Raw genomic sequence first — 121,896 nt, 5'->3', positions numbered from 1 at the left:
AATGGTCACATAGCCAACCCATGGCGTAGCCACAAGGAGTGCCAATCGAGCAGGCGACCTTGTCCTGGATGTTGTTGAATGCTGTTAGAGCTGCATCCATCCAGACAAGTCGGGAGTATTCCATCACACTCCTGACTTGTGCCGTGTAGATGGTAGACAGCTTTGGGGGTGCTAACTTTAACAAATGAAGGGCGCACATCAGAACATTTTGCTTAAAATCAATTCATTTGAATGAGCAATTTCAAGAGAAGGGATTTACATCACACAACGCAATGTGAATTATAAAGCAGCATCAGTCATAGGGAGACCCTGACTGAAAGCCAGCATCTTATAGGCAGAATGTTGAAACAGAGACAGTCAATAATTTAAAATTCCATTAGAGCTTTATCTGTGTCGAAACCCGTGCTGAATCTGCCCTGTGCACCTGGAAGGTATAGATGAGAAGGAATTTTAAATGCTATTTGACTTTGTTCTGTACCTGTCCTGGGAGGGTTTGATGTGCTCAATGTGGAGAGAGCTTCACTCTATCTCACCCCGCATTGCCCCTGTCCTGGGAATGTTTGATGGGGACACTGTAGATGGGGCCTTACTTGATTTCTAACCCCGTGCTGTCTATGTCCTGGAAGTGGTCAATGGGGACAATGTCGAGGGAAGCTTTACTTTCAGTTTAAAAGAGTAAAGAGAGCTTTACTCTGTATCTCGTGCCATGGTGTCCCTTACCTGGGAGTGTTTGAATGGGGCTAGTCATGAGGAGCCTAGGGGAAGGCGGGTGTTGAAGACAGAGGCCATACCACCCCACCCCCTCAACACCTCTGCATCACACACAGAGCCATACTCGCTGGCTTCATCTGGTAGTCACAACCCGCTGAGAGAACACCACGCCTGTCCAGGCATTGTATCCACCGAACCCGCCATCCTACCCCACATGTGACTGAGCAGCTCTGCCATGGCCCAGGGTGCCAGCTGGTGGAGGAGGCTTTGGTCTGGGGCAGTGGTGGGTTAAGCCGAACGCGGGTGGGCTGTGGTGGTCTGTAAAGCGAGAGGGTACGCCGTTTGGGAGTGGGCAGTTTAGCATTGTGCAGGCCACTTGAGGGCTCCCTCTTACCCGGCTGGCCATACTGCAATGTGACTTTGGTAATCGAGCGAGGGGTTAGAGTTGGAGTGAACTTGCGACTGGGCATTGTGGTTCTGTGATTGGGCACTGTGGATGTGGTTCTGCGACTGGGCACTGTGAGTCTGGTTCTATGACTGGGCAGTGTGGATGTTGTTCCACGACTGGGGACTGTAGGTGTGGATCTACGACTGGGCACTGTGGATGTTGGCAGGTGACTGGGCACTGTAGGTGTGGGTTTGCGATTGGACATTGTGGATGTTGGCGGGTAACCAGGCACTGAGAGTGTGGGTCTACGACTGGGTACTGTGGATGTTGGCAGGCGACTGGGCACTGTGGATGTGGGTCTACGACTGGCTACTGTGGGTGTGGGTCTATGACTGGGCACTGTGTCCTTGGTTGTTGTGTGGAGGATTGGTGTCAGAGGGTGGCTGAGAGTAGCCAGCGTGTCTTCACCAATGTGGGTAGTTAGCATCTCAGCTGGCGTGTGAGTGGGCAACGTGACATGGTGCACCATTGTGGGACTTGTGGCATTGGGGATGTTGCACTCAGTCAGTGTGGGATTGGGCACTGCACCGTGGCTGGTTAGTGTCACAGCGGTCTTGTGAATGGGCTTTCTGTCACCTGCCTGCTCCCTGGGAATGTAGTAAGAGTAAAGGACCCTGACGACCCGCTGCCTGCTCGGGGTGTACACCTGCAAAACCAGCGGCTCGGTCAGCCCGCCACGTGTCACCGCACCGAGCACGTCTCGCTGTGGGCTCCAGCCCAAGTACCGCAGATCCACCCCTCCCACGCTCAGGAGGCTGTCAAAACCCGAGATCTGGGTGTCCCCGTTCAGGATGTAGCTGCCGTTCAACCTCTTCAGGGCAAGGTAGGCCGTGAGCCGAGTCTGCCCTCGCCTGTGCTCCTGGCGTGCTTTGAAGTTGGCCGCCCCAATGGGGATCACAGCCACGTCGCTGTAGTTGACCCTGGAAGAGATCCATGGGAGGCTTCAGTTCAAAAATGGCCCAGGTTTATTATCAGCCGTTCAATTGCAGCCTGTGTGACTAATCCGTCTGAGGGTGGGGGCTGGTAGGTGAGTTGAAGGGGAGGGGGGAAGCGGTGGAGAGGCAAGGCTGTCAGGGTCAAGAGAACAGGTTGTGGAAGGATCCAAGGAGTCGAGAGGGCCAGGTAATAATCCCTGGAATTGTTTGTATATCGGAGTTGGGTGGAAAGTGGCAGGGAGAGCAACGAATCTTTCAAGGGGCAAGTGCTGAATGTTGGGGGCAGTGGTGCTCACTGGGTGGCAGCTGCCTCGCAGAGCCAGGGACCCAGATTCGATTCCACCCTTGGGCAACTGTCTGTGCAGAGTTTGTTATAAACCACACCACACCAAGCTATAGTCCAACAGGTTTATTTGGAAGCACTAGCTTTTGAACATTTGTTTCTTCATCAGGTGGTTGTAAAGCAGGACCGTAAGACACAGAATTTATAGCAAAGGTCTACAGTGATACAATAATACATTGAATAAACCTGGATTGTCAAGTCTTTCTTCTTTTAGAATGGAGTTGCTGGTTTCGGTTTTTTAATATGTAAATCCCAGAACTTCTTTTAAACCACATTCTCAGGATAATTTCAGGTTTTATAACAAAAGGTGACATCTCAGCTCAGACAATGCCTTAAAGGTGTGAGTCAGACCAATCTTAAATCATACACTGCATGCATTGACTGCTTGCAGGATCTGCATTTTTTGAGCAAAATAGAATGTATCTGCAAATATAATTCTGCAGTACAAATTCATTCCATAGGCGTATATGTGTGTGCACACAGGCGAGGGAGAGAGAGAGACAGACAGTGAGCGTGTGCATGTGAGTGCTGGTGACAGAGTGAGTGTTTGCGTGTGTGCAAGCTTGGTAGTGTGAGTGAGTGAGAAGGGCGTGTGTGTGTGTGGGAGGTGTACGTGTGTGCATTTGAGAGAGGGTCTGCAGGAATTCTTTCAAGATGTCAGCAGTGATCCCAATGAGTCAACCGAGAAACCAGAACAATCGCTGAGATCTGGAGAGGAGCGACCAAAGTCATCAGCCGTACCCACAAGGTAGAGCAAAACGTCACCCGATCATATCGTGCGGGTGGCACGGTGGCACAGTGGTTAGCACTGTTGCCTCACAGCGCCAGAGACCCGGGTTCAATTCCCGCCTCAGGCGACTGACTGTGTGGAGTTTGCACATTCTCCCCGTGTCTGCGTGGGTTTCCTCCGGGTGCTCCGGTTTCCTCCCACAGTCCAAAGATGTGCAGGTCAGGTGAATTGGCCATGCTAAATTGCCCGTAGTGTTAGGTAAGGGGTAAATGTAGGGGTATGGGTGGGTTGCGCTTCGGCGGGTCGGTGTGGACTTGTTGGGCCGAAGGGCCTGCTTCCACACTGTAATGTAATCTAATCTAATGTAATCTTAGTAATCTAATCTAATGCAATGCCACCCATGCTCTCAAAACCAATTGTAGCATTGTCATCAGACCAGTAGAAAAAGGCGAACCCATCGTCATTCAGAATAGAACAGACTACAGTAAAGAAGTGTACCACCAACTGAACAACCAGGAACATTATAGACAACCACTGGCCAATCCGACCAAAGAGCACACCCGTGAACTAAACACATTGATCACGACTTTTGATCCAGTATTTCAGAGTTCCCTATACCATCTCATCCCACTTGCTTTTCATGTAGGGGACTTCTACTGCCTTCCGAAGACACACAAAGCCAACACACCAGGACGACCCATCGTATCAGGCAATGGGACCCGATGTCAGAACCTCTCTGGCTATGCTGAAGGCAGCGTGGAACCCATTGTACACTGGACCCCCAGCTTCTATTCAAAGAATCCCTATAGTGTGGAAACAGGGCCTTTGTCCTACACGTATATAAACCACCCCGAAGCCCTCGATTAGATTTTAGTCTGTAACTCATCCCTGGGTATCTGTTATTCTGTATATAGCCCACACTGAACCCCTCAATTAGATTCCGGTCTGTAACTCACTCCTGGGTATCTGTAATTCTGTACAAAACCCACCCTGAACCCCTTGATTAGATTCCGGTCTGTAACTCACTCCCCGGGATATCTGTTATTCTGTATATAACCCACCCCGAACCCCTCGATTAGATTCCAGTCTGTAACTCACTCCCAGGGTGTCTGTTATTCTGTATATAACCCACCCTGCACCCCTCGATTAGATTCCAGTCTGTAACTCACTCCCGGGGTGTCTGTTATTCTGTATATAACCCGCACTGAACCCCTCGATTAGATTCCAGTCTGTAACTCATGCCTGGGGTGTCTGTTATTCTGTATATAACACACCCTGCACCCCTCGATTAGATTCAAGTCTGTTACTCACGCCCGGGGTGTCTGTTATTCTGTACATACCCCACCCTGAGCCCCTCGATGAGATTCCTGTCTGTAATGCAGACAGAAAGGGGTAGGTTTACATGAATTTCTCTGCCCCCAGGGATTGCCCACATACATACACACAGAGAGAGAGAGAGAGAGAGAGAGGGATGAGAGAGCTCTGTGCCTTGGCTGCTGAGCTTTTATTGACAGAGTTCATGGATCAGCTTTGTTTTGAACACATTGCATTGCATCGATTTGAGATCAAAATAAACGAGGGGGGAGGAAACAAAACAAGAAGGCCCACCTTTCTCAGTGGGAGTCCTGAAACGGCTGGTCCACGTTGCAGCTTTAGAGTCTCTGCCTCAGGAGTGGGAGATGGAGCGGGAGACGCTACAGATTTGTCTCAAAAACACAGCACCCACGGACCAGTCGAACCGGGAATATTCTTTGTCACTATAGACATTTCAGCACTCTACACCAGCATCCCCACGATTACGGCAACAGCCACAGTACTCAACACCAACAACTGCCAATCTCCGAGCACTGTCCTACAACTCATCCGCTTTATCTTCAATCACAACATTTAACAACCGGTTCTTCATCTGTCAAGTTCGGGGCCCAAGAGGATGGCTTCAACTGCGACCTTGGGTTCATGTCACACTACAGGTGGCCCCATGACACTGTACACTCACACGCACACACACACTTACACACACTCTCACACACCCTCTCTATTACTCAAGCTCTCTCTCATATGCAGACACATACACCTCCCACACAGACACCCCCTCACAGGCTTGTGCCCTGTCACACTTGCACGCACACACACACACTCTACCAAACTTGCACACATGCAAACACACACTCTCTCACGTGCATTCACACGCATGCAATCACATACACACATTCAATGTCTCTCTCCTGCATGTCCATGCACATATGAGTTTGTAGGGTGAATTTGCATTTGCAGAATTATATTTACAGACATGATTTGGAGATACCAGTGTTGGACTGGGCTGCACAAAGTTAAAAATCACACAACACCAGGCTATAGTCCAACAGGCTCATTTGGAAGCACTAGCTTTCAGAGTGCTGTCCCTTCATCCAACTGATAAAGGAGCAGCGCTCCGAAAGCTAGTGCTTCCAAATAAACCTGTTGGACTATAACCTGGTGTTGTGTGATTTTTATATTTACAGATACATTCTATTTTGCTCAAAAAATGCCGAACCTGCAAGCAGTCAATGCAGGCAGTGAATCTATATAATATTTGTGAATATCACTTTGGAAATAGAACCTGTCTGACTCACACCTTTAAGGCATTGTCTGAGCTGAGATGTCACCTTTTGTTATAAAACCTGAAATTATCTCGAGAATGTGATTGAAACCAGCAAATCCATTCTAAAAGAAGGAAGACTTAACAATCTCGGTTTGTTCAATGTATCATGGTAATGTTTTGCTATAAATTATGTCTTATGGTCCTGCTTCACAACCACCTGATGAAGGAGCGGCGCTCCGAAAGCTAGTGCTTCCAATTAAACCTGTTGGACTATAACCTGGTGTTGTGTGATTTTTAACTTTGTACACCCCAGTCCAACACCGGCATCTCCGAATCATATATGGAGCTTGCACATTCTCCTTGTGTCTGCATGGACTTCCTCCGGGTGCTCCGGTTTCATCCCACAGTCCAAAGATGTGCAGGTTAGGTGAACTGGCCATGCTAAATTGCCCCGTAATGTCCAGGGATAGCCATGGGAAATGCAGTGTAGGAGTTAGGTCTGGCTGGGATGCTCTTCGGGGAGGTTGGTGATTACTCAATGGGCCGAATGGCCTGCTTCCACATTGTAGGGATTCTATGATTTCTGTAGTGCAGTTGCATGGCAGAAGTGAAAAGGCTGGAACTTGGGGGCGACGTTGAGGGATGTGGCAAAATTGAGAGGCGTAGTGGACTCTGACTCACGTCCTCTTGTGGAAACGGCGGATGATTCGCCTGCAAGCCGAGTCCTCCCCGCCACACATCCCACATTTGTTGTACCGCTTCCTCGATCCGATGACCCCGTCGCAGCCTGTCTTGACGCACCGGCTCCGGACACAAACGGCATCACTGTGCGGAGTGCACCGAGTCCCGTCCTTCACCTATAAAAGAGGGGAGGGTGTGGCACAATGGAAGAGCTGGGGTGGGGGGGGGGGGGGGAATGTGGGATGGGGAGGGGAGTCTGTCACCACAGTCAGACACCGCTGAGGGGTGTCTGCAGGAGGCCTTCAGGGTCGTGTCTTCACCCAAACCATCCCAAATCCAACATTACCACTCCATCAGTCGATAATCATGAGCAGAGGTATGGAAAGGGTCGAAAACAGCTATAAGCTGTTCAGTGATGCCCAGTTTGGGTTCCGCCTGGACCACTCAGCTCCTGACCTTGATTCAAACATGGACAAAAGAGCTGAATTCCAGACGTGAGTTGAGAGTGACGGCACTTGACACTGGTGTCAAGGAGCCCCTGCAAAACTGTAAACAATGGGATTCGGGGGCAGAATTTGGAACCATACCTGGCACATAGGAAGGTGGTTGTGCTTGTTGTAGGTCAGTCATCTCAGCTCCAGGACATCTCTGCAGGAGTTCCTCAGGGTAGTGTCCTAGACTCAACCATCTTCAGCTACTTCATCACTGACCTTCCTTTCACCATAAGGTCAGAAGTGGGGATGTTCACTGATGACTGCACAATGTTCAGCACCATTTACGACTCCTCAGGTACTGAAGCAGTCCATGTTCAAATGCAACAAGATCTGGATATTATCCAGGCATGACCTGACAAGTAGCAAGGAACATTTTTGCGACGCAAATGCCAGGCAATGACCATCTCCAATAAGAGACAATCTCACCACCAGATCTTGGCATTGAATGGTGTAACCATCACTGAACCCCTCCCTATCGACATCTTGGCAGTTACTAATGACTAGAAACTGAATGAACTAGCCTTATAAATACAGTGCTACCTGAACAGATCAGAAGCTAGGAATCCTGCAGTGGATAACTCACCTCTTAGAGTCATAGAGATGTACAGCACAGAAGCAGACCCTTTGTTCCAACTCGTTCATGCCAACTAGATATTGTAATCAATCTAGTCCCACCTGCCAGCACCCGGCCCATATCCCTCCAAACCCTTCCTATTCATATACCCATCCTGATGCCTTTTCAATGCTGTATTTGTACCAGCCTCCACCACTTTCTCTGGCAGCTCATTCCATACACGTACCACCCTCTGTGTGAAAAAGTTGCCCCTTATGTCACTTTTGACGCCCCAGTCAGGAGTTTGATGGATTACTCCCCAACTGGCGAGATGGGTGCAGCTCCAACAACAAATAAGCCTGATGCCACCCAGGACAAAGCAACCCGTTTGATTGGCATCAATCCATCACTTTCAACCTCTCCTCCCTCTCTCTCTTCCCTCCCCCCCCCCGCCCCACCGATGCTCAGTAGCAGCGGTGGACCATCTACAAGATGCCCTGCAGAAATTCACCAAAGATCCTCAGACAGCACCTTCCAAACCCATGACCATTTCCATCCAGAAGGACAAGGGGCAGCAGGTACATGGGAACACCAGCCCCCTGCAAGTTCTCCATCCTGATTTGGAAACATATCATCATTCCTTCAGTGCCACTGGGTCCAAATCCTGGAATTCCCTCCCTAAGCACATTGTGGGCCAACCCACAGCACATGGACTGTCACAGTTCAAGAAGGCAGCTCACCATCACCTAGTTGAGGGGCAACTAGGCTTTGGCAGCAAATGCCGGCCGAGCCAATAGCCTTCACGTTGATTAAAATGTATTGAAAGAAACAACTGACCTTGATGTTGAAAACTGTGACTTGCAAGGTGCCCTTGAGGAGGCAGTTCAGTTTACAGAGGTCAGCCTCGCGAATTCCATGATAGTAAGGCTCCCACTCCTGGTAGTAACCCTGCCCGTTGGGAGCAGGTATGTTTCTGGCCTCACACTGTTCAGCCCGATACGTCTGACCTGTCACATCCGAGAATGGTTAGATAATTGGGAGGCGGTTTGCTGACATTTCCCCAGCGGGTGCTTGCTTATGTCTACCTTGTGGATATTAATGTGAGGTTGAGTGTAAGAGTGACTGTGTGTGAGGAAGGGTGACTTAGAGCAGGCATATGTCATGAGGGGCATGGATAGGATAAATAGACAAAGTCTTTTCCCATGGGGTGGGGGAGTCCAGAACTAGAGGGGCATAGGTTTAGGGTGAGAGGGAAAAGATATAAAAGGGACTAAGGTGCAACTTTTTCACACAAAGGGTGGTACGTGTGTGGAATGAGCTCTCAGAGGAAGTGGTGGAGGCTGGTACAATTACAGCATTTAAGAGGCATCTGGATGGGTATATGAAAAGGAAGGGTTTGGAGGGATATGGGCCGGGTGCTGGCAGGTGGGACTAGATTGGGTTGGGATATCTGGTCGGCATGGACGGGTTGGGCTGAAGGGTCTGTTTCCGTGCTGTACATCGCTATGATTCTATGAGAGTGGTGCGTGCGTGCGTGTGTGAGTGCAGTGTGCAAGAAACAGTGTGTCTGTGCAACAGGGTGAGTGTGCAAAAGGCTGACAATGTGCAAAAGGAGGGCAAGCGTGTGTGTGAGAGAGAGAGAGGGAGTAGGAGACTGTAAGGGAAGATGAGTCTGAAGTTGTGTGGCTAAGCTTGGGCGAATGAGAGATGGTGTGAGGGTGTGTAGGAATATTACCAGGACAAATATCATGTGGTTGGGCAGATTTGATCAAAGGGTCAGTACGATGCATTGTATAAGAAAAACCAGGGAGTTATACTTGGAGACTCACCATTGTCAGGACAAGGAGCAAGGTTACAAGACTGGAAGATATCTCTCCGTCCCTGACAATATCTCCCGAAGGCAGCAGGAAGTGGGTTGTCACAGCGACGTCGAGAGAACTGAACACCACCACCACATGTCCGGGAACATTGGCCCCAAGGCCCCCAGGATCCCCAGTTACCGTCAATGGGCTTCTGTAATAAAAGAGAAAAGAGCATTCAGGAAAACTTCCCAAACACTGTCCCCCATTCCCGAAACAAGCACAGCACTGGGTTAGATACAGGGTACACCTCTGTCAACACTGTTCTCATCAAACACTCCCAGGACATGGAGAGCACGGGGTTAGATACAGAGTAAAGCTCTCTCTACACTGTCCCCCATCAAACACTCCCAGGACAGGGACAGCACGGGGTTAGATACAGAGTAAAGCTCCCTCTACCCTGTTCCCCCATCAAACACTCCCAGGACAGGGACAGCACGGGGTTAGATACAGAGTAAAGCTAACTCTACACTGTCCCCCATCAAACGCTTCCAGGACAGGGACAGCACGGGGTTAGATACAGAGTAAAGCTCCCTCTACACTGTCCCCCTCTCACCCTAAACTTATGCCCTCTAGTCTGGACTCCCCGACCCCAGGGAAAAGACTTTGCCTATTTACCCTATCCATGCCCCTCATTATTTTATAAACCTCTATAATGTCACCCCTCAGCCTCTGACGCTCCAGGGAAAACAGCCCCAGCCTGTTCAGCCTCAAACCCTCCAACCCTGGCAACATCCTTGTAAATCTTTTCTGAATCCATTCAAGTTTCCCAACATCTTTCCGATAGGAAGGAGACCAGAATTGCACGCAATATTCCAACAGAGGCCTAACCAATGTCCTGTACAGCTGCAACATGACCTCCCAACTCCTGTACTCAATACTCTGAGCGATAAAGGAAAGCATACCAAACAATTCATGGTTGAAAACTATCAGGTTCTGTGGATGTGTCACTCCTCAGTTCTAGTCACAGAGTCATACAGCACAGAAACAGACCCTTCAGTTCAACCAGTCTACGCTGACCATAATGCCAAACTAATATAGTCCCACCTGCTTGTGCTTGATTCATATCCCCCCAAACCTTCCCTATTCACGTACTTAGCTAAATGTCTTTTAAATGTTGTAACTGTACCTGCATCCATCCCTTCCTCTGGACACACAAACCACTCTGTGTAAAAAAAAATTGCCCCTCTTCAAATCTTCCTCCTCTCACCTTAAAAATATGTCCCCTAGTCTTAAAATCGTCCACCCTAGGGAAACGACTCTCATCATGCACCTTGTCCTACCCCTCATGATTTTATAAATGTCTAAAAGGCCACCTCAACCTTCTATGCTCCAGTGAAAAAAGTCCCAGCCTATCCTTAGAACATAGAACGATACAGCACAGAACAGGCCCTTCGGCCCACGATGTTGTGCCGAACATTTATCCTAGCTTAAGCACCCATCCATGTACCTATCCAATTGCCGCTTAAAGGTCGCCATTTATTCTGACTCTGCCACTCCCACAGGCAGCGCATTCCGTGCCCCCACCACTCTCTGGGTAAAGAACCTACCCCTGACATCCCCCCATATCCTTATTGCTCAAACCCTCCATTAACAGCAATGTCCTGGTAAATCTGTTCCGAACCCTCTCCAGCTTAATAAGGGTGACCAGAATTGGGTATCATACTCCAGAAGAATCCTCACCAACATCCTGTACAACCTCAACGTGATGTCCCAACTCCTACACTTAAAGGCCTGAGCAATGAAGGCAAGCATCTTCTTAGCCACCGTATCTATAGCTATTTCCCTATTGATAATTTACTTCAGCTAATTCGATTTAGACCCTCTCCCTAGTCCTCTATTAGTTTCTTTGGGAATTCTGGCAAGCTTTTCTGCTGTGAATACTGAAGCACAATAAGCCTTCTGCAGTTTCCGTTGGTGTTTGACAATACCTCCAACCTCAGCTGTCAGTGAGCCAATACTACTCTTAACCAGTATTGTCCCTTGCAAATTTTATTTCGTAATCCTTCTTAGCTGCAATGTGGTCCATTTTTGGTCTTTGTATTGGCCCCATTCTGTGGGATCTGTACTGTTCTTTGCAGTGTTATAAGCCCTTTCTTTTAGTTTTATACGGTCCCTCACCTGCTGAGATATTCATGGCTCTTATTTTGTCTGTGAGAAGGAACGTTTCCTTCTCATGGGCACAGACTGCTTCTGAATGGCATTAAAGGTATCTTTGAACTGTTCCTCAGTTGGTTTACCCAATAGCAGAGTTTCCCAGTTCACTGTGGACCGTATCTGTCTCATTCCCATTAAAGTCTCTATTACTTAAATATGATGATGTGGAGGTGGTGATATTGGACCGGGGTGGACAAGTTAAAAATCGCACAACACCAGGGTATAGTCCAACAGATTTAGCAACGCTCCGAAAGCTACTACTTCCAAATAAACCTGTCGGACTATAATCTGGTGTTGTGTGATGTTTAACCTACTTAAATACAAAATTCTAGTATCTTTCTCATTTATAAAGGCCACATGATACGATCATGTTCTGATCACTATTTGACAAATGCTCAGGAACAAGTAGGTCATTCATAAATAAGGCTCATTGCTCACAGAATGCAATATTGCCGGTCTCCTTGTCAGTTCCTAAACACATTGCTGCAGGAAACTACCTTGGACGCACACTCTAGAAGGTTAGATACAGGGGGAATGTTCCTCTGTTAAATGGAGAGTAAAGGTTTCTCCACTCTTTGAAAGTAAAGCTCTCTCTACACTGTTCCCCCATCAAACACTCCCAGGTTAGGGACAGCGCGGGGTTAGATACAGAGTAAAGCTCCCTTTACAATGTCCCCCATCAAACACTCCCAGGACAGGGACAGCATGAGGTTAGGTACAGAGTAAAGTTTCCTCTACACTATTCCCCCATCAAACACTCCCAGGACAGGGACAGCATGGGGTTAGATACAGAGTAAAGCTCCCTTGATACTGTTTTCCATCAAACAGACTCGGGACAGGGACAGGACGGGGTTAGATACAGAGTAAAGCCCCCTCTACACTGTCCCCCCAACAAACACTCCCAGGACAGGGACAGCACGGGGTTAGATACAGAGTAAAGCTGCCTCTACACTGTCCCCCATCAAAAACACACCCAGGACAGGGACAGCACTGGGTTAGATAGAGAGTAAAGCTCCCTCTACACTGTCCCCCATTAAAAACACACCCAGGACAGGGACAGCACGGGGTTAGATACAGAGTAAAGCTCCCTCTACACTGTCCCCCATCAAACACACCCAGGGCAGGGACAGCACGGGGTTAGATACAGAGTAAAGTTCCCTCTACACTGTCCCCCCATCAAACACTCCCAGGACAGGGACAAAACAGGGTGAGATACAGAGTAAAGCTCCCTTTACACTGTCCCTCCATCAAACACTCCCAGGACAGGGACAACACGGGGTTAGATACAGAGTAAAGCTCTCTCTACACTGTTCCCCATCAAACACTCCCGGGACAGGGACAGCATGAGGTTAGATACAGAGTAAAGTTTCCTCTACACTATTCCCCCATCAAACACTCCCAGGACAGGGACAGCACGGGGTTAGATACAGAGTAAAGCTGCCTCTACACTGTCCCCCATCAAAAACACACCCAGGACAGGGACAGCACTGGGTTAGATACAGAGTAAAGCTCCCTCTCTACACTGTCCCCCATCAAAAACACACCCAGGACAGGGACAGCACGGGGTTAGATACAGAGTAAAGCTCCCTCTACACTGTCCGCCATCAAACACTCCCAGGACAAGGACAGCACGGGGTTGGATACAGAGTCAAGCTCCAAGGGTGAACACGAGAGTACTCACTGCCTGTTGCCAATTGGAGACACATTCTCCTCTCATACAGACCCTCCCTTGGCCGCAGTCAGTGCCATCTGCCGCTGGTAGGTGTTTGCTGGCATGAATCCACTCCCCCTGCCGCCAGGCTACACACCAAAGAATGCGACAGGGGTCACTTCCTGGTCTCCACCGATGCCCTGGTCCAAAGGTTAGGCGGCATTGCTGGTCTGCATCGTAATTTCTCCCAGCCAGAGGTGCTGATTCTGCCAGAGATACCTCCGGTTTGTTCAGCAGGCAGTCCGCTGTGTGTGGAAGAGATGGTCAATGGCATTATGGGGGATGGGCAACATGGAAGTTGGTGACTGAGAGACCAAGGGGCACAGAGTGAGAAACAGGGGAATACAAGGGAGAGATGGAGCGGAACAAAAATGAAATTGACATGAGAGACAGGGACACACTGGGAGGGAGAGAGGCTGGGGCCAGAGTGAGGCAAGGATGGAGGTACAGATAGAGGGATTTGGCAAGAATGTGAAACAAAGACAGAGAGAGTGAGAGACAGGCTACAGAGAGCAAGGAGGCAGTGAAAGAAGGAGACTGTGAGATTGTGGGATAAAGAGAGAGAGATCTAGAGACACAAAGAGTCCGGAGATTGGCTGCAAGAGAAATTTGGGGAACAAACAGAAAGGAAGAAGCACTGGGATAGAAGGAGATACGTGGAGACAGGCACAGGAACACAGAGAAGACAGCAATTGAGAAAGACAGGCAGAGGGACAATAAAAGACAATGCAAGGACCAGCACTCCCTCAGTGCTGACCCTCCGACAGTGCGGCTCTCCCTCAGTGCTGACCCTCCGACAGTGCAGCACTCCCTCAGCACTGACCCTCCGGCAGTTCGGCACTCCCTCAGTATTGACACTCCGACAGTGCAGCACTCCCACAGTACCGACACTCTGACAGTGCGGTGCTACCTCAAGTACTGACACTCTGACAGTGCTGCACTCCCTCAGTACTGACCCTCCGACAGTGCTGCACTCCCTCAGTACTGACCCTCCGACAGTGCGGCACTCCCTCAGTGCTGACCCTCCGACAGTGCGGCACTCCCTCAGTGCTGACCCTCCGACAGCGCGGCGTTCCCTCAGTACTGACCCTACGACAGTGCGGCGCTCCCTCAGTACTGACCCTCCGACATGCGGCGCTCCCTCAGTACTGACCCTCCGACAGTGCGGCACTCCCTCAGTGCTGACCCTCCGACAGTGCGGCACTCCCTCAGTGCTGACCCTCCGACAGCGCGGCGTTCCCTCAGTACTGACCCTACCACAGTGCGGCCCTCCCTCAGCACTGACCCTCCGACAGTACGGCACTCCCTAAGTACTGACCCTCCGACAGTGCGGCGTTCCCTCAGTACTGACCCTCCGACAGTGCGGCACTCCCTCAGTACTGACCCTCCGACAGTGCAGCACTCCCTCAGTACTGACCCTCCGACTGTGCTGCGCTCCCTCAGTACTGACCCTCTGACAGTGCGGCACTCCCTCAGTACTGACCTCCCGACAGTGCGGCACTCCCTCAGTACTGACCCTCCGACAGTACGGCACTCCCTAAGTACTGACCCTCCGACAGTGCGGCGTTCCCTCAGTACTGACCCTCCGACAGTGCGGCACTCCCTCAGTACTGACCCTCCGACAGTGCAGCACTCCCTCAGTACTGACCCTCCGACCGTGCTGCGCTCCCTCAGTACTGACCCTCTGACAGTGCGGCACTCCCTCAGTACTGACCTCCCGACAGTGCGGCACTCCCTCAGTACTGACCCTCCGACAGTGCGGCACTCCCTCAGTACTGACCCTCCGACAGTGCGGCATTCCCTCAGTACTGACACCCCGACAGTGCGGCACTCCCTCAGTACTGACCCTCCGACAGTGCGGCGCTCCCTCAGTACTGACCCTCCGACAGTGCGACACTCCCTCAGTACTGACCCTCCGACAGTGCGGCACTCCCTCAGTACTGACCCTCCGACAGTGTGGCACTCCCTCAGTACTGACCCTCCGACAGTGCGGCACTCCCTCAGTACTGACCCTCCGACACTGCGCACTCCCTCAGTACTGACCCTCTGACAGTGCGGCACTCCCTCAGTACTGACCTCCCGACAGTGCGGCACTCCCTCAGTACTGACCCTCCGACAGTGTGGCACTCCCTCAGTACTGACCCTCCGACAGTGCGGCACTCCCTCAGCACTGACCCTCCGACAGTGCGGCGCTCCCTCAGTACTGACCCCCCGACAGTGCGGCATTCCCTCAGTACTGACCCGATAACAGTGCAGCACTCCCTCAGTACTGACCCTCCGACAGTGCGGCACTCCCTTAGTACTGACCCCCCGACAGTGCGGCACTCCCTCAGTACTGACCCTCCGACAGTGCGGCACTCCCTCAGTACTGACCCTCCGACAGTGCGCCACTCCCTCAGTACTGACCCTCGGACAGTGCGGCACTCCCTCAGTACTGACCCTCCGACAGTGCGGCACTCCCTCAGTACTGACCCTCCGACAGTGCGGCATTCCCTCAGTACTGACCCGATGACAGTGCAGCACTCCCTCAGTACTGACCCTCCGACAGTGCGGCACTCCCTCAGTACTGACCCCCCGACAGTGCGGCACTCCCTCAGTACTGACCCTCCGACAGTGCGGCACTCTCTAAGTACTGACCCTCCGACAGTGCGGCACTCACTCAGTACTGACCCTCCGACAGTGCGGCACTCCCTCAGTACTGACCCTCCGACAGTGCAGCACTCACTCAGTACTGACCCTCCGACAGTGCGGCACTCCCTCAGTACTGACCCTCCGACAGTGCGGCATTCCCTCAGTACTGACCCTCCGACAGTGCGGCACTCCCTCAGTACTGACCCAACGACAGTGCAGCACTCCCTCAGTACTGACCCTCCAACAGTGCGGCACTCCCTCAGTACTGACCCTCCGACAGTGCGGCACTCCCTCAGTATTGACACTCCGACAGTGCAGCACTCCCACAGTACCGACACTCTGACAGTGCTGCACTCCCTCAGTACTGACCCTCTGACAGTGAGGCACTCCCTCAGTACTGACCCACTGACAGTGCGGCACTTCCTCTGTCCTGAACCTCCGACAGTGTGGCAGTCCCTCAGTACTGACCCTCCGACAATACGGCACTCCCTCAGTACTGACCCTCCCGCTGTGTGGCACTCCCTCAGTACCGACCCTACGACAGTGCGGCACTCCCTCAGTAGTGACCCGATGACAGTGCAGCACTCCCTCAGTACTGACTCTCCAGCAGTGTGCACACCCTCAGTACTGACCCTCCGACAGTGCGGCACTCCCTCAGTACTGACCCTCCGACAGTGCGGCACTCCCTCAGAACTGACCCTCCGACAGTGCGGCACTTCCTCAGTACTGACCGTCCGACAGTGCGGTGCTCCTTCCATACTGACCCGCCGACATTGCAGCCCTCCCTCAGCATAGACCCTCCGACTGTGCTGCACTCCCTCAGTACTGACCCTCCGACACTGCGGCGCTCCCTCAGTACTGACCCTACCACAGTGCGGGCCTCCCTCAGCACTGACCCTCCGACAGTGCAACACTCCCTAAGTACTGACCCTCCGACAGTGCGCCGTTCCCTCAGTACTGACCCTCCGACAGTGCGGCACTCCCTCAGTACTGACCCTCCGACAGTGCAGCACTCCCTCAGTATTGACCCTCCGACCGTGCTGCGCTCCCTCAGTACTGACCCTCTGACAGTGCGGCACTCCCTCTGTACTGACCCTCCGACAGTGCAGCACTCCCTCAGTACTGACCCTCCGACAGTGCGGCACTCCCTCTGTACTGACCCTCCGACAGTGCGGCACTCCTTCAGTACTGACCCTCCGACAGTGCGGCACTCCCTCAGTACTGACCCGATGACAGTGCGGCGCTACCTCAGTACTGACCCTCCGACAGTGCGGCAGTCCCTCAGTACTGACCCGATGACAGTGCGGCACTCCCTCAGTACTGACCCTACCACAGTGCGGTCCTCCCTCAGCACTGACCCTCTGACAGTGCGGCGCTCCCTCAAGTACTGACACTCTGACAGTGCTGCACTCCCTCACTACTGACCCTCTGACTGTGAGGCACTCCCTCAGTACTGACCCTCTGGCAGTGCGGCACTTCCTCTGTCCTGAACCTCCGACAGTGTGGCACTCCCTCTGGACTGACCCTCCGACAGTGCTGCACTCCCTCAGTACTGACCCTCTGACATGCGGTGCTGCCTCAGTACTGACCCTCCGACAGTGGTGCTCCCTCAGTACTGACCCTCCAACAGTGCGGTGCTCCCTCAGTATTGACTCACTGACAGTGCTGCACTCCCTCATTACTGACCCTCCGACAGTGCTGCATTCCCTTAGTAACTGACCCTCCGACAGTGCGGCCCTCCCTCAGTACTGACCCTGGGACAGACTGGCCCTCCCTCAGCACCGAACCTCCGACAGTGTGGCACTCCCTCAGTATTGACACTCCGACAGTGCAGCACTCCCACAGTACCGACACTCTGACAGTGCGGTCCACCCTCAAGTACTGACACTCTGACAGTGCTGCACTCCCTCAGTACTGACCCTACCACAGTGCGGTCCTCCCTCAGCACTGACCCTCTGACAGTGCGGCGCTCCCTCAAGTACTGACACTCTGACAGTGCTGCACTCCCTCACTACTGACCCTCTGACTGTGAGGCACTCCCTCAGTACTGACCCTCTGGCAGTGCGGCACTTCCTCTGTCCTGAACCTCCGACAGTGTGGCACTCCCTCTGGACTGACCCTCCGACAGTGCTGCACTCCCTCAGTACTGACCCTCTGACATGCGGTGCTGCCTCAGTACTGACCCTCCGACAGTGGTGCTCCCTCAGTACTGACCCTCCAACAGTGCGGTGCTCCCTCAGTATTGACTCACTGACAGTGCTGCACTCCCTCATTACTGACCCTCCGACAGTGCTGCATTCCCTTAGTAACTGACCCTCCGACAGTGCGGCCCTCCCTCAGTACTGACCCTGGGACAGACTGGCCCTCCCTCAGCACCGAACCTCCGACAGTGTGGCACTCCCTCAGTATTGACACTCCGACAGTGCAGCACTCCCACAGTACCGACACTCTGACAGTGCGGTCCACCCTCAAGTACTGACACTCTGACAGTGCTGCACTCCCTCAGTACTGACCCTCTGACAGTGAGGCACTCCCTCAGTACTGACCCTCTGACAGTGCGGCACTTCCTCTGTCCTGAACCTCCGACAGTGTGGCACTCCATAAGTACTGACCCTCCGACAGTGCGGCACTCCCTCAGTACTGACTCTCTGACAATGTGGCACTCCCTCAGTACTGACCCTCCCGCAGTGCGGCACTCCCTCAGTACTGACCCAATGACAGTGCAGCACTCCCTCAGTACTGACCCTCCGACCGTGCTGCGCTCCCTCAGTACTGACCCTCTGGCAGTGCGGCACTCCCTCTGTACTGACCCTCCGACAGTGCAGCACTCCCTCAGTACTGACCCTCCGACAGTGCGGCACTCCCTCAGTACTGACCCGATGACAGTGCGGCACTCCCTCAGTACTGACCCTACCACAGTGCGGCCCTCCCTCAGCACTGACCCTCTGACAGTGCGGCGCTCCCTCAGTACTGACCCTCTGACAGTGCGGCGCTCCCTCAGTACTGACCCTCTGACAGTGCGGCATTCCCTCAGTACTGGCCCGATGTCAGTGCGGCAATCCCTCAGTACTGACCTTCCAACAGTGCTGCATTCCCTTAGTAACTGACCATCCGACAGTACCGTTCTCCCTCAGTACTGACCCTCAGACAGTGCTGCACTCCCTCAGTACTGACCCTCCGACAGTGTGGAGCTCCCTCAGTACTGACCCTCCAACAGTGCGGTGCTCCCTCAGTATTGACTCACTGACAGTGCTACACTCCCTCATTACTGACCCTCCGACAGTGCTGCATTCCCTTAGTAACTGACCTTCCGACAGTGCGGCCCTCCCTCAGTACTGACCCTGGGACAGTGTGGCCCTCCCTCAGCACTGACCCTCCGACAGTGCGGCACTCCCTCAGCACTGACCCTCCGACAGTGCGGCACTCCCTCAGTACTGACCCCCTGACAGTGCGGCACTCCCTCAGTACTGACCCTCCGACAGTGCGGCACTCCCTCAGTACTGACCCTCCGACAGTGCGCCACTCCCTCAGTACTGACCCTCGGACAGTGCGGCACTCCCTCAGTACTGACCCTCCGACAGTGCGGCACTCCCTCAGTACTGACCCTCCGACAGTGCGGCATTCCCTCAGTACTGACCCGATGACAGTGCAGCACTCCCTCAGTACAGACCCTCCGACAGTGCGGCACTCCCTCAGTACTGACCCCCCGACAGTGCGGCACTCCCTCAGTACTGACCCTCCGACAGTGCGGCACTCTCTAAGTACTGACCCTCCGACAGTGCGGCACTCACTCAGTACTGACCCTCCGACAGTGCGGCACTCCCTCAGTACTGACCCTCCGACAGTGCAGCACTCACTCAGTACTGACCCTCCGACAGTGCGGCACTCCCTCAGTACTGACCCTCCGACAGTGCGGCATTCCCTCAGTACTGACCCTCCGACAGTGCGGCACTCCCTCAGTACTGACCCAACGACAGTGCAGCACTCCCTCAGTACTGACCCTCCAACAGTGCGGCACTCCCTCAGTACTGACCCTCCGACAGTGCGGCACTCCCTCAGTACTGACCCTCCGACAGTGCGGCACTCCCTCAGTACTGACCCTCTGGCAGTGCGGCACTCCCTCAGTATTGACACTCCGACAGTGCAGCACTCCCACAGTACCGACACTCTGACAGTGCTGCACTCCCTCAGTACTGACCCTCTAACAGTGAGGCACTCCCTCAGTACTGACCCACTGACAGTGCGGCACTTCCTCTGTCCTGAACCTCCGACAGTGTGGCAGTCCCTCAGTACTGACCCTCCGACAATACGGCACTCCCTCAGTACTGACCCTCCCGCTGTGTGGCACTCCCTCAGTACTGACCCTACGACAGTGCGGCACTCCCTCAGTAGTGACCCGATGACAGTGCAGCACTCCCTCAGTACTGACTCTCCAACAGTGTGCACACCCTCAGTACTGACCCTCCGACAGTGCGGCATTCCCTCAGAACTGACCCTCCGACAGTGCGGCACTTCCTCAGTACTGACCGTCCGACAGTGCGGTGCTCCTTCCATACTGACCCGCCGACATTGCAGCCCTCCCTCAGCATAGACCCTCCGACTGTGCTGCACTCCCTCAGTACTGACCCTCCGACACTGCGGCGCTCCCTCAGTACTGACCCTACCACAGTGCGGGCCTCCCTCAGCACTGACCCTCCGACAGTGCAACACTCCCTAAGTACTGACCCTCCCACAGTGCGCCGTTCCCTCAGTACTGACCCTCCGACAGTGCGGCACTCCCTCAGTACTGACCCTCCGACAGTGCAGCACTCCCTCAGTATTGACCCTCCGACCGTGCTGCGCTCCCTCAGTACTGACCCTCTGACAGTGCGGCACTCCCTCTGTACTGACCCTCCGACAGTGCAGCACTCCCTCAGTACTGACCCTCCGACAGTGCGGCACTCCCTCAGTACTGACCCTCCGACAGTGCGGCACTCCCTCAGTACTGACCCTCCGACAGTGCGGCACTCCCTCAGTACTGACCCTCCGACCGTGCTGCGCTCCCTCAGTACTGACCCTCTGACAGTGCGGCACTCCCTCTGTACTGACCCTCCGACAGTGCAGCACTCCCTCAGTACTGACCCTCCGACAGTGCGGCACTCCCTCAGTACTGACCCTCCGACAGTGCGGCACTCCCTCTGTACTGACCCTCCGACAGTGCGGCACTCCTTCAGTACTGACCCTCCGACAGTGCGGCACTCCCTCAGTACTGACCCGATGACAGTGCGGCGCTACCTCAGTACTGACCCTCCGACAGTGCGGCAGTCCCTCAGTACTGACCCGATGACAGTGCGGCACTCCCTCAGTACTGACCCTACCACAGTGCGGTCCTCCCTCAGTACTGACCCTCCGACAGTGGTGCTCCCTCAGTACTGACCCTCCAACAGTGCGGTGCTCCCTCAGTATTGACTCACTGACAGTGCTGCACTCCCTCATTACTGACCCTCCGACAGTGCTGCATTCCCTTAGTAACTGACCCTCCGACAGTGCGGCCCTCCCTCAGTACTGACCCTGGGACAGACTGGCCCTCCCTCAGCACCGAACCTCCGACAGTGTGGCACTCCCTCAGTATTGACACTCCGACAGTGCAGCACTCCCACAGTACCGACACTCTGACAGTGCGGTCCACCCTCAAGTACTGACACTCTGACAGTGCTGCACTCCCTCAGTACTGACCCTCTGACAGTGAGGCACTCCCTCAGTACTGACCCTCTGACAGTGCGGCACTTCCTCTGTCCTGAACCTCCGACAGTGTGGCACTCCCTAAGTACTGACCCTCCGACAGTGCGGCACTCCCTCAGTACTGACTCTCTGACAATGTGGCACTCCCTCAGTACTGACCGTCCCGCAGTGCGGCACTCCCTCAGTACTGACCCAATGACAGTGCAGCACTCCCTCAGTACTGACCCTCCGACCGTGCTGCGCTCCCTCAGTACTGACCCTCTGGCAGTGCGGCACTCCCTCTGTACTGACCCTCCGACAGTGCAGCACTCCCTCAGTACTGACCCTCCGACAGTGCGGCACTCCCTCAGTACTGACCCGATGACAGTGCGGCACTCCCTCAGTACTGACCCTACCACAGTGCGGCCCTCCCTCAGCACTGACCCTCTGACAGTGCGGCGCTCCCTCAGTACTGACCCTCTGACAGTGCGGCGCTCCCTCAGTACTGACCCTCTGACAGTGCGGCATTCCCTCAGTACTGGCCCGATGTCAGTGCGGCAATCCCTCAGTACTGACCTTCCAACAGTGCTGCATTCCCTTAGTAACTGACCATCCGACAGTGCCGTTCTCCCTCAGTACTGACCCTCAGACAGTGCTGCACTCCCTCAGTACTGACCCTCCGACAGTGTGGAGCTCCCTCAGTACTGACCCTCCAACAGTGCGGTGCTCCCTCAGTATTGACTCACTGACAGTGCTGCACTCCCTCATTACTGACCCTCCGACAGTGCTGCATTCCCTTAGTAACTGACCTTCCGACAGTGCGGCCCTCCCTCAGTACTGACCCTGGGAGAGTGTGGCCCTCCCTCAGCACTGACCCTCCGACAGTGCGGCACTCCCTCAGCACTGACCCTCCGACAGTGCGGCACTCCCTCAGCACTGACCCTCCGACAGTGCGGCACTCCCTCAGTATTGACACTCCGACATTGCAGCACTCCCACAGTACCGACACTCTAACAGTGCGGTGCTCCCTCAAGTACTGACACTCTGACAGTGCTGCACTCCCTCAGTACTGACCCTCTGACAGTGAGGCACTCCCTCAGTACTGACCCTCTGACAGTGCGGCACTTCCTCTGTCCTGAACCTCCGACAGTGCGGCACTCCCTCTGGACTGACCCTCTGACAGTGCTGCACTCCCTCAGTACTGACCCTCTGACAGTTCGGTGCTGCCTCAGTACTGACCCTCCCGCAGTGTGGCACTCCCTCAGTACTGACCCTCCCGCAGTGTGGCACTCCCTCAGTACTGACCCTCCGACAGTGCGGTACTCCCTCAGTACTGACCCTCCGACAGTGCGGCACTCCCTCAGTACTGACCCAATGACAGTGCAGCACTCCCTCAGTACTGACCCTCCGACAGTGCTGCCCTCCCTCAGTACTGACCCTCCGACAGTGCGGCGCTCCCTCAGTACTGACCCTCCGACAGTGCGGGACTCCCTCAGCACTGACCCTCCGACAGTGCGGCGCTCCCTCAGCACTGACCCTCCGACAGTGCGGCATTCCCTCAGTACTGACTCTCCAACAGTGTGCACACCCTCAGTACTGACCCTCCGACAGTGCGGCATTCCCTCAGAACTGACCCTCCGACAGTGTGGCACTCCCTCAGTACTGACCCTCCGACAGTGCGGCATTCCCATAGAACTGACCCTCCGACAGTGCGGCGCTCCCTCAGTACTGACCCTCCCGCAGTGTGGCACTCCCTCAGTACTGACCCTCCGACAGTGCGGCACTCCCTCAGTACTGACCCTCTGACAGTGTGCACCCCCTCAGTACTGGCCCTCCGACAGTGCGGCACTCCCTCAGTACTGACCCTCCGACAGTGCGGCACTCCCTCAGTACTGACCCTCCCACCGTGCGGCATTGCCTCAGAACTGACCCTCCGACAGTGCGGCACTCCCTCAGTACTGACCCTCTGACAGTGTGCACCCCCTCAGTACTGGCCCTCCGACAGTGCGGCACTCCCTCAGCACTGACCATCCGACAGTGCGGCACTCCCTCAGTACTGACCCTCCCACCGTGCGGCATTGCCTCAGAACTGACCCTCCAACGGTGCGGCACTCCCTCAGTACTGACCCGATGACAGTGCGGCACTCCCTCAGTACTGACCTGATGACAGTGCAGCACTCCCTCAGTACTGACTCTCCAACAGTGTGCACACCCTCAGTACTGACCCTCCGACAGTGCGGCTTTCCCTCAGAACTGACCCTCCGACAGTGCGGCACTCCCTCAGTACTGACCCTCCGACATTGCGGCATTCCCTCAGAACTGACCCTCCGACAGTGCGGCACTCCTTCCGTACTGACCCTCCGACATTGCAGACCTCCCTCAGCACAGACACTCCGACTGTGCTGCACTCCCTCAGTACTGACCCTCCGACACTGCGGCGCTCCCTCAGTACTGACCCTACCACAGTGCGGCCCTCCCTCAGCACTGACCCTCCGACAGTGCAGCACTCCCTCAGCACTGACCCTCCGACAGTGCAGCACTCCCTTCGTACTGACCCACCGACAGTGCGGCACTCCCTCAGTACTGACCCTCCGACAGTGTGGCACACCCTCAGTATTGACCCGATGACAGTGCGGCGCGACCTCAGTACTGACCCGATGACAGTGCGGCGCTACCTCAGTACTGACCCTCCGACAGTGCAGCACTCCCTCAGCACTGACCCTCCGACAGTGCAGCACTCCCTTCGTACTGACCCTCCGACAGTGCGGCACTCCCTCAGTACTGACCCTCCGACAGTGTGGCACACCCTCAGTATTGACCCGATGACAGTGCGGCACTCCCTCAGTACTGACCCGATGACAGTGCGGCACTCCCTCAGTACTGACCCGATGACAGTGCGGCACTCCCTCAGTACTGACCCGATGACAGTGCGGCCCTCCCTCAGCACTGACCCTCCGACAGTGCAGCACTCCCTCAGCACTGACCCTCCGACAGTGCAGCACTCCCTTCGTACTGACCCTCCGACAGTGCGGCACTCCCTCAGTACTGACCCTCCGACAGTGTGGCACACCCTCAGTATTGACCCGATGACAGTGCGGCACTCCCTCAGTACTGACCCGATGACAGTGCGGCACTCCCTCAGTACTGACCCTCCGACAGTGCGGCACCCCCTCAGTACTGGCCCTCCGACAGTGCGGCACTCCCTCAGTACTGACCCTCCGACATTGCAGGCCTCCCTCAGCACTGACCCTCCGACAGTGCGGCACTCCCTCAGTACTGACCCTCCGACATTGCAGGTCTCCCTCAGCACTGACCCTCCGACAGTGCGGCACTCCCTCAGTACTGACCCTCCCACCGTGCGGCATTGCCTCAGAACTGACCCTCCAACGGTGCGGCACTCCCTCAGTACTGACCCGATGACAGTGCGGCACTCCCTCAGTACTGACCTGATGACAGTGCAGCACTCCCTCAGTACTGACTCTCCAACAGTGTGCACACCCTCAGTACTGACCCTCCGACAGTGCGGCTTTCCCTCAGAACTGACCCTCCGACAGTGCGGCACTCCCTCAGTACTGACCCGATGACAGTGCGGCACTCCCTCAGTACTGACCCTCTGACAGTGTGCACCCCCTCAGTACTGGCCCTCCGACAGTGCGGCACTCCCTCAGTACTGACCCTCCGACAGTGCGGCACTCCTTCCGTACTGACCCTCCGACATTGCAGACCTCCCTCAGCACAGACACTCCGACTGTGCTGCACTCCCTCAGTACTGACCCTCCGACACTGCGGCGCTCCCTCAGTACTGACCCTACCACAGTGCGGCCCTCCCTCAGCACTGACCCTCCGACAGTGCAGCACTCCCTCAGCACTGACCCTCCGACAGTGCAGCACTCCCTTCGTACTGACCCTCCGACAGTGCGGCACTCCTTCAGTACTGACCCTCCGACAGTGTGGCACACCCTCAGTATTGACCCGATGACAGTGCGGCGCTACCTCAGTACTGACCCGATGACAGTGCGGCGTTACCTCAGTACTGACCCTCCGACAGTGCGGCACTCCCTCAGTACTGACCCGATGACAGTGCGGCACTCCCTCAGTACTGACCCAACCACAGTGCGATGCTCCCTCAGTATTGACTCACTGACAGTGCTGCACTTCCTCATTACTGACCCTCCGACAGTGCGGCATTCCCTTAGTAACTGACCCTCCGACTGTGCAGCCCTCCCTCAGTACTGACCCTCCGACAGTGTGGCACTCCCTCAGTATTGACACTCTGACAGTGCAGCACTCCCAAAGTACCGACACTCTGACAGTGCGGTGCTCCCTCAAGTACTGACACTCTGACAGTGCGGCACTCCCTCAGTACTGACCCTCCGACAGTGCAGCACTCCCTCAGTACTGACCCTCCGACCGTGCTGCGCTCCCTCAGTACTGACCCTCTGACAGTGCGGCACTCCCTCTGTACTGACCCTCCGACAGTGCGGCACTCCCTCAATACTGACCCTCCGACAGTGCGGCACTCCCTCAGTACTGACCCTCCGACAGTGCAGCACTCCCTCAGTACTGACCCTCCGACAGTGCGGCATTCCCTCAATACTAACCCTCCGACAGTGCGGCACTCCCTCAGTACTGACCCTCCGACAGTGTGGCACTCCCTCAGTACTGACTCTCCGACCGTGCTGCGCTCCCTCAGTCCTGACCCTCTGACAGTGCGGCACTCCCTCTGTACTGACCCTCCGACAGTGCGGCACTCCCTCAGTACTGACCCTCCGACAGTGCGGCACTCCCTCAGTACTGACCCTCCGACAGTGCGACACTCCCTCAGTACTGACCCTCCGACAGTGCGGCACTCCCTCAGTACTGACCCTCCGACAGTGCGGCACTCCCTCAGTACTGACCCTCCGACAGTGCGGCACTCCCTCAGTACTGACCATCCGACAGTGCGGCACTCCCTCTGTACTGACCCTCCGACAGTGCGGCACTCCCTCTGTACTGACCCTCCGACAGTGCGACACTCCCTCAGTACTGACCCTCCGACAGTGCGGCACTCCCTCTGTACTGACCCTCCGACAGTGCGGCACTCCCTCAGTACTGACCCTCCGACAGTGCGACACTCCCTCAGTACTGACCCTCCGACAGTGCGGCACTCCCTCAGTACTGACCCTCCGACAGTGCGGCACTCCCTCAGTACTGACCCTCCGACAGTGCGACACTCCCTCAGTACTGACCCTCCGACAGTGCGGCACTCCCTCAGTACTGACCCTCCGACAGTGCGGCACTCCCTCAGTACTGACCCTCCGACAGTGCGACACTCCCTCAGTACTGACCCTCCGACAGTGCGGCACTCCCTCTGTACTGACCCTCCGACAGTACGACACTCCCTCAGCACTGACCCTCCGACAGTGCGGCACTCACTCAGTACTGACCCTCCGACAGTGCGGCATTCCCTCAGCACTGACCCTCCGACAGTGCGGCACTCCCTCAGTACTGACCCTCCGACAGTGCGGCACTCCCTCTGTACTGACCCTCCGACAGTGCGGCACTCCCTCAGTACTGACCCTCCGACAGTGCGACACTCCCTCAGTACTGACCCTCCGACAGTGCGGCACTCCCTCTGTACTGACCCTCCGACAGTGCGACACTCCCTCAGTACTGACCCTCCGACAGTGCGGCACTCCCTCAGTACTGACCCTCCGACAGTGTGGCACTCCCTCTGTACTGACCCTCCGACAGTGCGGCATTCCCTCAGTACTGACCCTCCGACAGTGCGACACTCCCTCAGTACTGACCCGATGACAGTGCAGCACCCCCTCAGTACTGACCCTCCGACAGTGCGGCATTCCCTCAGTACTGACCCTCCGACAGTGCGGCACTCCCTCAGTACTGACCCTCCGACAGTGCGGCATTCCCTCAGAACTGATCCTCCGACAGTGCGGCACTCCCTCAGTACTGACCCTCCGACAGTGCAGCACTCCCTCAGTACTGACCCAACGACAGTGCAGCACTCCCTCAGCACTGACCCTCTGGCAGTGCGGCACTCCCTCAGTACTGACCCTCCGACAGTGCGGCACTCCCGCAGTATTGACACTCCGACAGTGCGGCACTCCCTCAGTACTGACCCTCCGACAGTGCGGCACTCCCTCAGTACTGACCCTCTGACAGTGCGGCCCTCCCTCAGTACTGACCCACTGACAGTGCGGCACTCCCTCAGTACTGACCCACTGACAGTGCGGCACTTCCTCTGTCCTGAACCTCCGACAGTGCGGCACTCCCTCAGTACTGACCCAACGACAGTGCAGCACTCCCTCAGCACTGACCCTCTGGCAGTGCGGCACTCCCTCAGTATTGACACTCTGACAGTGCTGCACTCCCTCAGTACCGACACTCTGACAGTGCGGCACTCCCTCAGTATTGACACTCTGACAGTGCTGCACTCCCTCAGTACTGACCCACTGACAGTACGGCACTTCCTCTGTCCTGAACCTCCGACAGTGTGGCAGTCCCTCAGTACTGACCCTCCGACAATGCGGCACTCCCTCAGTACTGACCCTCCCGCTGTGTGGCACTCCCTCAGTACTGACCTCCGACAGTGCGGCACTCCCTCAGTAGTGACCCGATGACAGTGCAGCACTCCCTCAGTACTGACTCTCCAACAGTGTGCACACCCTCAGTACTGACCCTCCGACAGTGCGGCGCTCCCTCAGAACTGACCCTCCGACAGTGCGGCACTTCCTCAGTACTGACCGTCCGACAGTGCGGTGCTCCTTCCATACTGACCCGCCGACATTGCAGCCCTCCCTCAGCATAGACCCTCCGACTGTGCTGCACTCCCTCAGCACTGACCCTCCGACAGTGCAGCCCTCCCTCAGCATAGACCCTCCGACTGTGCTGCACTCCCTCAGCACTGACCCTCCGACAGTGCAGCACTCCCTCAGTATTGACACTCCGACACTGCGGCGCTCCCTCAGTACTGACCCTACCACAGTGCGGCCCTCCCTCAGCACTGACCCTCCGACAGTGCAACACTCCCTAAGTACTGAACCTCCGACAGTGCGCCGTTCCCTCAGTACTGACCCTCCGACAGTGCGGCACTCCCTCAGTACTGACCCTCTGACAGTGCAGCACTCCCTCAGTACTGACCCTCCGACCGTGCTGCGCTCCCTCAGTACTGACCCTCTGACAGTGCGGCACTCCCTCTGTACTGAACCTCCGACAGTGCAGCACTCCCTCAGTACTGACCCTCCGACAGTGCGGCACTCCCTCAGTACTGACCCGATGACAGTGCGGCCCTCCCTCAGTACTGACCCTGGGACAGACTGGCCCTCCCTCAGCACCGAACCTCCGACAGTGTGGCACTCCCTCAGTATTGACACTCCGACAGTGCAGCACTCCCACAGTACCGACACTCTGACAGTGCGGTGCACCCTCAAGTACTGACACTCTGACAGTGCTGCACTCCCTCAGTACTGACCCTCTGACAGTGAGGCACTCCCTCAGTACTGACCCTCTGACAGTGCGGCACTTCCTCTGTCCTGAACCTCCGACAGTGTGGCACTCCCTAAGTACTGACCCTCCGACAGTGCGGCACTCCCTCAGTACTGACTCTCTGACAATGTGGCACTCCCTCAGTACTGACCCTCCCGCAGTGTGGCACTCTCTCAGTACTGACCCTCCGACAGTGCGGCACTCCCTCAGTACTGACCCAATGACAGTGCAGCACTCCCTCAGTACTGACCCTCCGACCGTGCTGCGCTCCCTCAGTACTGACCCTCTGGCAGTGCGGCATTCCCTCTGTACTGACCCTCCGACAGTGCAGCACTCCCTCAGTACTGACCCTCCGACAGTGCGGCACTCCCTCAGTACTGACCCGATGACAGTGCGGCGCTACCTCAGTACTGACCCTCCGACAGTGCGGCACTCCCTCAGTACTGACCCTCCGACAGTGCGGCACTCCCTCAGTACTGACCCGATGACAGTGCGGCGCTACCTCAGTACTGACCCTCTGACAGTGCGGCATTCCCTCAGTACTGGCCCGATGTCAGTGCGGCAATCCCTCAGTACTGACCTTCCAACAGTGCTGCATTCCCTTAGTAACTGACCATCCGACAGTGCCGTTCTCCCTCAGTACTGACCCTCAGACAGTGCTGCACTCCCTCAGTACTGACCCTCCGACAGTGTGGAGCTCCCTTAGTACTGACCCTCCAACAGTGTGGTGCTCCCTCAGTATTGACTCACTGACAGTGCTGCACTCCCTCATTACTGACCCTCCGACAGTGCTGCATTCCCTTAGTAACTGACCTTCCGACAGTGCGGCCCTCCCTCAGTACTGACCCTGGGACAGTGTGGCCCTCCCTCAGCACTGACCCTCCGACAGTGCGGCACTCCCTCAGTACTGACCCGATGACAGTGCGGCGCTACCTCAGTACTGACCCTCCGACAGTGCGGCACTCCCTCAGTACTGACCCTCCGACAGTGCTGCGCTCCCTCAGTACTGATCCTCTGACAGTGCGGCACTCCCTCTGTACTGACCCTCTGACAGTGCAGCACTCCCTCAGTACTGACCCTCCGACAGTGCGGCACTCCCTCAGTACTGACCCTCCGACAGTGCGGCACTCCCTCCGTACTGACCCGATGACAGTGCGGCGCTACCTCAGTACTGACCCTCCGACAGTGCGGCCCTCCCTCAGTACTGACCCAATGACAGTGCGGCACTCCCTCAGTACTGACCCTACCACAGTGCGGTCCTCCCTCAGCACTGACCCTCTGACAGTGCGGCGCTCCCTCAAGTACTGACACTCTGACAGTGCTGCACTCCCTCACTACTGACCCTCTGACTGTGAGGCACTCCCTCAGTACTGACCCTCTGGCAGTGCGGCACTTCCTCTGTCCTGAACCTCCGACAGTGTGGCACTCCCTCTGGACTGACCCTCCGACAGTGCTGCACTCCCTCAGTACTGACCCTCTGACATGCGGTGCTGCCTCAGTACTGACCCTCCGAGAGTGGTGCTCCCTCAGTACTGACCCTCCAACAGTGCGGTGCTCCCTCAGTATTGACTCACTGACAGTGCTGCACTCCCTCATTACTGACCCTCCGACAGTGCTGCATTCCCTTCGTAACTGACCCTCCGACAGTGCGGCCCTCCCTCATTACTGACCCTGGGACAGTGTGGCCCTCCCTCAGCACCGAACCTCCGACAGTGTGGCACTCCCTCAGCATTGACACTCCGACAGTGCAGCACTCCCACAGTACCGACACTCTGACAGTGCGGTGCACCCTCAAGTACTGACACTCTGACAGTGCTGCACTCCCTCAGTACTGACCCTCCGATAGTGCGGCACTCCCTCAGTACTGACCCTCTGACAGTGAGGCACTCCCTCAGTACTGACCCTCTGACAGTACGGCACTTCCTCTGTCCTGAACCTCCGACAGTGTGGCACTCCCTAAGTACTGACCCTCCGACAGTGCGGCACTCCCTCAGTACTGACTCTCTGACAATGTGGCACTCCCTCAGTACTGACCCTCCCGCAGTGTGGCACTCTCTCAGTACTGACCCTCCGACAGTGCGGCACTCCCTCAGTACTGACCCAATGACAGTGCAGCACTCCCTCAGTACTGACCCTCCGACCGTGCTGCGCTCCCTCAGTACTGACCCTCTGGCAGTGCGGCACTCCCTCTGTACTGACCCTCCGACAGTGCAGCACTCCCTCAGTACTGACCCTCCGACAGTGCGGCACTCCCTCAGTACTGACCCGATGACAGTGCGGCACTCCCTCAGTACTGACCCTACCACAGTGCGGCCCTCCCTCAGCACTGACCCTCTGACAGTGCGGCGCTCCCTCAGTACTGACCCTCTGACAGTGCGGCGCTCCCTCAGTACTGACCCTCTGACAGTGCGGCATTCCCTCAGTACTGGCCCGATGTCAGTGCGGCAATCCCTCAGTACTGACCTTCCAACAGTGCTGCATTCCCTTAGTAACTGACCATCCGACAGTGCCGTTCTCCCTCAGTACTGACCCTCAGACAGTGCTGCACTCCCTCAGTACTGACCCTCTGACAGTGTGGAGCTCCCTCAGTACTGACCCTCCAACAGTGCGGTGCTCCCTCAGTATTGACTCACTGACAGTGCTGCACTCCCTCATTACTGACCCTCCGACAGTGCTGCATTCCCTTAGTAACTCACCTTCCGACAGTGCGGCCCTCCCTCAGTACTGACCCTGGGACAGTGTGGCCCTCCCTCAGCACTGACCCTCCGACAGTGCAGCACTCCCTCAGTATTGACCCTCCGACAGTGCGGCACTCCCACAGTACCGACACTCTAACAGTGCGGTGCTCCCTCAAGTACTGACACTCTGACAGTGCTGCACTCCCTCAGTACTGACCCTCTGACAGTGAGGCACTCCCTCAGTACTGACCCTCCGAAAATGCGGCACTCCCTCAGTACTGACCCTCCCGCAGTGTGGCACTCCCTCAGTACTGACCCTCCGACAGTGCGGCACTCCCTCAGTACTGACCCTCCGACAGTGCGGCACTCCCTCAGTACTGACCCAATGACAGTGCAGCACTCCCTCAGTACTGACCCTCCGACAGTGCTGCCCTCCCTCAGTACTGACCCTCCGACAGTGCTCCCTCCGTACTGACCCTCCGACAGTGCGGCGCTCCCTCAGCACTGACCCTCCGACAGTGCGGCACTCCCTCAGTATTGACTCTCCGACAGTGTAGCACTCCCACAGTACCGACACTCTAACAGTGCGGTGCTCCCTCAAGTACTGACACTCTGACAGTGCTGCACTCCCTCAGTACTGACCCTCTGACAGTGAGGCACTCCCTCAGTACTGACCCTCCGAAAATGCGGCACTCCCTCAGTACTGACCCTCCCGCAGTGTGGCACTCCCTCAGTACTGACCCTCCGACAGTGCGGCACTCCCTCAGTACTGACCCTCCGACAGTGCGGCACTCCCTCAGTACTGACCCAATGACAGTGCAGCACTCCCTCAGTACTGACCCTCCGACAGTGCTGCCCTCCCTCAGTACTGACCCTCCGACAGTGCTCCCTCAGTACTGACCCTCCGACAGTGCGGCGCTCCCTCAGCACTGACCCTCCGACAGTGCGGCATTCCCTCAGTACTGACTCTCCAACAGTGTGCACACCCTCAGTACTGACCCTCCGACAGTGCGGCTTTCCCTCAGTATTGACCCTCTGACAGTGCGGCACTCCCTCAGTATTGACCCTCTGACAGTGCGGCACTCCCTCAGTACTGACCCCCCGACAGTGCGGCACTCCCTCAGTACTGACCCCCCGACAGTGCGGCACTCCCTCAGTACTGACCCTCCGACAGTGCGGCACTCCCTCAGAACTGACCCTCCGACAGTGTGGCACTCCCTCAGTACTGACCCTCCGACAGTGCGGCTTTCCCTCAGTATTGACCCTCTGACAGTGCGGCATTCCCTCAGAACTGACCCTCCGACAGTGTGGCTCACACTCAGTACTGACCCTCCGACAGTGCGGCTTTCCCTCAGTATTGACCCTCTGACAGTGCGGCACTCCCTCAGTATTGACCCTCTGACAGTGCGGCATTCCCTCAGAACTGACCCTCCGACAGTGTGGCACACCCTCAGTACTGACCCTCCGACAGTGCGGCTTTCCCTCAGTATTGACCCTCTGACAGTGCGGCACTCCCTCAGTATTGCCCCTCTGACAGTGCGGCTTTCCCTCAGTATTGACCCTCTGACAGTGCGGCACTCCCTCAGTATTGACCCTCTGACAGTGCGGCACTCCCTCAGTACTGACCCTCTGACAGTGCGGCACTCCCTCAGTATTGACCCTCTGACAGTGCGGCATTCCCTCAGAACTGACCCTCTGACAGTGCGGCGCTCCCTCAGTACTGACCCTCCGACAGTGCGGCATTCCCTCTGAACTGACCCTCCGACAGTGCGGCATTCCCTCAGAACTGACCCTCTGACAGTGCGGCACTCCCTCAGTACTGACCCTCCGACAGTGCGGCGCTCCCTCAGTACTGACTCTCCGACAGTGCGGCGCTCCCTCAGTACTGACCCTCCGACAGTGCGGCACTCCCTCAGTACTGACCCTCCGACAGTGCGGCACTCCCTCAGTACTGACCCTCCGACAGTGCGGCACTCCCTCAGTACTGACCCTCCGACAGTGCGGCATTCCCTCAGAACTGACCCTCCGACAGTGCGGCATTCCCTCAGAACTGACCCTCCGACAGTGCGGCACTCCCTCAGTACTGACCCTCCGACAGTGCGGCGCTCCCTCAGTACTGACTCTCCGACAGTGCGGCGCTCCCTCAGTACTGACCCTCCGACAGTGCGGCACTCCCTCAGTACTGACCCTCTGACAGTGTGGCACTCCCTCAGTACTGACCCTCCGACAGTGCGGCACTCCCTCAGCACTGACCCTCCGACAGTGCGGCGCTCCCTCAGTACTGACCCTCCGACAGTGCGGCACTCCCTCAGTACTGACCCTCCGACAGTGCGGCGCTCCCTCAGTACTGACCCTCCGACAGTGCGGCATTCCCTCAGAACTGACCCTCCGACAGTGCGGCACTCCCTCAGTACTGACCCTCCGACAGTGCGGCGCTCCCTCAGTACTGACTCTCTGACAGTGCGGCGCTCCCTCAGTACTGACCCTCCGACAGTGCGGCACTCCCTCAGTACTGACCCTCCGACAGTGCAGCGCTCCCTCAGTACTGACCCTCCGACAGTGCGGCACTCCCTCAGTACTGACCCTCCGACAGTGCGGCACTCCCTCAGCACTGACCCTCCGACAGTGCGGCACTCCCTCAGTACTGACCCCCCGACAGTGCGGCGCTCCCTCAGTACTGACCCTCCGACAGTGCGGCACTCCCTCAGTACTGACCCTCTGACAGTGCGGCACTCCCTCAGTACTGACCCCCCGACAGTGCGGCGCTCCCTCAGTACTGACCCTCCGACAGTGCGGCGCTCCCTCAGTACTGACCCTCCGACAGTGCGGCGCTCCCTCAGTACTGACTCTCCGACAGTGCGGCATTCCCTCAGTACTGACCCTCCGACAGTGCGGCACTCCCTCAGTACTGACCCTCCGACAGTGTGGCACTCCCTCAGTACTGACCCTCCGAAATTGCGGCATTCCCTCAGAACTGACCCTCTGACAGTGTGGCACTCCCTCAGTACTGACCCTCCGACAGTGCGGCATTCCCTCAGAACCGACCCTCCGACAGTTCGGCACTCCCTCAGTACTGACCCTCCGACAATGCGGCACTCCCTCAGTACTGACCCTCCGACAGTGCGGCACTCCCTCAGTACTGACCCTCCTACAATGCGGCACTCCCTAGTACTGACCCTCCGACAGTGCGGCACTCCCTCAGTACCGACCCAATGACAGTGCAGCACTCCCTCAGTACTGACTCTCCAACAGTGTGCACACCCTCAGTACTGACCCTCGAACAGTGCGGCATTCCCTCAGAACTGACCCTCCGACAGTGTGGCACTCCCTCAGTACTGACCCTCCGACAGTGCGGCACTCCCTCAGTCCTGACCCTCCGGTAGTGCAGTGCTTTTATAGAGCAGACACACGGCAGATAGGCAAATGGCCTCTTTCTCTGATTGTGTAAGAAAGTTGCTCGGTTTAAATCAGATGTTACTTTAGGGTTAAATCTTCTTTTCAGGGCATTTTGCCTGACACGACTGATTGCAAAGGATTTTTCTTGGATTTAGTGTGGGAGCTGGAGATGTTTCAGTGTCGTGTGTTTTCAATTTGAACATTTATTGCTTAACTTGGAGTCAGTCCGAGAGGCTGGAAATAAAAACACACACAAACAGTTCCCAAACAACTTTGTGAGACTGATGAGAAACATTCCTCCCATCACTCACACACTCTCTTGTCTCTTGCTCCGCTGTCTGTCTTGTTCTTCATTCTCGCTCCCTCCTTCTCTCCTTTTGCCTGCTCTCCCACCTTCACCTCTTCCCACCTGCTCTCCCTTTTTCTCCCTCTCCGTTTCCTTCCTCTGCTCTCACTACCCCCCCCATTCTTTCTACACTGTTTTTCTCTTTCCCATGGTTTCACTCTTTTTCTGCTCCCTGTCTTCCTTATCCAAGCTTAAACTCTTCCTGTTTTCCACCTTTTCCCTGCTCTCTCTCCCTCTCTGTCCTTCACACGCACTCTCTCTGTTTCTCATGTTCCTTTCCTGTTTCTGCATTTCTCCCTCTCTATGTTTCATTCTCATCCTCTCCTTTTTGTTTCCTCCCTTGCTCTCACACTCACTTCCTCCCTCTCTCCAATCCTCGCTCTGAGTTCCACTGCTTCTCTCCCTTGTCCTCTCTCTCCCCATCCCCTTTACATCCTCTCTCCCATCTTTCTCCTCCCCTCTTCCTTCTCCTTATGCTCTCTCTTTCTGTCCTTCCCTCACACTTGCCCCTCCTTTCTCCTCCCCACGGTCTCTTCCCCCTTGGTCCCTTCACACTCCCTTTGGCGAATGTATTTTGGAAACTAAGATGCTGGTAACCTGGAACAAACATTGCAAAGATTGCGGAACACAGCAGGTCTGGCAGCATTTGCGAAGAGAGGGAAAGTTGACCAGGCTGCTTTTTGTTTAATCTCCTGGTTATATATTTTAATATCCCCTCCCCACAAACAGCAGTAATGCTCATCTCTCCCCAGCGCCCACATCGCGTGCAGGACACAGTGAAGAAACACTGAGTGCAAAAAAACTTTATTCGTATTTGACCACCAGGAAGAAAAATCGCCCGAGTGGCCAGTGACAAGCAGTGCTCTCCTCTTCAAGGGCAATGCCTCTGTGAGCGAAAAAGTGAAGGGGAGGGGAGGGATTTCAATCAAAATAGAATTGGAGGGGGAAATGAAATACTCCACACCCCTGAGTGCTTTCATCAATTGTCCTTTCTACACAGGGTCTAATTGCCTGTATAGTTAAGTGTCGACAGGATTGAACGAATGGCTGATCGGTGACAGCAGTAGGTACACGTCACAATGGCTAGTTAGTCATGACAACTAAGACTGTCAGGAACAAAGGTGACAAATCTGGCACCTTGTTGAGGTCATCCAGACCATCTTTTCACCATCTAAGACACCAATCAGATTGACTGAAGCTCAATGATGCCTCCGAAATTAACCCTTTCAGAACCATCTCCCCCAAAAGCCTTCTCCCTGTTGTTAGCATTTATACGTCCAGGTACTTAATCACTTTCATGTCTACTGCTAAACCTCCCCACCCTCCACCCTCCTCTTCTTTCAGACTTCACAAATTCAGACGGTCCGGAAGTTTCACGATTCTGACATGATCTCCTCAAACTTGAAAGATTGGCACAGCTTCAGAAAGACGACTGTTCATTTGTTAGCCGTTTCTCTGCTGGACAACCTTTTAGCTTTCGGAGAATCTCCACGGAGGATATCATTCCTCCTAAACCAGGCAGTCGATTTGTTACCATAGGGGACCCTGAATTCTCGACACAGTTGAATTCTTCCTTGCTAACTCAGATAATTGCCCGGAACATCATCTGGAGGACCTTCAATCTCATGAATGTCCACCATGGAAGATGGCTGCGGTGTTGATGAAAGGATTTTCTCCTGCTGTGTCCTGGGAACGTACACCAGGCATTTCCCAATTTTTGACCCATCTTGAGGAGTCTGTAGGCATTAGTCTGGTTTCTGCACAGTGGCATCCTCACCCTCATCAATCATCTGTTTAAATTAGGTGAACTCTTCACCTTCATGTATTGGTTAGGATGGACGTCTTAATTTGTCTTCCATCTTCCTGGGAAATGAGTTTTTTTCACCTCCTGAATCGAGGTGCTGAGGGGTGTGCGGCTTACTTAGCCTTATCTCTCTTGGTGATGCCGGTAATCCTCCATTGAAGGACAAATGATGGAATGTTGTCACTGAACTTCTGTTAGCCCATCATCTGACAGCAGACGTCAGTTACAGTAGCACTTTGTTCATGGGATTGTTTTGCTTTCTGAACAATTTCACTTGAGGTTGGCTCAAGCGGCTGATCGCTGGCATCTCCACTTCAGGCTGCTGGTCGCTGCTGTCCCCTCTGTTCAATGGCATATCCACTGTGGTCGCTCTTCGCTGGCATCTGTGGCAGGCATCTGATGACCCTGCTCTGGGCTGGTGTTCACTGGTGACCCTGCTCTGGGCTGGTGTTCACTGGTGACCCTGCTCTGGGCTGGTGTTCACTGGTGACCCTGCTCTGGGCTGCTGTTCACTGATGACCCTGCTCTGGGCTGGTGTTCACTGGTGACCCTGCTCTGGGCTGGTGTTCACTGGTGACCCTGCTCTGGGCTGCTGTTCACTGGTGACCCTGCTCTGGGCTGGTGTTCACTGGTGACCCTGCTCTGGGCTGGTGTTCACTGGTGACCCTGCTCTGGGCTGGTGTTCACTGATGACCCTGCTCTGGGCTGGTGTTCACTGGTGACCCTGCTCTGGGCTGGTGTTCACTGGTGACCCTGCTCTGGGCTGCTGTTCATTGGTGACCCTGCTCTGGGCTGCTGTTCACTGGTGACCCTGCTCTAGGCTGCTGTTCACTGGTGACCCTGCTCTGGGCTGGTGTTCACTGGTGACCCTGCTCTGGGCTGGTGTTCACTGGTGACCCTGCTCTGGGCTGGTGTTCACTGGTGACCCTGCTCTGGGCTGCTGTTCACTGGTGACCCTGCTCTGGGCTGGTGTTCACTGGTGACCCTGCTCTAGGCTGCTGTTCACTGGTGACCCTGCTCTGGGCTGCTGCTCACTGGTGACCCTGCTCTGGGCTGGTGTTCACTGGTGACCCTGCTCTGGGCTGCTGTTCACTGGTGAGCATGCTCTGGGCTGCTGTTGACTGGTGACCCTGCTCTGGCTGCTGTTCACTGGTGACCCTGCTCTGGGCTGCTGTTCACTGGTGACCCTGCTCTGGGCTGCTGTTCACTGGTGACCCTGCTCTGGCTGGTGTTCACTGATGACCCTGCTCTGGGCTGGTGTTCACTGGTGACCCTGCTCTAGGCTGCTGTTCACTGGTGACCCTGCTCTGGCTGGTGTTCACTGGTGACCCTGCTCTGGGCTGGTGTTCACTGGTGACCCTGCTCTGGGCTGCTGTTCACTGGTGACCCTGCTCTAGGCTGCTGTTCACTGGTGACCCTGCTCTGGGCTGCTGTTCACTGGTGACCCTGCTCTAGGCTGGTGTTCACTGGTGACCCTGCTCTGGGCTGGTGTTCACTGGTGACCCTGCTCTGGGCTGGTGTTCACTGGTGACCCTGCTCTGGGCTGCTGTTGACTGGTGACCCTGCTCTGGCTGCTGTTCACTGGTGACCCTGGTCTGGGCTGCTGTTCACTGGTGACCCTGCTCTGGGCTGCTGTTCACTGGTGACCCTGCTCTGGGCTGGTGTTCAATGGTGACCCTGCTCTGGGCTGGTGTTCACTGATGACCCTGCTCTGGGCTGGTGTTCACTGGTGACCCTGCTCTAGGCTGCTGTTCACTGGTGACCCTGCTCTGGGCTGGTGTTCAATGGTGACCCTGCTCTGGGCTGGTGTTCACTGGTGACCCTGATCTGGGCTGGTGTTCACTGGTGACCCTGCTCTGGGCTGCTGTTGACTGGTGACCTTGCTCTGGGCTGGTGTTCACTGGTGACCCTGCTCTGGGCTGGTGTTCACTGGTGACCCTGCTCTGGGCTGCTGTTGACTGGTGACCCTGCTCTGGGCTGCTGTTCACTGGTGACACTGCTCTGGCTGCTGTTCACTGGTGACCCTGCTCTGGGCTGCTGTTGACTGGTGACCCTGCTCTGGGCTGGTGTTCACTGGTGAGCCTGCTCTGGGCTGGTGTTCACTGGTGACCCTGCTCTGGGCTGCTGTTGACTGGTGACCCTGCTCTGGGCTGGTGTTCACTGGTGACCCTGCTCTGGGCTGGTGTTCACTGCTGACCCTGCTCTGGGCTGCTGTTCACTGGTGACCCTGCTCTGGGCTGGTGTTCACTGGTGACCCTGCTCTGGGCTGGTGTTCACTGGTGACCCTGCTCTGGGCTGCTGTTCACTGGTGACCCTGCTCTGGGCTGCTGTTCACTGGTGACCCTGCTCTGGGCTGGTGTTCACTGGTGACCCTGCTCTGGGCTGGTGTTCACTGGTGACCCTGCTCTGGGCTGCTGTTCACTGGTGACCCTGCTCTGGGCTGGTGTTCACTGGTGACCCTGCTCTGGGCTGCTGTTGACTGGTGACCCTGCTCTGGGCTGCTGTTCACTGGTGACACTGCTCTGGCTGCTGTTCACTGGTGACCCTGCTCTGGGCTGCTGTTGACTGGTGACCCTGCTCTGGGCTGCTGTTCACTGGTGACACTGCTCTGGCTGCTGTTCACTGGTGACCCTGCTCTGGGCTGCTGTTGACTGGTGACCCTGCTCTGAGCTGCTGTTCACTGGTGACCATGCTCTGGCTGCTGTTCACTGGTGACCCTGCTCTGGGCTGCTGTTCACTGGTGACCCTGCTCTGGGCTGCTGTTCACTGGTGACCCTGCTCTGGGCTGCTGTTCACTGGTGACCTTGCTCTGGGCTGGTGTTCACTGGTGACCCTGCTCTGGGCTGGTGTTCACTGGTGACCCTGCTCTGGGCTGGTGTTCACTGGTGACCCTGCTCTGGGCTGGTGTTCACTGGTGACCCTGCTCTGGGCTGGTGTTCACTGGTGACCCTGCTCTGGGCTGCTGTTCACTGGTGACCTTGCTCTGGGCTGGTGTTCACTGGTGACCCTGCTCTGGGCTGGTGTTCACTGGTGACCCTGCTCTGGGCTGGTGTTCACTGGTGACCCTGCTCTGGGCTGCTGTTCACTGGTGACCCTGCTCTGGGCTGGTGTTCACTGATCACCCTGCACTGGGCTGCTGTTCACTGATGACCCTGCTCTGGGCTGGTGTTCACTGGTGACCCTGCTCTGGGCTGGTGTTCACTGGTGACCCTGCTCTGGGCTGCTGTTCACTGGTGACCCTGCTCTGGGCTGGTGTTCACTGGTGACCCTGCTCTGGGCTGGTGTTCACTGGTGACCCTGCTCTGGGCTGCTGTTCACTGGTGAGCCTGCTCTGGGCTGGTGTTCACTGGTGACCCTGCTCTGGGCTGCTGTTGACTGTTGACCCTGCTCTGGGCTGGTGTTCACTGGTGACCCTGCTCTGAGCTGCTGTTCACTGGTGACCCTGCTCTAGGCTGCTGTTCACTGGTGACCCTGCTCTGGGCTGGTGTTCACTGCTGACCCTGCTCTGGGCTGGTGTTCACTGGTGACCCTGCTCTGGGCTGCTGTTCACTGGTGACCCTGCTCTGGGCTGCTGTTCACTGGTGACCCTGCTCTGGCTGGTGTTCACTGGTGACCCTGCTCTGGGCTGCTGTTCACTGATGACCCTGCTCTGGGCTGGTGCACATGGTGACCCTGCTCTGGGCTGCTGTTCACTGGTGACCCTGCTCTGGGCTGGTGTTCACTGCTGACCCTCCTCTGGGCTGCTGTTCACTGATGACCCTGCTCTGGGCTGGTGTTCACTGGTGACCCTGGTCTGGGCTGCTGTTCACTGGTGACCCTGCTCTGGCTGGTGTTCACTGGTGACCCTGCTCTGGGCTGGTGTTCACTGGTGACCCTGCTCTGGGCTGCTGTTCACTGGTGAGCCTGCTCTGGGCTGGTGTTCACTGGTGACCCTGCTCTGGGCTGCTGTTGACTGTTGACCCTGCTCTGGGCTGGTGTTCACTGGTGACCCTGCTCTGAGCTGCTGTTCACTGGTGACCCTGCTCTGGCTGCTGTTCACTGGTGACCCTGCTCTGGCTGGTGTTCACTGGTGACCCTGCTCTGGGCTGCTGTTCACTGATGACCCTGCTCTGGGCTGGTGCACATGGTGACCCTGCTCTAGGCTGCTGTTCACTGGTGACCCTGCTCTGGGCTGGTGTTCACTGCTGACCCTGCTCTGGGCTGGTGTTCACTGGTGACCCTGCTCTAGGCTGCTGTTCACTGGTGACCCTGCTCTGGCTGGTGTTCACTGGTGACCCTGCTCTGGGCTGCTGTTCACTGATGACCCTGCTCTGGGCTGGTGCACATGGTGACCCTGCTCTGGGCTGCTGTTCACTGGTGACCCTGCTCTGGGCTGGTGTTCACTGCTGACCCTCCTCTGGGCTGCTGTTCACTGATGACCCTGCTCTGGGCTGGTGTTCACTGGTGACCCTGGTCTGGGCTGCTGTTCACTGGTGACCCTGCTCTGGCTGGTGTTCACTGGTGACCCTGCTCTGGGCTGGTGATCACTGCTGACCCTCCTCTGGGCTGGTGTTCACTGGTGACCCTGCTCTGGGCTGGTGTTCACTGGTGACCCTGCTCTGGGCTGGTGTTCACTGGTGACCCTGCTTTGGGCTGGTGTTCACTGCTGACCCTCCTCTGGGCTGGTGTTCACTGATGACCCTGCTCTGGGCTGGTGTTCATTGGTGACCCTGCTCTGGCTGGTGTTCACTGCTGACCCTCCTCTGGGCTGCTGTTCACTGGTGACCCTGCTCTGGGCTGCTGTTCATTGGTGACCCTGCTCTGGGCTGGTGTTCACTGATGACCCTGCTCTGGGCTGGTGTTCACTGATGACCCTGCTCTGGGCTGGTGTTCACTGATGACCCTGCTCTGGGCTGGTGTTCACTGGTGACCCTGCTCTGGCTGGTGTTCACTGGCGACCCTGCTCTGGTCTGGTGTTCACTGGTGACACTGCTCTGGCTGCTGTTCACTGGTGACCCTGCTCTGGCTGGTGTTCACTGGCGACCCTGCTCTGGGCTGCTGTTCACTGGTGACACTGCTCTGGCTGGTGTTCACTGGCGACCCTGCTCTGGTCTGGTGTTCACTGGTGACGCTGCTCTGGGTTGGTGTTCACTGATGACCCTGCTCTGGCTGGTGTTCACTGGTGACCCTGCTCTGGGCTGGTGTTCACTGGTGACCCTGCTCTGGGCTGCTGTTCACTGATGACCCTGCTCTGGCTGGTGTTCACTGGCGACCCTGCTCTGGTCTGGTGTTCACTGGTGACCCTCCTCTGGGCTGGTGTTCACTGATGACCCTGCTCTGGGCTGCTGTTGACTGGTGACCCTGCTCTGGGCTGCTGTTCACTGGTGACCCTGCTCTGGGCTGCTGTTCACTGGTGACACTGCTCTGGCTGCTGTTCACTGGTGACCCTGCTCTGGGCTGCTGTTCACTGGTGACCATGCTCTGGCTGCTGTTCACTGGTGACCCTGCTCTGGGCTGCTGTTCACTGGTGACCCTGCTCTGGGCTGCTGTTCACTGGTGACCCTGCTCTGGGCTGCTGTTGACTGGTGACCCTGCTCTGGCTGCTGTTCACTGGTGACCCTGCTCTGGGCTGGTGTTCACTGGTGACCCTGCTCTGGGCTGCTGTTCACTGATGACCCTGCTCTGGGCTGCTGTTCACTGGTGACCCTGCTCTGGGCTGCTGTTGACTGGTGACCCTGCTCTGGCTGCTGTTCACTGGTGACCCTGCTCTGGGCTGGTGTTCACTGGTGACCTTGCTCTGGGCTGGTGTTCACTGGTGACCCTGCTCTGGGCTGGTGTTCACTGGTGACCCTGCTCTGGGCTGGTGTTCACTGGTGACCCTGCTCTGGGCTGCTGTTCACTGGTGACCCTGCTCTGGGCTGCTGTTCACTGGTGACCCTGCTCTGGGCTGGTGTTCACTGGTGACCCTGCTCTGGGCTGGTGTTCACTGGTGACCCTGCTCTGGTCTGGTGTTCACTGGTGACCCTGTTCTGGGCTGCTGTTCACTGGTGACCCTGCTCTGGGCTGGTGTTCACTGGTGACCCTGCTCTGGGCTGGTGTTCACTGGTGACCCTGCTCTGGGCTGGTGTTCACTGGTGACCCTGTTCTGGTCTGGTGTTCACTGGTGACCCTGCTCTGGGCTGCTGTTCACTGATGACCCTGCTCTGGGCTGGTGTTCACTGGTGACCCTGCTCTGGGCTGCTGTTCACTGGTGACCCTGCTCTGGGCTGGTGTTCAAGATATCCACACAGTCCATGGCCTATTCATTCCTACCTGTTAATTCGTTCATGTGGGCCAAGCATTGGCCGGGGGTGGGTGTTGTGGGGAGGGCTTGGCAGCACATTGCAGGTCTGGGAGAGGGGAGCCAGCCTCCTCCAAATTCCACGAATAGACAACTTGGGGTGGTGTCGGTTTCGGACAGACTCGCCTCTAGTGAAGCTGTGGTGGTTCACTGGGAGCGAGCCCATTCGCCTTCAGAGCTAAGGCTGGACGGACTGGGCATGTTAGCACCGGAGTTTGGAGGTTGGGACTTGTTTTGAAGCATTTCAGATCTTGAGTGGGCGAGCGGATAGCCCCTCAGGTGGCCCAGATTGGAAAGGCACCATTTTCAAATCTCAGGGCAGGGAGGAGGAGCATTGTCCAACTTTGCAACTCTCTGTCTCATCAACAATATTTTTCAGGTGGGGGCGGATCGACTCTTGTGAGGGAAAAAGAACGAAAGGTTATCGGGGATTGGGAGGGGTGGAATCGATTGCAATGTGGAGTTTGGATTGTAACCAGGCCGGCCGTGATCTTATTGAGTGGCGGAGAAGGGGCTGAATGGCCTACAACCGCTCTGGTTTCATGGACGGACGGGGGGGGGCAGATCCAGCATTCCCTTCCAAACCCAGCCAAGGGAACTGCGAAGCAGCCACCCCGACTGGGAAAGCATGCGAAACCCGAGCACACCAGACGCAGTCACTTTGACTCGCTGGATATACAGTGCGAACGTTGTGACCTGTGCACCCACCTCGTCCGCTCTCGAAGAAGCCCAGAGAGAGTTTACTGCTGCAGCGCGACCAGGGTTCGGAGTAATCAATCCGTGTCAACAGGTTCGACATCATCTGATTAGAACTGGGCAGCTCGCCGACTTGGATACAGATATCCGAACTATCGTGCGGCATACCTAAGAGATGCCCTGACGATTCAAAATAAACAGGAGGGCAATTAGTTTGAGGCTTCAGCCGTCTCCAACAAACCCTTCCAGCGCAGTCACAAGCACAGAAATTGCTGGAAAAGCTCAGCAGGTCTGGCAGCACCTGTGCAGAGAAATCAGGTTTATCGTTTTGGGTCCAGTGACCCTTCCTCAGACCCTTCCTCGTCACGGGTGCTGCCATACCTGCTGAGCTTTTCCAGCAATTTCTGTGTTTATTTCTGATTTCCAGCATTCTGATTTCCAGTTTTTACCCCCAGGACAGGGACAGCACGGGGTTGGATACAGAGTAAAGCTCTCTCTACACTGTTCCCCACCAAACACTCCCAGGACAGGGACAGCACGGGATTAGATACAGAGTGAAGCTGTCTCTACACTGTCCCTCACCAAACACTCCCAGGACAGGGACAGCACGGGGTTAGATACAGAGTATAGCTCCCTCTACACCGTCCCCCATCAAATACTCCCAGGACAGGGACAGCACGGAGTTAGATACTGAGTAAAGCTCCCTTTACACTGTCCCCACAACAAACACTCCCAGGACAGGGGCAGCACAGGGTTAGATACAGAGTAAAGCTCCCTCTACACTGTCCCCCCATCAAACACTCCCAGGACAGGAGCACAGCACAGGGTTAGATACAGAGTAAAGCTCCCTCTACACTGTCCCCCCATCAAACACTCCCAGGACAGGAGCACAGCACAGGGTTAGATACTGAGTAAAGCTCACTCTACACTGTCCCCCACCAAACACTCCCAGGACAGCGACAGCACAGGGTTAGATACAGAGTAAAGCTTCCTCTACACTATCCCCCCATCAAACACTCCCAGGACAGGGACAGCACGGGGTTAGATACAGAGTGAAGCTCCCTCTACACTGTCCCCCCATCAAACACTCCCAGGACAGGGACAGTAAGGAGTTAGATACAGAGTAAAGCTCTCTCTACACTGTTCCCATCAAACACTCCCAGGACAGGGACAGCACGGGATTAGATACAGAGTGAAGCTGTCTCTACACTGTCCCTCACCAAACACTCCCAGGACAGGGACAGCACGGGGTTAGATACAGAGTAAAGCTCCCTCTACACCGTCCCCCATCAAATACTCCCAGGACAGGGACAGCACGGAGTTGGATACTGAGTAAAGCTCTCTTTACAGTGTCCCCCATCAAACACTCCCAGGACAGGGACAGCATGGGTTAGATACTGAGTAAAGCTCTCTCTACACTGTCCCCCATCAAACACTCCCAGGACAGGGACAGCACGGGGTTAGATACAGAGTAAAGCTCCCTCTACACTGTCCCCCATCAAACACTCCCATGACAGGGACAGCACGGGGTTAGATACAGAGTAAAGCTCTCTCTACTCTGTCCCCCATCAAACACTCCCATGACAGGGACAGCACGGGGTTAGATACAGAGTAAAGCTCTCTCTACTCTGTCCCCCATCAAACACTCCCATGACAGGGACAGCACGGGGTTAGATACAGAGTAAAGCTCCCTCTACTCTGTCCCCCATCAAACACTCCCATGACAGGGACAGCACGGGGATAGATACAGAGTAAAGCTCCCTCTACACTGTCCCCCATCAAACACTCCCAGGACAGGGACAGCACGGGGTTAGATACAGAGTAAAGCTCTCTCTACTCTGTCCCCCATCAAACACTCCCAGGACAGGGACAGCACGGGGTTAGATACAGAGTAAAGCTCCCTCTACACTGTCCCCCATCAAACACTCCCAGGACAGGGACAGCACGGGGTTAGATACAGAGTAAAGCTCCCTCTATACTGTCCACCATCAAACCCTCCCAGGACAGGGACAGCACGGGGTTAGATACAGAGTAAAGCTCCCTCTACACTGTCCCCCATCAAACCCTCCCAGGACAGGGACAGCACGGGGTTAGATACAGAGTAAAGCTCCCTCTACACTGTCCCCCATCAAACACTCCCAGGACAGGGACAGCACGGGGTTAGATACAGAGTCAAGCTCCCTCTATATTGTGCACCCCCTTGTCAAACTTTCCCTGGACAGGGACAACGACTGCAGGGAGTTCCCTGTGACCGTGCGGAGAAACTGGAGTTACTAGGTTTGTTTCCCGCGGAGCAAAGGATGCTGGGGTTTATCGGGGATGGCAGTGTCTGATTGACATTCATAAAATTATAAGAGGCATTGACAGAGTAGACTGTGGTAACCCCTTTCCCCTTGGCAGACATGTATAAATCAGGAATCTAAAGTGAGGAGCAAGTGGCTCAGAGGAAACCTGAGAAGCTAAGACTCTATGAACAAAAACTTGAAAGGGTTCAGAAAAGATTTACAAGGATGTTGCCAGGGTTGGAGGGTTTGAGCTACAGGGAGAGGCTGAACAGGCTGGGGCTGTTAGAGAGGGAGTAAAGCTACTTGCCCTCTTTTAAAACTGAAAATAAAGTAACGCTGTCCCAATCAAACACTCCCAGGACGGGTACAGCATGGGATTCGATCCAGAGTAAAGCTCAGTCTTCAGTGTCTGCATCAAACACTCCCAGGACAGGCACAGCAAAGGGTTGCAAGCAGACTGAAGCTCCCTCTATTGTTTTAAACTGAAAGCAAAGCTCCAGGTACAGCACATGGTCATTGGAACAGGAAGGGGCCATTCAGCCCCTCGAGCTGCTGTTCCACCATTCAATGAGATCACGACTGATATGTGGCCGAACTCCACATACCTGCCTTTTGCCTGGATCCCTGAATGCCTTAACAAAACTTTATCTATCTCAGACTTAAAGTGAGCAACTGATCCAGCATCCACTGCTGGTTGTGGAAGAGAGTTCCAAACCTCTCCCACCCTTTATGTGTCAAAGTGCTTCCTTCTTATCTCTCCTGAATGCTCTAATTCTTATACAATGCTACCTAGAATCTCCAATGATGGATGTCGTTTATCTACGCTGTTGTTTTCCTGTTAATATCTTGAAGACTTTGATTAGATTAGCTGTGAAACTTTTAAATTCTGGAGAAAGCAACCCTAATTTGTATAATCACATAAAATAACCTGATATTTTCTTCCTACGGTGTGGTGCTCACATGACTACGAGTAGGATCTAACCAGGGTGTTATACAACTGCAGCATAACCTCTGCATCATTCAATTCCAGTCCTCGAGAAATAACGCCAGCATTCCAATAGCTTTCTTGGTTAATTTCTGTATCTGTGCGAGATATTTTAAAGATCTATGCATCTAAACCCCCATTCTCTTTCAACATCTATTGTATTTAGCTTTATACCGTCGAGAAAGTATCATGATCCTTTGTTGGTTCAAATGGAAAATCTCACAGTTCACTAAGTCTGTTAATATCACAATGTCGGTTTATGCTATCATCTACACTGTATTCACAAGTCAGCATACAGATATCTCTCTGAGAGAGAGGGGGGACTGAGAGACACCAGTCAGTGTACAGATATCTCCCTGAGAGAGAGAGAGGGGACTGAGAGACACCAGTCAGTGTACAGATATCTCCCTGAGACAGAGAGGGGACGGAGAGACACCAGTCAGTGTACAGATATCTTCCTGAGAGAGAGAGGGGACGGAGAGACATCTGTCAGTGTACAGATATCTCCCTGAGACAGAGAGGGGACGGAGAGACACCAGTCAGTGTACAGATATCTCCCTGAGAGAGACAGGGACTGAGAGACATCAGTCAGTGTACAGATATCTCCCTGAGGGAGAGGATCTGAGAGACACCAGTGGGCAATATCTCCCTGAGAGAGCGAGAGGGACTGTGAGACCCCAGTCACGATACAGATATCTCCCTGAGAGAGAGAGGGGACTGAGAGACACCAGTCACTATACAGATATCTCCCTGAGAGAGAGAGGGGACTGAGAGATACCAGTCAGTGTAGAGATATCTTCCTGAGAGAGAGAGGGACTGAGCGACACCAGTCACTATACAGATATCTCCCTGAGAGAGAGAGGGACTGAGAGATACCAGTCAGTGTACAGATATTTCCCTGAGAGAGAGAGAGAGGGACTGTGAGACACCAGTCACTATACAGATATCTTCCTGAGAGAGAGAGGACTGAGAGACACCAGTCAGTGTACAGATATCTCCCTGAGAGAGAGACTGAGAGACACCAGTCAGTGTACAGATATCTCCCTGAGAGAGAGGACTGACAGACACCAGTCAGTGTACAGATATCTCCCTGAGAGCGAGTGGACTGAGAGACACCAGTCAGTGTACAGATATCTCCCTGAGAGAGGGGACTGAGAGACACCTGTCTGTGTACAGATATCTCCCTGAGAGAGAGAGAGGGACTGAGAGACACCTGTCAGTGAACAGATATCTCCCTGAGAGAGAGGGGACTGAGAGACACCAGTCAGTGTACAGATATCTCCCTGAGAGAGAGGGGACTGAGAGACACCTGTCTGTGTACAGATATCTCCCTGAGAGAGAGAGAGGGACTGTGAGATACCAGTCAGTGTACAGATATCTCCCTGAGAGAGAGGGGACTGAGAGACACCAGTCAGTGTACAGATATCTCCCTGAGAGAGAGGGACTGAGAGACAACAGCCAGTGTACAGATATCTCCCTGAGAGAGAGTGGACTGAGAGACACCAGTCAGTGTACAGATATCTCCCTGAGAGAGAGGGGACTGAGAGACACCAGTGTACAGATATCTCTTTGAATGAGAGGGACTGAGAGAATCATTCAGTCGTACAGCACAGAAACAGACCCTTTGGTCCAATTTGTCCTGCCGACCAGGTTTCCAAGCTTAAATTAGACCCAGTTGCCAGCATTTGGCCCATAACCGTCTAAACGTTTCCTATTCATGTCCCTATCCAAATCTCTTCCTACCACTTCCTCTGGCAGTGCATTCTACATTCAAACCAACTTTGTGTGAAAACGTTGCCCCTCCTGTCTCTCTTAAATATTGCTCCTCTCATCTTAAAAATATGTTCCCTCATTTTGAACTCCCCCACCCCAGGGGAAAAGACTTTGTCTATTTACCCTATCCATGTCCCTCATGATTTTATAAACCTCTATAAGGTCACCCCTCAATCTCCGATGTTCCGGTGAAAAAGTCTCAGCCTATCCAGCCTATCCTTATAACTCACACCCTCCTGTTCCGTCAACACCCTTGTAAATCTTTTCTGAACCCTCTCGAATTTAATCATATCCTTCCGATAACAGGGTGAGCAGTAGCATACTGCAAAAATGGCCTCACCAATGTCCAGTACCAGCTCAGGACGACTCATACTCAAAGGTCTGAGCAATGAAGGCAAGCGTGCTAAACACCTTCTTTACCACCCTGTCTACCTGTGATGCAACTTTCATAGAACTATGTTCTTGAGCCCTAGGTCTCTCTGTTTCACAATGCTACCCAGGGCCCTACTATTAAATGTATAAGTCCTGCCCTTGTTCATTTTACCACAATGTAATACCTCACATTGATCCAAATTAAATTCCATCTACCCTTCCTCAGCCCATTGGCCTAATTGATCAAGATGCCTTTGTAATCTTATATAACTTCTTCATCGTCGACTATCCCATCAATTTGGGTGTAATCCGTAAACCGACCAATCTTGCCTCCTAAAGCCTCATCCAAATTATTTAACAACAGAGAAATACCCCTGGTCACAAGCCTCCAGTCTGAAAAGCAACCCTCCACCACCACTCTCTGCCTCCTGCCATCAAGCCAATTTTGTAACCAATGGGACAGGGTCTTCTGCGGAACTTTGTCAAAGGCTTCACTAAAGTCCATGCAGGCGATGTCTAATACTCTGCCCTGATCTGCCTTTTTGGTTTCACCCTCCAAGGACTCAATGAAGTTTGTGAGTCACGATTTCTCACACACAAAGCCAAGCTTACTATCCCTCATCGGTCCTTGCCTTTCCAAATGCATGTAAATCCTATCTCTCAGAATCCCCTCCAACAGCTTACCCATCACTGATGTCAGACTCATCGATTTATAGTTCCCAGTCTGCTCCTGACAGCTTTTCTTAAATAAAGGCACAACATTAGCCACCCTCCAGTCCACCGGCACCTCCCCTGTGGTGTAGATGATACAAATATTTCTACAAGGTGGTCCCGCAACTTCTTCCCTGGCTTTCCACAATATCCTGAGAGACACTTAATCAGGTCCTGGAGATTTATCCACCTTTATGTTTTATTAAGATGTACAGCACCACCTTTTCTGTAGTGTGGACTGTTCTCAAGGCATAAGTATCGATTTCCCCATGTTCCCTAGCTTCCATGTCTTTCTCCACAGTAAATATGACATGAAATATCTCTCCCACCTCCTATGGTTCCATCCATAGACAACCTCATTGATGTTTAAGGGGCCCTACTGTCTCCTGAACTGCTCTTTTAATATACTTGTAGAATCTCTTTGGACTGTCATTAAGCTTATCTGCCAAAGGAAAATCATGTCTTCTTTTTGCCCTCTTGATTTCCCTCTTAAGAATACCCCTCCACCCATTATGCTCTTTGAGAGATTCACTTGATCCCAGCAATCTGTATGCCTCTTTCTTATTCTTGGCCAGAGCTTCAATATCTTTATTCACCAACTGTTTCCTACTCCTACCAGCCTTATCGTTAACTCTTAACAGGAACATACTGCCACTGAACTCTCTTTATCTCACTTTTGTAATACTCCCACTTTACCTGCAAAAAGTCTACACTCATTAACTTTTGAAAGTTCATGTCTCATACCGACAAAATTTGCCTTCTCCAAATAAGAATTACAAACTGCCTATCCTTTTCTATATCTATTTTAAAATGAATAGAATTATGATCACTGATCCCAAAGTGTTCTACTAGTCACATTTCAGTCACTTGCACGCCCTTATTTCACAAGAGAATGTCGACTTCAGCTCCTTCTCTGGTAGGTACAGCTACATATAAGTAAAGAAAATTTTCTGGATCACATTTTACAAATTCCTTACCATTCAAGACAGAGAGACACCAGTCTGTGTTCAGATATCTCCCTGAGAGAGAGAGAGGGGACTGAGAGACACCAGTCAGTGTACAGATATCTCCCTGAGAGAGAGAGAGGGGACTGAGAAACACCAGTCTGTGTTCAGATATCTCCCTGAGAGAGAGAGAGAGGGGACTGAGAGACACCAGTCAGTGTACAGATATCTCCCTGAGAGATAGAGGGACTGAGAGACACCAGTCAGTTTTCAGATATCTCCCTGAGAGAGAGAGAGGTACTGAGAGACACCAGTCAGTGTACAGATAGCTCCCTGAGAGAGAGAGGGGACTGAGAGACACCAGCCAGTGTCCAGACATCTCCCTGAGAGAGAGGGGACTGAGAGACACCAGTCAGTGTACAGATATCTCCCTGAGAGAGAGAGAGAGAGAGAGAGAGAGGGAACTGAGAGACACCAGTCAGTGTACACATATCTCCCTGAGATAGAGAGAGGTACTGAGAGACACCAGTCAGTGTACAGATATCTCCCTGAGAGAGAGAGGTACTGAGAGACACCAGTCAGTGTACAGATATCTCCCTGAGAGAGAGAGGGGACTGAGAGGCACCAGTCAGTGTACAGATATCTCCCTGAGAGAGTGAAGGGACTGAGAGACACCAGTCAGTGTACAGATATCTCCCTGAGAGAGCGAGGTACTGAGACACACCAGTGAGTGTACAGATATCTCCCTGAGAGATAGAGGGACTGAGAGACACCTGTCAGTGTACAAATATCTCCCTAAGAGAGAGGTACTGAGAGACACCAGTCAGTGTACAGATATCTCCCTGAGAGAGAGGTACTGAGAGACACCAGTCAGTGTACAGATATCTCCCTGAGAGAGAGAGATGTACTGAGAGACACCAGTCAGTGTACAGATATCTCTCTGAGATAGAGAGGGGGACTGAGAGACACCAGTCAGTGTACAAATATCTCCCTGAGAGAGAGGTGCCTGAGAGATACAAGTCAGTGTACAGATATCTCCCTGAGAGAGAGGGGCCTGAGAAATACCAGTCAGTGTAGATATCTCCCTGAGAGAGGGGCCTGAGAGACATGAGACAGTGTACAGATATCTCCTTGAGGAAGAGAGGGGACTGAGAGACAGCAGTCAGTGTACAGATATCTCCCTGAGAGAGAGGGGACTGAGAGACACCCGTCAATTTCCAGATAACTCCCTGAGAGAGGGGACTGAGAGACCCCAGTCAATGTACAGATAACTCCCTGAGAGAGAGAGGGGACTGAGAGACACCAGTCAGTGTACCGATATTCCTCAGAGGGAGAGAGGGACTGAGAGACACCAGTCAGTGTACAGACATCTCCCTGAGAGAGAGAGGGGACTGAGAGACACCAGTCAGTGTACAGACATCTCCCTGAGAGAGAGGGGACTGAGAGACACCAGTCAGTGTACCAATATCTCCCTGAGAGAGAGAGGGGTCTGAGAGACACCAGTCAGTGTACAGATATCTCCCTGAGAGGGAGAGGGGACTGAGAGACACCAGTCAGGGTACAGACATCTCCCTGAGAGAGAGGGGGAACTGAGAGACAACAGTCAGTGTACAGATATCTCCCTGAGGGACACCAGTCAGTATCCAGATATCTCCCTGAGAGTGAGGGAACTGAGAGACACCAGTCAGTGTACAGATATCTCCCTGAGAGAGAGAGGGGACTGAGAGAAACCAGTCAGTGTACCGATATCTCCTTGAGAGAGACAGGGGACTGCAATACCCCAGTCAATGTACAGATATCTCCCTGAGAGAGAGAGGGAACTGAGAGACACCAGTCAGTGTACCGATATCCCCCAGAGGGACTGTGAGACACCAGTCAGTGTACAAATATCTCCCTGAGAGAGAGGGGACTGAGAGACACCAGTCAGTGTACCCGTATCTCCCTGAGAGAGAGAGGGACTGAGAGACACCAGTCAGTGTACAGATATCTCCCTGAGAGGGAGAGGGGACTGAGAGACACCAGTCTGTGTACAGATATCTCCCTGAGGGACACCAGTCAGTGTACAGATATCTCCCTGAGAGGGAGGGAACTGAGAGATACCAGTCAGTGTACAGATATCTCCCTGAGAGAGAGAGGGGACTGAGAGAAACCAGTCAGTGTACAGATATCTGCCTGAGAGAGAGAGGGGACTGAGAGACACCAGTCAGTGTACCGATATCTCCTTGAGAGAGACAGGGGACTGCAAGACCCCAGTCAATGTACAGATATCTCCCTGAGAGAGAGAGGGAACTGAGAGACACCAGTCAGTGTACCGATATCCCCCAGAGGGACTGTGAGATACCAGTCAGTGTACAGATATCTCCCTGAGAGAGAGAGGGGACTGAGAGACACCAGTCAGTGTACAGATATCTCCCTGAGAGAGAGAGGGGACTGAGAGACACCAGTCAGTGTACAGATATCACCCTGAGAGAGAGAGAGGACTGAGAGACACCAGTCAGTGTACAGATATCTCCCTGAGAGGGAGAGGGGACTGAGAGACACCAGTCTGTGGGTGGCACGGTGGCACAGTGGTGAGCACTGCTGCCTCACAGCGCCAGAGACCCAGGTTCAATTCCTGCCTCAGGCGACTGACTGTGTGGAGTTTGCACATTCTCTCCGTGTCTCCGTGGGTTTGCTCCGGTTTCCTCCCACAGTCCAAAAATGTGCAGTTTAGGTGAATTGGCCATGCTAAATTGCCTGTAGTGTTAGGTGCCGGGGTAAACGTAGGGGAATGGGTCTGGGTGGGTGCGCTTCGGCAGGTCGGTGTGGACGTGTTGGGCCGAAAGGCCTATTTCCACACTGTAAGTAATCTAATTTAATCAGTCAGTGTACAGATATCTCCCTGAGAGAGAGAGGGACTGAGAGACACCAGTCAGTGTACAGATATCTCCCTGAGAGAGAGGGGGACTGAGAGACACCAGTCAGTGTACAGATATCTCCCTGAGAGGGAGAGGGGACTGAGAGACACCAGTCAGGGTACAGACATCTCCCTGAGAGAGACAATGACTGAGAGACACCAGTCACTGTACAGATATCTCCCTGAGAGACACCTGTTAGTGTACGGATATCTCCTTGAGAGAGAGAGGGGACTTAGAGACACCAGTCAGTACACAGATATCTCCCTGAGAGAGAGAGGGGACTGAGAGACACCAGTCAGTATGCAGATATCTCTCTGAGAGAGAGAGGGGACTGAGAGACACCAGTCAGTGTACCGATATCTCCTTGAGAGAGACAGGGGACTGAGAGACCCCAGTCAATGTACAGATATCTCCCTGAGAGAGAGAGGGGACTGAGAGACACCAGTCAGTGTACCGATATCCCCCAGAGGGACTGTGAGACCCCAGTCAGTGTACAGATACCTGCCTGAGAGAGAGGGGACTGAGAGACACCAGTCAGTGTACAAATATCTCCCTGAGAGAGAGAGGGGTCTGAGAGACACCAGTCAGTGTACAGATATCTCCCTGAGAGGGAGAGGGGACTGAGAGACACCAGTCAGGGTACAGACATCTCCCTGAGAGAGAGAGGGAACTGAGAGACAGCAGTCAGTGTACAGATATCTCCCTGAGGGACACCAGTCAGTGTACAGATATCTCCCTGAGAGGGAGGGAACTGAGAGACACCAGTCAGTGTACAGATATACGCCTGAGAGAGAGAGGGGACTGAGAGAAACCAGTCAGTGTACCGATATCTCCCCGAGAGAGAGAGGGGACTGAGAGACACCAGTCAGTATGTAGATATCTCTCTGAGAGAGAGAGGGAACTGAGAGACACCAGTCAGTTTACCGATATCTCCCTGAGAGAGACAGGGGACTGAGAGACCCCAGTCAATGTACAGATATCTCCCTGAGAGAGAGAGGGAACTGAGAGACACCAGTCAGTGTACAGATATCTCCCTGAGAGAGACAGGGGGCTGCGAGACCCCAGTCAATGTACAGATATCTCCCTGAGAGAGAGAGGGAACTGAGAGACACCAGTCAGTGTACAGATATCTCCCTGAGGGACACCAGTCAGTGTACAGATATCTCCCCGAGAGAGAGAGGGGTCTGAGAGACACCAGTCAGTATGCAGATATCTCTCTGAGAGAGAGAGGGGTTTGAGAGACACTAGTCAGTGTACAGATATCTCCCTGAGAGAGGTGTCTGAGAGACACCAGTCAGTGTACAGATATCTCCTTGAGAGAGACAACCACCTGATGAAGGAGCAGTGCTCCGAAAGCTAGCGCTTCCAATGAAACCTGTTGGATTATAACCTGGTTTTTAACATTGTACACCCCATCTGTAAATCATCACATTGTTAACTTTTTGTCCTTTATACATTGACAGAACCGTGGTTGATCTGGGAATGTGTGAGTTTAGTCAGGAAAACATAGGAAGGTTTCGGAAACTGAAGACAGACAGAGCCCTCAAGGTATATGAAGAAAGCAGGAAAACCTAAACAAGGAATTAGGAAGGCTAAAGAGGGCCAAGAAGTGGCTTTGACCGTCTGGTTTAAGGAAAATCCCAAGGCTTTTGATCGGTACGCAAGGATCGAGAGGAGAGCTAGGGAAAGGGTAGGTCCACTCAAAGACAAAGGAAGAAATTCATGCGTGAAGCCAGTGGATTTGGGCAAGGTCCTTAATGAATCTTTGCATCGGTATTCACAGAGAAGAAGGATGGTGAGAGGGGGACGTTGTTATTCTGAGTCATGTCCTTATGAAAAAGGTGATGGCTTTGGGTGGTTTGAAATTGGACAAGTCCCCAGGGCCTGATGGTATCTATCCCAGAATGCCGAGAAAAGGCAGGGGAGGAAATTGCTCGGGCCTTGTGTGAAATCTTTGTATCCTCTTCAGCCACAGGTGAGGTCCCAGAAGACTGGAGAGTAGCTGACAGTGTCCCTTTGCTTAAGCAGAGCTACTGGGATATAATTGGGAAAACTGCAGGCCGGTAAGCCATTTGTCAATGTTAAGGAAAGTATTGGAGAAGGTCCTTAGGAGAGGATTTATTCACATTTAGAAAAATTCTGGACTTTATTAGCGACGGGCTTTGTGCCAGGGAAGTTGTGTCCCACAAACCTGACTGAGTTTTCTGAGGAAGCGACAAAGATACTTGAGGAGGACAGTGTGGTGAATGTTGTCAAAGTGCCCCATGGCAGGCTGATGCAGAAGGTTATATGGGGTCTGCGGTGAGCTGGTCAGATGGGCAGAGAACTGGCTTGGTCATGAAAAACAGAAGGCTGGGGAACTGTGACCAGTGGTGTTCCACAGGGATCAATGCTGGGACCCCTGCTGTTGTAATACATATGACTTGGAGCAGAACATATTTGTATCATCGATAGTCACAGGTGAGGTGCCGGAAGACTGGAGGTTGGCAAACATCGTGCCACTGTTTCGGAAGGGTGTAAGGACAAACTAGACCGGTGAGCCTGACCTTGGTGGTGGGCAAGTTTTTGGAAGGAATCCTGAGGGACAGGATGTACATGTATTTGGAAAGGCAAGGACTGATTCGGGATAGTCAACATGACTTTGTGCGTGGGAAATCATGTCTCACAAACTTGATTGAGTTTTTTGAAAAAGTAACAAAGAAGATTGATGAGGGCAGAGCAGTAAATATGATCTATATGGACAGTAAGGCGTTCGACAAGGTTCCCTATGGGAGACTGATTAGCAAGGTTAGATCTCATGGAATACAGGGAGAACTAGCCATTTGGATACAGAACTGGCTCATAGGTAGAAGACAGAGGGTGGTGGTGGAGGGTTGTTTTTCAGACTGGAGGCCTGTGACCAGTGGAGTGCCACAAGGATCGGTGCTGGGTCCACTACTTTTCATCATTTACATAAATGATTTGGATGCGAGCATAAGAGGTACAGTTAGTAAGTTTGCAGATGACACCAAAATTGGAGGTGTAGTGGACAGTGAAGAGGGTTACCTCAGATTACAACAGGGTCTGGACCAGATGGGCCAATGGGCTGAGAAGTGGCAGATGGAGTTTAATTCAGATAAATGCGAGGTGCTGCAGTTTGGGAAAGCAAATCTTAGCAGGACTTATACACTTAATGGTAAGGTCCTAGGGTGTGTTGCTGAACAAAGAGACCTTGGAGTGCAGGTTCATAGCTCCTTGAAAGTGGAGTCCCAGGTAGATAGGATAGTGAAGAAGGCATTTGGTATGCTTTCCTTTATTGGTCAGAGTTGAAAAATGTGTTGCTGGAAAAGCGCAGCAGGTCAGGCAGCATCAAAGGAGCAGGAGAATCGACGTTTTGGGTATAAGCCCTTCTTCAACGTCGATTCTCCTGTTCCTTTGATGCTGCCTGACCTGCTGCACTTTTCCAGCAACACAATTTTCAGCTCTGATCTCCAGCATCTGCAGTCCTTTATTGGTCAGAGTATTGAGTACAGGAGTTGGGAGGTCATGTTGTGGCTGTACAGGACATTGGTTAGGCCACTGTTGGAATATTGCGTGCAATTCAGGTCTCTTTCCTATCGGAAGGATGTTGGGAAACTTGAAAGGGTTCAGAAAAGATTTACAAGGATGTTGCCAGGGTTGGAGGGTCTGAGCTACAGGGAGAGGCTGAACAGGCTGGGGCTGTTTTCCCTGGAGCGTCGGAGGCTGAGGGGTGACCTTATAGAGGTTTACAAAATTATGAGGGGCATGGATAGGGTAAATAGGCAAAGTCTTTTCCCTGGGGTGGGGGAGTCCAGAACTAGAGGGGCATAGGATTAGGGTGAGAGGGGAAAGATATAAAAGGGACCTAAGGGGCAACGCTTTCACCCAGAGGGTGGTACGTGTATGGAATGAGCTGCCAGAGGATGTGGTGGAGGCTGGTACAATTACAACATTTAAGAGGCATCTGGATGGGTATATGGATAGGAAGGGTTTGGAGGGATATGGGCCGGGTGCTGGCAGGTGGGACTAGATTGGGTTGGGATATCTGGGTCCGCATGGACGGGTTGGACCGAAGGGTCTGTTTCCGTGCTGTACATTCTCTATGACTCTATGACTCTGATTTATAAATCTGTGGATGACCTGATAGTTACATAATTACAAGACACATGGATAGAATGGATAGTCAGAGTCCTTTTTCCCAGGATGTTGATTCCTGGAGGACATAGGTTAAAGGCAAAAGGGAGAATGTTTAAAGGAGCTGTGAGAGGCAAGTGTTAGTTTTTAACACAAAGGGTGAAATGCGCTGCAAGAGGTGGTGGTGGAGGCAGATACAACAACAACGTTGAAGAGGCATTTCGACAGATACAAGAATAGGCAGGCAATAGAGGGATAGGCACAGATGAGGGCAAAATGTTTTTAGTTTAGATTGGCATCATGGGTCAGCGCAGGCTGGATGGACCGATGGGCATCTTTCTGTGCAATACTGCTCCGTTTAAGAAGTCCTTTATACCTGCCTTTGTATTTCTGACAAGCTTACTGCTCCTCGGATGCTGCCTGAACTGCTGTGCTTTTCCAGCACCACTCTAATCTAGACTCTGGTTTCCAGCATCTACAGTCATTGTTTTTACCTTGCTAATGTACATGTATCTCTCCCTCCGTATTAATGTTTCAGTCATTCTGAGCATTTTAGTTTTAATATTCTACCCAACCAACCTATCTGCAAAATAGTATTATTTTTTGATAGTACAGTTGATACTGGAAATTTCTTTCACGCTGGAATGAATATGTTCTCTTGTTCCAAAAATATCCCCTGAAATCTCTGCCACTGCATCTATGCTGACGTATCCCTTTGCCTAGTTTGCCAGCTCCACTTTTCATGTCCTGAGATTGTTTTAACATTTAAAAAACAGGCTCGAGCCCACGCCTTGCTCCCTCCCTGAATACGAAATTCAACTGTTGTATTGTATTGCTATTACCTGGAGGTGCCTTCACTGTGAGATCATTCATTAACCCGGCCTATTGCACAGTTGCAGAACAGACATAGCCAGCTCTCTGGTTGGCAGCAGACTTACTAACCCGTAAACGTTCTTTGAAAAACTCAGCGAGGTTACCTTTGCCCATTGGATTTTTCCAGTCAATAGGTAAATTAAAATCTCTTTATGATTATCGCCGGCATTTTTGATAAGCTAATTATTCCTTCCTTTATATCCCATGTGACTGTGTGGTTATTGTCTTGACTACACCGCTCCCACAAGTGACTTCAAGCCTTTATAAGTATCAAATCTCTCATCCTAGTTTCCTGAAATATGCAATGGAAGTGACTGAGGAAGTATTTGCTGGATCAGGGTAGAGGGCCCTGAGTTCTGGATCTAACCCCGGCATTTGCACTGACTGGTGTCTCACAGTCCCCTCTCTCTCTCTTAGGGAGATATCTGTACACTGACTGGTGTCTCTCAGGGAGATAACTGGGGTTATACCTGGGGTATAAGACCGTAGGACACAGAATTTATAGCATGAAGTTTACAGTGTGATGTAACTGAAATTATATATTGAAATAGACCTGCTTTAAATTCTGTATCTTATGATCTTCTACTCCACAACCACCTGATGAAGGAGCAGTACTCTGAAAGCTAGTGCTTCCAAATAGACCAGTTAGACTATAACCTGGTGTTGTGTGATTTTTAGCTTAACAAAGCGAGTATGGATCCTACAGAAAGGGAATTAGGAAACTTAATGATGGAATATAAGGAAATGGCAGATAAATTGAACAGCGTTTTGAATCAGTCTTAACGATAAAGGATATATCGTCTTAACGATAAAGCAGTTACTGCGGTGTTCCGCAAGGATCTGTTTTGGGACCATTGTTGTTTGTCATTTTTATAAATGACCTGGAGGAGGGGCTAGAAGGTTGGATGAGCAAGTTTGCGGATGATACGAAAGTCGGTGGAGTTGTTGACAGTGAGGAAGGATGTGTCAGGTTACAGCGGGATATAGATAAGTTGCAGAGCTGGGCAGAAAGGTGGCAAATGGAGTTCAATGTAGGCAAGTGTGAGGTGATTCACTTTGGTAAGAGTAACAAAAAGATGGGGTACTGGGCCAATGGTCGGATACTTGGTAGTGTGGATGAGCAGAGGGATCTTGGTGTCCACGTACAAAGATCTCTGAAAGTTGCCACCCAGGTAAATAGTGCGGTGAAGAAGGCATATGGCGTACTGGCTTTTATTGGTAGAGGAATTGAGTTCCGGAGTCCTGAGAGTCTTACAGTTGTATAAGACTCTGGTGCAGCCGCATCTGGAGTATTGTGTGCAGTTTTGGTCGCCATACCACAGGAAGGATGTGGAGGCACTGGAACGGGTGCAGAGGAGGTTTACCAGGATGTTGTCTGGTATGGTAGGAAGATCGTATGAGGAAAGGCTGAGGCACTTGGGGTTCTTTTCATTGGAGAAAAGAAGGTTTAGGGGTGACCTGATAGAGGTGTACAAGATGATTAGGGGTTTAGATAGGGTTGACCGTGAGAACCTTTTTCCACCTATGGAGTCAGCTATTACGAAAGGGCATAGCTTTAAATTAAGGGAGGGTAGGTATAGGACAGATGTTAGGGGTAGGTTCTTTACTCAGCGAGTCGTGAGTTCATGGAATGCCCTGCCAGTAGCAGTGGTGGACTCTCCCTCTTTATGGGCATTTAAGCGGGCATTGGATAGGCATATGGAGGATAGTGGGCTAGTGTAGGTTAGGTGGGCTTGGATCGGCGCAACATCGAGGGCCGAAGGACCTGTACTGCGCTGTATTTTGCTATGTTCTATGTTCTATAAGTACGATCCCAGAAGCAGCGATCAATAAGAAATAGAAGGGAGGCAGGTATATTTAAGGAGAGGAGCAAGTAGTTTAAAGGAGATCAGATAAGAAAAGACACTGTAATAACTCCCAGGACAGGGACAGCACGGGGTTAGACACAGAGTAAAGATACCTCTACACTCCCCCATTAAACACTCTCAGGACAGGGACAGCACGGGGTTAATACAGAGTAAAGCTCTCTCTACACTGTACCCCCATCAAACACTCCCGGGACAGGGACAGCACGGGGTTAGATACAGAGTAAAGCTCCCTCTACACTGACCCCCATCAAACACTCCCAGGACAGGGACAGCACGGGGTGAGAGACAGAGGAAAGCTCCCTCTACACTGTCCTCCATCAAACACTCCCAGGACAGGGACAGCACGGGGTTAGATACAGAGTAAAGCTCCCTCTGCACTGACCCCCCATTAAACACTCCCAGGACAGGTACAGTATGGGGTTAGATGAAGAGTAAAGCTCCCTCGACACTGCCCCCCCATCAAACACTTCCATAACAGGGACAGCACGGGGTTAGGTACAGAGTAAAACTATCTCTACACTGTCCCACATAACACCCTCCCAGGACAGGGACAGCACAGGGTTAGATACAGAGTAAAGCTCCCTCGACACTGTCCCCCATCAAACACTTCCATAACAGGGACAGCACGGGGTTAGGTACAGAGTAAAGCTCCCTCTACACTGTCCCCCATCAAACACTCCCAGGACAGCGACAGCACTGGGTTAGATACAGAGTAAAGCTCCTTCTACATTGTCCCCCATCAAACACTGACAGGACAGGGACAGCACGGGGTTAGGTACAGAGTAAAACTCCCTCTACACTGTCCCCCATCAAACACTCCCAGGACAGCGACAGCACAGGGTTAGATACAGAGTAAAGCGCCCTCTACGCTGTCCACCCATCAAACACTCCTCTGACAGAGACAGCACAGGGCTAGATACAGTGTAAAGCTCCCTCTACACTGTCCCCCATCAAACACTCCCAGGACAGGGACTGCGCGGGGTTAGATACAGAGTAAAGCTCCCTCTACACTGTCCCCCATTAAACACTCCCAGGACTGGGACAGCACAGGGTTAGATACAGAGTAAAGCTCCCTCTGCACTGTCCCCCATCAAACACTTACAGGACAGGGACAGCACGGGGTTAGATACAGAGTAAAGCTAACTCTACACTGTCCCCCATCAAACACTCCCAGGGCAGGGACAGCACTGGGTTAGATACAGAGTAAAGCTCCTTCTACATTGTCCCCCATCAAACACTCCCAGGACAGGGACAGCACGGGGTTAGATGAAGAGTAAAGCTACCTCTACACTGTCCCACATCAAACCCTCCCAGGACAGGGACAGCACAGGGTTAGATACAGAGTAAAGCTCCCTCTACAGTGTCCTGCATCAAACACTCCCAGGACAGGGACAGCACGGGGTTAGATACAGAGTAAAGCTCCCTCTACACTGTCCCCCCATCAAACACTCCCCTGACAGGGACAGCACGGGGTTAGATACAGAGTAAAGCTCCCTCTACACTGTCCCCCATCAAACACTCCCCTGACAGGGACAGCACGGGGTTAGATACAAAGTAAAGCTCCCTCTACACTGTCCCCCATCAAACACTCCCCTGACAGGGACAGCACGGGGTTAGATACAAAGTAAAGCTGCCTCTACACTGTCCCCCCATCAAACACTCCCAGGGACAGGGACAGTACAGTGTTAGTTGAAAAGTAATGTCAGGAACAGTACATGGTTAGTTCATCAGGAATGAATCCTTTGCGGCAGTGGATTACCAATTTCGTGAGCTATGGTGAAGGCACTCTGTAGTCCAATGTCTTGGATGACTGCGCAGTTGAGGTTAGTCTCACAAACAGTTCCAATGTGAGCCAGGCCCAGGGACTCACAGAAATGTTCCTGGCACAGGTTCTGTTGGGTGATAGAAAATGTTTATTTCACTCCTGAAAGAAAAGATTGTTGCAAAGGAATATGCACCTGAGAGGCAGAGAGACAGAGACAGAGGACTGAGAGGCACCAGCCAGTGTACAGATATCTCCCTGAGAGAGAGAGAGGGGACTGAGAGACACCAGTCAGTGTACAGATATCTCCCTGAGAGAGAGAGAGAGGGGACTGAGAGACACCAGTCAGTGTACAGATATCTCCCTGAGAGAGAGAGAGAGGGGACTGAGAGACACCAGTCAGTGTACAGATATCTCCCTGAGAGAGAGAGGGGACTGAGAGACACCAGTCAGTGTACAGATATCTCCCTGAGAGAGAGAGAGAGGGGACTGAGAGACACCAGTCAGTGTACAGATATCTCCCTGAGAGAGAGAGGGGGCTGAGAGACACCAGTCAGTGTACAGATATCTCCCTGAGAGAGAGAGAGAGAGGGGACTGAGAGACACCAGTCAGTGTATAGATATCTCCCTGAGAGAGAGAGAGGGGACTGAGAGACACCAGTCAGTGCACAGATATCTCCCTGAGAGAGAGAGAGGGGACTGAGAGACACCAGTCAGTGTACAGATATCTCCCTGAGAGAGAGAGAGAGGAGACTGAGAGACACCAGTCAGTGTACAGATATCTCCCTGAGAGAGAGAGAGGGGGCTGAGAGACACCAGTCAGTGTACAGATATCTCCCTGAGAGAGAGAGAGGGGGCTGAGAGACACCAGTCAGTGTACAGATATCTCCCTGAGAGAGAGAGAGAGGGGACTGAGAGACACCAGTCAGTGTATAGATATCTCCCTGAGAGAGAGAGAGAGGGGACTGAGAGACACCAGTCAGTGTATAGATATCTCCCTGAGAGAGAGAGAGAGGGGACTGAGAGACACCAGTCAGTGTACAGATATCTCCCTGAGAGAGAGAGGGGACTGAGAGGCACCAGCCAGTGTACAGATATCTTACTGAGAGAGAGATGACTGTGAGACACCAGTCAGTGTACAGATATCTCCCTGGGAGAGAGAGAGGGACTGTGAGACACCAGTCAGTGTACAGATATCTCCCTGAGAGAGAGAGGGGACTGAGAGACACCAGTCAGTGTACAGATATCTCCCTGAGAGAGAGGGACTGAGAGACACCAGTCAGTGTACAAATATCTCCCTGAGAGAGAGGGGACTGAGAGACACCAGTCAGTGTACAGATATCTCCCTGAGAGAGAGGGGACTGAGAGACACCAGTCAGTGTACAGATATCTCCCTCAGAGCGAGAGGGGACTGAGAGACACCAGTCAGTGTACCGATATCTCCCTGAGAGAGAGAGGGACTGAGAGACACCAGTCAGTGTACAGATATCTCCCTGAGAGAGAGAGGGGACTGAGAGACACCAGTCAGTGTACCGATATCTCCCTGAGAGAAGAGGGGACTGAGAGACACCAGTCAGTGTACCGATATCTCCGTGAGAGAGAGAGGGGACTGAGAGACACCAGTCAGTGTGCAGATATCTCCCTGAGAGAGAGTGGACTGAGAGGCACCAGTCAGTGTACAGATATCTCCCTGAGAGAGTGAGGGACTGAGAGACACCAGTCAGTGTACAGATATCTCCCTGAGAGAGAGAGAGGACTGAGAGACACCAGTCAGTGTACAGATATCTCCCTGAGAGAGAGAGGGGACTGAGAGGCACCAGTCAGTGTACAGATATCTCCCTGAGAGAGAGCGGACTGAGAGACACTAGTCAGTGTACAGATATCTCCCTGGGAGAGAGAGAGGGGACTGAGAGACACCAGCCAGTGTACAGATATCTTACTGAGAGAGAGATGACTGTGAGACACCAGTCAGTGTACAGATATCTCCCTGGGAGAGAGAGAGGGACTGTGAGACACCAGTCAGTGTACAGATATCTCCCTGAGAGAGAGGGGACTGAGAGACACCAGTCAGTGTACAGATATCTCCCTGAGAGAAGAGGGGACTGAGAGACACCAGTCAGTGTACAGATATCTCCCTGAGAGAGAGAGGGGACTGAGAGACACCAGTCAGTGTACAGATATCTCCCTGAGAGAGAGGGGACTGAGAGACACCAGTCAGTGTACAGATATCTCCCTGAGAGAGTGAGGGACTGAGAGACACCAGTCAGTGTACCGATATCTCCCTGAGAGAGAGAGAGAGGGGACTGAGAGACACCAGTCAGTGTACAGATATCTCCCTGAGAGAGAGAGAGGACTGAGCAACACCAGTCAGTGTGCAGATATCTCCCCGAGAGAGTGGGGGGACTGAGAGACACCAGTCAGTGCACAGATATCTCCCTGAGAGAGAGGGGACTGAGAGACACCAGTCAGTGTACAGATATCTCCCTGAGAGAGAGCGGACTGAGAGACACCAGTCAGTGTACAGATATCTCCCTGAGAGAGAGCGGACTGAAAGACACCAGTCAGTGTACAGATATCTCCCTGAGAGAGAGGGGACTGAGAGACTCCAGTCAGTGTACAGATATCTCCCTGAGAGAGAGCGGACTGAAAGACACCAGTCAGTGTACAGATATCTCCCTGAGAGAGAGGGGACTGAGAGACTCCAGTCAGTGTACAGATATCTCCCTGAGAGAGAGAGGGACTGAGAGACACCAGTCAGTGTACAGACATCTCCCTGAGAGAGAGAGGGACTGAGAGACACCAGTCAGTGTACAGACATCTCCCTGAGAGAGAGGGGACTGAGAGACTCCAGTCAGTGTACAGATATCTCCCTGAGAGAGAGAGGGACTGAGAGACACCAGTCAGTGTACAGACATCTCCCTGAGAGAGAGGGGACTGAGAGACACCAGTCTGTGTACTGATATCTCCCTGAGAGAGAGATAGGCAAAGAGACACCAGTCAGTGTAGAGATATCTCCCTGAGAGAGAGGGGACTGAGAGACACCAGTCAGTGTACAGATATCTCCCTGAGAGAGAGATAGGCAAAGAGACACCAGTCAGTGTACAGATATCTCCCTGAGAGAGAGGGGACTGAGAGACACCAGTCAGTGTCCAGATATTTCCCTGAGAGAGAGAGAGGGACTGAGAGTCAGTGTACAGATATCTGAGACTGTTTCGGGCCCATTCCGAACCCTTACCACCAGGTTTTCTGCCTTTTGTTTTTCTTATCTCCTGCCAGTCCGACTCCACGTCACCCTCTGCTGAGCCAACGTTCTCTCTCACTGTTGCATTGTTCTATCCTTTACCCACAATACTACCTCTCCCCTCCTCCTCCTTTCCCATTGGGCCATCTTTGTGAAATCATTCATATCCTGACATGTTGGTGACCACGCAGCCATGTCTCTGTATTCACAACAAAATTACAATCATTATATCCAATTTTAACCTTTGTGCGTCACCCTTAGCTTTATTTTGCGCTGTCGACTAGCAGGAGGCTGGAAGACCACAGCAGACCAGGCAGCATCAGGAAGTGGAGATGTCAACGTTTTGGCTGTAACCCGACAAGTTGACTTCTCCACCTCCTGATGCTGCCTGGTCTGCTGTGGTCATCCAGCCTCCTGCTAGTCTACCTCGGATTCCGGCATCTGCAGTTTCTTTGTCTCTCGTTTAGTTTGCACTGTGACATTGAGTTGTTTCTTGCCTGTCTTTGTGCCACTTACGCCTCTTTCCTTGCTCCCCTTTGTTTTTACCCTTGGATTATTCCTGCTCCGTCCGCCTACTTGCGTTCCCAGCTCCCTGCCGTTCTAGTTTAACCCTTCACCGCCAAAGCACGTCCCTCGGACACAGTGGGGCTGGTCTGGTTCAGCCTGCAGTCAACCCACCTACCCCAGACCCAATCTCTTTGAAACTTTATTCGCGGGATGAGGGTGTCACTGTCCCGGTCAGCATTTATTGTCCATCCCTAATTGCCCAGAGGGCAGTTCAGAGTCAACCACGTTGCTGTGGGTCTGTCGTCACGTGTAGGCCAGACCCAGGTAAGACATCAATTTCCTTCCCTAACAGATATCGATGAACCTGACCAATAATTGGCAATAGATTCATATAGTCAGTTGTCTCTTAAGCCCAGACTTTTACCGAGTACACAATCCACTGCATGCCGTGGTGGGATTTGAACCCAGGTCCCCGTATCTGGATTAACAGTCCAGAGGTAATACCACTGCCCTATAATCTGACACATGAATACAGCCAAGGAATCTGAAACACTTCCTCTCACTCTCTCCCTCCAGCCACATATTGGTCTGGTATAATGTTATTTTTACACTTGCTGGTACGTGGCACTGACACTAATCCTGAGATTGCTACGTTGGAGATCCTGCTTGCTAATTTACCTTCTCACTCCCTGTTTTCTGGTGGTCGGACCACATCTATTCGTTTTAACCCATGCCGCCAGTACCTCTGGTTTCGGTATGTTCCTGCAGACACTGAGAGATACCTTATACCCTGGCACAAGGCAGCAGTATACACACCTAAAGTCCTTTTTGCAGTCTGTTCCCTTACTACTAAATCACCCATGGCTGTAACCTGGCTATTCTTATTCCATTTATTCTTCCTGCCTCTGCTACTTAACCCTTGATGATCCCCTCCCTCCCCCACAAAGTTGTCCAAAAAGGTAAGTCTGTCAAAAAGGGACAGAGCCCAGGAGACTCCTGTACATCTGGTCCTCCTCGAAACCATCAGCCTGTTTGATCGCTACGTAGGGAATAATGAGTGCCGAAGAGTGTGGCGCTGGAAAAGCGCACCCGGCCGGGCAGCATCCGAGGAACAGGAAAGTCAACTCTTCGGGCATAAGCCCTTCATCAGGAATGAGGCTTGGGGGCCAAGGGGCTGAGAGATAAATGTAAGGGAGTGGGTGGGAATGGTGGGGGGGAAGGTAACTGGGCAGGCGATAGGTAGATGAAGGCGAGGGGGGGCAAAGGTGATAGGTCGGAGAGGATGGTGGAGCGGATAGGTGGGAAGGAAGATGGACAGTTCAAGAGGGCAGTGCTGAGTTGGAAGGTTGGGTCGGGGATAATGTAGGTGGGGGAGGAGAGATGAGGAAACTGGTGAGATCCACATTGATACCGAGTGGTTCCCGAGACGGAAGATGAAGCGTTGTTCCTCCAGGCGTTGGGTGGCTGGGGTGTAACGATGGAGGAGACCCAGGACCTGCATGTCCTTGGCGGAGTGGGAGGGGGAGAGGGAGTTGAAGTAGTCAGCCACAGGGCGGTGGAGTTGTTTAGTGCGTGTGTCCCAGAGATGTTCCCTGAAATGTTCCGCAAGTTGCTGTCCTGTCTCCCTAATGTAGTGGAGACCCACATCGGAAGTAACGGATACAGGAGATGACGGGTGTGGAAATTCAGGTAAATCTCTGTCGGATGTGGAAGGGAGTAACCGCCTCACTCAAAGTGATGTCCTTGGAGAGAGGGAACTAAGAGACATCGGTCAGTGTGCAGCTGTTTCCCTGAGAGAGACAGGGGACTGAGACACCCCAGTCAGTGTACACACATCTCCCTGAGAGAGAGGGGACTGAGAGACACCAGTCAGTGTACAGATATCTCCCTGATAGAGAGAGAGGGGACTGAAAGACACCAGTCAGTGTTCAGATATCTCCCTGAGAGAGAGGGGACTGAGAGACACCAGTCAGTGTACATATATCTCCCTGAGAGAGAGGGGACTGAGAGACACCAGTCAGTGTACAGATGTCTCTCTTAGAGAGAGAGAGGGACTGAGAGACGCCAGTCAGTGTACAGATATCTCCCTGATAGAGAGAGAGGGGACTGAGAGACACCAGTCAGTGTTCAGATATCTCCCCGAGAGAGAGAGGGGACTGAGAGACAACAGTCAGTGTATAGATATCTCCCTGAGAGAGAGGGGGGACTGAGAGACACCAGTCAGTGTACAGATATCTTTCTGAGAGAGAGAGGGGGGACTGAGAGACACCAGTCAGTGTACAGATATCTTCCTGATAGAGAGAGAGGGACTGAGAGACACCAGTCAGTGTTCAGATATCTCCCTGTTAAAGAGAGAGGGGACTGAGAGACACCAGTCAGTGTACAGATATTTCCCTGAGAGAGAGGGGACTGAGAGACACCAGTCAGTGTGCAGATATCTCCCTGACAGAGAGGGGACTGAGAGACACCAGTCAGTGTACAGATAACTCCCTGATAGAGAGAGAGGGGACTGAGAGACACCAGTCAGTGTACAGATATCTCCCGGAGAGAGAGAGGGACTGAGAGACACCAGTCAGTGTACAGATATCTCCCGGAGAGAGAGAGGGACTGAGAGACACCAATCAGTGTACAGATATCTCCCTGAGAGAGAGGGACTGAGAGACACCAGTCAGTGTGCAGATATCTCCCTGAGAGAGAGAGAGGGGACTGAGAGACACCAGTCAATGTACAGATATCTCCCTGAGAGAGTGAGGGACTGAGAGACACCAGTCAGTGTACAGATAACTCCCTGATAGAGAGAGAGGGGACTGAGAGACACCAGTCAGTGTACAGATATCTCCCTGATATAGAGAGAGGGGACTGAGAGACACCAGTCAGTGTACAGATATCTCCCGGAGAGAGAGAGGAACTGAGAGACACCAGTCAGTGTACAGATATCTCCCTGAGAGAGAGAGGGACTGAGAGACACCAGTCAGTGTACAGATATCTCCCCAAGGGAGAGAGGGGACTTAGAGACAACAGTCAGTGTGCAGATATCTCCCTGAGAGAGAGAGGGGACTGAGAGACACCAGTCAATGTACTGATATCTCCCGGAGAGAGAGAGGGACTGAGCGACACCAATCAGTGTACAGATATCTCCCGGAGAGAGTGAGGGACTGAGAGACACCAGTCAGTGTACAGATAACTCCCTGATAGAGAGAGAATGGACTGAGAGACACCAGTCAGTGTACAGATATCTCCCGGAGAGAGAGAGGGACTGAGAGACACCAGTCAGTGTACAGATATCTCCCGGAGAGAGAGAGGGACTAAGAGACACCAGTCAGTGTACAGATATCTCCCCAAGGGAGAGAGGGGACTGAGAGACACCAGTCAGTGTGCAGATATCTCCCCGAAAGAGAGAGGGGACTGAGAGACGCCAGTCAATGTACAGATATCTCCCTGAGAGAGTGAGGGACTGAGAGACACCAGTCAGTGTACAGATAACTCCCTGATAGAGAGAGAGAGGGGACTGAGAGACACCAGTCAGTGCACAGATATCTCCCTGAGAGAGAGAGAGGGACTGGGAGACACCAGTCACTGTACAGATATCTCCCTGAGAGAGAGAGGGAGAGAGAGAGAGGGACTGAGAGACTCCAGTCAGTGTACAGATATCTCCCTGAGAGAGAGAGGGGACTGAGAGACACCAGTCAGTGTACAGATAACTCCCTGAGAGAGAGAGGGGACTGAGAGACACCAGTCAGTGCACAGATATCTCCCTGAGAGAGAGAGAGGGACTGGGAGACACCAGTCATTGTACAGATATCTCCCTGAGAGAGAGAGGGACTGAGAGACAGCAGTCAGTGTACAGATATCTCCCTGATAGAGAGAGAGAGGGTCTGAGAGTCACCAGTCAGTGTACATATACCTCCGTGAGGGAGAGAGGGACTGGGAGACACCAGTCAGTGTACAGATATCTCCCTGAGAGAGAGAGGGAGAGAGAGAGGGACTGAGAGACACCAGGCAGTGTACAGATATCACCCTGACAGAGAGAGGGGACTGAGAGACACCAGTCAGTGTACAGTTATCTCCCTGAGAGAGAGAGTGGGACTGAGAGACACCAGTCAGTGTACAGATATCACCCTGACAGAGAGAGGGGACTGAGAGACACCAGTCAGTGTACAGTTATCTCCCTGTGTGAGAGAGCGAGTGTAAGAATCCAGGTCAGCTGCAGCTGATCTCTCAGGTTGTTTTAGATTATATTAGATTCCCACAGTGTGGAAACAGGCCCTTCGACCCAACAAGTGCACACCGACCCTCTGAAGAGTAACCCACCCAGATCCATTTCCCTCTGAATGATGTACCTCACATTATGGGTAATTTAGCACGGCGAATCCACCCTGACCCACACACGTTTCAACTGTGGGAGGAAACCGGAGCACCCGGAGGAAACCCACGCAGACACGGGGAGAATGTGCAAACGCCACACAGACAGCCGCCCCCCGAGACTGAAATCGAACCTGGGACTCTCGCGCTGTGAGGCACCAACTAATCAGGCCACCATAGCCTGATTAGTTGTTTCCCTGGGATCGTAGTGTGCCCCAAGCGTTAGTTCACTGTCAGGGGCATGATGGCTGGTTCACAATTTAACGAGAACTGGGGCCAATCATGACTCTTTTCTCAAGTTTCACAACTCCCTGGGGTGACTTTGATGTCTAGTGTGTGCTTCGACGAGTTTAATTTGGCCAGATCTTGTTCACAGTTCAGTAACAGTCAGACTGCAAGAGAAAAATTGAGCGATGGGTCGATAAGGACCAGCCAGGAGAACATCAAGGAGAGAGAGATACCAACAGATTTTAATAGGAGATGGGGGACAGTGGCATTAGGAACAGAGGATAGAGCGACACATGGAGAAAGCAATGGATGGATGGAAATAGAGAGATTATAAAACAGAGAGATCAAGTGAGGTAGATGGAGTGATATAGAAGGTTACACTGAGTCTACAGAGCTCTGTGATTATGTATGATCCAGTGAGGCTATATTCAGGGTGATGATGTGCCATCATGAGAGCCTTTGTGAGTGTCTGGTATGTTTGTTGGTACAACAGTGCGAGTGAATATATTAAACTGAGGATACCTTGTAGTGTGCACGGTGTTTGTGTGTCAGTGCGAGTGTGGATGTGTCTATAAGTGCATGTGTAAACATATGGAATGAGTCCATGCATCTGTGTGTCAGTCTGAGTGAATGAAGCTGTCAGGGCATCTGTGGGACTGTGTATGAATGTGATTGTGAGAATGTGCTAATTTGTGTGTGTGAGCAAGTGTCAATGTGTATTTATTTCAGTCTGTGAGTGCTTTCAGTGTTTTAGTGTGTGTGTGTAAGTATAGGTGTGAGAGTGCCTAACTGTCTGTGTGCGTAGGTGGGTCAGTGAGTGGTTTTGTGTGTGAGTGTGCAAGTATATGAGTGTGGGTTTCTTGGAGTGTAAGTGTGTCAGTGTGACTGTGGATGTGCCATTGTTTTAGTGTGGATGCCTGCAAGTATCAGGCTGTGAGTGTGGGTGTGTCAGTGAGTGTGATGGTGTCTAGGTGTGCAAGTGTCAAGCTGTGTGTGATACTGTCAGTATGAGTGTGTCAGTGAGTGTGTTAGTGTTTGAGTGTGCAAGTGTCAAGCTGTGTGTATGTGTCAGTGAGTGTTTTAATTGTGACTCTGAGAGGGTGTAAGCTTCAGTGGGTGTGTGTGTTGTCTCAGATTGAGTGTGCAGTGTGTGTCAGTATCAATGTGGGTGTTTCAGTGTGTTGATATGAGTATTTAGTGAGTGTTATAGAGCATGTGTGCAAATGCCAGGCTGAGAGTGTGTCAGTAGCTACGTGGCTGTGTTAGTTTGTCAGGGTCAATGTGTATATCAGAGTGTGAGTGTGTCAGTATCAGAGTGGGTGCTTTAGGGTGTGTGTATGTGTATGTCAGGGTGTGTGTGGGCATCTGAATTTGTCAAGGGTGTGTGTGTGTGAATTTGTCTGTGCGACTGTGGGTATGTATGTCTGTCAGTGTGAGCTTGTGTGTGTGTGTGTGTCAGGATGTGTGCGTTAGCATGCGGGTGAGTGTGTGAGAGAGGATGTGTCTGTGTGTGACTGTGGGTGTATCTGTGTGTGTGTCAGGATATGAGTGTGTATGTATCTGAGTGTGTATGTGTGTCAGTGTGTGAGTTTGTGTGTGTGTGTCAGGGTGTGTGTGCGTTAGCATGTGGGTGAGCGTATGTGAGAGAGAATGTATCTGTACGTGTGTGTGTGTATGTGTGTCAGTGTGTGAGTTTGTGTGTGCGTGTGTCAGGATGTGTATGCGTTAGCATGTGGGTGAGTGTGTGTGAGAGAGAATGTGTCTGTGTGTGACTGGGTGTGTCTGTGTGTGTGTGTCAGGATGTGAGTGTGTGTGTATCTGGGTGTGGGTGTGTATGTGTGTCAGTGTGTGAGTGTATCAGGATGTGTGCGTTAACATGTGGGTGAGCGTGTGTGAGAGAGAATGTGTCTGTACGTGTGTGTCTGTGTGTCAGTGTGTGAGCATGTCAGGATGAGTGTGCGTTAGTATGTGGGTGAGTGCGTGTGAGAGAGAATGTGTCTGTACGAGTGTGTGTGTATCTGGGTGTAAGTGTATATGTGTGTCAATGTGTGAATTTGTGCGTGCTTGTGTTGGAGTGTGTGTGAGTCAGTGTGTCTGTATGTGTGTGCGTGTGTCAGGGTGTGTGTGTTAGTGCGTCTGTATGTGTGTGCGTGTGTCAGGGTGAGTGCGACGGGTACCTACCTCTCGTGTCAGGAGCACGGCTGCATCATATTTCTCGCCTGCCCACTCTGGCCTGGCGCGCATCTGCCTCTGCCACTCACAGAAGTTGTGCAGGCTCTGCTGGGCTTCCTGCAGGACCTCAGGCCCCTCGCTGCTGTGACGCATCACCAGGATCCTGGTCACTGCCAGCCGTACATCACTGGCCAGGGACGGGTGACGATACAGGCGGTCAGCTGCAGCAAACAGCACCAGCAGGTACTCCCTGATATCGGAGCCCAACGCCTGGTACAGGCTGAAATCCGCCACCACCAGCAGCTCCACGTGGCGCGTCCTGGAGATCGAACGCCCCCTCCGAGACTTGGTGCCACCGGGAGGGACAGAGGCAACCCAGCCCGGCACGGCCACCGCCTCCCAAGAGAGCGCCGGGCCAGCCGCGCACCGCGACAGACCTTCCGGCTCGCGCCAGTCCGGAGAACCCTTGCAGTCCCCCATCGCGGCCAGCGCCAAGGGAAGCAGGAGCAGGTGCCCACACGGCATCAGAGACCCAGCCAAGGAGTATCCCGCTCGAAATCAGAAAGACATCGGGTGCCAGTCTGCACTGCCCTGTGCAAAGCGAGAGATACGTAGGGTGGAGAGAGAAGAGAGATATCAGAGGTTAATGTCTGAAGAAAAACAAGAGGGAGGACCACAGTTTCGGAAGGGGAGACATTGGCAAGAGTCTCATGGCGCTGAATCCAGATGAAAAGGTGCTGTCCAAAGTCTGCGGGGCCCCGGGGCTCTGAGAGCTGGGAAGAGAGCGCGCCCGCTCTGACAACCCTCCGGTGCACCTCTGGTCTCGGGACGGGGAGATCACGAAAGCTCAGTGGGACATCGACCGCAATCTGCACACAATGTGCATTCCTGACAAAATTGTCCAACTCATCAAAGCTTTGGCAAAATGAGAGCAGCGTGTTTCCCAGTGCAGATTGTTAACCCTGTCAGCCTCTACACCCCACACACACACACACACACAGCACAATATTCCCCTATCGGAGAGGGACTAACCCCCTCACCCACCCTCTCCCCATTTACACACACCGGGCAATCTGTGCCCCCTATCGGAGTGGGATTAACCCCCTCACCCACCCTCTCCACATTTACACACACACACCGGGCAATCTGTGCCCCCTATCGGAGTGGGATTAACCCCCTCACCCACCCTCTCCCCATTTACACACATACCGGGCAGTCTGTTCCCCCTATCGGAGGGGGATTAACCCCCTCAGTTGAAACTTTATTGCTGGAACAGCACAGCAGGTCAGGCAGCATCCAGGGAACAGGAGATTCGACGTTTCGGGCACAGGCCCTTCTTCCGTCGAATCTCCTGTTCCCTGGATGCTGCCTGACCTGCTGTGCTGTTCCAGCAATAAAGTTTCAACTTTGATCTCCAGCATCTGCAGACCTCACTTTCTCCTCGAAGATTAACCCCCTCACCCACCCTCTCCCCATTTACACACACCGGACAGTCTGTGCCCCCTATCGGAGGGGGATTAACCCCCCTCACCCACCCTCTCCCCATTTACACACACCGGGCAGTCTGTGCCCCCTATCGGAGGGGGATTAACCCCCTCACCCACCCTCTCCCCATTTACACACACACACCGGGCAGTCTGTGCCCCTTATCGGAGGGGGATTAACCCCCTCACCCACCCTCTCCCCATTTACACACACACCGGGCAGTCTGTGCCCCCTATCGGAGGGGGATTAACCCCCTCACCCACCCTCTCCCCATTTACACACATACTGGGCAGTCTGTTCCCCCTATCGGAGGGGAATTAACCCCCTCACCCACCCTCTCCCCATTTACTCACACCGGGCAGTCTGTACCCCCTATCGGAGGGGAGATTAACCCCCACACCCACCCGCTCCCCATTTACACACATACTGGGCAGTCTGTTCCCCCTATCGGAGGGGGATTAACCCCCTCACCCACCCTCTCCCCATTTACACACACCGTGCAGTCTGTGCCCCCTATCGGAGGGGGACTAACCCCCTCACCCACCCTCTCCCCATTTACACGCACCGGGCAATCTGTGCCCCCTATCGGAGGGGGATTAACCCCCTCACCCACCCTCTCCCCATTTACACACACACCGGGCAATCTGTGCCCCCTATCGGAGGGGGATTAACCCCCTCACCCACCCTCTCCCCATTTACACACACACCGGGCAGTCTGTGCCCCCTATCGGAGGGGGACTAACCCTCTCACCCACCTTCTCTCCATTTACACGCACCGGGCAGTCTGTGCCCCATATCGGAGGGGAGATTAACCCCTCACCCACCCTCTCCCCATTTACACACACCGGGCAGTCTGTTCCCCCTATCGGAGAGGGATTAACCCCCTCACCCACCCTCTCCCCATTTACACACACACCGGGCAGTCTGTGCCCCCTATCGGAGGGGGATTAACCCCCTCACCCACCCTCTCCCCATTAACGCACACACCGGGCAGTCTGTGCCCCCAATCGGAGAGGGATTAACCCCCTCACCCGTCCTCTCCCCATTTACACACACACCGGGCAGTCTGTGCCCCCAATCGGAGAGGGATTAACCCCCTCACCCGTCCTCTCCCCATTTACACACACACCGGGCAGTCTGTGCCCCCAATCGGAGAGGGATTAACCCCCTCACCCACCCACTCCCCATTTACACACACCGGGCAGTCTGTGCCCTCTATCGGAGGGGGATTAACCCCCTCACCCACCCTCTCCCCATTTACACACACACCGGGCAGTCTGTGCCCCCTATCAGAGGGGGATTAACCCCCTCACCCACCCTCTCCCAATTTACACACACCGGGCAGTCTGTGTCCCCTATCGGAGAGGGATTAACCCCCTCACCCACCCTCTCCCCATTTACACACACACCGGGCAGTCTGTGCCCCCTATCGGAGGGGGATTAACCCCCTCACCCACCCTCTCCCCATTTACACACATACTGGGCAGTCTGTTCCCCCTATCGGAGGGGGATTAACACCCTCACCCACCCTCTCCCCATTTACTCACACCGGGCAGTCTGTACCCCCTATCGGAGGGGAGATTAACCCCCACACCCACCCTCTCCCCATTTACACACATACTGGGCAGTCTGTTCCCCCTATCGGAGGGGGATTAACCCCCTCACCCACCCTCTCCCCATTTACACACACCGTGCAGTCTGTGCCCCCTATCGGAGGGGGACTAACCCCCTCACCCACCCTCTCCCCATTTACACGCACCGGGCAATCTGTGCCCCCTATCGGAGGGGGATTAACCCCCTCACCCACCCTCTCCCCATTTACACACACACCGGGCAATCTGTGCCCCCTATCGGAGGGGGATTAACCCCCTCACCCACCATCTCCCCATTTACACACACACCGGGCAGTCTGTGCCCCCTATCGGAGGGGGACTAACCCTCTCACCCACCTTCTCTCCATTTACACGCACCGGGCAGTCTGTGCCCCATATCGGAGGGGAGATTAACCCCTCACCCACCCTCTCCCCATTTACACACACCGGGCAGTCTGTGCCCCCTATCGGAGGGGGACTAACCCCCTCACCCACCCTCTCCCCATTTACACACACACCGGGCAGTCTGTTCCCCCTATCGGAGAGGGATTAACCCCCTCACCCGTCCTCTCCCCATTTACACACACACCGGGCAGTCTGTGCCCCCTATCGGAGAGGGATTAACCCCCTCACCCACCCACTCCCCATTTACACACACCGGGCAGTCTGTGCCCTCTATCGGAGGGGGATTAACCCCCTCACCCACCCTCTCCCCATTTACACACACACCGGGCAGTCTGTGCCCCCTATCAGAGGGGGATTAACCCCCTCACCCACCCTCTCCCCATTTACACACACCGGGCAGTCTGTGCCCCCTATCGGAGAGGGATTAACCCCCTCACCCACCCTCTCCCCATTTACACACACACCGGGCAGTCTGTTCCCCCTATCGGAGGGGGATTAACCCCCTCACCCGTCCTCTCCCCATTTACACACACCGGGCAGTCTGTAGCCCCTATCGGAGGGAGATTAACCCCCTCACCTACCCTCTCCCCATTTACACACACACCGGGCAGTCTGTTCCCCCTATCGGAGAGGGATTAACCCCCTCACCCACCCTCTCCCCATTTACACACACACCGGGCAGTCTGTGCCCCCTATCGGAGGGGGACTAACCCCCTCACCCACCCTCTCCCCATTTACACACACCGGGCAGTCTGTGCCCCCTATCGGAGGGGGAATTAACCCCCTCACCCACCCTCTCCCCATTTACCCACATTGGGCAGTCTGTGCCCCCTATCAGAGGGGAGATTAACCCCCTCACCCGCCCTCTACCCATTTACACACACCGGGCAGTCTGTGCCCCCTATCGGAGGGGAGATTAACCCCCTCACCCGCCCTCTACCCATTTACACACACTGGGCAGTCTGTTCCCCCTATCGGAGGGGGATTAACCCCCTCACCCACCCTCTCCCCATTTACACACACCGGGCAGTCTGTGCCCCCTATCGGAGGGGGATTAACCCCCTCACCCGCCCTCTCTCCATTTACACACACACTGGGCAGTCTGTTCCCCCTATCGGAGGGGGCTTAATCCCCTCACCCACCCTCTCCCCATTTACACACACACTGGGCAGTCTGTTCCCCCTATCGGAGGGGGATTAACCCCCTCACCCACCCTCTCCCCATTTACCCACATCGGGCAGTCTGTGCCCCCTATCGGAGTGGAGATTAACCCCCTCACCCACCCTCTCCCCATTTGCACACACCGGGTAGTCTGTTCCCCCTATCGGAGTGGAGATTAACCCCCTCACCCACCCTCTCCCCATTTACACACACACCGGACAGTCTGTGCCCGCTATCGGAGGTATATTCACTTGTGCAGGATGACTCTCTTGAATGACCTGTCCTTATAGATCAAGTGGGCATAGTTAACAAAACAGAACTCTCAAAGAATGTTGAAGTATGTCTGTGTTGGGTGGTCTTTAGATTTCGTGTCTTAAGGTAAAGTGCAGGAACACTGGTGAATTTAAAATAGCACAGCTATTTTGAAAGCTGACTGTGTACAGAAGCTCGGCAGATAACCAGTGTCATAAAACAGAGAAAACTTACAGCTAATAGCATAACACTGACCATAGCAATGTGGATACATCCTCACTATGAAGGCGTGCTGGCCTTCATCGTGAGAGGATTTGAATATGGGAGTGACGATGTCTCGCTGCAGTTATACAGGGCCTTGGGAAGACCACACCTTGAGGATTGTGTGCTCTCCTAGTCTGAGGACATTCTTGGTATTGATGGAGTCCAACATCGGGGTGGTCTGGTGGCTCAGTGGTTAGCCCTGCCGCCTCACAGCGCTGGGGACCCGGGTTTCATCCCAGCCTCGCGTGACTGGGTGGAGTTTGCACATTCTCCACGTATCTGCGTGGGCTTGCTCCCACAGTCCAAGGATGTGCAGGTTAGGGTGAATTAGCCCTGAAGGACTCCGGCCTGAAATGTCGATTTTTTCTTTTAGCTGCTGTGCTTTTTCAGCCCCACACTCTCGACTCTGCTCTCCAGCATCTGCAGACCGCACTGTCTCCAAATTGCCCATTGTGTCCAGGGCTGTGTAGGTTAGCTGCATTAGTCAGGGGAAATGCAGAGTAATAGGTTTGGGTGTTGAGTCTGGGTTGACTTGTTGGGCCAAAGGGCCTGTTTCTTCACAGCCAGGATTCTAGGCTGATCCCTGGGATAGCAGGACGGACGTATGAAGCAATACTGGATTGACTGGGCACGTACTCACTGAGATTTCGAAGACCGAGGAGGGGATCTCAGAGAAACGTACAGAATCCTCCTGGGACTGGACAGGCCGGATGCAGGAAGAATGCTCCCAATGTTGGGGAAGAATTAAAAATGGGGAGAAAGACAGTATGGACTTCCAAGGGGACTTTGACAAGTTGGTGGCAGATGAGGTTCAATGCAGAGACGTGTGAGGTGATATACATTGGTCAGAAGAACATTGAAAAGTAATATTAAATAGGGGCTACAAGTTCTAAAGGAGTTGCAGGACCTGGGAGACCTGAGTATATAGATCATTGGACGTGACAGGACAGGTGAAAAGAGCAGTAAGTATCCTCTGGTTTGTTAACAGGGGCACAGAGTTCAAGAGCAAGGAGATAATGGGTGGCACAATGACACAGTGGTTAGCACTGCTGCCTCACAGCACCAGAGACCTGGGTTCAATTCCCACCTCAGGCAACAGTCTGTGTGGAGTATGCACATTCTCCCCGTGTCTGTGTGGGTTTGCTCCGGTTTCCTCCCACAGTCCAAAGATGTACAGGTTAGGGTGGGTGATTGACCATGCTAAATTACCCACAGTGTTCAGGGATGTGTAGGTTAGGGTGGATTGGCCATGCTAAATTACCCATAGTGTTCAGGGATGTGTAGGTTAGGGTGGATTGGCCGTGCTAAATTACCCATAGTGTTCAGGGATGTGTAGGTTAGGGTGGATTGGCCATGCTAAATTACCCCATAGTGTTCAGGGATGTGTAGGTTAGGGTGGATTGGCCATGCTAAATTACCCATAGTGTTCAGGGATGTGCAGGTTAGGGTGGATTGGCCATGCTAAATTACCCATAGTGGTCAGGGATGTGCAGGTTAGGGTGGATTGGCCATGCTAAATTACCCCATAGTGTTCAGGGATGTGTAGGTTAGGGTGGATTGGCCATGCTAAATTACCCCATAGTGTTCAGGGATGTGCAGGTTGGGGTGGATTGGCCATGCTAAATTACCCATAGTGTTCAGGGATGTGCAGGTTAGGGTGGATTGGCCATGCTAAATTACCCATAGTGGTCAGGGATGTGTAGGTTAGGGTGGATTGGCCATGCTAAATTACCCATAGTGGTCAGGGATGTGCAGGTTGGGGTGGATTGGCCATGCTAAATTACCCCATAGTGTTCAGGGATGTGTAGGTTAGGGTGGATTGGCCATGCTAAATTACCCCATAGTGGTCAGGGATGTGCAGGTTGGGGTGGATTGGCCATGCTAAATTACCCATAGTGGTCAGGGATGTGCAGGTTGGGGTGGATTGGCCATGCTAAATTACCCATAGTGTTCAGGGATGTGTAGGTTAGGGTGGATTGGCCATGCTAAATTACCCCATAGTGTTCAGGGATGTGTAGGTTAGGGTGGATTGGCCATGCTAACTTACCCCATAGTGGTCAGGGATGTGCAGGTTGGGGTGGATTGGCCATGCTAACTTACCCCATAGTGGTCAGGGATGTGTAGGTTAGGGTGGATTGGCCATGCTAAATTACCCATAGTGTTCAGGGATGTGCAGGTTAGGGTGGATTGGCCATGCTAAATTACCTCATAGTGTTAGGTGCATGGGTTAGGGGGAATGGGTCTGGGTGGGTTACTGTTCGGAGGGTCGGTGTGGAATAGTTGGGCCGAAGAGATTCCACACTGTAGGGAATCACATCTAATGTTTGTTGCCAATAGCAGATTCCAGGCCATTTGGGCGGGAAAGTCCCTGGAATCCACTGAGAGCTCCGTGCATTTATAAGTGGGGTAAAGGATGCCCTGAAGCCCTATTTGCTTGGTGCAAGCTTAGAAATATTGGAGATTAAAGAAAGCCCAAGTGTTGAGTCAGCTTAGTTAAAGAAAATGTAAATTCTGTGGATGCTGGAAATCTGATGCAACAACATAAAATGCTGGAGAAACTCTGAACAAAGAAGAGTCACATTGGACTCAAATCACATGTTAGATCTCAGGGAATTATTAGATTAGATTCTCTACAGTGTGGAAACAGGCCCTTCGGCCCAACCAGTCCACACTGACCCTCCGAAGAGTAACCCACCCAAACTCATTTCTCTCTGACTAATGCACCTGACACCATGGGGAATTTTAGCATGGCCAATCCACCCCAACCTGCACATCCCTGAACACTATGGGGTAATTTAGCATGGCCAATCCACCCTAACCTACACATCCCTGTACACTATGGGGTAATTTAGCATGGCCAATCCACCCTAACCTACACATCCCTGTACACTATGGGGTAATTTAGCATGGCCAATCCACCCTAACCTACACATCCCTGAACACTATGGGTAATTTAGCATGGCCAATCCACCCCAACCTGCACATCCCTGAACACTATGGGTAATTTAGCATGGTCAATCCACCCTAACCTGCACATCCCTGAACACTAAGGGGTAATTTAGCATGGCCAATCCACCCCAACCTGCACATCCCTGAACACTATGGGTAATTTAGCATGGTCAATCCACCCTAACCTACACATCCCTGAACACTATGGGTAATTTAGCATGGCCAATCCACCCCAACCTGCACATCCCTGAACACTATGGGTAATTTAGCATGGCCAATCCACCCTAACCTACACATCCCTGAACACTATGGGTAATTTAGCATGGTCAATCCACCCCAACCTGCACAACCCTAAACACTATGGGTAATTTAGCATGGCCAATCCACCCTAACCTACACATCCCTGAACACTATGGGTAATTTAGCATGGCCAATCCACCCCAACCTGCACATCCCTGAACACTATGGGGTAATTTAGCATGGCCAATCCACCCTAACCTGCACATCCCTGAACACTATGGGGTAATTTAGCATGGCCAATCCACCCTAACCTACACATCCCTGAACACTATGGGATAATTTAGCATGGCCAATCCACCCTAACCTACACATCCCTGAACACTGTGGGGTAATTTATCATGGCCAATCCACCCTAACCTACACATCCCTGAACACTATGGGTAATTTAGCATGGTCAATCCACCCTAACCTACACATCCCTGAACACTATGGGATAATTTAGCATGGCCAATCCACCCTAACCTGCACATCCCTGAGCACTATGGGGTAATTTAGCATGGCCAATCCACCCTAACCTACACATCCCTGAGCACTATGGGGTAAATTTAGCATGGCCAATCCACCCTAACCTGCACATCCCTGAACACTATGGGTAATTTAGCATGGCCAATCCACTCTAACCTACACATCCCTGAGCACTATGGGGTAATTTAGCATGGCCAATCCACCCTAACCTGCACATCCCAGAACACTATGGGGTAATTTAGCATGGCCAATCCACCCTAACCTACACATCCCTGAACGCTATGGGGTAATTTAGCATGGCCAATCCACCCTAACCTACACATCCCTGAACACTATGGGGTAATTTAGCATGGCCAATCCACCCTAACCTACACATCCCTGAGCACTATGGGTAATTTAGCATGGCCAATCCACCCTAACCTGCACATCCCTGAACGCTATGGGGTAATTTAGCATGGCCAACCCACCCTAACCTGCACATCTTTGGACTGTGGGAGGAAACCGGAGCACCCGGAGGAAACCCACGCAGACACTGGGCAGAATGTGCAAACTCCCAAACAGACAGTCGCCCGAGGCTGGGATCGAACCCGGGTCCCTGGCGCTGTGAGGCAGCGGTGCTAACCGCTGAGCCACCGTGCCACCCACCTTCCCCACTTAAACTGCAATTCCAACTAATTTCAATGCCACTGAACTCCGTCATTACGTTGCCTTCCCTGATCAAATGCATTTTGCAACCTTTTCAAAGGCCGCTGAATGCTTTTATTGTAGATTCATAGAATCAGAGGGTCATACAGCACGGAAACAGACCCTTCGGTCCAACCAGTCCATGCTGCCCATAACCCCAAAGTAAACTCATCCCACCCGCCTGCACTTGTTTCATATCTTTCTAAACATTTCTTATTCATGTACTTCCCTAAATGTCTTTTAAACGCTGTAACTGTACCTTCATCCACCATTTCGTTTGGAAATTCATTCCGTGTAACAAACCACACTCTCTAAAATAGTTGTCTTCTTTAAATCTTTCTTGTCTCACCTTAAAAATATGGCCCCCAAATCTTGAAATCTCCAACCCTGGGAAAAGCCACCTTATCTCTGCCCCATATGATTTTACAAACTTCTCTAAGTTCACCCCCTCAATCTCCTACGCTCCACTGAGAAAAGGTCCCAGCCTAATCAGCTATTCCTTATAACTCAACCCCTCCGTTCCCAGCAACCTCCTGGTAAATCCCTTCTGAACCCTCTCCGGGTTAATAATCTCCTTCCTGTAACAGGGCGACCAGAACTGAACACAGTGCTCCAGACGGGACCTCACCAATGTCCTGTATAACCCCAACATGACATTTCAACTCCTACACTCAAAGGGCTGAGCAATAACTGGACACAGTGCTCCAGACGGGACCTCACCAATGTCCTGTATAACCCCAACATGACATTTCAACTCCTACACTCAAAGGGCTGAGCAATAACTGGACACAGTGCTCCAGACGGGACCTCACCAATGTCCTGTATAACCCCAACATGACATTTCAACTCCTACACTCAAAGGGCTGAGCAATAACTGGACACAGTGCTCCAGACGGGACCTCACCAATGTCCTGTATAACCCCAACATGACATTTCAACTCCTACACTCAAAGGGCTGAGCAAAGAAGGCAAGCGTGCTGAACACCTTCTTAACTGCCTGTCTATATGTGAGGCAAACCTCAAAGAATTATGTACCTGAACCCCAAGGTCTCTCTGTTCTACAACACTATGCAGGGCCTTACTTTTAATTATTTGTTTTGCCAAAATGCCATGCCTCACATTCATCCAGGTTAAGCTCCACCCACCTCTCCTCAGCCCATTGACCTAATCGATCAAGACCCCTCTGTAACGCTACACAATCTTCTTCACTGTCCTCTACACCACCAATCCTGGTGTCTTCCACAAACTTACATTTCTGCATTAGTCAGGGCAAATAGAACATAGAAAAGTTACAGCACAGAACAGGCCCTTTGACCCACAATGCTGTGCCAAGACGTAATTGGTTAGGATAAGGGGTCTGGGTGGGTTGCTCTTCGGAGGGCTAGTGCGGATTCGTTGGGCCAAAGGGCCTGTTTCCACACTGTAGGGAATTCTAATTCTAATCCTCGGCTAATTAAACAAACTCCCAAAACAAACTCTTCGGGTCGGATTCTATTTTAGTCGCTGTTGAACATTTTTGTCCTTTGTTCCCTCTATTTGCCCAAGTGACCAAATGACCATTTCTTCCCATCCCTACAATCGTGCTCTCAGACTGGCCTTACTTGACATCCATGTTTTGTTTGGGAACGAAGGTGTAACATTGGCAATTTTGTCTGGACGCCGAACTGGACTCGCCACATAAACCCAGCGGCTACAGGAGCAGGGTCAGAGGCTGGGAATCCTGCAGCGAGTAACTCCCCCTCCTGACTCTCCCCCCCCCCAAAGCCTGTCCCACCATCTACAAGGCACAGGTCAGGAGGGTGTGAGGGAATACTCCCCACTTGCCCCTGGATGGGGGCATCTCCGGGACACCTGCACCAATCAACCACACCGCCCCGTGGCCCAACATTTCAACTCCTCCGCCCACTCTGCCGAGGACATGGAGGTCCTGAGCCTCCTTCACCGCCACTCCCTCACCACCAGATGCCTGGAGGAAGAACGCCTCATCTTCCCCCTCAGAACACTTCAACCCCAGGGCATCAATGTGGACTTCAACAGTTTCCTCATTTCCCCTTCCCCCACCTCACCCTAGTTCCAAACTTCCAGCTCAGCACTGTCCCCATGACTTGTCCTACCTGCCGATCTCCTTTTCCACCTATCCACTCCACCCTCTCCTCCCTGACCTATCGCCTTCATCCCCTCCCCCACTCACCTATTGTACTCCATGCTACTTTCTCCCCATCCCCACCCTCCTCTAGCTTATCTCTCCACCCTTCAGGCTCTCTGCCTTTATTCCTGAAACATCGATTTCGCTGCTCCTTGGATGCTGCCTGAACTGCTGTGCTCTTCCAGCACCACTAATCCAGAATCTGGTTTCCAGCATCTGCAGGCATTGTTTTTACCTGGATGGGGGCAGCTCAAGAAGCTCGACCCCATCCAGGGACAAAGCAGATTCCCCCCCCCCCCGACTGCGGGATTGGCCCCCCACCCCACCCACAAACATCCCCTCCCTCCGTCCCCCAGCCATCGAAGTCAGCTCTTTTCCTTTAAATTGTTCCATGTCTCATTGCACCACCACCACCCTAATACAATGATCCCTACTGCCTAAACTTTCCCGCCTCAATGATTTATTTGGCCCACCACATTCCTAAGAACCAGGTCTAGCAGTGCCTCATTTCTCCTTGGAGCGGGGCTATGTCGATGTAAGAAATTCTCTAACCTCACTTGCCCCTTTCTGCTCTTTGCACCATTCCAGTCTATAATCAGGTAATTAAGATCCTCCATTATAACCTCTCCATAATGTTTATCCCGCTCTATAATTTACTCATTGCAAACATGTTCCTCTACATCTTTCCCGGGAGTAAGTGCCATCGCGTAATGAAATTGCGTCCATCTTATTCCTGGGATCTGATTTGACTCGGGTTATCGAAGCCTCTGAGATGTCCTCTTTCTCCAGCTTGGCAATGCGCACTTCAATCAACTTGTTTTTTATTCGTCTCTGGGGTGTGGCACAACATTCCTTGTCCTTGAGAATGTACTTGAAAGCCGTGTTCTTGAACCACTGCACTCTACCTGACCCACAATGCCCCCTGAGGGAGGGGGATTCCAGGGTTCTGACCCAGCCACACTGAAGGGACGGCGATATATTCCCCGAGTCGGGACGGTGAGGGGCTCGGAGGGGAACTCGCAGGGGGCTGGTGTTCCCTTGTACCTGCTGCCCCTTGTCCTTCTGGATGGAAGTGGCCGTGGGGTTTGGAAGGTGCTGCCTGAGGGTCTTTGGGGAATTTCTGCAGGACATCTTGTAGCTGGTCCACACCGCTGCTACTGAGCGTCGGTGGGTGGGGGGAGGGAGGGAGGGGGTGTTTGTGGGTGGGGGGGCCAATCCCCCGGGGGGGGGGGCTGCTTTGTCCCTGGATGGGGTCGAGCTCCTTGAGTGTTGTTGGAGCTGCCCCCATCCAGGGGCAAGTGGGGAGTATTCCCTCACCCTCCTGACCTGGGCCTTGTAGATGGTGGGAGAGGCTTTGGGGGGGAGAGTCAGGAGGGGAGTTACTTGCTGCAGGATTCCCAGCCTCTGACCTGCCCTTGTAGCCGCTGGGTTTATGTGGGGAGTCCAGCTGTGATTCTGGTCAACGGTACCCCCCCCAGTATGTTAATAGTGCCCACCACCTCCTCCTTTAGGATCTTTCCACATCCTGGATGCAGAAATGTTGAACACCCAGCTTTCAGTTATTGTCTTACACAGGCATCCACATTAATTCACGAGGAGCCCTCGTGAGAAAGCACAACGAGTCTGTATTATGGACAGGTTTGGTTTCCCCATCGAGGGAAAGTTGTGCTTGCCACAGATGTGGTGGGACAGCAGTGAGGCATCAGATGAATCCCTGGGATGCTGAGATTGTCTTGGGAGGATCGATTCACAAGAACGCGTTTCTATCCTCTCCAGTTTCAAAGAAGAGGCGGCTGCATTTAAACTTACTAAATATTCTTGGAAGAAAACAGGTTGCTGGTTAAGAGAATGTCTCCTCTGGCTGGTCCAGGGTCATTATCTCAGGATAAACACAGAGAGGAGGAGGAGATTTTTCACTCAGTATCAATCATTCCCTTAATCCTGTACCCACACTGAGACACATACGGACTGGACAGTACCAGACAGGAGTGAATCCCTCCCTTTTACACACTGTCTGTTACTGGACCTGTACAGGAGCTGACACTGAGAGAGAGACAGACTGTACAGTACCAGACAGGAGTGAATCCCTCCCTTTTACACACTGTCTGTTACTGTACCTGTACAGGAGCTGACACTGAGAGAGAGAGACAGACTGTACAGTACCAGACAGGAGTGAATCCCTCCCTTTTACACACTGTCTGTTACTGTACCTGTACAGGAGCTGACACTGAGAGAGAGACAGACTGTACAGATACCAGACAGGAGTGAGTCACTCCCTTTTACACACTGTCTGTTACTGTACCTGTACAGGAGCTGACACTGAGAGAGAGAGACAGACTGTACAGTACCAGACAGGAGTGAATCACTCCCTTTTACACACTGTCTGTTACTGCACCTGTACAGGAGCTGACGCATCGAGAGAGACTGTACAGTACCAGACAGGAGTGAGACACTCCCTTTTACACACTGTCTGTTACTGTACCTGTACAGGAGCTGACACTGAGAGAGAGAGAGACTGTACAGTACCAGACAGGAGTGAATCACTCCCTTTTACACACTGTCTATTACTGTACCTGTACAGGAGCTGACACTGAGAGAGAGACAGACAGACTGTACAGTACCAGACAGGAGTGAGTCACTCCCTTTTACACACTGTCTGTTACTGTACCTGTACAGGAGCTGACACTGAGAGAGAGACAGACAGACTGTACAGTACCAGACAGGAGTGAATCACTCCCTTTTACACACAGTCTGTGACTGTACCTGTACAGGAGCTGACACTGAGAGAGAGAGACAGACTGTTCAGTACCAGACAGGAGTGAATCACTCCCTTTTACACACTGTCTGTTACTGTACCTGTACAGGAGCTGACACTGAGAGAGAGACAGACTGTACAGTACCAGACAGGAGTGAATCACTCCCTTTTACACACTGTCTGTTACTGGACCTGTACAGGAGCTGACACTGAGAGAGAGAAAGAGACAGACTGTACAGTTCCAGACAGAAGTGAATCACTCCCTTTTACACAATGTCTGTTACTGTACCTGTACAGGAGCTGACACTGAGAGAGAGAGACAGACTGTACAGTTCCAGACAGGAGTGAGTCACTCCCTTTTGCACACTGTCTGTTACTGTACCTGTACAGGAGCTGACACTGAGAGAGAGACAGACTGTACAGTACCAGACAGGAGTGAGGCACTCCCTTTTACACACTGTCTGTTACTGTACCTGTACAGGAGCTGACACTGAGAGAGAGACAGACTGTACAGTACCAGACAGGAGTGAGTCACTCCCTTTTGCACACTGTCTGTTACTGTACCTGTACAGGAGCTGACACTGAGAGAGAGACAGACTGTACAGTACCAGACAGGAGTGAGGCACTCCCTTTTACACACTGTCTGTTACTGTACCTGTACAGGAGCTGACACTGAGAGAGAGACAGACTGTACAGTACCAGACAGGAGTGATTCACTCCCTTTTGCACACTGTCTGTTACTGTACCTGTATAGGAGCTGACACTGGGAGAGAGAGAGAGACAGGCTGTACAGTACCAGACAGGAGTGAGTGACTCCATTTTACACACTGTCTGTTACTGTACCTGTACAGGAGCTGACACTGAGAGAGAAACAGACTGTACAGTACCAGACAGGAGTGAATCACTCCCTTTTACACACTGTCTGTTACTGTACCTGTACAGGAGCTGACACTGAGAGAGAGACAGACTGTACAGTACCAGACAGGAGTGAATCACTCCCTTTTACACACTGTCTGTTACTGTACCTGTACAGGAGCTGACACTGAGAGAAAGAGACAGACTGTACAGTTCCAGACAGAAGTGAATCACTCCCTTTTACACACTGTCTGTTACTGTACCTGTACAGGAGCTGACACTGAGAGAGAGACAGACTGTACAGTACCAGACAGGAGTGAATCACTCCCTTTTACACACTGTCTGTTACTGTACCTGTACAGGAGCTGACACTGAGAGAGAGACAGATTGTACAGTACCAGACAGGAGTGAATCACTCCCTTTTACACACTGTTACTGTACCTGTACAGGAGCTGACACTGAGAGAGAGAGACAGACACACTGTACAGTACCAGACAGGAGTGAGTCACTCCCTTTTACATACTGTCTGTTACTGTACCTGTACAGGAGCTGACACATAGGGAGAGAGAGACTGTACAGTACCAGACAGGAGTGTATCCCTCCCTTTAACACACTGCCTGTTACTGTACCTGTACAGGAGCTGACAGTGGGAGAGAGAGAGACAGACTGTACAGTACCAGACAGGAGTGAGTCACTCCCTTTTACACACTGTCTGTTACTGTACCTGTACAGGAGCTGACACTGAGAGAGAGACAGACTGTACAGCACCAGACAGGAGTGAATCACTCCCTTTTGCACACTATCTGTTACTGTACCTGTACAGGAGCTGACACATAGAGAGACAGACAGACTGTACAGTACCAGACAGGAGTGAGTGACTCCCTTTTACACACTGTCTGTTACTGTACCTGTACAGGAGCTGATACAGAGAGAGAGACAGGCTGTACAGTACCAGACAGGAGTGAATCACTCCCTTTTGCACACTGTCTGTTACTGTACCTGTACAGGAGCTGACACTGAGAGAGAGAGACAGACTGTACAGTACCAGACAGGAGTGAATCACTCCCTTTTACACACTGTCTGTTACTGTACCTGTACAGGAGCTGACACAGAGAGAGAGAGACAGACTGTACAGTACCAGACAGGAGTGAGTCACTCCCTTTTACACACTGTCTGTTACTGTACCTGTACAGGAGCTGACACAGAGACAGACAGGCTGTACAGTACCAGACAGGAGTGAGTGACTCCCTTTTACACACTGTCTGTTACTGGACCTGTACAGGAGCTGACATTGAGAGAGAGAGAGAGACAGACTGTACAGTTCCAGACAGAAGTGAATCACTCCCTTTTACACACTGTCTGTTACTGTACCTGTACAGGAGCTGACACTGAGCGAGAGAGACAGACTGTACAGTACCAGACAGGAGTGAGTCACTCCCTTTTACACACTGTCTGTTACTGTACCTGTACAGGAGCTGACACTGAGAGAGAGAGAGACAGACTGTACCGTACCAGACAGGAGTGAGTCACTCCCTTTTACACACTGTCTGTTACTGTACCTGTACAGGAGCTGACACTGAGCGAGAGAGATAGACTGTACCGTACCAGACAGGAGTGAGTCACTCCCTTTTACACACTGTCTGTTACTGTACCTGTACAGGAGCTGACACTGAGAGAGAGAGAGACAGACTGTACAGTACCAGACAGGAGTGAATCACTCCCTTTTACACACTGTCTGTTACTGTACCTGTACAGGAGCTGACACTGAGAGCGAGAGAGACAGACTGTACAGTACCAGACGGGAGTGAATCACTCCCTTTTACACACTGTCTGTTACTGTACCTGTACAGGAGCTGACACTGAGAGAGAGAGAGACTGTACAGTACCAGACAGGAGTGAATCCCTCCCTTTTACACACTGTCTGTTACTGTACCTGTACAGGAGCTGACACTGAGGGAGAGACAGACTGTACAGTTCCACACAGAAGTGAATCACTCCCTTTTACACACTGTCTGTACTGTACCTGTACAGGAGCTGATACAGAGAGAGAGACAGACTGTACAGTACCAGACAGGAGTGAATCACTCCCTTTTACACACTGTCTGTTACTGTACCTGTACAGGAGCTGACACTGAGAGAGACAGACTATACAGTACCAGACAGGAGTGAGACACTCCCTTTTACACACTGTCTGTTACTGTACCTGTACAGGAGCTGACACTGGGAGAGAGAGAGAGAGAGACAGACTGTACAGTACCAGACAGGAGTGAATCACTCCCTTTTACACACTGTCTGTTACTGTACCTGTACAGGAGCTGACACTGAGAGAGAGACAGACTGTACAGTACCAGACAGGAGTGAATCACTCCCTTTTACACACTGTCTGTTACTGTACCTGTACAGGAGCTGACACTGAGCGAGAGAGATAGACTGTACAGTACCAGACAGGAGTGAATCACTCCCTTTTACACACTGTCTGTTACTGTACCTGTATAGGAGCTGACACTGAGAGCGAGAGAGACAGACTGTACAGTACCAGACAGGAGTGAATCACTCCCTTTTACACACTGTCTGTTACTGTACCTGTATAGGAGCTGACACTGAGAGCGAGAGAGACAGACTGTACAGTACCAGACAGGAGTGAATCACTCCCTTTTACACACTGTCTGTTACTGTACCTGTACAGGAGCTGACACTGAGAGAGAGACAGACTGTACAGTACCAGACAGGAGTGAGTCACTCCCTTTTACACACTGTCTGTTACTGTACCTGTACAGGAGCTGACACTGAGAGAGAGACAGACTGTACAGTACCAGACAGGAGTGAGTCACTCCCTTTTACACACTGTCTGTTACTGTACCTGTACAGGAGCTGACACTGAGAGAGAGACAGGCTGTACAGTACCAGACAGGAGTGAGACACTCCCTTTTACACACTGTCTGTTACTGTACCTGTACTGGAGCTGACACTGAGGGAGAGACAGACTGTACAGTTCCACACAGAAGTGAATCACTCCCTTTTACACACTGTCTGTTACTGTACCTGTACAGGAGCTGACACTGAGCGAGAGAGATAGACTGTACCGTACCAGACAGGAGTGAATCACTCCCTTTTACACACTGTCTGTTACTGTACCTGTACAGGAGCTGACACTGAGAGAGAGAGAGACAGGCTGTACAGTTCCAGACAGGAGTGAATCACTCCCGTTTACACACTGTCTGTTACTGTACCTGTACAGGAGCTGACACTGAGCGAGAGAGATAGACTGTACCGTACCAGACAGGAGTGAGTCACTCCCTTTTACACACTGTCTGTTACTGTACCTGTACAGGAGCTGACACTGAGAGAGAGAGACAGGCTGTACAGTACCAGACAGGAGTGAGACACTCCCTTTTACACACTGTCTGTTACTGTACCTGTACAGGAGCTGACACTGAGAGAGAGACAGACTGTACAGTACCAGACAGGAGTGAATCACTCCCTTTTACACACTGTCTGTTACTGTACCTGTACAGGAGCTGACACTGAGAGAGAGACAGACTGTACAGTACCAGACAGGAGTGAATCACTCCCTTTTACACACTGTCTGTTACTGTACCTGTACAGGAGCTGACACTGAGAGAGAGACAGACTGTACAGTACCAGACAGGAGTGAATCACTCCCTTTTACACACTGTCTGTTACTGTACCTGTACAGGAGCTGACACTGAGAGAGAGACAGACTGTACAGTACCAGACAGGAGTGAATCACTCCCGTTTACACACTGTCTGTTACTGTACCTGTACAGGAGCTGACACTGAGAGCGAGAGAGACAGACTGTACAGTACCAGACAGGAGTGAATCACTCCCTTTTACACACTGTCTGTTACTGTACCTGTACAGGAGCTGACACTGAGAGAGAGAGAGACTGTACAGTACCAGACAGGAGTGAATCCCTCCCTTTTACACACTGTCTGTTACTGTACCTGTACAGGAGCTGACACTGAGGGAGAGACAGACTGTACAGTTCCACACAGAAGTGAATCACTCCCTTTTACACACTGTCTGTACTGTACCTGTACAGGAGCTGACACTGAGAGAGACAGACTGTACAGTACCAGACAGGAGTGAGACACTCCCTTTTACACACTGTCTGTACTGTACCTGTACAGGAGCTGACACTGAGAGAGAGACAGACTGTACAGTACCAGACAGGAGTGAATCACTCCCTTTTACACACTGTCTGTTACTGTACCTGTACAGGAGCTGACACTGAGAGAGAGAGACAGGCTGTACAGTACCAGACAGGAGTGAATCACTCCCTTTTACACACTGTCTGTTACTGTACCTGTACAGGAGCTGACACTGAGAGAGAGACAGACTGTACAGTACCAGACAGGAGTGAATCACTCCCTTTTACACACTGTCTGTTACTGTACCTGTACAGGAGCTGACACTGAGAGAGAGAGACAGGCTGTACAGTATCAGACAGGAGTGAGTCACTCCCTTTTACACACTGTCTGTTACTGTACCTGTACTGGAGCTGACACTGAGAGAGAGAGAGACAGGCTGTACAGTACCAGACAGGAGTTTACACTGATAGAGAGAGACAGACTGTACAGTACCAACCAGGACAGTGTTTCTTGCTGTGTATTACTGGACATGTGCACGAACTGACTCTGAGATACACATGCACTTTAAAACACCATGTGGCAATGAATGTCTCATAGTCAGCTGTCGAGCCTAATTGGTTCAGTCTGCAACCCTTCACCCTGAGTGTGCTTGCCAGATGCTGGGACATTGTTATGCTTTCAATTTCAATGAAGAATCACAATCTGAGATCTCCTTGTGTTGTAGAATTCCGCTGCGATATATGTCAGAGCTAATGGTTACACCAGTCCTGCCACATCCACAGAGAGCTTTGCAAAGAAACCATACGCGTGTGCTGCAGTGGGACAAGACTTGGAATCAGTCAGACATAACTCGGCACAAATCTGTTAAACAAACATGATGAAAAAGTAATCAACACAGACTCACACGTAAAGTAACATTCCTTCTCAATCTGAGTCTCCCGTGCTCTGAAAGCACTCTTCAATGAGCGGGCTTTCACACTCGTGATCACACTCACACTGAATTCACGATTAGAGGTGTGTTCCTGCGCTCTCTAGCACACTTATGGCACGATTAAAGGTGCATTCCTTCACACTCAATCTCGCAAACGCCCATTCAAATCACTATTAAAGGAGTGTTCCTTCACAGCCGCACTCACACTCACACTGAAATCACTATTAAAGGAGTGTTCCTTCACACCCGTGTTCACACTCACAGTGAAATCACTTGAAGGTGTGTTACTTCACACCCGGGCTCACACACTGAAATCATTATTAAAGGAGTGTTCCTTCACACCCGCACTCACACTCACACTGAAATCACTATTAAAGGAGTGTTACATCACACCCGCACTCACACTCACACTGAAATCACTATTAAAGGAGTGTTCCTTCACACCAATGCTCACACTCACACTGAAATCACTATTAAAGGAGTGTTACATCACACCCGCACCTCACACTCACACTGAAATCATTATTAAAGGAGTGTTTCTTCACAACTGTGCTCACACTCACACTGAAATCACTATTAAAGGAGTGTTCCTTCACACCAATATCCACACTCACACTGAAATCACTATTGAAGGAGTGTTCCTTCACAGCAATGCTCACATTCACACTGAAATCACTAATAAAGGAGTGTTCCTTCACACCCATGCTCACACTGTCACTGAAATCACTATTAAAGGAGTGTTGCTTCACACCAGTGCTCACACTCACACTGAAATCACTATTAAAGGAGAATTCCTTCACACCCGCGTTTACACTCACACTGAAATCACTATTAAAGGGTGTTTCTTCACACCCATGCTCACACTGAAATCACTATTAAAGGGTGTTTCTTCACACCCATGCTCACACTCACACACACTGAAATCACTATTAAAGGAGTGTTCCTCACAACCACACTGAAACCACTAAGAAAGCATTGTTCCTTCACACCCAGGCTTACACACTGAAATCACTATTAAAGGAGTGTTACATCACACCCGCACTCACACTTACACTGAAATCACTATTAAAGGAGTGTTCCTTCACACCCGCGATCACACACACTGTAACCACTATTAAAGGAGTGTTTCTTCACACCCATGCTCACATTCACACTGAAATCACTATTAAAGGTGTGTTGTTCCCCACCCATGCTCACACTCACACTGAAATCACTAATAAAGGAGTGTCCCTTCACACCCGTGCTCACACTCACACTCAAATCACTATTAAAGGTGTGTTCCTTCACACCAGTGCTCACACTCACACTGAAATCACTATCAACGGAATGTTCCTTCACACCTGTGCTCACACTCACATGGAAATCACTAATAAAGGAGTGTTCCTTCACACCCACGCTCACACACACACTGAAATCACTATTAAAAGAGTCTTGATTCACACCCGTGCTCACAGTTACACTGAAATCACTATTAAAGGAGTATTCCTTCACAACCGCGCTCACACTCACACTGAAATCTCTATTAAAGGGATGTTTCTTCACACCCATGCTCACACTCACTGAAATCACTATTAAAGGAGTGTTCCTTCACACCTGTGCACTCACACTGAAATCATTATTAAAGGAGTATTCCTTCACACTCACACTGAAATTACTATTAAAGGAGTGTTCCGTCACACCTGCACTCACACTCACACTGAAATCACTAATAAAGTAGTGTTCCTTCGTACCCATATTCACACTGAAGTCACTATTAAAGGAGTGTTCCTTCACATCCGTGCTCACACTCACACTGAAATCACTAATAAAGGAGTGTTCCTTTGTACCCACACTCACACTGAAGTCACTATTAAAGGAGTGTTCCTTCACATCCGTGCTCACACTCACACTGAAATCACTATTAAAGGAGTGTTCCTTCACACCTGTGCTCACACTCACACTGAAATCGTGATTAAAGGGGTGTTTCTTCACACCTGTGCTCACACTCAACTGAAATCACTATTAAAGGAGTGTTCCTCACACACTGAAATCTATTAAAGGAGAGCTCCTACACACCTGTGCTCACACTCACTCAGAAATCACTATTAAAGGAGTGTTCCTTCACACCTGGGCTCACACTCACACTGAAATCACTATTAAAGGAGTGTTACATCACACCTGCGCTCACACTCACACTGAAATCACTATTAAAGGAGTGTTCCTTCCCACCCGGGCTCATACTCACACTGAAATCACTATTAAAGGAGTGTTACATCACACCCGCACTCACACTCACACTGAAATCACGATTAAAGGAGTGTTTCTTCCCACCCGTGCTCACACTCACACTGAAATCACGATTAAAGGAGTGTTTCTTCCCACCCGCGCTCACACTCACACTGAAATCACTAGTAAAGGAGTGTTCCTTCACACCCGTGCTCACACTCACAATGAATTGACTGATAAAGGAGCGTTCCTTCATACCCGTGCTCACACTCACACTGAAATCACTATAAAAGGAGTGTTTCTTCGGACCTGCGCTCACACTCACACTGAAATCACGATTAAAGGAGTGTTTCTTCCCACCCGCGCTCACACTCACACTGAAATCACTAGTAAAGGAGTGTTCCTTCACACCCGTGCTCACACTCACAATGAATTGACTGATAAAGGAGCGTTCCTTCATACCCGTGCTCACACTCACACTGAAATCACTATAAAAGGAGTGTTTCTTCGGACCTGTGCTCACACTCACACTGAAATCACTATTAAATGAGTGTTCTTTCACACCTGCGCTCACACGCACACTGAAATCACTATTAAAGGAGTGTTCCTTCACACCTGGGCTCACACTCACCCTGAAATCACTATTAAATCAGTGTTCTTTCACACCTGTGCTCACACTCAGACTGAAATCACCAATAACGGAGTGCTCCTTCACACCTGCGCTCATACTCACACTCACACTGAAATCACTATTATAGGATTGTTCCTTCACACCCGTGTTCACACTCACACTGAAATCACTATCAACGGAGTGTTCCTTCACACCTGTGCTCACACTCACATGGAAATCACCAGTAAAGGAGTGTTCCTTCACACCCACGCTCACACACACACTGAAATCACTATTAAATGAGTGTTGATTCACACCTGTGCTCACACACATATTGAAATCATCAATAAAGGAGTGCTCCTTCACACCTGCGCTCACACACACACCAAAATCACTATTAAAGGAGTGTTCCTTCACACCTGGGCTCACACTCACACTGAAATCACTATTAAAGGAGTGTTACATCACACCCGTGTTCACACTCACACTGAAATCACTATCAACGGAGTGTTCCTTCCCATTGTGCTCACACTCACACTGAAATTACTATTGAAGGAGTGTTTCTTCCCACCCGCCCTCGCACTCACACTGAAATCTCTAGTAAAGGAATGTTTCTTCAACCCCGCTCTCACACTCACACTGAAATCACTATTAAAGGAGTGTTCCTTCACACCCGTGCTCACACTCACACTGAAATCACTATTAAAGGAGTGTTCCTTCACACCCGTGTTCACAGTCACAGTGAAATCACTTAAAGGTGTGTTACTTCACACCCAGGCTCACACACTGAAATCATTATTAAAGGAGTGTTCCTTCACACCCGCACTCACACTCACACTGAAATCACTATTAAAGGAGTGTTACATCACACCCGCATTCACACTCACACTGAAATCACTATTAAAGGAGTGTTCCTTCACACCCGTGATCACATACACTGAAATCACTAATAAAGGAGTGTTCCTTCACACCCGTGCTCCCACTCACTCTAAAATCACTATTAAAGGAGTGTACCTACACACCCGTGTTCACACACACTGAAATCACTATTAAAGAAGTGTTCCTTCACATCTGCACACACACACTGAAATCACTATTAAAGGAGTGATCCTTCAAACCTTAGCTCACACTCGCACTGAAATCATTATTAAATGAGTGTTTCTTCACAACCGTGCTCACACTCACACTGAAATCACTATTAAAGGAGTGTTCCTTCACACCCGGGCTCACACTCACACTGAAATCACTATTAAAGGAGTGTTCCTTCACACCCGTGCTCACACTCACACTGAAATCACTATTAAAGGAGTGTTCCTTCACACCAATGCTAACACTCACACTGAAATCACTATTAAAGGAGTGTTCCTTCACACCTGGGCTCACATTCACACTGAAATCACTATCAACGGAATGTTCCTTCACACCTGTGCTCACACTCACATGGAAATCACTAATAAAGGAGTGTTCCTTCACACCCACGCTCACACACACACTGAAATCACTATTAAAAGAGTGTTGATTCACACCTTTGCTCACAGTTACACTGAAATCACTATTAAAGGAGTGTCCCTTCACACCCGTGCTCACACTCACACTGAAATCACTATTAAAGGTGTGTTCCTTCACACTAGTGCTCACACTCACACTGAAATCACTATCAACGGAATGTTCCTTCACACCTGTGCTCACACTCACATGGAAATCACTAATAAAGGAGTGTTCCTTCGCACCCACGCTCACACACACACTGAAATCACTATTAAAAGAGTCTTGATTCACACCCGTGCTCACAGTTACAATGAAATCACTATTAAAGGAGTATTCCTTCACAACCGCGCTCACACTCACACTGAAATCTCTATTAAAGGGATGTTTCTTCACACCCATGCTCACACTCACTGAAATCACTATTAAAGGAGTGTTCCTTCACACCCGTGCTCACACTCACCCTGAAATCACTATTAAATCAGTGTTCTTTCACACCCGTGCTCACACTCACACTGAAATCACCAATAACGGAGTGCTCCTTCACACCTGCGCTCATACTCACACTCACACTGAAATCACTATTATAGGATTGTTCCTTCACACCCGTGTTCACACTCACACTGAAATCACTATCAAAGGAGTGTTCCTTCACACCTGTGCTCACACTCACATGGAAATCACTAATAAAGGAGTGTTCCTTCACACCCACGCTCACACACACACTGAAATCACTATTAAATGAGTGTTGATTCACACCTGTGCTCACACACATATTGAAATCATCAAGAAAGGAGTGCTCCTTCACACCTGCGCTCACACTCACACCGAAATCACTATTAAAGGAGTGTTCCTTCACACCTGGGCTCACACTCACACTGAAATCACTATTAAAGGAGTGTTACATCACACCCGTGTTCACACTCACACTGAAATCACTATCAACGTAGTGTTCCTTCCCATTGTGCTCACACTCACACTGAAATCACTATTGAAGGAGTGTTTCTTCCCACCCGCCCTCGCACTCACACTGAAATCTCTAGTAAAGGAATGTTTCTTCAACCCCGCTCTCACACTCACACTGAAATCACTATTAAAGGAGTGTTCCTTCACACCCGTGGTCACACTCACACTGAAATCACTATTAAAGGAGTATTCCTTCACACCCGCGATCACACACACTGAAATCACTATTCAAGGAGTGTTTCTTCACACCCGTGTTCACACTCACAGTGAAATCACTTAAAGGTGTGTTACTTCACACCCGGGCTCACACACTGAAATCATTATTAAAGGAGTGTTCCTTCACACCCGCACTCACACTCACACTGAAATCACTATTAAAGGAGTGTTACATCACACCCACACTCACACTGAAATCACTATTAAAGGAGTGTTCCTTCACACCCGTGATCACATACACTGAAATCACTAATAAAGGAGTGTTCCTTCACACCCGTGCTCCCACTCACTCTGAAATCACTATTAAAGGAGTGTTCCTTCACACCCGTGTTCACACACACTGAAATCACTATTAAAGAAGTGTTCCTTCACATCTGCACACACACTCACACTGAAATCACTATTAAAGGAGTGATCCTTCACAACTGTGCTCACACTCACACTGAAATCACTATTAAAGGAGTGTTCCTTCACACCCGGGCTCACACTCACACTGAAATCACTATTAAAGGAGTGTTCCTTCACACCCGTGCTCACACTCACACTGAAATCACTATTAAAGGAGTGTTCCTTCACACCAATGCTAACACTCACACTGAAATGACTATTAAAGGAGTGTTCCTTCACACCTGGGCTCACACTCACACTGAAATCACTATTAAATGAGTGTTCTTTCACACCCATGCTCACACTGTCACTGAAATCACTATTAAAGGAGTGTTGCTTCACACCAGTGCTCACACTCACACTGAAATCACTATTAAAGGAGAATTCCTTCACACCCGCGTTTACACTCACACTGAAATCACTATTAAAGGGTGTTTCTTCACACCCATGCTCACACTGAAATCACTATTAAAGGGTGTTTCTTCACACCCATGCTCACACTCACACTCAAATCACTATTAAAGGAGTGTTCCTCACAATCACACTGAAACCACCAAGAAAGCATTGTTCCTTCACTCCCAGGCTCACACACTGAAATCATTATTAAAGGAGTCTTCCTTCACACCCGCACTCACACTCACACTGAAATCACTATTAAAGGAGTGTTACATCACACACGCACTCACACTCACACTGAAATCACTATTAAAGGAGTGTTCCTTCACACCTGTGCTCACACTCACACTGAAATCGTGATTAAAGGGGTGTTTCTTCACACCTGTGCTCACACTCAACTGAAATCACTATTAAAGGAGTGTTTCTTTACATCCATGCTCACATTCACACTGAAATCACTATTAAAGGTGTGTTCCTTCACACCAGGGCCCACACTCACACTAAAATCACTATTAAAGGTGTGTTGTTCCTCACCCATGCTCACACTCACACTGAAATCACTAATAAAGGAGTGTTCCTTCACACCTGTGCTCACACTCACACTGAAATCGTGATTAAAGGGGTGTTTCTTCACACCTGTGCTCACACTCAACTGAAATCACTATTAAAGGAGTGTTTCTTTACATCCATGCTCACACTCACACTGAAATCACTATTAAAGGTGTGTTCCTTCACACCAGTGCTCACACTCACACTGAAATCACTATCAACAGGGTGTTCCTTCACACCTGTGCTCACACTCACATGGAAATCACTAATAAAGGAGTGTTCCTTCACACCCACGCTCACACACACACTGAAATCACTATTAAAAGAGTCTTGATTCACACCCGTGCTCACTGTTACACTGAAATCACTATTAAAGGAGTGTTCCTTCACACCCGTGCACTCACACTGAAATCATTATTAAAGGAGTATTCCTTCACACTCACACTGAAATTACTATTAAAGGAGTGCTCCTTCACACCTGCACTCACACTCACACTGAAATCACTAATAAAGGAGTGTTCCTTCGTACCCACACTCACACTGAAGTCACTATTAAAGGAGTGTTCCTTCACATCCGTGCTCACACTCACACTGAAATCACTATTAAAGGAGTGTTCCTTCACACGTGATCACACACACTGAAATCACTATTAAAGGAGTCTTCCTTCACATCTGTGCTCACACTCACTGAAATCACTATAAAAGGAGTGTTCCTTCACACCCGTGCTCACATTCACGCTGAAATCACTATTAAAGGAGTGTTCCTTCACACCCGTGCACTCACACTGAAATCATTATTAAAGGAGTATTCCTTCACACTCACACTGAAATCACTATTAAAGGAATGTTCCAATACACCTGCACTCACACTCACACTGAAATCACTAATAAAGGAGTGTTCCTTCGTACACACACTCACACTGAAGACACGATGAAAGGTGTGTTCCTTCACATCCGTGCTCACACTCACACTGAAAGCACTATTAAAGGAGTGTTCCTTCACACATGTGCTCACATTCACGCTGAAATCACTATTAAAGGAGTGTTCCTTCACACCCGTGCACTCACACTGAAATTACTATTAAAGGAGTGTTCCTTTGTACCCACACTCACACTGAAGTCACTATTAAAGGAGTGTTCCTTCACATCCGTACCCACACTCACACTGAAGTCACTATTAAAGGAGTGTTCCTTCACACCTGTGCTCACACTCACACTGAAATCGTGATTAATGGGGTGTTTCTTCACACCTGTGCTCACACTCAACTGAAATCACTATTAAAGGAGTGTTCCTCACACACTGAAATCTCTATTAAAGGAGAGCTCCTTCACACCTGTGCTCACACTCACTCAGAAATCACTATTAAAGGAGTGTTCCTATACACCTGCACTCACACTGAAATCACTATTAGAGGAGTGTTACATCACACCTGCGCTCACACTCACACTGAAATCACTATTAAAGGAGTGTTCCTTCCCACCCGGGCTCATACTCACACTGAAATCACTATTAACGGAGTGTTACATCACACCCGCACTCACACTCACTCTGAAATCACTATTAAAGGAGTGTTCCTTCCCATCCGTGCTCACACTCACACTGAAATCACGATTAAAGGAGTGTTTCTTCCCACCCGCGCTCACACTCACACTGAAATTACTAGTAAAGGAGTGTTCCTTCACACCCGTGCTCACACTCACAATGAATTGACTGATAAAGGAGCATTCCTTCATACCCGTGCTCACACTCACACTGAAATCACTATAAAAGGAGTGTTTCTTCGGACCTGCGCTCATACTCACACTGAAATCACTATTAAATGAGTGTTCTTTCACACCCGTGCTCACACTCACACTGAAATCACTATTAAAGTAGTGCTCCTTCACACCTGCGCTCACACGCACACTGAAATCACTATTAAAGGAGTGTTTCTTCCCATCGGCCCTCGCACTCACACTGAAATCTCTAGTAAAGGAATGTTTCTTCAACCCCGCTCTCACACTCACACTGAAATCACTATTAAAGGAGTGTTCCTTCACACCCGTGCTCACACTCACACTGAAATCACTATTAAAGGAGTGTTCCTTCACATCCGCGATCACACACACTGAAATCACTATTAAAGGAGTGTTCCTTCACACCCGTGTTCACACTCACAGTGAAATCACTTAAAGGTGTGTTACTTCACACCCGGGCTCACACACTGAAATCATTATTAAAGGAGTGTTCCTTCACACCCGCACTCACACTCACACTGAAATCACTATTAAAGGAGTGTTACATCACACCCGCACTCACACTCACACTCACACTGAAATCACTAATAAAGGAGTGTTCCTTCCCATCCGTGCTCACATTCACACTGAAATCACGATTAAAGGAGTGTTTCTTCCCATCCGTGCTCACATTCACACTGAAATCACGATTAAAGGAGTGTTTCTTCCCACCCGCGCTCACACTCACACTGAAATTACTAGTAAAGGAGTGTTCCTTCACACCCGTGCTCACACTCACAATGAATTGACTGATAAAGGAGCATTCCTTCATACCCGTGCTCACACTCACACTGAAATCACTATAAAAGGAGTGTTTCTTCGGACCTGCGCTCACACTCACACTGAAATCACTATTAAATGAGTGTTCTTTCACACCCGTGCTCACACTCACACTGAAATCACTATTAAAGTAGTGCTCCTTCACACCTGCGCTCACACGCACACTGAAATCACTATTTAAGGAGTGTTCCTTCACACCTGTGCTCACACCCACATGGAAATCACTATTAAAGGTGTGTTCCTTCACACCCGTGCTCACATTCACACTGAAATCACGATTAAAGGAGTGTTTCTTCCCACCCGCGCTCACACTCACACTGAAATTACTAGTAAAGGAGTGTTCCTTCACACCCGTGCTCACACTCACAATGAATTGACTGATAAAGGAGCATTCCTTCATACCCGTGCTCACACTCACACTGAAATCACTATAAAAGGAGTGTTTCTTCGGACCTGCGCTCACACTCACACTGAAATCACTATTAAATGAGTGTTCTTTCACACCCGTGCTCACACTCACACTGAAATCACTATTAAAGTAGTGCTCCTTCACACCTGCGCTCACACGCACACTGAAATCACTATTTAAGGAGTGTTCCTTCACACCTGGGCTCACACTCACCCTGAAATCACTATTAAATCAGTGTTCTTTCACACCCGTGCTCACACTCACACTGAAATCACCAATAACGGAGTGCTCCTTCACACCTGCGCTCACACTCACACTCACACTGAAATCACTATTATAGGATTGTTCCTTCACACCCGTGTTCACACTCACACTGAAATCACTATCAACGGAGTGTTCCTTCACACCTGTGCTCACACTCACATGGAAATCACTAATAAAGGAGTGTTCCTTCACACCCACGCTCACACACACACTGAAATCACTATTAAATGAGTGTTGATTCACACCTGTGCTCACACACATATTGAAATCATCAATAAAGGAGTGCTCCTTCACACCTGTGCTCACACACACACCGAAATCACTAGTAAAGGAGTGTTCCTTCACACCTAGGCTCACACTCACACTGAAATCACTATTAAAGGAGTGTTACATCACACCCGTGTTCACACTCACACTGAAATCACTATCAACAGAGTGTTCCTTCCCATTGTGCTCACACTCACACTGAAATCACTATTTAAGGAGTGTTTCTTCCCACCGGCCCTCGCACTCACACTGAAATCTCTAGTAAAGGAATGTTTCTTCAACCCCGCTCTCACACTCACACTGAAATCACTATTAAAGGAGTGTTCCTTCACACCCGTGCTCACACTCACACTGAAATCACTATTAAAGGAGTGTTCCTTCACACCCGCGATCACACACACTGAAATCACTATTAAAGGAGTGTTCCTTCACACCTGTGTTCACACTCACAGTGAAATCACTTAAAGGTGTGTTACTTCACACCCGGGCTCACACACTGAAATCATTATTAAAGGAGTGTTCCTTCACACCCGCACTCACACTCACACTGAAATCACTATTAAAGGAGTGTTACATCACACCCGCACTCACACTCACACTGAAATCACTATTAAAGGAGTGTTCCTTCACACCCGTGATCACATACACTGAAATCACTAATAAAGGAGTGTTCCTTCACACCCGTGCTCCCACTCACTCTGAAATCACTATTAAAGGAGTGTTCCTTCACACCCGTGTTCACACACACTGAAATCACTATTAAAGAAGTGTGCCTTCACATCTGCACACACACTCACACTGAAATCATTATTAAATGAGTGATCCTTCACACCTTAGCTCACACTCACACTGAAATCATTATTAAAGGAGTGTTTCTTCACAACTGTGCTCACACTCACACTGAAAGCACTATTAAAGGAGTGTTCCTTCACACCCGGGCTCACACTCACACTGAAAACACTATTAAAGGGTGTTTCTGCACACCTGGGCTCACACTCACACTGAAATCACTATTAAATGAGTGTTCTTTCACACCCATGCTCATACTGTCACTGAAATCACTATTAAAGGAGTGTTGCTTCACACCAGTGCTCACACTCACACTGAAATCACTATTAAAGGAGAATTCCTTCACACCCGCGTTTACACTCACATTGAAATCACTATTAAAGGTGTGTTCCTTCACACCAGTGCTCACACTCACACTGAAATCACTATCAACGGAGTGTTCCTTCACACCTGTGCTCACACTCACATGGAAATCACTATTAAAGGTGTGTTCCTTCACACCCGTGCTCACAGTTACACTGAAATCACTATTAAAGGAGTATTCCTTCACACCCGTGCACTCACACTGAAATCTCTATTAAAGGGATGTTTCTTCACACCCATGCTCACACTCACTGAAATCACTATTAAAGGAGTGTTCCTTCACACCCGTGTGCACATTCACGCTGAAATCACTATTAAAGGAGTGTTCCTTCACACCCGTGCACTCACACTGAAATCATTATTAAAGGAGTGTTCCTTCACACTCACACTGAAATTACTATTAAAGGAGTGTTCCTTCACACCTGCACTCACACTCACACTGAAATCACTAATAAAGGAGTGTTCCTTCGTACACACACTCACACTGAAGACACTATTAAAGGTGTGTTCCTTCACATCCGTGCTCACACTCACACTGAAAGCACTATTAAAGGAGTGTTCCTTCACACATGTGATCACACACACTGAAATCACGATTAAAGGAGTGTTCCTTCACACCTGTGCTCACACTCACTGAAATCACTATTAAAGGAGTGTTCCTTCACACCCGTGCACTCACACTGAAATCATTATTAAAGGAGTGTTCCTTCACACCTGCACTCACACTCATACTGAAATCACTAATAAAGGAGTGTTCCTTTGTACCCACACTCACACTGAAGTCACTATTAAAGGAGTGTTCCTTCACATCCGTGCTCACACTCACACTGAAATCACTATTAAAGGAGTGTTCCTTCACACCTGTGCTCACACTCACACTGAAATCGTGATTAATGGGGTGTTTCTTCACACCTGTGCTCACACTCAACTGAAATCACTGTTAAAGGAGTGTTCCTCACACACTGAAATCTCTATTAAAGGAGAGCTCCTTCACACCTGTGCTCACACTCACTCAGAACTCACTATTAAAGGAGTGTTCCTATACACCTGCACTCACACTCACACTGAAATCACTATTAGAGGAGTGTTACATCACACCTGCGCTCACACTCACACTGAAATCACTATTAAAGGAGTGTTCCTTCCCACCCGGGCTCATACTCACACTGAAATCACTATTAAAGGAGTGTTACATCACACCCGCACTCACACTCACTCTGAAATCACTATTAAAGGAGTGTTCCTTCCCATCCGTGCTCACACTCACACTGAAATCACGATTAAAGGAGTGTTTCTTCCCACCCGCGCTCACACTCACACTGAAATTACTAGTAAAGGAGTGTTCCTTCACACCCGTGCTCACACTCACAATGAATTGACTGATAAAGGAGCATTCCTTCATACCCGTGCTCACACTCACACTGAAATCACTATAAAAGGAGTGTTCCTTCGGACCTGCGCTCACACTCACACTGAAATCACTATTAAATGAGTGTTCTTTCACACCCGTGCTCACACTCACACTGAAATCACTATTAAAGTAGTGCTCCTTCACACCTGCGCTCACACGCACACTGAAATCACTATTTAAGGAGTGTTCCTTCACACCTGGGCTCACACTCACCCTGAAATCACTATTAAAGGAGTGTTACATCACACCCGCACTCACACTCACACTGAAATCACCAATAACGGAGTGCTCCTTCACACCTGCGCTCACACTCACACTCACACTGAAATCACTATTATAGGATTGTTCCTTCACACCCGTGTTCACACTCACACTGAAATCACTATCAACGGAATGTTCCTTCACACCCACGCTCACACACACACTGAAATCACTATTAAATGAGTGTTGATTCACACCTGTGCTCACACACATATTGAAATCATCAATAAAGGAGTGCTCCTTCACACCTGCGCTCACACTCACACCGAAATCACTAGTAAAGGAGTGTTCCTTCACACCTAGGCTCACACTCACACTGAAATCACTATTAAAGGAGTGTTACATCACACCCGTGTTCACACTCACACTGAAATCACTATCAACAGAGTGTTCCTTCCCATTGTGCTCACACTCACACTGAAATCACTATTTAAGGAGTGTTTCTTCCCACCGGCCCTCGCACTCACACTGAAATCTCTAGTAAAGGAATGTTTCTTCAACCCCGCTCTCACACTCACACTGAAATCACTATTAAAGGAGTGTTCCTTCACACCCGTGCTCACACTCACACTGAAATCACTATTAAAGGAGTGTTCCTTCACACCCGCGATCACACACACTGAAATCACTATTAAAGGAGTGTTCCTTCACACCCGTGTTCACACTCACAGTGAAATCACTTAAAGGTGTGTTACTTCACACCCGGGCTCACACACTGAAATCATTATTAAAGGAGTGTTCCTTCACACCCGCACTCACACTCACACTGAAATCACTATTAAAGGAGTGTTACATCACACCCGCACTCACACTCACACTGAAATCACTATTAAAGGAGTGTTCCTTCACACCCGTGATCACATACACTGAAATCACTAATAAAGGAGTGTTCCTTCACACCCGTGCTCCCACTCACTCTGAAATCACTATTAAAGGAGTGTTCCTTCACACCCGTGTTCACACACACTGAAATCACTATTAAAGAAGTGTGCCTTCACATCTGCACACACACTCACACTGAAATCATTATTAAATGAGTGATCCTTCACACCTTAGCTCACACTCACACTGAAATCATTATTAAAGGAGTGTTTCTTCACAACTGTGCTCACACTCACACTGAAAGCACTATTAAAGGAGTGTTCCTTCACACCCGGGCTCACACTCACACTGAAAACACTATTAAAGGGTGTTTCTGCACACCTGGGCTCACACTCACACTGAAATCACTATTAAATGAGTGTTCTTTCACACCCATGCTCATACTGTCACTGAAATCACTATTAAAGGAGTGTTGCTTCACACCCGCGTTCACACCAGTGCTCACACTCACACTGAAATCACTATTAAAGGAGAATTCCTTCACAACAGCGTTTACACTCACACTGAAAACACTATTAAAGGGTGTTTCTGCACACACAAGCTCACACTCAAATCACTATTAAAGGAGTGTTCCTCACAATCACACTGAAACCACTAAAAAAGCATTGTTCCTTCACTCCCAGGCTCACACACTGAAATCATTATTAAAGGAGTGTTCCTTCACACCCGCACTCACACTCACACTGAAATCACTATTAAAGAAGTGTTACATCACACACGCACTCACACTGAAATCACTATTAAAGGAGTGTTCCTTCACACCCGCGATCACACACACTGAAACCACTATTAAAGGAGTGTTTCTTCACACCCATGCTCACATTCACACTGAAATCACTATGAAAGGTGTGTTCCTTCACACCAGGGCCCACACTCACACTAAAATCACTAATAAAGGTGTGTTGTTCCCCACCCATGCTCACACTCACACTGAAATCACTAATAAAGGAGTGTCCCTTCACACCCGTGCTCACACTCACACTCAAATCACTATTAAAGGTGTGTTCCTTCACACCAGTGCTCACACTCACACTGAAATCACTATCAACAGAGTGTTCCTTCACACCTGTGCTCACACTCACATGGAAATCACTAATAAAGGAGTGTTCCTTCACACCCACGCTCACACACACACTGAAATCACTATTAAAAGAGTCTTGATTCACACCCGTGCTCACAGTTACACTGAAATCACTATTAAAGGAGTATTCCTTCACAACCGCGCTCACACTCACACTGAAATCTCTATTAAAGGGATGTTTCTTCACACCCATGCTCACACTCACTGAAATCACAAATAAAGGAGTGATCCTTCACACCCGTGCACTCACACTGAAATCATTATTAAAGGAGTATTCCTTCACACTCACACTGAAATTACTATTAAAGGAGTGTTCCTTCACACCTGCACTCACACTCACACTGAAATCACGAATAAAGGAGTGTTCCTTCGTACCCACATTCACACTGAAGTCACTATTAAAGGAATGTTCCTTCACATCCGTGCTCACACTCACACTGAAATCACTATTAAAGGAGTGTTCCTTCACACATGTGATCACACACACTGAAATCACTATTAAAGGAGTGTTCCTTCACACCTGTGCTCACACACACTGAAATCACTATTAAAGGAGTGTTCCTTCACACCCGTGCTCACACTCACACTGAAATCACTATTAAAGCAGTATTCCTTCACACCCGTGTTCACACTCACACTGAACTCACTAATAAAGGAGTGTTCCTTCACACACACGCTCACACTCACATGGAAATCACTAATAAAGGAGTGTTCCTTCACACCCACGCTCACACACACACTGAAATCACTATTAAAAGAGTGTTGATTCACACCTTTGCTCACAGTTACACTGAAATCACTATTAAAGGAGTGTTCCTTCACACCCGTGCTCACATTCACACTGAAATCACTATTAAAGGAGCGTTCCTTCTCACCCGTGCACTCACACTGAAATCATTATTAAAGGAGTATTCCTTCACACTCACACTGAAATTACTATGAAAGGAGTGCTCCTTCACACCTGTGCTCACACTCACACTGAAATCACTATTAAAGGAGTGTTCCTTCACACATGTGATCACACACACTGAAATCACTATTAAAGGAGTGTTCCTTCACACCTGTGCTCACACTCAACTGAAATCATTATTAAAGGAGTGCTCCTCACACACTGAAATCACTATTCAAGGAGTGCTCCTTCACACCTGTGCTCACACTCATTCAGAAATCACTATTAAATGAGTGTTCCTATAGACCTGCACTCACACTGAAATCACTATTAAAGGAGTGTTACATTACACCTGCGTTCACACTCACACTGAAATCACTATTAAAGGAGTGTTCCTTCCCACCCAGACTCATACTCACACTGAAATCACTATTAAAGGAGTGTTCCTTCCCATCCGTGCTCACACTCACAATGAAATCACGAATAAAGGAGTGTTTCTTCCCACCCGCGCTCACACTCACACTGAAATCACTAGTAAAGGAGTGTTCCTTCACACCCGTGCTCACACTGACACTGAATTGACTGATAAAGGAGCGTTCCTTCATACCCGTGCTCACACTCACACTGAAATCACTTTTAAAGGAGTGCTCTTTCACACCTGTGCTCACACTCACACTGAAGTCACCAATAAAGGAGTGCTCCTTCACACCTGCGCTCACACCCACACTGAAATCACTATTAAAGGAGTGTTCCTTCACACCTGGGCTCACACTCACACTGAAATCACTATTAAATGAGTGTTCTTTCACACCCGTGCTCACAATCATACTGAAATCACCAATAAAGGAGTGCTCCTTCACACCTGCGCTCACACTCACACTAAAATCACTAATAAAGGTGTGTTGTTCCCCACCCATGCTCACACTCACACTGAAATCACTAATAAAGGAGTGTCCCTTCACACCCGTGCTCACACTCACACTCAAATCACTATTAAAGGTGTGTTCCTTCACACCAGTGCTCACACTCACACTGAAATCACTATCAACAGAGTGTTCCTTCACACCTGTGCTCACACTCACATGGAAGTCACTAATAAAGGAGTGTTCCTTCACACCCACGCTCACACACACACTGAAATCACTATTAAAAGAGTCTTGATTCACACCCGTGCTCACAGTTACACTGAAATCACTATTAAAGGAGTATTCCTTCACAACCGCGCTCACACTCACACTGAAATCTCTATTAAAGGGATGTTTCTTCACACCCATGCTCACACTCACACTCAAATCACTATTAAAGGAGTGTTCCTTCACATCCGTGCACTCACACTGAAATCATTATTAAAGGAGTATTCCTTCACACTCACACTGAAATTACTATTAAAGGAGTGTTCCTTCACACCTGCACTCACACTCACACTGAAATCACTAATAAAGGAGTGTTCCTTCGTACCCACATTCACACTGAAGTCACTATTAAAGGAGTGTTCCTTCACATCCGTGCTCACACTCACACTGAAATCACTATTAAAGGAGTGTTCCTTCACACATGTGATCACACACACTGAAATCACTATTAAAGGAGTGTTCCTTCACACCTGTGCTCACACTCACACTGAAATCACTATTAAAGGAGTGTTCCTTCACACCTGTGCTCACACTCACACTGAAATCACTATTAAAGCAGTATTCCTTCACACCCGTGTTCACACTCACACTGAACTCACTAATAAAGGAGTGTTCCTTCACACCCACACTCACACTCACATGGAAATCACTATTAAAGGAGTGTTCCTTCACACCCGTGCTCACATTCACACTGAAATCACTATTAAAGGAGCGTTCCTTCTCACCCGTGCACTCACACTGAAATCATTATTAAAGGAGTATTCCTTCACACTCACACTGAAATTACTATGAAAGGAGTGCTCCTTCACACCTGTGCTCACACTCACACTGAAATCACTATTAAAGGAGTGTTCCTTCACACATGTGATCACACACACTGAAATCACTATTAAAGGAGTGTTCCTTCACACCTGTGCTCACACTCAACTGAAATCATTATTAAAGGAGTGCTCCTCACACACTGAAATCACTATTCAAGGAGTGCTCCTTCACACCTGTGCTCACACTCATTCAGAAATCACTATTAAATGAGTGTTCCTATAGACCTGCACTCACACTGAAATCACTATTAAAGGAGTGTTACATTACACCTGCGTTCACACTCACACTGAAATCACTATTAAAGGAGTGTTCCTTCCCACCCAGACTCATACTCACACTGAAATCACTATTAAAGGAGTGTTCCTTCCCATCCGTGCTCACACTCACAATGAAATCACGAATAAAGGAGTGTTTCTTCCCACCCGCGCTCACACTCACACTGAAATCACTAGTAAAGGAGTGTTCCTTCACACCCGTGCTCACACTGACACTGAATTGACTGATAAAGGAGCGTTCCTTCATACCCGTGCTCACACTCACACTGAAATCACTTTTAAAGGAGTGCTCTTTCACACCTGTGCTCACACTCACACTGAAGTCACCAATAAAGGAGTGCTCCTTCACACCTGCGCTCACACCCACACTGAAATCACTATTAAAGGAGTGTTCCTTCACACCTGGGCTCACACTCACACTGAAATCACTATTAAATGAGTGTTCTTTCACACCCGTGCTCACAATCATACTGAAATCACCAATAAAGGAGTGCTCCTTCACACCTGCGCTCACACTCACACTAAAATCACTAATAAAGGTGTGTTGTTCCCCACCCATGCTCACACTCACACTGAAATCACTAATAAAGGAGTGTCCCTTCACACCCGTGCTCACACTCACACTCAAATCACTATTAAAGGTGTGTTCCTTCACACCAGTGCTCACACTCACACTGAAATCACTATCAACAGAGTGTTCCTTCACACCTGTGCTCACACTCACATGGAAGTCACTAATAAAGGAGTGTTCCTTCACACCCACGCTCACACACACACTGAAATCACTATTAAAGGAGTATTCCTTCACAACCGCGCTCACACTCACACTGAAATCTCTATTAAAGGGATGTTTCTTCACACCCATGCTCACACTCACACTCAAATCACTATTAAAGGAGTGTTCCTTCACATCCGTGCACTCACACTGAAATCATTATTAAAGGAGTATTCCTTCACACTCACACTGAAATTACTATTAAAGGAGTGTTCCTTCACACCTGCACTCACACTCACACTGAAATCACTAATAAAGGAGTGTTCCTTCGTACCCACATTCACACTGAAGTCACTATTAAAGGAGTGTTCCTTCACATCCGTGCTCACACTCACACTGAAATCACTATTAAAGGAGTGTTCCTTCACACATGTGATCACACACACTGAAATCACTATTAAAGGAGTGTTCCTTCACACCTGTGCTCACACTCACACTGAAATCACTATTAAAGGAGTGTTCCTTCACACCTGTGCTCACACTCACACTGAAATCACTATTAAAGCAGTATTCCTTCACACCCGTGTTCACACTCACACTGAACTCACTAATAAAGGAGTGTTCCTTCACACCCACACTCACACTCACATGGAAATCACTAATAAAGGAGTGTTCCTTCACACCCACGCTCACACACACACTGAAATCACTATTAAAGGAGTGTTCATTCACACCCGTGCTCACATTCACACTGAAATCATTATTAAAGGAGTATTCCTTCACACTCACACTGAAATTACTATTAAAGGAGTGCTCCTTCACACCTGCACTCACACTCATACTGAAATCACTAATAAAGGAGTGTTCCTTCACATCTGTGCTCACACTCACACTGAAATCACTATTAAAGGAGTGTTCCTTCACACCTGTGCTCACACTCAACTGAAATCATTATTAAAGGAGTGCTCCTCACACACTGAACTCACTATTAAAGGATTGCTCCTTCACACCTGTGCTCACACTCATTCAGAAATCACTATTAAAGGAGTTTTCCTATAGACCTGCACTCACACTCACACTGAAATCACTATTAAAGGAGTGTTACATTACACCTGCGTTCACACTCACACTGAAATCACTATTAAAGGAGTGTTCCTTCCCACCCAGACTCATACTCACACTGAAATCACTATTAAAGGAGTGTTCCTTCCCATCCGTGCTCACACTCACAATGAAATCACGATTAAAGGAGTGTTTCTTCCCACCCGCGCTCACACTCACACTGAAATCACTAGTAAAGGAGTGTTCCTTCACACCCGTGCTCACACTGACACTGAATTGACTGATAAAGGAGCGTTCCTTCATACCCGTGCTCACACTCACACTGAAATCACTATTAAAGGAGTGTTCTTTCACACCTGTGCTCACACTCACACTGAAGTCACCAATAAAGGAGTGCTCCTTCACACCTGCGCTCACATCCACACTGAAATCACTATTAAAGGAGTGTTCCTTCACACCTGGGCTCACACTCACACTGAAATCACTATTAAATGAATGTTCTTTCACACCCGTGCTCACACTCATACTGAAATCACCAATAAAGGAGTGCTCCTTCACACTTGCGCTCACACTGAAATCACTATTAAAAGATTGTTCCTTCACACCCGTGTTCACACTCACACTGAAATCACTATCAACGGAGTGTTCCTTCACACCTGTGCTCACACTCACATGGAAATCACCAGTAAAGGAGTGTTCCTTCACACCCACGCTCAAACACACACTGAAATCACTATTAAAAGAGTGTTGATTCACACCTGTGCTCACACTCACAGTGAAATCATCAATAAAGGAGTGCTCCTTCACACCTGCGCCCACACTCACACCGAAATCACTATTAAAGGAGTGTTCCTTCACACCTGGGCTCACATTCACGCTGAAATCACTATTAAAGGAGTGTTCCTTCACACCCGTGCACTCACACTGAAATCATTATTAAAGGAGTATTCCTTCACACTTACACTGAAATTACTATTAAAGGAGTGTTCCTTCACACCTGCACTCACACTCACACTGAAATCACTAATAAAGGAGTGTTCCTTCGTACCCACATTCACACTGAAGTCACTATTAAAGGAGTGTTCTTTCACATCCGTGCTCACCCTCACACTGAAATCACTATTAAAGGAGTGTTCCTTCACACATGTGATCACACACACTGAAATCACTATTAAAGGAGCGTTCCTTCACACCTGTGCTCACACTCACACTGAAATCACTATTGAAGGAGTATTCCTTTACAACCGCGCTCACACTCACACTGAAATCTCTATTAAAGGGGTGTTTCTTCACACCCATGCTCACACTCACACTGAAATTACTATTAAAGGAGTGCTCCTTCACACCTGCACTCACACTCATACTGAAATCACTAATAAAGGAGTTTTCCTTCACACATGTGATCACACACACTGAAATCACTATTAAAGGAGTGTTCCTTCACACCTGTGCTCACACTCACTCAGAAATCATTATTAAAGGAGTGTTCCTACAGACCTGCACTCACACTCACACTGAAATCACTATTAAAGGAGTGTTACATTACACCTGCGTTCACACTCACACTGAAATCACTATTAAAGGAGTGTTCCTTCCCACCCAGACTCACACTCACACTGAAATCACTATTAAAGGAGTGTTCCTTCCCATCCGTGCTCACACTCAAAATGAAATCACGATTAAAGGAGTGTTTCTTCCCACCCGCGCTCACACTCACACTGAAATCACTAGTAAAGGAGTGTTCCTTCACACCCGTGCTCACACTGACACTGAATTGACTGATAAAGGAGCGTTCCTTCATACCCGTGCTCACACTCACACTGAAATCACTATTAAAGGAGTGTTCTTTCACACCTGTGCTCACACTCACACTGAAGTCACCAATAAAGGAGTGCTCCTTCACACCTGCGCTCACATCCACACTGAAATCACTATTAAAGGAGTGTTCCTTCACACCCGTGCTCACACTCACACTGAAATCACTATTAAATGAATGTTCTTTCACACCCGTGCTCACACTCATACTGAAATCACCAATAAAGGAGTGCTCCTTCACACTTGCGCTCACACTGAAATCACTATTAAAAGATTGTTCCTTCACACCCGTGTTCACACTCACACTGAAATCACTATCAACGGAGTGTTCCTTCACACCTGTGCTCACACTCACATGGAAATCACCAGTAAAGGAGTGTTCCTTCACACCCACGCTCAAACACACACTGAAATCACTATTAAAAGAGTGTTGATTCACACCTGTGCTCACACTCACAGTGAAATCATCAATAAAGGAGTGCTCCTTCACACCTGCGCCCACACTCACACCGAAATCACTATTAAAGGAGTGTTCCTTCACACCTGGGCTCACATTCACGCTGAAATCACTATTAAAGGAGTGTTCCTTCACACCCGTGCACTCACACTGAAATCATTATTAAAGGAGTATTCCTTCACACTTACACTGAAATTACTATTAAAGGAGTGTTCCTTCACACCTGCACTCACACTCACACTGAAATCACTAATAAAGGAGTGTTCCTTCGTACCCACATTCACACTGAAGTCACTATTAAAGGAGTGTTCTTTCACATCCGTGCTCACCCTCACACTGAAATCACTATTAAAGGAGTGTTCCTTCACACATGTGATCACACACACTGAAATCACTATTAAAGGAGCGTTCCTTCACACCTGTGCTCACACTCACACTGAAATCACTATTGAAGGAGTATTCCTTTACAACCGCGCTCACACTCACACTGAAATCTCTATTAAAGGGGTGTTTCTTCACACCCATGCTCACACTCACACTGAAATTACTATTAAAGGAGTGCTCCTTCACACCTGCACTCACACTCATACTGAAATCACTAATAAAGGAGTTTTCCTTCACACATGTGATCACACACACTGAAATCACTATTAAAGGAGTGTTCCTTCACACCTGTGCTCACACTCACTCAGAAATCATTATTAAAGGAGTGTTCCTACAGACCTGCACTCACACTCACACTGAAATCACTATTAAAGGAGTGTTACATTACACCTGCGTTCACACTCACACTGAAATCACTATTAAAGGAGTGTTCCTTCCCACCCAGACTCACACTCACACTGAAATCACTATTAAAGGAGTGTTCCTTCCCATCCGTGCTCACACTCAAAATGAAATCACGATTAAAGGAGTGTTTCTTCCCACCCGCGCTCACACTCACACTGAAATCACTAGTAAAGGAGTGTTCCTTCACACCCGTGCTCACACCGACACTGAATTGACTGATAAAGGAGCGTTCCTTCATACCCGTGCTCACACTCACACTGAAATCACTATTAAAGGAGTGTTCTTTCACACCTGTGCTCACACTCACACTGAAATCACTATTGAAGGAGTATTCCTTTACAACCGCGCTCACACTCACACTGAAATCTCTATTAAAGGGGTGTTTCTTCACACCCATGCTCACACTCACACTGAAATTACTATTAAAGGAGTGCTCCTTCACACCTGCACTCACACTCATACTGAAATCACTAATAAAGGAGTTTTCCTTCACACATGTGATCACACACACTGAAATCACTATTAAAGGAGTGTTCCTTCACACCTGTGCTCACACTCACTCAGAAATCATTATTAAAGGAGTGTTCCTACAGACCTGCACTCACACTCACACTGAAATCACTATTAAAGGAGTGTTACATTACACCTGCGTTCACACTCACACTGAAATCACTATTAAAGGAGTGTTCCTTCCCACCCAGACTCACACTCACACTGAAATCACTATTAAAGGAGTGTTCCTTCCCATCCGTGCTCACACTCAAAATGAAATCACGATTAAAGGAGTGTTTCTTCCCACCCGCGCTCACACTCACACTGAAATCACTAGTAAAGGAGTGTTCCTTCACACCCGTGCTCACACCGACACTGAATTGACTGATAAAGGAGCGTTCCTTCATACCCGTGCTCACACTCACACTGAAATCACTATTAAAGGAGTGTTCTTTCACACCTACGCTCACACTCACACTGAAGTGACCAATAAAGGAGTGCTCCTTCAAACCTGCGCTCACACCCACACTGAAATCACTATTAAAGGAGTGTTCCTTCACACCCGTGCTCACATTCACACTGAAATCACTATTAAAGGAGCGTTCCTTCTCACCAGTGCACTCACACTGAAATCACTATTAAAGGAGTATTCCTTCACACTCACACTGAAATTACTATTAAAGGAGTGCTCCTTCACACCTGCACTCACACTCATACTGAAATCACTAATAAAGGAGTTTTCCTTCACACATGTGATCACACACACTGAAATCACTATTAAAGGAGTGTTCCTTCACACATGTGCTCACACTCAGCTGAAATCACTATTAAAGGAGTGCTCCTTCACACCTGTGCTCACACTCACTCAGAAATCACTATTAAAGGAGTGTTCCTATAGACCTGCACTCACACTCACACTAAAATCACTATTAAAGGAGTGTTACATTACACCTGCGTTCACACTCACACTGAAATCACTATTAAAGGAGTGTTCCTTCCCACCCAGACTCACACTCACACTGAAATCACTATTAAAGGAGTGTTCCTTCACATCCGTGCTCACACTCAAAATGAAATCACGATTAAAGGAGTGTTTCTTCCCACCCGCGCTCACACTCACACTGAAATCACTAGTAAAGGAGTGTTCCTTCACACCCGTGCTCACACTGACACTGAATTGACTGATAAAGGAGCGTTCCTTCATACCCGTGCTCACACTCACACTGAAATCACTATTAAGGGAGTGTTCTTTCACACCTGTGCTCACACCCAGACTGAAGTCACCAATAAAGGAGTGCTCCATCACACCTGCGCTCACACCCACACTGAAATCACTATTAAGGGAGTGTTCCTTCACACCTGGGCTCACACTCACACTGAAATCACTATTAAATGAGTGTTCTTTCACACCCGTGCTCACACGCATACTGAAATCAACAATAAAGGAGTGCTCCTTCACACCTGCGCTCACACCCACACTGAAATCACTATTAAAAGATTGTTCCTTCACACCCGTGTTCACACTCACACTGAAATCACTATCAACGGAGTGTTCCTTCACACCTATGCTCACACTCACATGGAAATCACCAGTAAAGGAGTGTTCCTTCACACCCGTGCTCACATTCACACTGAAATCACTATTAAAGGAGCGTTCCTTCTCACCCGTGCACTCACACTGAAATCATTATTAAAGGAGTATTCCTTCACACTCACACTGAAATTACTATTAAAGGAGTGTTCCTTCACACCTGCACTCACACTCACACTGAAATCACTATTAAAGGAGTGTTCCTTCGTACCCACATTCACACTGAAGTCACTATTAAAGGAGTGTTCCTTCACATCTGTGCTCACCCTCACACTGAAATCACTATTAAAGGAGTGTTCCTTCACACCTGTGCTCACACTCACACTGAAATCACTATTGAAGGAGTATTCCTTTACAACCGCGCTCACACTCACACTGAAATCTCTATTAAAGGGGTGTTTCTTCACACCTATGCTCACACTCACACTGAAATCACTATTAAAGGAGTGTTCCTTCACACCCGTGCACTCACACTGAAATCATTATAAAAGGAGTATTCCTTCACACTCACACTGAAATCACTATTAAAGGAGTGCTCCTTCACACCTGTGCTCACACTCACTCAGAAATCACTATTAAAGGAGTGTTCCTATAGACCTGCACTCACACTCACACTGAAATCACTATTAAAGGAGTGTTACATTACACCTGCGGTCACACTCACACTGAAATCACTATTAAAGGAGTGATCCTTCCCACCCAGACTCACACTCACACTGAAATCACTATTAAAGGGTGTTTCTGCACACCCAAGCTCACACTGAAATCACTATTAAAGGGTGTTTCTTCACACCCATGCTCACACTCACACTCAAATCACTATTAAAGGAGTGTTCCTCACAATCACAATGAAACCACTAAGAAAGCATTGTTCCTTCACTCCCAGGCTCACACACTGAAATCATTATTAAAGGAGTGTTCCTTCACACCCGCACTCACAATCACACTGAAATCACTATTAAAGGAGTGTTACATCACACACGCACTCACACTTACACTGAAATCACTATTAAAGGAGTGTTCCTCACACCCGCGATCACACACACTGAAACCACTATTAAAGGAGTGTTTCGTCACACCCATGCTCACATACACACTGAAATCACTATTAAAGGTGTGTTCCTTCACACCAGGGCCCACACTTACACTAAAATCACTATTAAAGGTGTGTTGTTCCCCACCCATGCTCACACTCACACTGAAATCACAAATAAAGGAGTGACCCTTCACACCCGTGCTCACACTCACACTCAAATCACTATTAAAGGTGTGTTCCTTCACACCAGTGCTCACACTCACACTGAAATCACTATCAACAGAGTGTTCCTTCACACCTGTGCTCACACTCACATGGAAATCACTAATAAAGGAGTGTTCCTTCACACCCACGCTCACACACACACTGAAATCACTAATAAAGGAGTGTTCCTTCGTACCCACACTCACACTGAAATCACTATTAAAGGAGTGTTCCTTCACACATGTGATCACACACACTGAAATCACTATTAAAGGAGTGTTCCTTCACACCTGTGCTCACACTCACACTGAAATCACTATTGAAGGAGTATTCCTTTACAACCGCGCTCACACTCACACTGAAATCTCTAGTAAAGGAATGTTTTTCACACCCGCGCTCACACTCACACTGAAATCAGTATTAAAGTAGTGTTCCAACCCACCCGTGCTCACACACACACTAAAATCACGAATGAAGGAGTGTCCCATCACACACGTGCTCGCAGTCATACTGAAATCACTATTCAAGGAGTATTCCTACACACCTGCACTCACACACACTCACACTGAAATCACTATTAAAGGACTGTTTCTTCACACCCGCGTTCACACTCACACTGAAATCACTATTAAAGGAGTGTTCCTTCACACCTGTGCTCACACTCACATGGAAATCACTAATAAAGGAGTGTTCCTTCACACCCACGCTCACACACACACTGAAATCACTATTAAAAGAGTCTTGATTCACACCCGTGCTCACAGTTACACTGAAATCACTATTAAAGGAGTATTCCTTCACAACCGCGCTCACACTAACACTGAAATCTCTATTAAAGGGATGTTTCTTCACACCCATGCTCACACTCACTGAAATCACTATTAAAGGAGTGTTCCTTCACACCCGTGCTCACATTCACACTGAAATCACTATTAAAGGAGCGTTCCTTCTCACCCGTGCACTCACACTGAAATCATTATTAAAGGAGTATTCCTTCACACTTACACTGAAATTACTATTAAAGGAGTGTTCCTTCACACCTGGGCTCACACTCACACTGAAATCACTATTAAAGGAGTGTTCTTTCACACCCATGCTCACACTGTCACTGAAATCACTATTAAAGGAGTGTTGCTTCACACCAGTGCTCACACTCACACTGAAATCACTATTAAAGGAGAATTCCTTCAAACCCGCGTTTACACTCACACTGAAATCACTATTAAAGGGTGTTTCTGCACACCCAAGCTCACACTGAAATCACTATTAAAGGGTGTTTCTTCACACCCATGCTCACACTCACACTCAAATCACTATTAAAGGAGTGTTCCTCACAATCACACTGAAACCACTAAGAAAGCATTGTTCCTTCACTCCCATGCTCACACACTGAAATCATTATTAAAGGAGTGTTTCTTCACACCCGCACTCACACTCACACTGAAATCACTATTAAAGGAGTGTTACATCACACACACACTCACACTTACACTGAAATCACTATTAAAGGAGTGTTCCTTCACACCCGCGATCACACACACTGAAACCACTATTAAAGGAGTGTTTCGTCACACCCATGCTCACATTCACACTGAAATCACTATTAAAGGTGTGTTCCTTCACACCAGGGCCCACACTCACTCTAAAATCACTATTAAAAGTGTGTTGTTCCCCACCCATGCTCACACTCACACTGAAATCACTATTAAAGGAGTGACCCTTCACACCCGTGCTCACACTCACACTGAAATCTCAATTAAAGCTCTCTTCCTTCACACCAGTGCTCACAC

The 121,896-nt window shown here is 50.7% G+C and overlaps 1 protein-coding gene across 1 annotated transcript; it reads right to left on the bottom strand.

Moving 5' to 3' along the window:
• Nucleotides 1–239: 239 nt before the first annotated feature.
• LOC122544771 (A disintegrin and metalloproteinase with thrombospondin motifs 4-like) lies at nt 240–74,198 on the bottom strand. Its single transcript, XM_087981756.1, has 8 exons — nt 73,382–74,198; nt 62,860–62,992; nt 44,271–44,438; nt 13,174–13,448; nt 9,306–9,489; nt 8,314–8,483; nt 6,430–6,605; nt 240–2,079 (listed from the first exon to the last, which is right to left on the bottom strand). Exons 1-8 carry the CDS (start codon nt 73,895–73,897, stop codon nt 804–806), a joined length of 2,898 nt encoding a protein of 965 aa, XP_087837882.1. The 5' UTR covers nt 73,898–74,198; the 3' UTR covers nt 240–803.
• Between the last annotated feature and the right edge of the window lie 47,698 nt (nt 74,199–121,896).

Source organism: Chiloscyllium plagiosum, unplaced genomic scaffold (genome assembly GCF_037043375.1).
Source record: "Chiloscyllium plagiosum isolate Xiang-an unplaced genomic scaffold, Cpla_swu_hap1 HiC_scaffold_40, whole genome shotgun sequence".
Taxonomy (NCBI): Eukaryota; Metazoa; Chordata; class Chondrichthyes; order Orectolobiformes; family Hemiscylliidae; genus Chiloscyllium; species Chiloscyllium plagiosum.
The sequence above is the reverse complement of the archived record's forward strand: the minus strand, read 5'-3'. Positions and strand labels throughout refer to the sequence as shown.

What these genes read in the sequence shown, in the direction of transcription:
- LOC122544771 (XM_087981756.1), bottom strand. Translation starts at nt 73,897, where the DNA reads ATGCCGTGTGGGCACCTGCTCCTGCTTCCCTTGGCGCTGGCCGCGATG. An exon ending in CTTCTTCGAGAGCGGACGAG is followed by an intron (nt 13,449 to 44,270) that starts GTGGGTGCACAG and finishes TTCCACACACAG; the next exon opens with CGGACTGCCTGCTGAACAAA. An exon ending in TGCTCCTTGTCCTGACAATG is followed by an intron (nt 8,484 to 9,305) that starts GTGAGTCTCCAA and finishes CGGATGTGACAG; the next exon opens with GTCAGACGTATCGGGCTGAA.